Source organism: Apodemus sylvaticus, chromosome 16 (assembly GCF_947179515.1).
Source record: "Apodemus sylvaticus chromosome 16, mApoSyl1.1, whole genome shotgun sequence".
Lineage (NCBI taxonomy): Eukaryota > Metazoa > Chordata > Mammalia > Rodentia > Muridae > Apodemus > Apodemus sylvaticus.
In genome coordinates, this window is record NC_067487.1 from 60,468,993 (window position 1) to 60,590,888 (window position 121,896).

Sequence of the window (121,896 nt, forward strand, 5' to 3'; positions counted from 1 at the left end):
AATCAAAGAGATTGATTCACAGTAAGTAAGTAGAGGGTGAAACACACACACACACACACACACACACACACACACACACACACACACTAAATCAATGTAAATATCATAAGAGGCAGAGGGAGAGGGCATTTGAATACTGGCTATGATATTTAATGGTATTAGACATTAATGGTTATCTCTTTTAGGAGACATAACAATAGTGTGGCTTTTTTTAAAGTCATGATTTAAAGCTATATGCTAAATGAATAAGTGGAACCATGTGTTAGCTGGAATTTACTTTGACGTAACCCAATCATTACTGTTCCACTGGGATGCTGGGAAATGGTGAAACACCATTAGGCCAGCTTCTGAGAGGTGCCCACCATACTTTCTCTGTTTTCTGTGTAATTTCCATAATGGAAGTTTGAAAAGTAGTTAAAGGAACGAATGTTGATGTGGCAGAAACAGAAACCACAGGCATCAGACCCACACCACTAAACACATTATCAAAAATAAGTTAAATGCTCTTCATTTTCTAAGCAGCAGTAACAAACTCTGAATGTCCAAAATAAAACACACTTGTTTGTGGCACTGGTGTGAGGTGATCCAGGACCTGGTCCTCTTGCCATTTTTTTCAAATCATAAGATGGTCTTGAACTCCCAATTCTCCAGTGTCCACTTTCCTAAAGCTGGGATTACAGGCCTGTGCCGCTTTCTGCAGCAACCATTTTCATTCTGTGTGTATCCCTCAGGATGTGAACCACTTGAAATCTTTTAAAGGCTGTTTTTTTCCTTCCCCTTTCAGTTATACATCCTTTCCACTCCTGTGCAGATTACCTCACTCCTTAGTTAAGGTTAAGTCATGAAACTGCTACTTGACAAGACAAATTGTAGTATTGGGACAACAAACGAACATTTAATAACTGTTCGGTAGCCTGGATAGAATGTACTTAATGTACTTGCAGATGATTAATGTACATGAGTTCAGTGCCCATCACCTAGTTTGGGCAGCCACAGTAACTGTAGCTCTAAGGAGGAGGAGAATACCTCTGTCCTCCGAGTGTACTGGCAATAACATGCACATAACCCATCACTCCAATTGCTAAAAATAAAAAGGTGGGTCTGGGGAGATGGCCCAGTAGGTGACAGAACCCATCTAGAAAAGGCTACAGCAAGCAAGAGAGTTTTCTGGAAATGGCCCACCATTTTGCATGGCTGCAATCGGTGTGGTCTGAGAGGCAAGGTCCCCGGGGACTTCATCCTAGGATTGCTTCTTGCTGCTGATATGCCTTTCCTGACACTATTAAATTGCTTAATGATTTGCTGGTATTTACCTACTCTGTTGGACAGATCTGCAGTATCAATGTGAAGTTGTACTTTTGTGTAGTAATGCTGTTTAGACAAGTTGGTGATTTCAGAAAAACTGATGATTTCATAACTCTTGATGATGTTTTATAGAACTCTTACATTTATACAAGTAATCTCTAACCTCATATATAATAAAAGCTGCAAATAGGACTCTGTAAACTTTCATGTGTCACAGGCTAATTACACTAGGAAAACAGGCTTGGAGCAAGTTTACAATCAAGGAAAACATTCATTTTAGGTCAGGAATGAGGCCACTATCTGGTAACTAAAGGTAATAAACTGGGAATGGACAATTTATTGTAGGTTCAAGGACAGAAAATAAATGATTGACTAGTTTGTCTATCCAAGAATTCAGAATAATAAGACACAAGGCAGATGACTTTTCTCTTGACAAAACCATGTTATGACAAAAACTATTGCTTTAAACTAATAATTAACTTATGGAGCTAGAAAATAGATAAGGGATGTTCAGTCAGGCACTAATCCTAATGGAAAGACATGTAAACAATTCTGCTATAAATTTATTGACCTATGACATAAATTATTACTTTAAACTTACTATGAACTTAAGGAATATAAAAGTGCTTAGAAAACCATGTAATCAATTATCCTTCTGTAATTGTTCTACCTGATAATTACAATTAGGTAATTTTTTGGGAAAGTATAAAATTAACAATAAAGTGGTGGTGTAGCCCTTTTCTGCTTCATTTAGTGCTTTTGAGAGTGTGTGTGTGTGTGTGTGTGTGTGGGTGGGTGGGTGTGGGTGTTGGTGTGTATAAGTGCCTGACTTTCTTTTTCTTTTCTCTCTAGTTCATGTAGAGTTAACGAATACTGATTGTCTCATCTGGCCAGCAAGAGGCCCCTGCATCAAAAAATCAGGAATTAATTTCCAGAAGCTATCAGTTTTTGACCTCAGAATAGTAAGAGAGAGTTAAATAGCCAAAAGTCATCAGCTTCCCCGACCCCATCCCCAATCCACACCTCCCTGCCTTCCTCAGTTCCTGGATGCTGAGCAGGCCTCGGCAAGAACATAACATTCTTTACCCCAAGCCTAAGGACCCGAAGTTGAATTTGTGTTGCCCGTGTAAAAGCAGAGTCCAGCCCACTATGTCTGTAATCCTAGTCCTGGAGGAATAGAGACAGGTGCATCGCATGGGACCTGTCTCAATGTATAAGATGAATGATGGAGTATGTCGACAAGTGACCTCCACAGGAATGCACATACATACACTACACACCAACACACCACACATATAAACACACTTCACATGTACCAACATACTACAGACAAAATATAAAAGTGAAAAGATACGAAGCAAAGATTGACATAAAAGATAAAAAGTCATTTAAGATCATGTGATTCAAACTTGCACTATGTGACCAGATTCTCCTTGCTTGATCCCATATTGGATAAGAGAAAGATCAGAACTCATTTGGTACTGCAACAATGTTGCTGTTTTGTCTTGTGTTTCATTTTGCTGGAAAAAAAACCAAGCAAACAAAATAAAAATAAAAGCTGAATACTTTAAGAACAAATCATTTGAAGCTTACCTGGGGAACCACTTGGCATGCTCCTTCCAGGGGTCGTCTCCTTCTTCCCAGTTTCCCAAGCATCCACCACAGGAGAAACACTGCACAGTGTCCCTTTTACCTGCAGATGCACGAAAGGCTTTGACTGCCTGGTAATGGCACCAGCTGTGTCTTGGAGCTGATCACACTGTCAGAACAAGACAGACTCCGGCATGCCTGTCCTTTCCATGGCCTCTCTGGCTGAGTCCCTGTCCACAGTCCCACTGCCCTGGACCTCTATTCCCCAGTCATGGCCATCCTCCACATACACAGCCCTCAACATGCTATCTTCTCTCAGATAGCGTTAGCTCTTAGCTTTCAGGACCAAAGTGATGGAGAAGCAAAGACTAGGACCAGCTGGAGTTGCTGTGGCCATGTCGTTTCTATAAAAATGGAGGCACATTTCTCTAACTCTTCGAGCCTCAGTAACTCAACTGTGAAATGTGGGGGGACAGCAAACTTGGTTGAATTAGAATTAGTGCTTAGCCCATGCATAGCATACATTGGTACCCAGCACACTGCAGATGTTGCTGCAATTGTCATTCACATCTGCTCTACCACCTGCCTGTGGCTGAGGAATTTCAAAGTGTAGTGTTCTGGAAGGCAGCTTGCCTCATGGGGCTAAACAAGTAAAAAACAAGATCCTTTCAAAACTACAGAAATTAAATGAATCAAGGAAATATATGAGGAGCAACGTTCTTGAAACTAGAAGTCAGTAGAATCGAGCTATCTCGTGGTCCATGTTCAGGATCTTATTACCAGAGCTGGTGCTTGCAGGAATCTGTTTATTTGTGTTTTCTAGTACTGGGACTAAACCAATGGCCTTTCACGTGCTAAGTTAGTCCTCCAGTAATGAGCTACACTTTGCAGTTAATATCTTCTAAGTTACACATTTATAGAAAACCTTTTATCTTATACATATTTAGTAAACTAATAATGCTAAACTAAAAGTAAATTAAAGTTGGAAATAAAATGATTAAAGTTGATGTTTAATGAACAAGATATCATATCTAATATAACACAGTTAACAAATAAGGAATGATTAATAAGCAGTAGTAGTAACAGAAGAGGCAAAAGAAGTGGACGAGGAAGAGGAAGAAGGGGAAGAAGGAGGAAGAAGAAAAGGAAGAAGGAGAGGAGGATGGGGAAGAAAAAATAGAAAAAGAAGAGGAAGAGGATGAAGAAGAGGATGAGGAGGTGGAGGAAGAAGTAGTAGAGGAAGAAGAGGAAGAAGAGGATGATGATGAGGAAGTAATAGTAATAGTAGTAGTAGTAGTAGAAGAAGAAGACGACGATGACAATGAAGAAGAAGAAGCAGAAGAAGAAGCAGAAGAAGCAGAAGAAGAAGCAGAAGCAGAAGTGACAGAGGCAGAGGCAGAGGCAGAGGCAGAAGGAGAAGGAGAAGGAGAAGCAGAAGCAGAAGCAGAAGAAGAAGAAGAAGAAGAAGAAGAAGAAGAAGAAGAAGAAGAAGAAGAAGAAGAAGAAGAAGAAGAAGAAGAAGAAGAAGAAGAAGAAATAAAGAGGCTGGAGAGATGTCTCAGTTGTTAAAAAGACTCTTGCAGTGGACTAGAATTTGGTTCCCAGCACCCACCTCAGGCAGTTGACAACCCCTTGTCACCACTGTTCCAGGAGATCTGTTTTCTAGACTCCATGGACACCCGCACTCTTAGTGTAACCCCCTCCAGACACACGCAAATACATAATTTTTTTAAAGAAAAAAACTAAACTTTATATTTTACAGAAAAACCTCACAAAATGGAATCCATTTACCTGTAAAGACAAAGCCAGCTGCTGAGAGTACACGTGGTGATGTCCCATGGGCATAAAATGGCCAGTCCTCAAAGGACTCCAGTCTGGCCTCCTCCTCATGGTACCTTGCTTTGTCACCTCTCAGCATCTTCTCTGGACTCTTCACCCGGATGTCATACTTGCCAATGTTACCAACATCTTTGCCCAGAAGGAACTCACATTCTGGTCGTAATTTCCTGTGGCTCTCTATGGGGAGTTTCCTGAGTCTGGTGGAAAAGAGGATTAAGCTACAGCAGAAGCACTGGACCCCATGTTTCACACCTGTGTGGTAAAACCCAGCAGCTGCCATCTCCTGTGGCGTCCATGTTCTGAATGTGTCATAGGTCACAAAAGTCTTTAGTCGTTTGGCTTCACTGCGCATCTGTGAGTTAAAACCTTTCTTCATTTTCATCCGTGTTTTATGGTCTTCTTCTTGTTGTCTCTTTAAGATCTGAAGCGCATCTACTCTGAGAAGAGCAGAGAACTCAGAGACCAAGTCATCGTCAAACTCGCAAATTTTCTCCTCAAAGGCTTCACCCTGGGCTGCCATTTCCTAAATGAGAAAGGAAAGTGGATGGTTGGTGTCTGTAGTGTTTTTATTATTATACATAAAGAATTGTGTCTCAGGGCCAGAAGGATGACTCAGTGAGTACAGAGGCTCGCCCAAGCCTGATGACGTCAGTCTGCTGCCCGGTCTTACAGGGTAGGGAGGAGATGAGCAACTCTTGTATGTTGACCTCTGACATCCATTTGTGAAAGACAGAAAGAAGTTACTTTGTTATGAAACATCAATATTTACCTACTTAGTCAGCAAGTATATGCTAAGCACCTACCAGTGTGTCAAGCAGTGTGTGAGCTAGGCATCAAGGACTGGCAATGAATCAGACAGAGGGACCAGACTCCATGAAACCTTGCCAAGTGTCCTTTAGCTTGAGGGCATGCTTATTTTTCTTGGAGTCTTGCATGGAGCCCATTCTAGCCCATAATTTAAAGCTGAAGCTGATAAACAGAGTAGATTGTGTAGTCTGGAACCCTATTTGGTTTTGTAACAATGTGCTTGGTATCTGAAGTCCTTCTTCACCTTACATTCCCATCCTTTAGAACCCAGTGTGCATCGAGCTATATGTAGTCTCATCTCTGAACAATACTATAGGTCTCCTTGGGCCTAGCAACAATTAAATTTAGACAGTCCCCACTCAAGTGTATTCCCAATGTATTGGGATAGAAGGATTGGAAAGGCTCATCAGGCCTACACTGGTTTTGAAATGCCCTGTTTTCCATCTCCTTAGGCACATATATGATTAAAATCACACACACACACTCTGGGAAGTGACATGCAAGGACTTACAAAGTTCAAACTTGTCCATTGAAACAGAGGGCCCTTACTTGGTAACTAACCTTTCCTTCTCCTGAGCCCCAGAAAAGAAACCCCTAAATAATAATTAGGCCCATTAGGCCCTAACTCTTGGTTAGGTTGTTGAATATCAGTCTTGAAGGTGAGTCTGTGCCATTGTTTCCTCCCAGTTAAGGTTATCTTGTACAAATTTTATATGAGCCTCTATTTCCAACTCCAACTCTGATACAGGCGGCAGAGAACCTGGAGCAATATAAGCCAGCATCTCAGCCTCTCTGATGCTGGGGTGTTTATAGGCGTGGATGACCATGCCAACTCCAAGTGTGAGCTATGGAGACCATGTAGAATGTGGGAGATGTTTGCTATGTGTGTTAAAGAAAAACATACACACAATTATATATCCCAACAGTGACAATTTGATAATATCATTCTGTTAAAGTTATTCTGGAAGATTTTATTTTATTTTTATTCATTTATTCTTTTAATTGTATGTATATGAGTATCCTGTTGCTGTCTTAGACCTTCCAGGAGAGGGCATCAGGTCCCATTACAGTTATGAGTCACCATGTCATTGCTGGGAATTGAATTAAGGACTTCTGGGAAGAGTAGCTTGTAAATGCTGAGCCATCTTTCCAGCCCCTGAAGATTTTATTTTAAACTCTGTGTATGGAAGCATATAGTCCGGAAAAGGTGTTAGGTCCCCAGGAACTGCAGTTACTGGTGGTTGTGAATAGCCTGGCCTCAGGGCCATGAATCAAAATGGATTCCTTTGCAAGAGCAGACCCATTCAACTGCAAAACCCCCTAAAACCATTGTTTTCATTGTGTTCACTTTCCAGGCTTAGTGCTGCCTTTGACCTTCAGATGCCCCTGTTTCAGGCCCATACTTTGAGTCTGGGAAGTAGCTACTGAGGTCTACAGGTTCTTACTACTTCTTACAATGGGATGCTCAGAGCATGTGGATAGTTACAGGGTGGAGACATCTATTAAAGGGGAGATAGTGATGAGCTCAGGATCGCACCATGTCTGGACTATGACCTGGCTCTAAGAGAGGAAGGAAGTGGCTCTGCTTGCCATTTTCTGTGATATTTGCACAGTGTGTGCCTCCCAATGATCTTAAAAAGCTAGCTCTTCTTGTGCATGCTCCCTTGGTTGAGTGAGGCCCAGGTGGGAAGGACTTCCAGTCTTCCACCCACTGTGTTAATCTCTGGAACCTCTTTCTTCACCCAATTCCCTGTTCTGACTCATAATTGTTGAGACTGCTGCTGTAAAATAGATAAAATACTTTTTACTTGGCTACAAGCTACATTGTAAAACTGACAACTATCTGGGATGTACTGAGTTTTAGCTATGCGTGCCGGTAGGAATGAGCCCAAGGCCTAGTGTACACTAAGCAGGTGCCCACCACTGAGCAACACTCCCAGCGTTTTGGTTTTGTTTACTTTTATTTTGTTGTTGTTTTTGATTTTCTGAGACGGAATTTCACTGTGTAGCCTTGGCTGTCCTGGAACTCACTCTGTAGACTAGGTTGGTCTCAAAGTCACAAAGATTCAGCTGCCTCAGCCTCAGCCTCAGCCCCAGCCCCAGCCCCAGCCTCAGCCTCAGCCTCAGCCTCAGCCCAGCCTCAGCCTCAGCCTCAGCCTCTGCCTCTGCTTCAGTGTTGCTCAGATTAAAGTCATACTTTGCCACTATCACCCAGCTAGTTTTGTTTATGTTTTTTGAGACAATGGTTCACTGTATATCCCTGACTAACCTAGAATATAATATAGAGACCAGGTTAGCATCATATGTGTATCTTATTCTTTCTCCATCTGGAGTGCTAAGCTAACAGGCCTCCATCACCATGCCTGGTTTTCCATTGTATTTTAGGTAAGAACAGAGGTTACCAGCTGCTCGGGGGCACTTCGAAGGCAGGTGACAGCAAACCAGTAGTTTCAAGGAAATACTTAAGCCAGAAATAGCCAGACTTATCTGACACCAACTACTAAATGATTCCAGGGTCCTAACCCTTGCGGAGATGTCAATTCCTGGTAGCTAATAGAGACTAGTAAAGTCGTTTATCCTTGTCTTCTCCTTTAGGAGTTAAGTTGGCTAGGCCAATGATTCACCTGGCCAGGAGTCCACACCCAATTTACCTGAAGACAAGCTGAAAAGATGGGAGGAATACTTATCCCCTTAACATATACTTCTCAGAACCCCCCCACCCCACAACCTTGCCACCACCCACAGTGGCTTCCACCAGGAAGGTGCTAACCCTGCCTGCTGTTCTGAATTCTGAGTTAAAAGAGTAACTTGTGCTCAGCTTTCTGTCTCTTTCTCTCACACCGGTTCAAATCTAAGCATGCTTTTCCTGACACCCCAGTCTTCCTGTTTCTCTGCAGACTCCCTGCCCTCTCTCCATGCAGATGCTCACTGACCTTCACTGTTGAACCTGCCTGTTTCTTGGATCCACTCTCAAAGGCACGCCCTGTCTTCCCCACCCCTTTCTTCCTGGCAGCTGCCAAGATTTACAACAGGTCTGCCCTGTGGTTTCCCCCTCAAACTCTAATAAAACGGTCCCCAAGATTCCTTCTGAGTCCTTTTAATTTTGTTTTTGTTATAAACTAAAAAACCTTTAAAAAAGAATTCCACTTTCTCTGGCAACATGTCATGTACGGATGTGTGTGTGTGTGTGTGTGTGTGTATGTGTGTGTATATATGTGGGTATGTGTGGGTGTATATGTGTGTGTATGTGTGTGTGTATGTGGGTGTGTATGTGTGTGTGTGAATGTGTATGATTGTGAATGTGAGTGTGGGTGAGTGTATGTGAAGTGCGAGTGCATATGTGTGTGTGTGCTGTGAGTGCAGATGCACGCAGACCACAGAGCTCATTTGAGGCCTTTTGGAGGTTGCTTCATTTCTTTCCAACCTCCCTCTGCAGTGGGATACAGGGATTGACTCAATTCATCAGGCTCCTAAGACTTTTACACACTGATCCAAACATCTTACTCTCTGCTTCTTCCAGTTTTCAAGTTTGCTAAGTCCTTCAAAAAAGATTTTATTTATTTTTATGTCTATGAGTACTCTATCTGCGCATACACCTGCATGCCAGAAGAAAGCATCAGATCCCATTACAGATGGTTGTGAGCCACCATGTGATTGCTGGGAATTGAACTCTTGACCTGTGGAAGAGCAGCCAGTGAGTGCCCTTAACCACTTAGCCATCTCTCCAGCCCTTGTTAATACTTCTTGATCTCTTAATTACTCCCCTAATGTACAACATTTAAGCCATTGCCCCCTTTTTCTTCATAAATGAAAATAAATTTAGTGTTCAATATTCTTAAAGTAATATCAATACATTTTCCCCACACTTTTCTTGTTTCCTCAGAGTAAATTTCTGAAATAAGAATTGCCGAGTCAACCACATACATCTCTTAAGGATTTTGGTGTCTGTCAGGCACTGGCACTGGCTAATGGTCACCTGAGGTCCTTTTACCTTTAGTTCAGTCAGGCTCCTGCTTCTTCCTCAGATGGTTTCCTGCAATGAGATTTCACATATCAGAACTTTGTGTCTCTCTTACAGGAATAACCTGATTTCCCAAGGGAAGAAGGAGTGTCCATGGATTCCTAGCCCAGCATCCCAGTCACAGGGGTCATCTGGGGTCACAGGCATGAATTGTGAGGCTCAAGTAGCTGACACTTCCTTGAAACAGGTTATGTGGCTCCATCAGGACCCATTGGACAATGGCTACTTGAAGTTCTCAAAGAGCATGCTATCATTCAAAGCCACACTTAAATCTCCTTCTCACTAACATCCACCCCACCCAAGCCCAGTAACCTTGAAAACAAGAATTTACAGACTTCTCAAAATATGTCCTTTCTCAAGGAACTTAGCCAATACTTGTCACTTTCTTTATCTGGTATTTAGTAAATTAACTTTGTAAGTTGGGATTTTTTTTAAGAGCAACCCAAGTAAATGCTAGGAATTTTGTCATTTATGTTAGATCTTGTTTTCTTTCAGTTAACCAGCCCCTTCTAGTGGTTATATGGTTAACTGGCACTTTCTCTTGAGTTTCAAATATTTTGAATCATCTGTACAATGAAATGGTGCTTCTCAGCTAAGTTAAATCAAAGACTTTAAGGGGTCTAGTAGGAAAAACAATATGTACCTCCAGAGCTCCCAGGGGCTAAAACACTAACCAAAGAGTATACATGGAGGGACCCATGGCTCCAGATGCATATTCAGCAGAGGATGGCCTTGTTGGATATCAAAGGGAGGAGAGGGCCTTAGTCCTGAGAAGGCTGGATGCCCCAGTATAGGGAAATTCCAGGACAGGGAAGCAGGAATGGGTGAATTGTTGAGCAGGGAGAGGGGGGGGTGCGTTAGGGTTTTTTTTGGAGGGGGGAAACCAGGAAAGGGTACATTTGAAATGTAAATAAAGAATATATCTAATAAAAAATTGAAGACTTAACAATAGAAAATCAAATAGAAGTAGAATATCAGGACTATTCTAATAGTAGATATTAGAATAGTAGATAAAATAAAAGAACTGGACCATTCAAGGAAAAAATATGTAAACTCTTTAAAAGCACATGAAAGGAGTTTGCAGGAACTTTGGGATATCATGAAAAGACTAACATTTTCTAATTACAAGTACAGAAGAAAGGGAAGAATCCAAGGTCAGTAGTCATGCTAGCTAGTGCTATATCAATTTAACATAATCATCTGATAGGAGAGAACCTCAATTGAGAGACTGCTGCATAAAATCAGACTGTGGGGCATTTTTTAAATTTATGATTTATGGAACAGAGACCTGACTATTGTGGGTGGTGCCATCCCTGGGCTGGAGATCTAGGTTCTGTAAGAAAGCAGGCTGAGCAAGCCATGGAGAAGCAAGCCAATAAGCAGCATCCTCCATGGCCTCTGCATCAGCTCCTGCCTCCAGGTTCCTGCCTTGTTTGAGTTCTTGCCCTGACTTCATCCAATGATGGACTATGATATGGAAGTATAAGCTGAATAAAGCCTTTCCTTCCCAGCTTGGCTTTTGGTCACAGTGTATCATTGCAACCATAGAAACATCTGGTATAACAAAAACCCAGGATAACTAAAACTATTCTCAATAGTAAAAGAACTTCTGGGGGAATCAGTATCCCAGACCTCAAGCAATACTACAGAGCAATAGTGTTAAAAACTGATTGGTATTGGTACAGTGACAGGCAAGTGGATCAATGGAATAGGATTGAAGACCCAGAAATGAACCCACACACCTCTGGTCACTTGATCTTCGACAAAGGAGCGGAAAACATCCAGTGGAAAAAAGATAGCCTTTTCAACAAATGGTGCTGGCTCAACTGGAGGTCAGCATGCAGAAGAAGGCGAATTGATCCATCCTTATCTCCTTGTACTAAGCTCAACTCCAAGTGGATCAAGGAGCTCCACATAAAACCAGACACACTGAAACTAATAGAAAAGAAACTGGGAAGACCCTGGAGGACATGGGCACAGGGGAAATTTCCTGAACAGAACACCAATAGCTTATGCTCTAAGATCAAGAATTGACAAATGGGACCTCATAAAATTACAAAGTTTCTGTAAGGCAAAGGACACTGTCAAAAGGACTAAACAACAACCAAGAAATTGCGAAAAGATCTTCAACAGCCCTACATCTGACAGAGGGCTAATATCCAATATATACAAAGAACTAAAGAAGTTAGACCCCCAGGGAACCAAATAACCCTATTAAAAATGGGATACAGAGCTAAACAAAGAATTTTCACAAGAAGAACTTCTAATGGCTGAGAAGGACCTTGAAAAATGTTCAACATCATTAGTCATTAGGGAAATGCAAATCAAAACAACCCTGAGATTTCACCTCACACCCATCAGAATGGCTGAGATTAAAAACTCAGGAGACAGTAGGTGTTGGTGAGGATGTGGAGAAAGAGGAGCACTACTCTACTGCTGGTGGGATTGTAAGATGGTGCAGCCACTCTGAAAATCAATCTGGTGGTTCCTCCAAAAGCTGGGCATGACACTGCTAATACCACTCCTGGGCATATACCCAGAGGATTCCCTGGCATTCAATAAGGATACATACTCCACTATGTTCATAGCAGCCTTATTTATAATAGCCAGAAGCTGGAAAGAACCCAGATGTCCCTCAATGGAGGAATGGATACAGAAAATGTGGTATATTTACACAATGGAATACTACTACTCAGCAATTAAAAACAATGAATTCATGAAATTTTTAGGCAAATGGTTGGAACTGGAAAATATCATCCTAGGTGAGGTAATCTAATCACAAAAGAATACACATGGAATGCAATCACTGATAAGTGGATATTAATTAACCCAGGAGCTCTGAATACTCAAGACAGAATTAGCTTATCAAATGATTCCCATGAAGAAGGAAGGAGAGGGCTCTGGTCCTGGAAAGGCTTGATCCAGCATTGTAGGGGAGTACCAGGACAGAGAAATGGGAGGGGGTGATTGGGGAATGGGTGGAGGGAAGAGGGCTTATGGGACATATGGGGAGGGGGGAACCGGGAAGGGGGAAAGCATTTGGAATGTAAACAAAGAATATAGAAAATAAAAAGGAAAACAAACAATCAAGCAAAAGAAACCCCAACTAAGATGCCAATTTAAATCACTGTGCCTAGCATAACTATCTGTCATAGTTGAAGGACAAAGAATAACTTTTCAAGATTTAAACAGGGTTAAAGAATTCTTTTCCGTAAGTCAGCAATACAGAGGAGCAATACTTTGGACTGAAAATAAGCATAGCCAAGAGACTAAAGAACATAAACAAAGTTCTAATTACTGAAAGACAAAATAGGACTAAGACCACAAACATACAACAATGAAATGGCAGCACTCAACACACCCTTTCAATAATAACTTCACATTAATGGCCTGAAGTCCTTGACTGGTTAGTATTTTTGTCACCTTAACACAAACTAGAGTCACATGGGAAGAATGAGCCTCAACTGAGAAAATGCCTTCATCAGAGACCATTACAGAGAATGACAGCCAGTCAAAATGCAGAGAACACATGGTCTTGGGTGCCCAGGCACAACTGATACATCTACAACATGAGCCCTGCCCCTAAGACACAGAGAACATCTCAGGAGAGGGGCCAGGAGACTTTAAGAGACAAAGAAACAGGAAGTCTGCTGTGGGACTATGGCTCTTTAATGACAGGGGACCTTCATCCATGACCCTCAACAAAATGGCAGCCTAAACAAGGCACGAACAATGACAACACCCATAGACGTGCTGACATGGAAGAGATCTCCCAGAGCCCTGGCCTAGGCCAAAAACTAGGAATTCTGAGAGCAGAAAGCAGTTTTCCCAGACATCAGCCCCCTGATTGGTTATCTAATACCAAGTGTGGTTCCTCAGATTATATGCAAACAAGTAATGCCAAACAAGTACCACCAAATGGACTAGAAAGGCTGTTTTTATATTTAGGCACACACATGTGCACACACACACACACACACAATTATGCAACAACAATAATTTAGATATAGAGATTATGATTTCAAGAGGGAACCAAGAGGAGTAAATGGATAATTAGAACAAGAAAAGGGAGATGAAATTTTAATTAATTAATTAACACTTAAAATAAAAATTAAATTAAAAAATATGCTTTCATCAGATTGGCCTATAGACAATCTGTGGGGAATTTTCTTTCTTTTTTTTAAGTTGAGTTAAAATATAATTACATCATTCCCCCACTTCCTTTCTGCCCCACCTTTAATCCTTCTCAAATTGGTTGCTGCTTTTTCTTTACTACCATTTTACATGCACACAAATATATAAATGCAACTTGCTTTGTTCAGTTTTATACACACACATACACACACACACATGTTGCTTTTATATACACAATTTCAGGGCTGAGCACTTGGTATTTTATAACCATTACTGTTGTAGAAATGGGGATAGTTTCCCTGCCATTTCTTTCTTTTTTGGGGGGTGGGGTTTGTTTGTTTTTTTGAGACAGGGTTTCTCTGTGTAGCCCTGGCTGTCCTGGAACTCACTCTGTAGACCAGGCTGGCCTTGAACTCAGAAATCCACCTGCCTCTGCCTCCGAAGTGCTGGGGTTGAAGGTGTGAGCCACCACTGCCAGGCTTCCCTACCTTTTCTAGGAAGCACAATATCACAGCAGACTTCCTGGTCCTCTGTGGGGTGCATTTTTTTGATGAGGGACTTGGACAGCCCATTCTACTATGGGAAGTACCATCCTGGGCAGATGATCCTGGGATGTATTAGGAGGCAGGCTGAGTAAGCTATGGAGTAAGCCAGTAACCAGCACTCCTCAGTGGTCTCTGCTGCCTGCCTCTGCTGCCTCCAGTGTTCTGTCCTGTTTGAGTTTCTGATTGGCTTCCTTTCATGATGGCCTGCCATTAGACCCTGCAAGCCAAATTTACCCTTTCCTCCCCAAGTCATTTTTGGACATAGTTGTTGTCACAGGAACAGAAATCAAATTATGACAACTCCCCAAACAAAAGACTCAGATTAGATGGAAGCATTAAGAAGCAAAATTTATCTTTCTGTTGTCTACAAGAAACTCAGCTTACCTTCAAGGACAGACACTGCCTTAAAGGGAAATGGACAAAAGTATCTCAAGCAAAAGGGACCAGAAACCAAGCAGGTGTTGCTGTCCTAAAACCTGACAAAGTAGAAGAGATAAAGGAAGACACTTCATTTTAATGAGCAATTAACCAAAAGACATTACACATATGCACCAAATTCTACCACTTCCAATTTATTAAAAAGTATACTACTAGGTCTCGAAACAGACTAACTCAAACTCAGTGATAGTAGATTATTTTGATGCCTCACTTTCTCCAGGAGACAGGTCTTTTGAACAACAAGAACAACAACAAAAACCATCCTAAGTGACCATATGCAATAAAGCTTAAAATCAACAACAAATGAATCTCTGGGGATTACAGAAACTCACAGGGACTTAGTAACACATTGCTGAGTGATAAATAGGTCAAGAAAGATATCAAGAAAGAAAGAAAACACTGTAATTAAATGAAAATGAAAACACAACACAATAAAATCTCTGGGACATAGTAAGAGAAGTTTAAAAGAGAAATGTATAGCTCTAATGGCCTCCATTAAGAAATCATAAAGAGGACCAATAAATGGCTTAATGCCATTAATACAAATAAAAAATTGGAAAACCAAGAGCAAACCAGACCCAAACCATAGACAGCAAGAAATAATAAAAACCAGAGTACAAGTTACCAAAATGGAAACAAAGAATCACTAAATCTAAGATCTATTTTTTTTTGAGAAGATGAACAAGATTGACAGTTCTTTGGCTCAATTAACCAAAAGAACAGGAGAAGAGACACAAATTAATAAAATAAGAGATGAACAGAAATATCAAAACAGAAATCAAAAAAATTAGAACATCATAAGGGAATGCTTTGAAAACTTATAGCACATTAACTTGGAAAACCTAAAAGAAACGGAAAGATTTCTAGATTCAAACCATCAAAGTTAAGTCAGGAAGTGATCAATAACCTAAACAGACCCATAATAAATAAAGAGATCAAAGAGTAATAAAAATCCTTCTGTATAAACAGAGCCCAGTTCCAGATAGATTCACAGAAGAATTCTACCAAACGTTCAAAGAACTACAACCATGACTTTCAAATTATTCAAAGCATACAGACACATTCAATCCTCTTCTATTGGTATTTCTTCAACACCAAAATGAGGTGAAGACACAGCAACATAGCTCATGAGCACAGATGCAAGCATTCTCAATAAAATATTCACACACCAAATAAAAGCACATGTCAAACAAAGTTTTCCTCTGCTACAATCATGTTGGCTTTTACCCCAGAGATGCAGGGATGGCTCCGTCCATACTTGTAAGTCAACAAATGTAATAAATCACTGACAAACATGGCATGGCCATCCATCATGAGAGATGACCATTTCAACACGCATTCATGATGAAAGCCCTAGAGAGTAAGACTGGAGGGAACACACCTCAACATAATAAAGGCTGTGTATGACAAACTCACAGTCAATATCATCCATACACAACAGGGAAGCTGCACCCATGGCATCTCGACAATATGGTTGGCTAAACAAGACCTGAAGAAGGATACCCGTTTGACATGCCAGTGACATGTGGTATTTATTATGGGTCTGTTTAGGTTATTGATCACTTCCTGACTTAACTTTGATGGTTTGAATCTAGAAATCTTTCCGTTTCTTTTAGGTTTTCCAAGTTAATGTGCTATAAGTTTTCAAAGCATTCCCTTATGATGTTCTAATTTTTTTGATTTCTGTTTTGTCATGACAGGGAAAATGCTACAAAGCCTCACCTCTGTAAGAAGTTTAGGCTACTGAGAGGAGATTTACTCTTCATCAGAGACAAGCCCCTAATGTGTTATACAATCCCAAGTGCTCAGCCCTGAACACATATCCATATGAGCAACACAAGATGTACTCAGTGTGTGTGTGTGTGTGTGTGTGTGTAATAATTAAAGAAGGGGTCTGGAATTTGAGAGGCAGTTTGATGGGATTGGAGAGAGGTGGGTAGAAATAATATAAGCACAGTACTAAGATATAATATTACCAAAAAATTTTAAAATATGACAAAACAAAGAACACCGTTGTATAAGCATATGGCTAACCCACACATTCTAGCACTGTCAAAGGAATATCAAGTCTGCTTTTGGGTACAGTTAAATCTTTCACATGATGCTTTATTGACCTCATTCAACTTGGAATTTGCCTAGCTACCAATATATTTACAAAAGCTGCTGCAAACTGAAGGTTTTCATTTGATTGTGCATGTCAGCCTCAAAGTTGACATCATCCTGCCTCAGCTTTTTGAGTGGTTGGACTATGAGCATGTGCCACCATACCTGGTCAAGCTGAATCTTTTAAGATAAAGCCTACTCTTTCATCAGATAATGACCAGGAGGAGTTTCCTTATGGAAATAGATACCACATCTGACTATCCGTAACAAGATAAATAATAACTCCTTGTCACTAGCATTTAAAATGTCCAACAATGGTTACCTGGACTTCTATCAATCCTCAAGTCTTTGGGGATTGGAGTCTATCAATCTTCAAAACTTTTTACAGTTGTCTCCTGATCTCTCTCTATCTCTGTCTGTCTGTCTGTCTGCCTCTCTCTCTCTCTCTCTCTCTCTCTCTCTCTCTCACACACACACACACACACAGTTTCATTGTCTCATTAATAATTATTAGATGAACGTCATGTTCTTATCTATAGACACACTCACCCAACTCTACTTCCTGCTCCTTCCCAGTACAGAAGGAGCTGGCCCTTGCTTGGCAGCCTAAGGCTCTGCTTGGTTACTTTCATTTCCCCTAGCACAGCCTGTAGTTACTTTGTCTGTTGCTGGAATAAAATAACCCGGACAAATGCAGTTCACAGAAAAGAAGGTTTATTCTAGCTTACAGTTTGAAGATCTGTATTTCATCGTGGCAGAGAAGGCTTGGCAGGAGCAGGAAACCAGCTGTTCACAGAGCAGCAGCAGCAGCAGCAGCAGCAAAGAAAGCCGAGAAAGCAAGCAGGAAGTGGCACCAGGCTATAAAGTCTCCAGTGACCCACTTCCTCCACCATGCTCCACCTCTTTTTTTAATTATTAATCATTCCATTCATTTACATCTCAAATGATATCCCACTTCCAGGTTGTCTCTCCACAACCCCCCCACCCCACATCTGCCCTCTCCTCCCTCCCCTTTGCCTCTATGAGGGTGCTCCCCCACCCACCCTCCCTCTCCTGCCCCACCACTCCAGCATCCCCCTAAACTGGGGCATCAAACCTTCACAGGACCAAAAGCCTCCCCTCCCATTGATGTCAGGCAAGGCCATCCTCTGCTACATATGTATCTGGAGCCATAGATCCCTCCCTGTACACTCCTTGGTTGGTGGTGTAGTCCCCGGGAGCACTGGGTGGTCTGGCTAGCTGATGTTGTTCTTCCTGTGGGGTTGCAATCTCCCTCTGCTCCTCCAATACTTCTGCCAGCTCCCCAACAGTCCTCTGCATGCTCCATCTCTTAAAGGTTCCAAACTCTTACCTAGTAGTGCTACCAGCTGGACACTAAATTCTCAAACCACGAGCTGCCTGTGTGAACGTTTCACATTCAGACCACAGCATAAGTCCAGACACAGAGTTCTCCATTAACATTTGTATCTGAACATCTCCCTCTCCCTTCTCCTTCCTGCTATCTTTTTTTTTAATTTTCTAATATTATTTTACTTACCATGTATGTGTGAACATAGACTGTTTTTTATCTATCTTAGGTACTCACCAGGATCCAATGGGACCACCTCAATGATTTATTCTAATCAGCTTACATAGATCCCACCTCGAAAACAATAGTTTCCACTCCTAGAAACTTACAATGGGTATTCCATTTCAACACATGATCCTTTGATCCTTTACAGAACTCTCAAACCATTGTGGGATGGCTAATCTTGGTTGCCAACCTCACTACACCTCGAATCAAAGAAAATGGCTCTGGGCATTTCTGTGAGGAGTTTTGTTGTTCAGGTTACTTGGAGGAGGAAGACTCATCCTAACAGTGGAGAATACGCTCTGGTGACAGCCCAGATAATAAAACACAGAGGAACAACATTGCTTTTTGCGTGCGCCCTCACGCTCACTGTGCAAGTTCATCTATCCTTTTTCGCTGTGGCATTCCTTCATTGGTATTAGAACCAACTTCTGCATGAATAACACATAGACTGAAGACCAGCAGCTCTTCAGGAACTAGGACTCCGGTGCCAAATGGGGACTGGCGAGACATCTTGTCTTATAGACTAAACAGCTAGCAATTATTGGCCATTCTAGCAATGGCTGTCTCACACATCATTGGACAATATGTCTCATATAGCCACTGCTAGACTATCTAGACTATATCCTGTAAGCCAGTCTCATAAATCCCATGTATTTGGATATATACCCATACCTACCTCTCTCTCTCCTTCTCTCTCTCTCTACCTATCTATCTATCTTTATATCTAGACCTATATCTATATAGTCTATCAGTTCTATTCCTTTAGAGAACTTTGACTATAACATAAAAGAGAACTTACTGGGAAAAGGAAATAACAGCTACAGAGTCCCTTGAGTATGTATGTATATATATATATATATTTGTTGTAGAGCATAAAGAAATCACTCTCAAACTGACTAGGAAACTTCCTAGCTTTTTCAGTGCCAGAAGATGCTACACAGGATGTAGGAAGTTGGGAGGACATCAGTGATCTTACTCAGTACTGGTTTCTGTATGCTATATCACTATTGCACTAGGCCAAGGATTTTTACTTGTGCAATAGTGGCATGTCTGCTATGATGTAGTAAACCTCATTCTCAGTACATCTGAGGGCAGTTTACTGAAGGGAATTTCCTGCCTAGTCTTGTAATCCTCATCCAAAGTTCATGTCGGGGGAGGTAGGTCATTAACCCTAGAGTAGACACAAATAGAACACACACACACACACACACACACACACACCCCACACAACCAGTTAATCAGAAAATCTTGAAATGCCTTGGATAATGCAATAACTGTGCACCCCTAATTCTTCCTCTGCTACACTAGGCCCAGTCAGGGAAGTGGCTAGAGGCCACTTAAAAAATCACATTGCTGGTTGGCCTTAGCTCCTCCACTTCTGTGTCCCTTCTCCTCTTCCCTAGTCTTCCTGATTCTTTCTGCATCCTGCCTTCACAACTCTCACCGTCCCACCCTGTGCTGAAGCCATTGGCTACTGGCATCTTTATTGATAGGCCAAAATCCAATTAGGGGCAAAGACCTTCAGCCTCAGTAAACACAGATTCCTGATTAAAGAATCAGAGCCACCCTCTACACACAACTATTGCTCTTTTGCTGGATGCCTATGTTGTTCAAGGTCATCTAAATATTTCTGTTTATACTTGTGGACCTTGGCTGCTCCAACCTTAGTTAGAGAAACTTCTTTTTGCAGCCAATAGCAGTTGATGTTGAGATGTGTAACTCATCAAAGTGCTGAGTGTTTTAGTTGGGGGTCTCTAAAGTAACAGAACTAACAGAACACACACACACACACACACAAACATGCACACACAGTTCAGTGGCTTACAGGCTGTGACCAGTTCATCTAGTTCAACAATGACTGTTCCTTATCATAAAGACCAAGAATCTGGTTCAGTCTACAAGGGTGGATGTCTCAGCTGGTCATCACTCTACTCTGGAATCCCAAAGAAGTAAGTTCTAATACTAGTGAAGGAATGCCTAGGCAACAGGATAGTGAAAGAGGGGGGAAGCAGGAAAAAAGCAAAAGCATCCTTCTTTCCTATCTTTTATGTAGGTTGACACTTGAAGGTGTGGCCATGATTTAGGGTGGCTCTTCCCACTGTAAATAATCCAATCAAGAAAATCCATCACACACACACTTTGTGCCCAATTGCTTGGTTTTTATATGATTCCAGATGTAATAAAATTAACAAACAAGATTAGTGATTATAGTAAGAGATCGAGTGCTGAGCCCTAAATGGCATGTCTTTCTTGGTGTCTCCTCTTGTACAACCAAGGCTCGGGAATGTTGTGGAAGAAGAGGTAAAAAGGATGTAAGAGAAGGATGATGGGGAGGGGTGCTGTGAAATGAAAACCACTGGATTGACTTCCAGTTTCTGTTTGTGCTGGAGCTGATCCTGTGCCACAGTGCTCCATCCCAAATCCTGCCAGACGAGAGCTGTTCTCCCAGGAGTTCTGGCACACTTGTGAGCACAGGTAACACCACCACTTCTGCTCAAATTTCTGGCCCAAGAAAGACAAGCCCGGTGTCATCAGGACACAGTAACAAAGGAACAGGCAGGGACAGGAACCTTCAGGTTTCTGGTTGCACCCTGGAGCTGACCCTGCACCACAGCTCTCTATACCCAAATTCATGATGGAGAGAACTTGTCTCCCAGGAGTACTGACACAGAGGCTTGTAGGAGGGACAAGCCACAGTCATGGACAGCAAGACCAACCAACACCAGAGACATCCAGATGGTGAGAGGCAAGGGAAAGAACACAAGCAACAGATATCAAGGAAATATGACATCATCTGAACCCAATTCTCCCACCATAGCAAGTCCTAGATACACCATCACACTGGAAAAGCAAGGTTTGGTTCTGAAATCACTTCTCATGATGATGATAGAAGACTTTAAGAAGGACATTAATAACTCCCTTAAAGAAATACAGGAGAACACAGGTAAACAGGTAGAAGTCCTTAAAGAAGAAACACAAAAATCCCTTAAAGAAATTACAGAAAAACACAACCAAACAAGTGAAGGAATTAAACAAAAACAATCCAGGTTCTAAAAATAGAAATAGAATCAATAAAGAGATCACAAAGGGAGACAATCTTGGAGATAGAAAACCTAAGAAAGAGATCAGGAGTCATAGATGTAAGCATCACCAACGGAATACAAGAGATAGAAGAGATAATCTCAGGTGCAGAAGATACCATAGAAAACATTGACACAACAGTCAAAGAAAATGCAAAATGCAAAATGCAAAAAAAACAAACCAACCAAACAAACAAACAAAAAAAAAACCCAAAAACTCCTAACCCAAAACATCCAGGAAATCCAGGACACAATTAGAAGGCAAAAACTTAAGTATAGTAGTTATAGAAGAAAGTGAAAATTCCCAACTTAAAGGGTAAGTAAATATCTTCAACAAAATTAGAGAAGAAAACTTCTCTAACGTAAAAAAAGAGATGCCCATAAACATATAAGAAACGTACAGAACTCCAAATAGACTGGATCAGAAACGAAATTCTGTCACATAATAGTCAAAACACTAAATGCACAAAACAAAGAAAGAATATTAAAAACAGTAAGGGAAAAAGGTCAAGTAACATAAAGACACACCTATCAGAATTACACCAGAGTTCTCACCAGAGACTATAAAAGTTAGCAGATCCTGGGCAGATGTCATACAGACTCTAAGAGAACACAAATGCCAGCCCAGCAAAACTCTCAATTAACAAAGATGGAGAAACCAAGATATTCCATGACAAAATCAAATTTACACAATATCTTTCCACAAGTTCAGCCCTACAAAGGATAATAGATGGAAACTGCCAACACAAGGAGGGAAACTACACCCTAGAGAAAGCAAGAAAATAATTTTTCTACAAACCTAAAAGAAGATAGCCACACAAACATGATTCCACCTCTAACAACAAAAGTAACAGGAAGCAATAATCATTGTTCCTTAATATCTCTTAACATTAATGGACCCAATAAAAAGACATATACTAAAAGACTGGATGAAAAAACAGGACCCAACATTTTGCAGCATACAGGAAATGCACCACAGTGTCAAAGACAGACACTACCCAAGAGTACAGGGCTGGAAAAAAATTTTCCAAGCAAATGGTCCCAAGAAAAAAGCTGAGTAGTCATTTTAATACGGAGAAAAATTGACTTTCAACCAAAAGTTATCTCACACATATGAGACTATGGTGGCCATTACTATTCAAATGTGAAGTCCTTAATAGTTAGAATCATATATACCAAAGACTATGAATTCCTGAGGAAATCACAAGGCCATTACAGCACATGCAAAATTTTCAAAAGCTCTCATTAACAAAAGCAGTTTTCTCTAAGTCCAATATTTTCCTCCCATTGGCAATAGATGTACAATCACACCAAAACTAATGATTATGCAAAAGCTCTACAAAGACTGAAGAGCATCTCCTAGAGAGAGTCAGCTGCATCCTGTGGTAAAGTCGACTCGTGCTTCCTCATGAGTTGACTCAATAGACTCAATAGACTGATTCAATCTATGAACAGGCCATGTCTATCCTCCACCTAATGCTCCTATGACGTTTTGGCTTTATGTGGATCAATGTTCCTTTCAACAGCCCTTTCCTGTTGACCTTGGTATTGGAAGGTTCCTTGTATGAACTTGAAGGAAGCTCTAGTCTTTAGACAGGAGAAGTATACAAGGACTGAAAAGGCACTGTTCATGGTAGCTCCTAAGTTTAGTGATGGGCATGCAGATTTTCAAAATATTATCAGCCTTGGGATAGATGGATCAGGGTTTAAGAGCACCTGTAGCTTTTACTGAGGACAAAGGTTTGGTGACCAGCACCCAAATGGAGACTCTCAACTATCTATAACTCCAGGCCCAGGAGGGCCCAACACACTTTTCTGACCTCTGCAGTTCATTTAGTCCATAGAAATAAATGAAGGCAAAAACACTCATCCAGCCCTACAGTTAATAGATATTCTTTAATAGGATGGTTAGTTATGTCTTTAGTTGTGAGACAGAATCTTGCTATGAAACCCAGGCTGATCTGAACTTCTTGATTCTCACACCTCAGTGTCCTAAATGTTGAAAGTTAGGTGTGTATGTAGCACCATGCCCAGCTGAAGTAGAGTTTAAGGAAATCAGGTATTTAGGATTGTCAGTAGCCTTCAGGAGCATCCTTCACTCCAGGACAACAGGAGAGAACGGGACTATCCATTTCCACAAGATAGTCAAGCGTCTGCACTGAGGGTGTCTTTCCTTCACATCATTAATCACTTTCTTGTCCTCTTCATCCAGCAGCCAACTGAGCATCCCGAGCCTGGTGAGGCTGGGCAGACGGGACATGCACTGACCCAGAGCCTTGACAGTGGTGGCCTGGACTTGAATGCATTCTGGGATATGCCTGCAGATGTTCAACTCTTGCAGGTTAGGCTGGTTGTCCAGGGCTTGAAAGAAATTTCTGTATCCTTCCTCAGTAATCTTGTGATTCATTGAAAGATCTAAGTTCTCCAGTTTCTGGAAACCTCCTCTAGTTGCCACCCTGGCTGGAAAACAAAACACTTAAGAAAACAGAATCCAAAGGACATCAATAATGCTCACAAGTTATTGGAACTACTCCCAAACCCTGACAATGAAAGTGGGACATGCACAACATGATGTTTAGAGACTGTGCTTTGAAAGCATGAAACAGCTGCCTGATTGATAGGAAAACACCCGGTCAAACAGAAAGGGGAAGAAGACACCAGGAAGTCAAGTACAGAGAGTTTCAGCTGTCAGGGCAATGTGGACTTCTCTGTCTCACAGGAGGACATATGTCAAGGCAGAGCCTGGCTATGGATAGGGTACAGTACAGTGAATTGAGAAATTGTGTCAACAGTATCTCTCTTTATGCAGAAGGGAAGGTGACAGTCCTAAAAGCTTGTCCTCTCAGTGGCTACTACAGAGCCGTCTGCCTATATCTCAGAAGGCACTCCCTGCTTACTGAGAGCAGGGCTCTGAAGGAAATGGAGCCAGACTCATGGTGACATTGAAAGTGAAGATCTAGAAGAGCTTTTGTTTCATCACTGTCTAAACACCTTTCCCTACTATGGGGAAGGTTAGGGTGGATTTCAGCCAGAATCATGCTATAGCCTGAGTATAAAGACAGAGACCCTAAGAAAGTGTTGCTCCCGTGTCCTGGATAGTGATCTTCTATGATAGTCAGGGGGTATTCCTCATTCCCTGAATGGATATTCTTCTGGAAGGACCAGAGAACAGCTCATCCCTCCCCACCCAAGGCCTGCTGTCCCTGGTTTTCTTGATTCTCGAAATCTGATGCTATGGCGTGTGTAAGTGCAGTTGCCTGACTGTAAAACTGTAACGATGGCTAAGGATAAGCTGTCGGTTGTCCATGGAAAGATGGACACTGTTACCACACTGAGGTGTCTCAGCAGGTGAGGCCAATGCTCTGTGGTCGCATGTGCTAGTTTGCACATAAGGCACAATCACAGTGATCTATGATCACATGTGCTACTCAGCATATAAAGCACAAACACAGTCTTGGGAAAAAGTAGGCAAACCAGGCCTATCATACAGGATTCCCTCACATGAAATGTCTAGTGGCTAATGCAGCTATGTTGGAGAGAGAGAGAGAGAGAGAGAGAGAGAGAGAGAGAGAGAGAGAGAGAGAGAGAGAGAGAGAGAGAGAGAGAAGGGGAGAGAGAAAGGGAGAGAGAAAGGGAGAGAGAGGGAGAGAGAGAGAGGGAGAGAGAGAGGTTGGAAGGAGAGAGAGAAAAAGAGAGAGAGGGAGAGGGAGAAAGGGAAAGAGAGAGAGAGAGAGAGAGGGAGAGAGAGGGAGAGAGAGAGCACACAGTGGTTGTCTGTGAGGGCATAGAGGGCACTGCTGGAGAAGTGACACAACTTGGGTTTGGGCTCTGTGGAAGCTCTGTGCCTTAACCTGGCTGACTGCCATGGATAACTGAGGCTGCAGGAACATGAGCAGGAAGTGGAAGCAGCTCTACATTTCACCACAGTACACTGTGGTGTCAGTATACAGTTGAGTCAGAGTGTGTCTGACCAGGGGTCACAGATGTTACTGTGCTGTGGTGCAGGGTTAGACACTGCTCTAGTGTACAAGTGAGGTCCTGAGTTCAATCTCAGCCCTGGGAAAAGAAAACCACAGACTGCATACTTCTACACCTCTCCCTCTCTCTCTCTCTCTCTCTCTCTCTCTCTCTCTCTCTCTCTCTCTCTCTCTCTCACACACACACACACACACACACACACACACACACACACACACACACACACATGCACACGCACACGCACACGCGCACACACACACACACCCTAATTTGAGAGAAAAAAGACACTGTTGACCTTCCCAGTCAGACCAGGATGAATCTACATCTGCAGAAGGTCACTAGAGGAAGCAGGTGATGGGGGACATGAGGAAGCCTTTGGAGGCCTTTCCAGGCTCTAGACACTTGCAGCAGGCAGCTTCAGTGACGCCACTGCTTCCACACAAGGGAAGCTCTTTCTCTGAGGGAAACTCACCAATTTCAATCACACTGTCATCATCCAAGATGTGGTGAAAGGCGAGAACTCTGAGAGAGGAAAGCTGCAGGCACTGCTGGACAATCAGTTTGGCCACTTGGTGAGTCCCGTCCCCAGAGGGAAGGAGCAGTTCCTCCAGGTTCCTGAGAGAACCCAGAGCCTGGGCTGTGGGAGACACAAGACAACCATCCTCATGAGTTGTTCCATTGTGAGCAGCTTGTGACTGACACAGTCTGTAGTCTAGGGGGCCCCACCTAGCAGAGTCCCTCCTCATCACTGTCCTCTCCAAGGGCAGGAGAAAGGGTCAGCATTCAGCTGCTCCCTGCTGCTCCCTGCTGCTGCCTCCTCCATCCTCCCACAACATGTCTCTTTATCCAAATGCAGGCTGCCTCTCCCTCTCTACTCTGTCTTCTGAATTGGGGTCCTCACTGAAGGTCATTCTCTTAACTGCACAGTGCCTTCAGACCCCTCCCTTCCATCTCACCTCCTGCCAGACACTTCTAGGGCATCCACCCTCCTCAGTAAAGCATGGTTCACTACTCTGAGAGCTTTCCACCATCTACCCTAAATATGACATTCTGTAGATCATGTGATCACTAGTCTCTACCCTGTGCCTTTGTAGAAACTAATTAGCAGACTTTGCAATAGGAGCAAATGTTCTAGAACTATCTTTTACCTTCCTCTTTTCAGTTCTGAAATAACACACTTCTTCATAGACTCTTTTTTTTTTTTTTTTTTTTTTTTTTTTTTTTTTTTTAGAAAAGATAGTACTTATTTAGAACTCAAGTTCACAGATTTGTGCGTTGGCTCAGTGATACACACACATACACACATACAAACACACACACAAATACACACACACACACACACAAACATGCACACACAGTTGCTGTCTCTGTAGGAAACTCAGGCTTTCCTTATGAACAATACAGTCTGAAAAACATCATCAAGATACTGCTCTGTATGACACATCTGCAGTCTCCCTTTTCATTTTATTTAATCTGTTAAGAGTAATTCCCCAATTGAGGAGATAGAGAAATTACCCAAGGAGCTGAAGGGGTTTGCAGTGCCATAGGAGGACCATTATGAATCACTCAGTACTCCACAGAGCTCCCAGGGACAAAACCATCAACCAAAGTGTACACATGGTGTTACCCATGGCTCCAGACAAATAGACAACAGAGGTTGACCTTGTTGGACATCAAAGGGAGGGGAGGCCCTGGTCCTGGGAAGGCTTGATGCTGCAGTGTAGGGGGGTACCAGGACAGGGAAGTGGGAGTGGTAGGAACCAGGAAAGGGGACAACATTTGAAATGTAAATAAAGAATATATCTAATAATAAAGTAATTTCCATGCAAACTCATTACTTTCTCAATAATTTGTGTCTCCTGATAGGCTCTGCTAGTGCCTGACAAATACAGAGGTGGATGCTCTCAGCCAACCAATGGAATGAGCACAGAGTCCCCAATGGAGGAGCTAGAGTAAGAACCCAAGGAGCTGAAGGGATTTGCATCATCATAGAAGGAACAACGATATGAACCAACCAGTACCCCAGAGCTCCCAGGGACTAAGCCACCATGAAGGGACCTGTGGTTCCAGCCACATAGGTGGCAGAGGATGGCCTTGTCAGACATCAGTGAGAGGAGACGTCCTCAGTGTGGGATCATATGAGACATTCATGTCCTCTGTAAAGTAATGCTGAGAACACTCTGAGCATGTGGGATGAAGCAGAGTTAATGCCAGTCCATGAGAACAGCTAAAATGAACTTAAAGACTCACAGACAATAACCCAGCCTTTGTAGCCAGAGGCAGGATCTTAGGGGCTTGAATTATGTTCAAAGTCAGGAGAAGTCATTTTGCTCACTTGGGAAAAAACCTGCTGTGATCTGCTATTGGGTCGTCACCTTCCTCCCACTTCTCCATACATCTTCCACAGGAAAAACACTGGACAATGTTTTGCCTACAAAAGGAAAGGGGTCAGTTCAACAGCACATACCACTGCAAAATCACAAGAAAATAACTCCAGATTATACAGTAAAATCCTATTTTTATCTGCAGTTGGATTGTGTGGTCAAGTCATTCAAGAGAACAAGTCATTGTGTGTCATTGTGTGGCCAAGTCATTCAGGAGTTCACACAGGACTCTTGATCCTTCACTGGGCTGGTCATTTCTTTGATAAAACCTTTCCCATACCCATTGTCCTGAAATATTTGCCATCAGAATCTGGAACAGTAGCTAGATGAGAGCAGAGATTTCTGTCTGTTCTGGACACTAATGACATAGTGGACATTCACAGACATAGGCATCCAAAACGCAATTGCTTACTAAGTAAATCACACAGAATATATTTGACGATCATGTGCAAAACACAGGAGCAAACATAGGAGCTTTTATGCCAGTGAGATCATGAAGAACCACTTGTCTCTCCTCATATTATTGCCAGGTATACTCCATAGGAAATAAGAGCACATCGCTCATGAGACTGTATTCTGAGGAAGGAATTCTAATGTGCCAGGGCCAAGGGATCCAACTGGAAATAGAAGATCCACCATCTTGCACTCTTGAACAATGGAGGCGTTGTTCAAGCAGAGAACAGCTTCCTTGTCAGCCTGGTCAAAGCTCCTGGGGTCTAGAGTTTACAGCTTGTCTAGAGTGGGGAGTTGAAAAAGAAAAGGTTGAGTGAGTGTGAGGAGAGAGAACCTTGAGGGAGCCATCTCCCCAGCCCTGGGGAACCCCAACTCTTTAAAAGGGCACTTTTCTTCCTCGGAAAACAGCATATTTCTTAGAAACTTTTAAACGTAGATATGCCCATATAAGTTCTGATTGAAGAAATATTAGGGAGCAGGGGAGGTGATTTACTCTATACAGTAATCCCCCAGAATACAGTCTAGACCTCAGCTGAGCACCAAGGGAGTTATGGAAAAGTGGAGGTCTTAAAGGGCAGCAAAGGGATCTATTAGGAATGATGGGGATTAGAATATCTAATAGACAGGAAATACTGACCCACTTGTGTAGAAAAGGCCTGCTCTGACCAGAACTTCAACTGCTACAGGTGATTCTTGGGGCCAGTCCTTAAACGTGTCCATTCGTAGTTCTTCATTAGCAAAAAGACACTGTCATTTCAGTAAGCTTGGGAAAAAGGATGCAGGTGAGACCAGTAGGCTTTGATGCTAAAGTTCAAGTTCTCTCTCTTTCTCTCTCCCCCTCTCCCTCCCTTGCCCCCCCCCTCTCTCTCTCTCTCTGTGTGTGTGTGTAATAATCTGACGACCTGTGCTTTTGTTACCTTTGCGGATGGTTAGAAAAGCAGAAAGGAGACAGCTCTCCATACCCAGATAGCACTAGAAGAGAGCTGGTCTGCCAGGAGTGCCAACACACCTGTGAGCACAGGTAAGACCACCTGTTCAATTCCTTGCCCAAGAAGGACCTGCCCAGAGCCATCAGGACACAGAAACTAAGGAACAGCCGGGGACAGGATCCTTCCAGTGTCCATCTACACCCCGGAGCTGACCCTGTGCCCCAGTTCCCTTACCCAAATTCCTCCTGGAGAAAACTGGTCTCCCAGGAGTACTGATACACAGGCTTGCAGGAGGGACAAGCCACAGTCAGAAACAGCAAGACCACCTAACACCAGAGATAATCAGATGGTGAGAGGCAAGGGCGAAAACATTTGCAACAGAAACTAAGGCTACGTGGCATCATCAAACCCAGTTTTCCCAACACAGCAAGCCCTGGATACCACAACACACCAGCAAAGCAAGACTCTGATTTAAAATCGCATCTCATGATGATGATAGAGAACTTTAAGAAAGACATAAATAACTCCCTTAAAGAAACACAGGTAAGTTTTCCTCTTAGCACTGCTTTCATTGTGTCCCATAGATTTGGGTATTTTGTGCATACATTTTTATTGAATTCTAAAAAGTCTTTGATTTCTTTCTTTAATTGACAAATGGGACCTCAGAAATTACAAAGTTTCTGTAAGGCAAAGGACACCACCAAAAGGACAAATCAGCAACCAACAAATTGGGAAAAGATCTTCACCAACCCTACATCTGACAGAGGGCTAATATCCGATATATACAAAGAAATCAAGAAGTTAGACCCCAGAAAACCAAATAACCCTATTAAAAATGGGGTACAGAGCTAAACAAAGAATTTTCACCTGAAGAACTTTGGATGGCTGAGAAGCATCTTAAAAATGTTCAACATCATTAGTCATTAGGGAAATGCAAATCAAAGCAACCCCGAGATTTCACCTCATACCAGTCAGAATGGCTAAGATTAAAAACTCAGGAGACAGCAGGTGTTGGCGAGGATGTGGAGAAAGAGGAACACTCCTTCACTGCTGGTGGGTTGGAAATTGGTACAATCACTCTGGAAATCATTCTGGCGGTTCCTCAGAAAACTGGACACATCACTTCCGGAGGACCCTGCTATACCACTCCTGGGCATATATCCAGAGGATTCCCCAGCATGTAATAAGAATACATGCTCCACTATGTTCATAGCAGCCCTATTTATAATAGTCAGAAGCTGGAAAGTACCCAGATGTCCCTCAACAGAGGAATGGATACAAAAAAATGTGGTATATATACACAATGGAGTACTATTCAGCCATTAGAAACAATGAATTCATGAAATTCTTAGACAAATGGATGGAGCTGGAGAACATTATACTAAGTGCGGTAACCCAGACTCAGAAGATCAATCATGGTATGCACTCACTGATAAGTGGATATTAACCTAGAAACTTGGAATACCCAAGACATAATCCACAGATCAAATGATGTCCAAGAAAAACAGAGGAGTGGCCCCTGGTTCTGGAAAGGCTCAGTGCAGCAGTATAGGGCAATACCAGAACAGGGAAGTGGGTAGGGGTGTATGGGGGAACAGGGTAAGGGAAGAGGGCTTATGGGACTTTTGGGGAGTGAGGAGCCAGGAAAGGGGAAATCATTTGAAATGTAAATTAAAAATATATCAAATAAAAAATAAAACAAAAAACAACAAAAAAAGAAAACCCAAAATATTCTTAATGGAAAACACCTATGTTTGGAAAGTGTGTATTTTAAACAAAGGTTAAAAACAACAAAATTTGGAAAAAAAAGAAACACAGGTAAACAGGTAAAAGCCCTAAGGAAGAAACACAAAAATCCCTTAAGGAATTACAAGAAAACACAACCAAACAGGTGAAGGAATTGAACAAAATCATCTAGGATCTAAACATAGAACTAGAATAAAGTAATCATAAAGGGAGACATCCCTGGAGATGAAAACCTAGGAAAGTGATCAGGAGTCATAGCCAGAAGCATCACCAACAGAATACAAGAGATAGAAGAGAGAGTCTCAGGTGCAGAAGACACCATAGAAAACATTGACACAACAGTCAAGGAAAATGCAAAATTCAAAAAGCTCCTAACTGAAAACATCCAGGAAATCCAGGACATAATGAGAAGACCAAACCTAAGGATAATAGGTATAGGAGAGAGTTAAGATTCCCAACTTAAAGGGCCAGAAAATACCTTCAATAAAATTATAGAAAACTTCCCTAATCTAAAGAAAGAGATGTCTACAAACATACAAGAAGCCTACAGCACTCAAATAGACTGAACCAGAAAAGAAGGACGTCTCCCGGAACTGGTTGTGGAACTCACGGCTAGAGCAAACATATTGAGCTGTAGTTCTCATGGCAATTTATCTCTTTGTTTTCTTTTTATTCCTTTTCTTATTTTCACATTCCTGGTAGCCTAGGCCAAGATCTTAAGTGAGAATATTGGGTAAGAAACCATCCCTTGAGATGGGGTCGCTAACATGACCTTATCTCTGGGGAAAACCAATACTTTTCTTTATTAATCATTTACAACAATAAAATTTCATATGGCTACAGTTGTGTCTTGGAGGTGGGTTTTGGTATATGGTAAAGAATTAAAATAATTTAAATTTATGCTTTGAAAATTTATAAAACATCAGGCATTAGATGTTAAACAATTATTGACCACATTAGATGTATTAACCTGCTCTTGGAAATATGTCACTAGCCTTGGGCGACTGCTCCACTGAGTACATCCTTTCAGAGTTGTTATATTTGGATGATTTATATTGATAATGATGTTACCTGTTCTGTTTGTGATTCACTGAATACATCTTTTTAGAGTTGTGATGTTTGCTTGATTTTTGTGCTTTTCTGTGCCAAATGATAATGATGGTATTTGTGATTGCTTCACTGAATATAGTTTCTCAGAGTTGTAATATTTGTTTTCTTAATGCACAAAAACCCTTGATTGAGAGCTGCAAAATACACTCAGATTCAAACTGCCTCTGTGTTTGTTCCTGTTTGTCACCACCAAATCCTTACCCACCTGGACTTCGAGGACCCTCATCCTAGGGACCCCCATATCCAACTGGGTGGTCCGTGGCAGGGAGATTGTGGAGGGGAAACTTGGAATGGGGGTAACATTTGAAATGTAAATAATAAAAATAACCAATACAAAATAGGAAAAAAAAGACAAAAGGGAATATAATATACTTTAAAATAAAAGAAAAAAGAAAAAAAAAAGAAAAGCAGGAAGAAATAAATTCCCAAGAGCGACTATGTTATAACTGCTGGGACAGAGAGGCAAAGACTGGGGCACTCCACACTTTCTATCCACTTCTGTATATGATTCATGTTTTAGAATGCAATGCGGGATTCATTCTCTCTGGGGCCTGGGGAGATGGCTCAGGGCTTAAGAGCACTGAAGACTCTTACAGAGTATGGGGTTCAATTCTTAGCTTTTAAAACTTATATGGTACATGATATACAAAAATAAAAGTAAATATTCATTAAGAGTTATTCATTTCCATGTTACTTTTCAAAACTTTGTAAAACTTCAGGCCTAGTTGTTCTCATGAATCTGCAAAGTATTTTGTTTTAAATTAAAGCAGATAGAAATTTAATTTTAACATTGTTTTAATCAAGTAATGTAGCTGTTTGAAGCAGGAAACTTTTTAAGACACCTGAATAGAGCAATGAAGGATTACTCTTATCAGGTTAACCTCCATGAATAAAATCCAGAATGTGTGAAGTTTGAATCCTGTTGGTTTGGCACCAGAATGAACAGAAGCCCAAGACCCTCCTAAGTCTCTCATACCTGACTGTTTCCCATTTCCCTTTAAAGCAACAACTCTAAGACAAAATCTTGCCAACCTGAGGTTGAATGTGCTGATCTACTTGAGAATCTCAATAAGGATGGCAAATGGATGGGCTGGCCATGCACAGATCTTCAAAGAATAAAGATAACCTGAAACCTGGGGTTGTGTGTTGTGGGTTGCCCTGATGCTGGTTGTATTTTGATGTTAATTCTGCTTGCTCAAGAATGCTTCCCCACTCCCACAAGCAGTTGATCTCTTACTCAGGTGATCTCAGGTGAACCTTCTCCCTACTGGTCTATATATACATAAAACATATATATACACACACACATAAAACATATATATACATAAAACACACATATATACATAAAACATATATATACATAAAGCATATATACATAAAACATATATATACATAAAACATATATATATACAAAACATATATATACATAAAACATATATATACACAAAACATATATATATACATAAAACATATATACATAAAACATATATATACATAAAACATATACATAAACCATATATACATAAAACATATATATACACAAAACACATATATATACATAAAGCATATATATATACACAAAAATATATATACATAAAGCACATATACATAAAACGTATATACATAAAACATATATACATAAAACATATATACATAAAACATATCTACATACATAAAACATATATATACATAAAACACACACACACACATATATGTGTGTGTGTGTGTGTATGTGTACTGTACTTGTCTTCAGACACACCAGGAGAGGGCATCAGATCCCAGTACAGGTGGTTGTGAGCTACCATATGGTTGCTGGGAATTGAAAACAGGACCTCTGGGAGAGCAGTCATTACTCTTAACCACTGAGCATTCTCTCTAGCACTTGGAAAATTTTTTATTCAATGTAAAACAACAGTGAGTGTTATATACCTGTAGTCAAGTGGAAATCACAGACAGGGTCACTCATACAAAGCACCCAGCTCAAAAACAGAACTAGATTGCATACTGCAGATGCATTTAAATTAATGCAGAATTAAGACACAGAGGAGCAAACTTCAGAGGCACATACCAATTGAACAATATGCTATCTAAGGAAACTTCACCAAGCTTTTTTTTCCCCCCTGAGGAAGAGCCCTCTTCCCCGATTTTTCACAAGAAGTTCTCAGCAAAAGGCAGGCAGAACCAGCCCAAAGCCAGCCAGGAAAAACAACAGCAACAACAACAACAAAACAACTAGAAGTGATTCTAGCTTAGCAAGACAATGGCCTAACCCTCCCATACTCTGTGAGTAAGAGGCAGAAGGAGAAAGGAGAAAGGAGAAAGGAAGAAAGTCACAGAAACCATGAGAAAACAATGGGGGCTGGAGAGGTGGCTCAGATGCTAAGAGCACCAACTGCTCTCCCAGAGATGCTGAGTTCAATTTCCAGCAACCACAAGGTGGCTCACAACCATCTGCAATGGGATCTGATACCCTCTTCTGGTGTGCCTGAAGACAGCTACAATATTCTCTTTTACATAAAACAAACAAACCTTAAAAACAAACAAACAGCTCACCTCACCTCAGACATTAGGCAGTAAAAAGATTTTGGAAAAAGTTGGCTGTTGTAAATTACCGTTACATGAACACATTCCTTGTAGCTTTGAATATATTGGGCAATTTCCTCTGAGGATTTCTTACTTTGAAGAAATTCACATCTGTAATAAAAAACACAATTTCCCAGTAGTATGTTAGACATGCCTTCTATCACAATGTATATTTTAATGTGTTGATCATTTTTGAACATTTTTAGTTTTAAAACTTTTTATATGATATATTCTTGTTAACTTTTTATTGATTCTTTGTGAACATTGTATCATGCACCCCAATCCCACTTATGTCCCTATCCCTTTGTATCTTCCCTTGCAACTGCCCTTCCTAGAGAAAATCAAAAAATAAAATGAAAACTAAAACACCCAAATCTTGCTGTGGGAGCTGTAGTGTGTCACAGTGAGCCCCACAGTATTCCCTTTTGTCCCCACATCTTTACTTGTAAATGTTCATTGTAAGGAGTCATTGGTCTGTTTCAAGATTTCTCTCTACTGCAACACTGTTGAGTACTAGATCCTCACCGGGACTCTTCTAGGATAGTGTGGTATTGCCCTGTGTTGTCCATGCTGCCCAGATTAGGAGTGGGGCCAGCTCTCCAGCCTGCCCCAGGCAGCAAGGATGGGAGGGGCATCTTGCCTGAGACCTCCACACTACCACATGGCCGGAGAGGGGGTGAGGCCAGCTCTCCCTAGCTCATGCCCTTGGGACTGGCTCATCTGCAACCCATGAAACCATGGCCAGCTCTACTGTGCTTCCTGAGAGAGGTGCTTCCGGGCTGCTCTCCCCAGTGCTGCAGCCAGTTAGAGACAAGGATGGCTCTCTCAAGTGCAGCAGTCAGTGAGATATGGGGCCAGTTCTGCACGGCCCTCAGACACCAAATGGCTCCAGGCTGCAGCCAAGACCAGGTATGTCTACATGGCCTTTAATGGTAACAGACTCCCTGCTGTTCCAGGGCCAGGAACTCAGACATGGCCCTCAGCAGCAGTGTGGGCCCGGACCTCACCACTGTCTCAGGTGACATGACCTGATCTAGGAAGGGACATAGAACTAGATTATGTGTGCTTGGAAGTGGGGGGTATCAGGTAGGCAAGAATATTGTGTCACTGTGTCAATAAAATGAAATGATTTGAGGTTAAAAATCATGAGGGGAGAGTGATCAGGAAAATGCCCTCCTATGTAGGCCTGTGGCTTCCTAAGCCCACACATGTACACACACATATACTCTACATACAAACACACACTAGCTTCATCACACACACCAACACAAATCTATATAAGATATTATCTAAAGTGGGGGGAGCTGTTTAATTTCAAGTGATTCAGAATTTTCACAATATGACAAAGTCTTGCTTGAAAAGTTCTAGAGTTATCCTAATGTGGGTAAGGGAAAGTTATAAATGTCAAAGGGAAACTCCAATAATGTGACTCTTTGGTCTCTAGTTTTGTTTTGCGTTTTGAAAACCTGACCATGAGGGCTGGAGACATGACTCAGAAGTTAAGAACACTGGTTGTTCTTCCAGAGGACCTGGGTTCAATTCCCAGACACCACATGGCAGCTCACACCAATCTCTAAGTCCAATTCCAGGGCTTCTAACACCCCAACACAGGCATGTGGGTAAGACGCTAATGGACATAAAATTAAACAAACAAGCAAACAAACTAACAAACCAAAACCATGAAATTGGCTAAAACCATGAAATTGACTTTCATGGTTTAGGGCAATGGCTGTTTTTCCAGTGGAACTGAGTTGGAGTCTAAAAATCCATATAACAGCTCACAGTCATCTGTAACACCATATGCAGGAGCTCTGATGCCCTCTTTTGGGCTCTGTAGTGCACTCTCTCTCTCACACACACACACACACACACACACACACACACACACACATCATCCCCCCACAAGGCACTCGTGCATGCTTTTGTACACACACAGAGCATATATATGTACATATATAATAAAATGGAATAAATCATTTAAAACATTTATTTAAGCTGAATACTTCAAGAACAAATCATTTGAAGCTTACCTGGGGAACCACTTGGCATGTTCCTTCCAGGGGTCATCTCCTTCTTCCCAGGTTCCCAAGCATCCACCACGGGAGAAATACTGCAGTGTTCCTTTTACCTACAGATACATGAAAGGCTTTGACTGCCCAGCAATGGCACCAGCTGTGTCTAGGAGTTGATCGTACTATCAGAAGAAGACAGATTCCAGCATGCCTGTCCTTTGTAGGGGCTACAGAAGTGCTCTAGCACTCAGCTACACCCTTAGCCCACTGCTGATACATTTAAGGTCTATATTTTACTTTACACAGGCATGTGTGTGTGTGTGTGTGTGTGTGTGTGTGTATAATGCTATACTAAACATATATTAAAGCAGAAGCAAAATTGCTACACTTGAAATTTAATGTACTACATCTTATGTCTAATATAACACAGTTCATCAGTGAGGGTTCATTTAAAAAATAACGCCCACCAAATGGAACCTAAGCTCTAAATACCTCAGAAACACCTCACAAACTGGAATCCACTTACCTGTAAAGACAAAGACAGCTGCTGAGAGTACATGTGGTGATGTCCCATGGACACAAAACAGCCAGTCCTCAAAGGACTCCAGTCTGGCCTCCTCCTCAGGTTACCTTGCTTTGTCACCTCTCAGCGTCTTCTCTGGACTCTTCACCCGGATGTCATACTTGCCAATGTTACCAAGATCTTTGCCCAGAAGGAACTCACATTCTGGATGCAGTTTCCTGTGGCTCTCTATGGGGAGTTTCCTGAGACTCGTACCAAAGAGGATTACACTACAGCAAAAGCACTGGACCCCATGTTTCACCCCAGTGTGGTAAAACCCAGCAGCTGCCATCTCCTGTGGAGTCCATGATCTGAATCCACAAAAGTCTTTAGTCATTTGGCTTCACTGCGCGTCTGTCTGTGAGTTAAAAACCTTTCTTCATTTTCATCCGTTTTTTATGCCTTTCTTTGTCTTGGGTCTTTGCCAGCTGAACTGCATCCACCCTGAGATGAGCAGAGAGTTCAGGGAGAAATTCGTAATCAAACTCAGAAACTCGATCCTTGGGGGCTTCCCCATGCACCTCCATTTTCTAAGGGGGAAAGATGAGCGGTTGTTGGAGGTTAGAGGTAGTTTTCATGTTCTTATGATGAGAACCATTACCAAAGCTTCACAGGGGCGGGGGTAGGATTTACTTCTGCTCCCAGGCGTGGTTTATCTGCAAGGGAAGTCAAGGCTGGAAGAACTGGAGACAAGAGCTAGTGCAGAGATAGTGGAGGGATGCTGCTCACGGGCTTACTCTCTGTGGTTTCTTACCTTGCATTCTTTCTGTTTTTAACTATCTATTTATTTTGTTTTTTCAAGGCAAGGTTTCTTTGTGTAGCCCTGGAGGGAGGTGATTGGAGAATGGATGGAGAGAAGAAGGTTTATGGGACATATGGGGAGGGGGGATCTGGGAAAGGGGAAATCATTTGGAATGTAAACAAAGAATATAGAAAATAAAAATATTAAAATGAAAAAAAGAGAAAATTATCTTCTATTATTTACTTAATAATTCTTCATTGTTTCTCTCTGGCGTTTCCATCTTCTAAATGGGAATTTAGTTGGTCAGTTATCGTCTCACCTCTTTGTTTCTCACATATTTTTAATGTTTTACTAATCTCGAGTATGCTAGACAAGTGCTCCTCCACTGAGACACATCTCGCAGCCTTGCTATTTATATATTTCTACATAGTTGCTGAAGCTGGCTTAGAACTTGCTATGCACCCTAATAAGACCTTGAAATTGCAGTCCTACCTCATCTTTCTGAGTTTCTGACATTATAATATGTATCACAATACTCCCCTCCTGATAATATGTATATAATCTGATTAAACGTACACACACACATATACACACACATATATACATATACATATATAATGTGATTACACACACACACACACACACACACAATTGTTAAGGCCTAGGTAAAATATTATGGCCTAGAGAGAATGTCTAGTTAAAATGTTAAGGCCTAGGTAACTGTTACATGAATAGCCTGGCATTTTGTACTTTTACTAATATTATAAGGAAACTTTCTTATATGTTGTATCTACTGTCACTAGGAAACTTTCTCATGCCCAAGTTGATTAGATATTCTGTTGTGTTTTGTGCCCTTAGAAACTAATCATGATAGAAGTCAGAAAAATGTCTTTGTGTAGTTACCCACAATAAGCTTGGACACAATCCAACCACCAAGCAGCACTTTCTGCACCTATGTATAAGCTTTTATGTGTAAAGTGCTTCTGGGGTGGACCCCAACATAACAGAGACACCTGCACCAATATAAAAAACTATTCAGAATAAGAATTCTATTGTGTAGTGGTTGAGTAAAGTTTAAGTTCTCAAGACCTCCTTGGAAACTGGCATCCTACTAACATGGCAGAAAAAGATATGTACATGGGCAACTGACATCCCGGCTGGCAAATTAAGACATTAATGTTAGGCAAGGCAAACCACAGTTGCATGCCCCAACCAATGGGGGCGGGATTAAGTATACAACAAAGATATATTCCTAAAGAGAACCCCTTATCCCTAAATCCTGATTGGTGGAATGACTTGGCACAAGCAGATGTTTGTAGAGCACAGGCTTAAAAAGCCCTATAGGACCTTAACTCAGGGTCACAGTTAAGTTCCCTAGCCTGAATCATGTCCCTCATCTTGGGGCGTGGAAGTCAACCCTAGTTGCCCGAGATCAGTGTCTGAGTGGTTTGTGCAGCAATTCCCAGACCTCAACAACAATCACACACACACACACACACACACACACACACACACACACACACACACACAAAAGAGAGAGAGAGAGAGAGAGAGAGAGAGAGAGAGAGAGAGAGAGAGAGAGAGAGAGAGAGCGAGAGAGAGAGAGAGATTTAATAAAGTAACTTATAGGCTTTGGTCTGTGTAGCCCCCAAATGGCTATCTTCCAATGGAAATGCAGAAAATCTGCTATTTTTTTCAGTTCATAAGACTAGATGTTTCAGTAGATTCACTCTTGTGCTGAAGTCACAGGTCATTCCTAGAGATCTATCTGCTAGTCTTCAGTCTGTTGTATCGATCTGTGGAGAAGTAGGTTCTAATACCATGCTGAGGCATGCCTCAGCAACAGGACATATGAACTTTCCAATTAGAGTGAGGGCAAGCAGGTAAAAGGCAAAGGAGTCCTTCTTCCATGTCCTTTTATGTTAGCTGCCACTAGAAATTTTCAGATTTAGAGTGAGTCTTCTGACCTCAAATTATCTGGATTGAAGGTGGATCTTCTTGTTTCAAAGAATCCAATCAAGAAAATCTTCCTCTGACCAGCTGCTTGGGGTTTGGTTTATCCAGATGTACTCAAGTTGATAACCAAAATTTTATACCAGAGGACTTGAACTTGATATGGAGTTTCTTGAATTCCTAATCTTTCTCCCTTCCTAGGATTACCCACTTCCAGGCATCCACTACAACTGGCTTCTAATAATGTTTTTAGATTTTGGTAAGTTAATTTCCCATAATTCTTTCTTATTCCCTGACTCTTCCTTAGTTATATAACATATAATCTGTTTGTGCATATATGGAGGTACACGTGTTAACACATGCATGTAGAGGCAAGGGGTGGACCATGGGTGCCTTTCTTGACCACTTTTCATCGATTCTGTGAGACAGGGTATCTCACTGAACTGGAGTTAACCATCTCAGCTAAACCCACTGACCACATGCTCAAAGGATCAGCCTGTCTTTACCTCCCCAGTGGTATGACACTGGCATAATATCCTTCTCCATTTTCTTCATGGGTTCTGGGATCCAAACTCAGGACCTCATGCTTGCGTCGCAAGCATTTTACAGAATAAGGCACGTCCTCAACCCATTATCTAACTCTTTCTAGCTGGTACCATCTTCTTGATTCACAGCACATTCTAAGAAGTTATAAAACTATTAACCAAAGGTCCTAAAAAAGGGACTAACGATTTACTATAGCTATGAAGACAGAAGCTAAAATATTGACTGTGTTTATCTATACAAAACGTCACTGATTACTTAGTCACAAAAGTTTTGGTTTTTAACTCTTCATGAACCTGTAGAGCTGTGACAGATGATGAATATTTTGCCAGATAGTTACTCCTAAAGGGTATGCACATAAACATTCTCTGTTGTAAACTTCATTTTCAACTTATTATTTGAATTTATGTGTAAGCTTGTGATGAACTTTTTACCAGGTGATCATGTATTCTGAAAGTTGTGTAAGGGCTGAGGACAAAGAGAAGAGCACCCCTTAACCCCCTCTTCTTAGAACCCCTTAGCCTCTTTCTCTTATAAGCCCTTTCCCTCTACTTTGTAAAGACAACTTAGAAATAAAGTTCTCAAAGTGTCCCCTTTTCTTCCTGAGACTTCAACTAGCAAGCTGGAAGTTAGAGAGAGCTGCTTAGTTCCTGCAGAGATAGGACAAAGGCTGCTTTCCTTAATTCCCTGCTGTTTTAGGCTAATTTCAGAGACTGCAGTTTCTGGCCTCAGAGGAACTCAGACTGGCAGGTCAGCTACTGCAGCAAAGTGACTTAGACATAAGACAGGTAAACATTTTATTATCAAACAGCAACTCTAAATATCTCACTCCTGCAGATGCTTTCCCCTGTCAGCTTACCTTCAAGAGAAAACCATAAAGAACATTTGGGGTCTCCCCTCCCCCCGCAGGATGGCACTAGAAATGATCGTCCTGAGTGAGGTAACCCAGACTCAAAAGGACAAATACATCATGTTTTCTCGGATATGTGGGTATTAGCTTTTAAGCTTTACATAGTCAAGCTTCAATCTAAAACAATCACAGAACTTAGGTAGGTAGTAAGTGACCAGGGCAGAGGAGGGATCTTCCAAGGAAGGAGAAATAGAATACAGTGTGACAAAGAGATAAAGGGCAGGGCGAGGGTAGAATCAATGGATGAAATGTGGACGGATGAGAGGGGAAAGGGAACAGGATCAAGTATTGGGGGGCAGGAGAGAAGTCAAGAGGGCCAGGAGAATAAATGGAAATATGCAGCTTCTAGGGGTGGGTGGTGCGAGGACCCTCTAGAAACCACCAGTGACCTGGAGGTGAGAGACTCTCAGGACTCAATAGGGGTGACCTTTGCCAAAATGCTCAGCAGTGAGGAGCGAGAACTCAAAGAGTCCACCTCCAGTAGATACACAGGACTTCAAGTGGAGGGATATGGTTATCAACCTGCATTCAGAATTTCTGACCCAGAGTTGCTTTTGTCTAAAAGAACTTCAGGGACAAAAATGGAGAAGAGATTGAAGGAAAGGCAGTCCAGTGGCCATCCCAACTTCAGATTATTGCTTCTCATAAGTAGCTAGATTTGCTTATAACAACTGCAACCTAGCCCAATCCAGACAGCCCACTGCAGGCCACTCTTCACACTACTTTCCTTGAAAGGATTTTTCTTATTCAAGTTTGTCTTTGGGGACACTTTTTGTTGTTCCCTCTGTTTCAGAAGTGTGGTTTTATATTTGAAGACAGAATATCATTGCATATTTCATAAAGGCCTCCATCTTGTGATATTCATCTGCCTCAACTGAGGAGTCAGCTTGACTCCATTTTGTAATCAGGAGACATTTTGATACTTCAGTTAAGTTCTGATTCCTGGAACCTGACCTACTTTGAAGGAGTCCGATCTACTTGGGATTTAACAGTAATCCACCCCACCTCCTGCCCTTAGTCACTTGAAATGTTCTGTACCCATTGTTCAAAGAACAATGTTACTGATGCATTGTTGTGAATAGATGCCTTGACCACAGCAAGTCTATAAAGAAAATTATTTAATTGGGGCTGGCTTTCAGTGCAGAGGCATAGTCCGTTATTGATACGGCAGGATGCAAGCACACATGGTGGTGGAGAAGGAGCTGAGAACTCTTCTTATGGATAGACTGGCAGCAAAAGGAGAGTGACACTGTGCCTGGCTTGAGTTTCTGAAACATCAAAGTCCACGCCTAGTGACACACCTCGTCAAGAAAGGCCACACCTTCTAACAGTGCCTAATAGATGACACAGTGGTAAAACTCTTGCAGTCCAAGCATGAGGACCTTGAGTCCAGATCTCCAGCATTCACATAAGAAGTTGGATGTGGTTACATACACGTGCAACAAACAGAGCTTGGGGGTGGAGAGGGCAGAGACAGAATGATCTCTGGGAGTTGCTGGCCACCCATTTTTTCTTTTAAAGGCAAGCTTGTTTTTTAAAATGAGAGATTCTATCTCATGGAAATGAAGCAGGGTCCATAGAGAAGTCTACACCTGAACTTGACTTCTGGTAAGTATGTATCTGTGCACATATTTCTGTGTTTGTGTGTGTGTGTGTGCTAATATACAAACAATTCGAAATTTGGTTGATTTTGGGTGAGTTATAAAAACGAGAGATTTACTTTAGGTCATAGATCTGTCTTTAAAAGAAAGTCACGGTCAGTGTGCTCTGGTGAGTCCAGCAGGCCCCATTGGGAGCCTTCAGGTGTCTGCTTCGGGATCTGAACAGCCTGGGCCACAGCACGCTGTCTCCAGGAAGTGCAAGAGGCCCGGTGTGCACCCAGAGGGAGACTGGGAGCACACAGCTTGCTCCAGTGGGTCAGCACCACAGAGCTTAGGTTCCAGTCCTGAGGCCTCTGGTGGGAGCATTCAGATCTCTGCATCAGGATCCAGAACAGCCTGGGTCTCAACACCACATCTCCAGGTCCTGCAAGAGGCCAAGGGGCACCCGGGAGGCGGGCTAGGAGGAGTAAAAGTGCTCTGGTGAGTCCAGCAGGCCCCAGTGGGAGCCCAGTGTCTGCTTCAGATATGAACAGCCTGGGCCCCAGCACCCTGTCTCCAGGAAGTACAGGAGGTCAGCGGTGCACCAGAGGCCAGCTGGGAAGAGGCAGCTTGCACTGGTGAGTCCAGCATTGACAAGACCAACTAACACCAGTGAGAACTAGATGGCAAAAGGCAACCGCAGGAACGTCACTAACAGAAATCAAGGCAATATGGCAGCATCTGAACACAATGCTCCTTTAACAGCATGTCCTGGATACCCCATCACACCAGAAAAACAAGATTTGGATTTAAAATCACTGGTCATGATGCTGGTAGAGGAACACATGAAGGACATACTTAACGAAATTCAGGAGAAAATGGATCAAAAGCTAGAAGCCCTTACAAGGAAAACATAAAAATCATTGAAAGAAATTCAGGAGAATACAAAAGCCAATAAGGAGGAATCGCAAAAAACACTTAAAGAAATACAGGAGAACTTTGGTCAACAGGCTGAGGTCATGAAAGAGGAAACACAAAAATCTCTTAAAGAATTACAGGAAAACACAAACAAGAAAGTGAAGGAGCTAAGCAAAACCATCTAGGATCTAAAATCAGAAGTAGAAACAACTAAGAAAACTCAAAGGGAGACAACTTTGGAGATAAAAAACCTTGGGAAGAAATCAGGGGACATAGATGCAAATATCAACAGCAGAATTCAAGAGATAGAAGAAAGAATCTCAGATGCTGAAGATACCATAGAAACTATGACCTCAACAGTTAAAGAAAATGCAAAATAAAAAAAGCTTGTAACCCAAAACATCCAGGAAATCCAGGACACAATGAGAAGACCAAACCTATGGATTATAGGCATAGATGAGAGTGAAGATTTACAACTTAAAGGGCCAGCAAATATCTTCAATAAAATTATGGAAGAAAACTTCCCAAACCTAAAGAGAGAGAAGCCCATGAATATACAAGAAGCCTACAGAACTCCAAACAGACTGGGCCAGAACAGAAATACCTCCCATCACATAATAATCAAAACCCCAAATGTACTAAACAAAGAAAGAATATTAAAGGCAGTAAGAGAAAAAAGGCCAAGTAACATATAAAGGAAGACCTATCAGAATCACACCAGACTTCTCACCTGAGACTATGAAAGCTAGAAGATCCTGGGCAGATCTCATTCAGACTCTAAAAGAATACAAATGTCAGCCAAAACTACTATACCCAGCAAAACTCTCAATCACCATAGATGGAGAAACTAAGATTTTCCATGACAAAACCAAGTTTACCCAATGTCTATCCACAAACCCAGCCCTACAAAGGATAATAGGAGGAAAACACCAATACAAGGAGGGAAACTTCACCCTGGAAAACGCAAGATAGTAACCTTCTTTCATCAAACCTAAAAGAAGATAACCAATCAAATTTAAAAAATAACAAAGAACCCACACACCTATGGCCACTTGATCCTCGACAAAGAGGCTGAAAACATCCAATGGAAAAAAGATAGCCTTTTCAACAAATGGTGCTGGTTCAACTGGAGGTCAGCATGCAGAAGAATGCGAATTGATCCATCCTTGTCTCCTTGTACTAAGCTCAAATCCAAATGGATCAAGGACCTCCACATAAAGCCAGACACTCTGAAGCTAATAGAAAAGAAACTGGGGAAGACCCTTGAGGACATCGGTACAGGGAGAAAGTTTCTGAACAGAACACCAATAGCGTATGCTCTAAGAGCAAGAATTGACAAATGGGACCTCATAAAATTACAAAGTTTCTGTAAGGCAAAGGACACCATCAAGAGGACAGATCGGCAACCAACAAATTGGGAAAAGATCTTCACCAATCCTACATCAGATAGAGGGCTAATATCCAATATATATAAAGAACTCAAGAAGTTAGACTCCAGAAAACCGAACAACCCTATTAAAAAATGGGGTACAGAGTTAAACAAAGAATTCTCACCTGAAGAACTTCGGATGGCGGAGAAACATCTTAAAAAATGCTCAACTTCATTAGTCATTAGGGAAATGAAAATCAAAACAACCCTAAGATTTCATCTTACACCAGTCAGAATGGCTAAGATTAAAAATTCAGGAGACAGCAGGTGTTGGAGAGGATGTGGAGAAAGAGGAACACTCCTCCACTGCTGGTGGGGTTGCAAATTGGTACAACCACTCTGGAAATCAGTCTGGCGGTTCCTCCGAAAACTGGGCACCTCACTTCCAGAAGATCCTGCTATACCACTCCTGGGCATATATCCAGAGGATTCCCCACCATGTAATAAGGATACATGCTCTACTATGTTCATAGCAGCCCTATTTATAATTGCCAGATGCTGGAAAGAACCCAGGTATCCCTCAACAGAAGAGTGGATGCAAAAAATGTGGTATATCTACACAATGGAGTACTATTCAGCCATTAGAAACAATGAATTCATGAAATTCTTAGGCAAATGGATGGAGCTAGAGAACATCATACTAAGTGAGGTAACCCAGACTCAAAAGGTGAATCATGGTATGCACTCACTAATAAGTGGTTATTAACCTAGAAAACTGGAATACCCAAAACATAATCCACACATCAAATGAGATACAAGAAGAAAGGAGGAGTGGCCCCTGGTTCTGGAAAGACTCAGTGAAACAGTATTCGGCAAAACCAGAACGGGGAAGTGGGAAGGGGTGGGAGGGAGGACAGGGGAAGAGAAGGGGGCTTATGGGACTTTCGGGGAGTGGGGGGGCTAGAAAAGGGGAAATCATTTGAAATGTAAATAAATTATATCTAATAAAAAAAAGACAGGAAGTAATAATGACTATTCCTTAATATCTCTTAACATCAATGGGCTCAATGCCCCAATAAAAAGACATAGACCAACCGACTGGATACGTAAACAGGACCCTACCTTTTGCTGCATACAGGAACCACACCTCAGTGTCAAAGACAAACACTACCTTAGAGTAAAAGGCTAGAAGGCAATTGTGTAAGCAAATGGTCTCAGGAAACAAGCTGGAGTAGCCATTCTAATATCAGATAAAATTGACTTTCAACCCAAAGTCATCAAAAGAGATTCTGAGGGACACTTCTTGCTGGTCAAAGGAAAAATCCACCAAGAAGAACTCTCAATCCTGAACATCTATGCTCCAAATGCAAGGGCACCCTCATTCCTAAAAAAACTTTACTAAAGCTCAAAGCATACATTGCACCTAACACAATAATCGTGGGTGACTTCAACACTGTACTTTCCTCAATGGACCAATCAGGAAAACAGAAACAGAACAGGGACACAGTGAAACTAATTGAAGCTTTGGACCAATTAGATTTAACAGATCTATATAGAACATTTTATCCTAAAGCAAAAGAATATACCTTTTTCTCAGCACTTCATGGTACCTTCTCCAAAATCGACCATATAATTGGTCACAAGACAGACCTCAACAAATATAAGAAGATCGAACTAATCCCATGCCTCTTATCAGATCACTATGGAGTAAAGGTGGTCTTCAATAGCAACAAAAACAACAGAAAACCCACATACACATGGAAACTGAACAACATTCTACTCAATGATACCTTGGTAAAGGAAGAAACAAAGAACGAAATTAAAGACTTTTTAGAACTTAATGAAAATGAAGACACAACATACCCAAATCTATGGGACACAATGAAAGAAGTGCTAAGAGGAAAACTCATAGCCCTGAGTTTCCTCTTCTCTCCAAAAAGAAAATGGAGAGAGCATACACTAACAGCTTAATGACACACCTGAAAGCCCTGGAACAAAAAGAAGCTATTTCACCCAGGAGGAGTAGAAGGCAGGAAATCATCAAACTCAGGGCTGAAATCAATCAAGTAGAAACAAAGAGAACCATACAAAGAATCAACAAAACCAGGAGCTGGTTCTTTGAGAAAATCAACAAGATAGATAAACCCTTAGCCAGACTAACCAAAGGACACAGAGACAGTATCCAGATTAAGAAACTTACAAATGAAAAGGGAGATATAACAACAGAAACTGAGCAAATTCAAAAAATCATTAGATCCTACTACAAAAGCCTATAATCAACACAACTGGAGAATCTGGAGGAAATGGACAGTTTCCTAGACAGATATCCGACACTAAAACTAAATCAGGATCAAATAAATCATCTAAACAGTCCCATAACACCTGAAGAAATAAAAAGGGTCATAGAAAATCTCCCAACCAAAAAAAGCATAGGACCAGATGGCTTCAGTGCAGAGTTCTATCAGACCTTCACAGAAGACCTAACACCAATACTCTTAACTATTCCACAAAATAGAAACAGAAGGAACTCTACCCAACTCGTTCTATGAAGCCACAATTATGCAGATACCAAAACCGCACAAAGATCCAACAAAGAAAGAGAACTCCAGGCCAATTTCCATTATGAATATTGATGCAAAAATACTTAATAAAATTCTTGCCAACCGAATCCAAAAGCACATCAAAACGATCATCCACCACGATCAAGTAGGCTTCATCCCAGGGATGCAGGGATGGTTCAATATAAAGAAATCCATCAATGCCATCCACTACATAAACAAACTCAAAGAAAAAAAACCATATGATCATCTCATTAGATACAGAAAAAGCATTTGACAAAATTCAGCATCCTTTCATGCTAAAAGTCTTGGAAAAAACAGAAATTCAAGGCCCATACCTAAACAAAGTTAAAGCAATATACAGCAAACCGGTAGCCTACATCAAACTAAATGGAGAGAAACTTGAAGCAATCCCACTAAAATCAGGGACTAGACAAGGTTGTCCTCTCCATATCTTTTCAATATAGTACTTGAAGTTCTAGCTAGAGCAATTAGACCTTCCTGTAAAACCAGACACACTGAAACTAATAGAAAAGAAACTGGGGAAGACCCTTGAGGACATGGGCACAGGGGAAATGTTCCTGAACAGATCACCAATAGCTTATGCTGTAAGATCAAGAATTGACAAATGGGACCTCATAAAATTACAAAGTTTCTGTAAGACAAAGGACACTGTTAAAAGGACAAAATGGCAACCATCAAATTGGGAAAGGATATTCACCACTCCTACATCTGATAGAGGGCTAATATCCAATATATACAAAGAACTCAAGAAGTTAGACCACAGGGAACCAAATAACCCTATTAAAAATGGGGTACAGAGCTAAACAAAGAATTTTCACCTGAAGAAATTCGGATGGCCGAGAGGCACCTTAAGAAGCGCTCAACATCATTAGTCATTAGGGAAATGCAAATCAAAATAACCCTGAAATTTCACCTTACACCAGTCAGAATGGCTAAGGTCAAAAACTCAGGAGACAGCAGGTGTTGGTGAGGATGTGGAGAAAGAGGAACACTCCTCCACTGCTGGTGGGGCTGTAAGATGGTACAACCACTTTGGAAATCAGTCTGGTGGTTCCTCAGAAAACTGGACATGACACTTCCGGAGGACCCTGCTATACCTCTCCTGGGCATATCCCCAAGGATTCCCCGGCATGCAATAAAGACACATACTCCATTATGTTCATAGCAGCCTTATTTATAATAGCTAGAAGCTGGAAAGAACCCAGATGTCCCTCAAAGGAGGAATGGATACAGAAAATGTGGTATATTTACACAATGTAATGCTACCCAGCAATTAGAAACAATGAATTCACAAAATTTTTAGGCAAATGGTTTGATATAGAAAATATCATCCTAAGTGAGGTAACCCAATCACAAAAGAATACACATGGAATGCAATCTCTGATAAGTGGATATTAATTAGTCCAGAAGTTCTGAATACCCAAGGCACAAATCGCATAACAAATGACTCCCATGAAGAAGTATGGAGAAGGTCCTGATCCTGGAAAGGATTGATCAAGCATTGGAGGGGAATATAAGGACAGAGAAAAAGGAGGGAGGTGATTGGAGAATGGATGGAGAGAAGAAGGTTTATGGTACAAATGGGGAGGGGGAATTTGGGAAAGGGGAAATCATTTGGAATATAAACAAAGAATATTGAAAATAAAAATATTAAAAAAAGTCGCACAACAGTTGGATTACAGAAGAACCTGACACATAATCACATCAATAAGTTGTGACTCTGAAATGGGAAGCATAGCATTAATTAGAAGCAATACAATATAAGGAGCTCTAAACGTGACATAATGGAGCCTTAAAAGGAAACTGAGGGTTTCCATTAAAGCCTTCAGAGGGGCTTCATTAGAAGGGAGAATGAGAGAATGAGAGTGTGTGTGTAAGGACACAACCTTCATGAGAGGGATGTGGTGGTTTGAATGAGAATGCCCACATAGGCTCATATTTTTGAATACTTGGTCCCCAGTTGATGGAACTGTTTGGGAAGGATTAGAAGGTATTATCTTGCTGGAGGAGAGCATCGCTTGGGGGAATCCCATGAGGTTTCAAAAGCCCGCACTATTCACAGTTAGTTCTCTCTGCCTTGTTCTTATAGCTGCATGTATCTGTGGATATGAGCTCTCTGCTAGTGCTTCAGCAGCAGGACTGCCAGCCTGCCGGCAGCCAGGATCCCTGTCATAATGGTCATGGACTCTAGCACTCTGGAGCTCTAAACTCCAAGTTGCCTTGCTTGTGGTGTTTGAATCAGCAATGAAATAGTAACTAAGACTGGAAGGAGGAAAAACCTCTGCAGAGAGCAGCCTTAATCTGCAGAACAGATCCCTGAGCAGTCTTCCTGAGGAGTCTCAGATCAAACGCCAGAACAAAGGAAAGATCTGACGACTGTCACAACATTTCAGGAGTGTCAGCAAGTTTCACATGTGTTATTAGTTCAGCATAAGGTATGTGACAAGGGGCATGGAAGAGCTAGGTTTCATAAATTGAGAGCTGCCAAATCACAGCATGGATTGCTTCTTATCTCTGTCCGATAGAAAGTTATCTTGAGGTGTGGCCTGATTCAAGCTACTGGATGAGACATTCTGGAACTCAAGTTGAAGGACTGCATCCATGTTGGTAAAAATACTGAGGGTGGTCCAGGCATAACTTTACAGAAGACAAGGAGTATGGTACGTGTGATCTGTGTGTTGGCAGGCTGTGTTTGCTGTGTTTTAGCAAGCCACTAATTTCAATGAGGGCTTTACCTTACAATGTACTTTTCCTAATCACCTTCCAAAAGGCCCACCTCTAAACTCAATAGATTCAGCTTCCACTCCTAGAATCTCAGAAGGGCATTACATGGAACACATGGAGCTTTGGGAAACACAAACTATCTAAACATAGCAAGAGAGAACTTCCCTGGAAAAGGAGAGGACAGCTACAAAGATCTTCAGGCAAGAAGGTACGTGAACTATTCAGGGAACAGAGAGGAAGCCTGTGTAGTCAGAGTAAGAGGAGAAATTAAGGCAAGAACTTAAAGGGGAAGCCAAATTCCAGGCCTGGTGAGTTAACAGCATTCACTTTCAGCATACAGTCCAGTGAAGGATGTAAGGCAGAGGAAGAATATGATTTTGAAGAGGAGCCTCTAACCACATGATGAAAACATGTCATTTCAAAAAAGGAAGTAGGCTAACAAGTCTGTGGGGTGTTGGTTTGTTTCTTGTTGAGACAGGATCTCACTATGCAGCCTCAGAGTGGAGCTCACTACTTAAACCAGGCTGGCCTGTAACTCACCTGAAGCTCCCTCCCCAGAGCTGGAATAAAGGTGTGAGCCACCACACCTGGCCAGATGAGATGGATTTTGCAAGTGGAACTGCTCAATTTGTCAGTAGGTCAGACATGAACTATGAAAGAGAAGAGCTAAGGGTAACTCCAAGGGTTTCACTGAGTACCTGCGAGGGGTGAAGCCGGAGTTTTGGAAGATGAAAGTCTACCTCAGTGACGGGCAAGGTGACGGGTTAATCTTTGGAGATGTGGAGTGTCAGTGTCCACTGGAGTTCTATAAACAGAGTGCAGGGCTAGAGCTGGAGATGGAGGAGGCAGTGTGGACAACGAGCTTAAAACTGTTCAGCTGGATGGGGTGGTCCAGGAAGTGCGCTTACACAGAGATGAAGCCAGGAGAACTCGGATCCCTCAGGGCTTAGAGAAACAGCAGAGGGCGAGCTGGAGTTTTCCGAGGAAAGCAGGAGTCACTGATCCTCTAAGTAAGGGCAGGTGGAGCAGGTGCGCCCTGGAGGCCAGGGATGAGCCGCATCTGACCAGTAGTGAAGTAGAATAAGGTAGAAAAGACCAATTATCAATTAGGGACTTACGGATTCTTGAGTGAAAGTGGCCCTTGTACAGCTGGTTGTGAAGCATCACCTCACCTTGCTCCCTGGCACAGAATGAGTGTGTCGGGTCTGTCTTCTCACCTGAGTCGATACATATTTCGATATTTCTGACTACAAAAGTATTTCATGTGAAATCTGACATTAAACACGATAAACTATCCGCTCCAACAAAGACAGGCTGTCTCTGAGTTTGAGGCCAGCCTTGTCTAGAGAGTGAGTTCCGAAACATCCAGGGACACGCAGAGAGACCCCATCTCAAAAAGCAAAGTGGGGAGAGACACTGTCTTGGAAGCTGGGAACCAAACACAGGTGCTCTGTAAAAGCAACAAGTGTTCTTAACTACTGATCCGCTTGCCAAGGTCATGGATCTTATTTTAGTGAGAATTGTAAAACAAGGAATACTACAGAGGGGGTAGAATGGGAAGTCAGCATACTTTTTCGTTCTTTATTTCTTTATTTCTTTTTTAAAATATATTCTTCATTTACATTTCAAATCTTATACCCTTTCCCGGTGTTCTCCCTCCCCAAAACCCCCAACCCACCCTCCCAACCCGTCTCCAAGAATATGCTCCTCCACCCAACCCACCCCTTGATTTCCCCAGGCAGAGGCATCTATTCAGCCTTCATAGGACCAAGGACTCTCCTCCCACTGATGCCCGACAAGGCATTCCTCTGCCACACTTTCAGCTGGAACCATGTGTACCCTTTGGTTGATGGCTTAGTCCCTGGGAGCCCTGGGACATCTGGTTGGCAGACATTATCATTTTCCCCATGGGACTGCAAACCCTTTCAGCTCCTCCAGTCTGCCCTCCAACTCCTTCACGGGGGACCCCACACTCAGTCCAATGGCTGTCAGCATACTCTCTAGCTTGCTTCCCACATATAATCAATGCTTTAAAAAATTCTTTTATTAGTTGGTTATTTTGTTTATTTACACTTCAATTGTTGTCCCCCTGCCAGGACTCCCCACAACAAACCCTAAATTTTTAAAATTAAATTTAGTTTAATTAAATTAAATAAATAAAATTTATTTTATTTAAAAAATAAATTTAAATATAAAACCCTAACCCCAACCCCAATCCTAACCCTAACAAACCCTAATTTATAAAAATCAATTTAGTTTAATTAAATAAAATAAATGAATTAAATTAAATAAATAAATTTAATTTAAATTTATTTTAAAAAATATTTATGTTAAACCAACACAGGTATAGAGGTAAGACTTTCATATACATATGGAATAATAAATGACTTATAGTCAGGTTAATATATCCATTGATTCATATGTATCTATAAATATTATTTTGAAACTCCCAGCACTCAGGAGGCAGAGGCAGGCAAATCTATGTGAGTTCCAGGCATGCCTGGTCTACATATTCAGTTCCAGGCCATTGAAAGCTACATAGTGAATCCCAGTCTCAAAAACAACAAAAAGGCTGACAGGAGCCTGCTATAGCTGTCACCTAGGAGGCTGTGCCAGTGCGTGACAAATGCAGAGGGGGACATTCTCATCCAACCATTGAACTGAACACAGGGTCCCTAATGGAGGAGCTAGAGAAAGGACACAAGGAGCTGAAGGGGTTTGCAGCACCATAGGAAGAACAACAATATGAACCATCCAGTACTCCAGAGCTCCTAGGGACTAAACCACCAACAAGAGTACACACGGAGGAACTCATGGCTCGAGATGCGTATGCAGCAGAGGATGGCCTTGTTGGACACCAAAGAGAAGAGATGCTCTCGGTCCTGAGAAGGCTAGATGCCCCAGTGTAGGGGAATGCCAGGACACGGAAGCAGGAATGGGTAGATTGGTGAGCAAGGGGAAGGGGATGGGTTAGGGAGTTTTCAGGCGGGGGGGGGGGGACCAGGAAAGGGGGACAACATTTGTAATGTAAATAAAGAATATATCTAATAAAAAAAAAACAACAAAAAGGAAGGAAGAAAGAAAACCTTAAGGACATTACAGCACATGCAAAATTCTCAAAAGTCTCAGAAACAGAAGCAGTGTTCTTTCTCTAAGACCATTTCCCCCTCATTTCCACACTATTTCCATACTCAGTGGATGGGAGACAGAAGGTATAAGCATACAAGACCACAGCAAGGCTGGTGAACATTCAAAAGCCCTGCAAAGACTGGAGTATCTCCTGGAGGGAGTCAGCTGCATCCTGTGGTGAAGTCGACTCGTGCTTCCTCATGCGTGGGATGCCGCAATACTGAAACTGTCTGTTACCTGCTCTGTCAAAGAACAGCTTCAACATCACAGGACAAGATGAGGAGTAGATAAGGCAGCCATCAGTAATTCAGCAGACTTTTCTCTGAGGAAACAAAACTTGATTCATGGAGACCAGCAAAACACTCCTTGAGGCCAGTGAAAAACTCTTTGTGGCCAGTGAGAGATTCCCTGGGGGCCAGCAAAAGGTTACTTGGGGGCCCAAGAAAGAAGAGAAAAAAATTATATATGTAAACACACACACTGGATGATACACACTTCAACAAGTTCTCTCTCTCTCTCTCTCTCTCTCTCTCTCTCTCTCTCTCTCTCTCTCTCTCCCTCTCCCTCTCCCTCTCCCTCTCCCTCTCCCTCTTCCCCCTCCCTCTCCCCCTCCCCCTTCTCTTCCCCCCCACTGTTGTGCCAGGAAATGTTCATGAACCCCAAAAGACAATCAAGGAGTCGATTCTGATGGAAATGCATTAGGGTCTCTTTATTACAAGTTCTAGCTTTAGATCCCCACCAACCCTGACACTGCAGGATGGGAAAGTGGAGCCCTCAGTACAGTTTCAGGCAAGCATTTATAGAGGCAAGAAGGGGCTATCTAGCCTGGTACACATCTGATTTGCTGGCCTTTATGGCCTTTAACATAATCGGCTGGTGCTGGGGGCCAAACCATTAACTTAACTTCTGCTTTCCTCCTGATTGGTGGTTGTTAGAAGGTGAAGTGTCAGGGGTAGGCTTGTAAATTGTGAGTGCAGACTTGTTGGGGGATAACCTGGAAACTGGTTCTAGACACAGGTCTTGTTGGGGAGTTGCCTGGAAACTAGTGCCAGACACAGGTCTTGTTAGGGGTTGCTTGGTGCTAGGTAGCAGTCTATTAGTTAACTTGAATTTAAGTTTAGGTCAGGTTCTCTAAGATGGGACTGAACTCAAAAGATCAGGTCTCTCATGAGCAAGCAACAACTTTATTTTTTCTCCCACAGCTTATGTATCCCAGAAACATCTTTCAAGAAGTATCGAAATTACAACATGACCATATTCTATTTTTCTTCTAGTGAACAATTACAGTGTGTATATGTAAGAGAAATCATGTTCCCCAAGACCATCACATGAACAAATATTTTACATGTTACAAGTGAAAAAACAATTATTCCCAAGAGCCACATGCATTCCCAACTAAGCAACTTGTTATACATTAACAAAACAGCTTAACCTAACTTTTCTAACAACCTACATTTCTATGATCTTTCCAGGGGTGGTGATTGAATCATTGATCTGCTCCAGCAGCAATGCTTGAAGATGATCAAGCACTGTTGTCAGTGCCAATGACACTGCCCAGTGAGGGCTTGTAAGCTCCCTTAGAGTTCTCCTATAACTCACAGATCATGAGGATGCAGTGTGAGGGCAGCAAGCAGAGGAAACCTCTATGACAGCATGAAGTCCGCAGGACCCAGAGTCCTCTCTGAGGCACATCCTTGAGATGGTGCTAACCAGGGGCTGAGTTCCATGAGTTCTAAAGCTGTTTGTTGTTCTTCTCCCACTACCTCAGCATCCATCAAACATTGCTTCCATGTTGTGGATTCTACTTAGACCAAAGTTCTATTCCCAGCTACTGCTTGTTGACCTTGGTGATTGACGGTTCTCTATACAAACTTGACTGAAGCTGTAGTGTTTAGACGGGAGGACCATGTAAGGACTACCAAGGCATACATAGCTCCTAAATTCAATAGTGAGCATGCAGGCTTTTAAAAAAAAGTAGTAATAAATAGTCTACAGTTAGTAAATATTCTTTAATAGGATGATTAGTTATATCTTTAGCTTTGAGACAGGATCTGAACTTCTTGATTCTCACACCTCAGTATCCTAAATGTTGAAAGTACAAGAGTGCAACACCATGTCCAGCTAAAGTGCAAAAAGCCGAGGTATTTCTAACTGTCAGTAGCCTTCAGGAACATGCTTTAGTCCAGGACAACAGGAGAGAATGGGACTATCCATTTCCACAAGATAGTCAAGCGTCTGCACTGAGGGTGTCTTTCCTTCACATCATTAATCACTTTCTTGTCCTCTTCATCCAGGAGCCAACTGAGCATGTGCAGCCTGGTGAGGCTGGGCAGACGGGACATGCACTGACCCAGAGCCTTGACAGTGGTGGCTTGAACTTGAATGCATTCTGGGATATGCCTGCAGATGTTCAACTCTTGCAGGTTAGGCAGGTTGTCCAGGGCTTGAAAGAAATTTCTGTATCCTTCCTCAGTAATTTTGTGATTCACTGAAAGATTTAAGATCTCAAGTTTCTGGAAACCTCCTCTGGTTGCCACCCTGGCTGGAAAACAAAATATTTATGAAAACAGAAACCTGAGGATATCACTAATGTCTTTCCTGGCTCTAGACACTTGGAGCAGGCAGCTTCAATGACACCACTGCTTCCACACAAGGGAAGCCCTTTCTCTAAGGTAAACTCACCAATTTCAATCACACTGTCATCATCCAAGATGTGGTGAAAGGCGAGAACTCTGAGGCAGGGAAGCTGCAGACACTGCTGGACAATCAGTTTGGCCACTTGGTGAGTCCCGTCCCCAGAGGGAAGGAGCAGTTCCTCCAGGTTCCTGAGAGAACCCAGAGCCTGGGCTGTGGGAGACACAAGACAGCCATCCTCAGGAGTTGTTCCATTGTGAGCAGCTTATGACTGACACAGTCTGTAGTCTAGGAGGCCCCACCAAGCAAAGTCACTGTCTTCTTCAAAGTCAGGAGAAAGGGTCAGCATTCAGCGGCTCCCTGCTGCTCTCTGCTGCTGCCTCCTCCATCCTCCCCCAACATGTCACTTTATTCCAAGCTGTGTCTCCATCTCCAGTTTGCCTTGTACACAGAGGCCTCCATGACACTTCATTCTCCTAACTGCCCAATGCTTTCAGCCCCTCCCTTGCGATCAAATCCTCATCTGTCACCCACAATCCACTCTGAGGTGAGCCACCTTCCTTGGAAAGCATGGCCCACTACTGACAGCTTCGCGCCATCCATCCTTAGCATGACATTCTGTAGATCACGTGATCTCTAGTCTCTACTGTGGCCTTGCAGAAAGTGTTTACAAGACTTTTAAAATGAAAACCATGTTCTAGACTTAATTTTGATTTCCTTTATCCTAGAGTTCCTTTAAAAAAGACAGTATTTAGAACTGAAATTCCTAGATTTGGGAGTTGGCTCAGTGATACAATGCTTGCATGATGTGCTGGATACCACACCAAGACACACACACACACACACACACACACACACACACACGCATGCACGCACATACACACACACAGGAAAAGAGAGGGAGACACCATACACACACACACACACACATACACACAGGAAAAGAGAGCTAGACACCACACACACACACACACACATACACACGGGAAAAGAGAGGTAGACACACCCCCACACAGACAGAGAGTGAGAGAGAGAGAGAGAGAGAGAGAGAGAGAGAGAGAGAGAGAGCCTTGTTCTTGCCTTCTTGTTCATGTGAAAGCAAAGAAAACTCCATTGCTAGCAACTCTGCTGTGCCAATCATGAGAACTCAGTTCTTGGTATTGTTCTTTTTTTTTTTTTTAATTTTTCTTTTTCTTTTTTTATTGAATATAATCTTCATTTACATTTCAAATGCTAAAACCTTTCCCAGTTTCCCCCCTCCCCCAAAACCCCCAATCCCTCCTCCCACCTCCTGCCTCCAAGTACATGCCCCTCCCCCTGACCCAGTCTCATATCCTCCTGCTCCTTGATTTCCCTTTGTTGGGGCATCTATTAAGCCTTCACCTGACCAAGGACCTCTCCTCCCACTGATGCCCGACAGGCATACCTCTGCAACATTTTTGGCTGGAACCATGTGTACCCCTTGGTTGATGTTTAGTCCCTGGGAGTCCTGGGGCATCTGGGTGGCTGTAATCCTTGTTCTTCCCATGGGGCTGTAAACCCCTTCAGCTCCTCCAGTCCACTCTCTAACTCCTCCAATGGGGACCCCATGCCCAGTCCAATGGTTGGCTGCTAGCATCTGCCTCTGTATGTGTAAGGCACCTCTGTGGCAGGGTGCCTTCGGAGACAACCAACATGCTCTTTTGGTATGCTCTTCTTGTCGTCCATAATAGTGTCGGGATTTGGTGACTGTTTATAGGATGAATCCCCAGGTAGGGCAGTCTCTGGATGACTTTTACTTCAGTCTCTGCTCCACACTTTGTCTCCTTTATTTGCTTCACAGAGTATTTTGTTCCCTTTCTCAGAGGAAACAAAGCACCTCCACTTAAGTCCTTCTTCTTGAGCTTCCTGTTGTCTGTGAATTGTAACTTGTTTATTTTGAGCTTTTTGGGCTAACATCCACTTATCAGTGAGTGCATACCATGTGTGTTCTTTTGTGATTGGGTTACCTTGCTCAGGATGACACTTTCTAGTTTCATCCATTTGCCTAAGAATTTCATGAATTCATTGTTTTAAATAGCTGAATAGTAAGCCATTGTGTATATATATCACAATTTCTGTATCCATTCTTCTGTTGAGGGACATCTGGGTTCTTTCCAGCTTCTGGCTATTATAAGTAAGGCTGCTATGAACATAGTGGAACATGTGTCCTTATTATATGTAGGGGCATCTTCTGAGTATATGCCCAAGAGTGGTATAGCTGGGTCTTCAGGTAGTACTATGTCTAATTTCCTGAGGAACTGCCAAACTGATTTCCAGAGTGGTTTTACCAGTTTGCAATCCCACCAACAAAGGAGAAGTGTTCCTCTTTCCCCACATCCTCTCCATCATCTTCTGTCTCCTGAGTTTTTGATCTTAGCCATTCTGACTGGTGTAAGGTGGAATTTCAGTGTAGTTTTGATTTGCATTTCCCTGATAACCAAGGATGTTGAACATTTATTTAGGTGCTTCACAGCCATTGGAGTTTCCTCAGTTGAGAATTCCCTGTTTAGCTATGTACCCTATTTTTAATAGGGTTATTTGACTCTCTGGAGTCTAACTTCTTCAGTTCTTTGTACACACTGGATATTAGCCCTCTATCAGATGTAGGATTGGTAAAGATCTTTTCCTAACCTGTTGGTTGCTGTTTTGTCCTATTGACAGTGTCCTTTGCCTTATAGAAGCTTCGCAGTTTTATGAGGTCCCATTTGTTGATTATTGTTTTTAGAGCATAAGTGATTGGTGTTCTATTCAAGAATTTTTCCCCTGTGCCCATGTGTTTAAGATTCTTCCCTACTTTCTCCTCTATAAGCTTCAGTGTGTCTGGTTTTACATGTAGGTCCTTGATCCACTTGGACTTGAGCTTTGTACAAGGAGATTAAGAATAGGTAGATTTGCATTTTTCTCCATGCTGACCTCCAGTTAATCCAGCACCATTTGTTAAAAATGCTGTCTCTTAAGAGGAACACTCCTCCACTGCTGGTGGGGCTGTAAGATAGTACAATCACTTTGGAAATCAGTCTGGCAGTTCCTTAGAAAACAGGACATGACACTTCCGGAGGACCCTGCTATACCTGTCCTGGGCATATACCCAAAGGATTCCCCGGCATGCAATAAAGGCACATGCTCCATTATGTTCATAGCAGCCTTATTTATAATAGCCAGAAGCTGGAAAGAACCCGATGTCCCTCAAAGGAGGAATGGATACAGAAAATGTGGTATATTTACACAATGGAATACTACTCAGCAATTAGAAACAATGAATTCACAAAATTTTTAGGCAAATGGTTTGATCTGGAAAATATCATCCTAAGTCAGGTAACCCAATCACAAAAGAATACACATGGAATGCAATCTCTGATAAGTGGATATTAATTAGCCCAGAAGCTCTGAATCTGGAAGGCACAAATCACATAACAAATGATTCCCATGAAGAAGTATGGAGAGGGTCCTGATCCTGGAAAGGATTGATCTAGCATTGGAGGGGAATATAAGGGCAGAGAAAAAGGAGGGATGTGATTGGAGAATGGATGGAGAGAAGAAGGTTTTGGGACATAATGGGGAGGGGGGATCTGGGAAAGGGGAAATCATTTGGAATGTAAACAAAGAATATACAAAATAAAAACATAAAAAAAATGCTGTCTCTTTTCCACTGGATGTTTTTAGCTCTATTGTCAAATATCAAGTGACTATAGGTGTGTGGGTTCTTTTTTGGATCTTCAATTCTATTCCATTGATCTTCCTGACTGTCTCTGTACCAATACCAAACAGTTTTTATCACTATTGCTCTGTAGTAGAGCTTGAGGTCAGAGATGGTGATTCCCCCAGGAGATCTTTTGTTGTGGAGAATAGTTGTTGCTATACTGGGCTTTTTGTTATTCTAGATGAATTTGAGATTTGCTCTTTCTAGATCTATGAAGAATTGATTTGGGATTTTGATGGGGATTGCATTCAATCTGTAGAAAGCTTTCAGCAAGATGGCCATTTTTCCTACATTAATCCTGCCAATCAATAAGCATGGGAGATCTTTCCATCTTCTGAGATCTTCAATTTCTTTCTTCAGAGGCTTGAAGTTCTTGTCATACAGATCTTTAACTTGCTTGCTTAGAGTCACACCAAGGTATGTAATATTATTTGTGACTATTGTGAAGTGTGTCATTTCCCTAATTTCTTTTTCAGCTTGTTTATCCTTAGAGTAGATGAAGGCTACTGATTTGTTTGAGTTAATTTTATATGCAGCCACTTTGCTGAAGTTGTTCATCAGCTTTAGGAGTTCCTCTGGTGGACATTTTGGGGTCACTTAAGTATATGATCACATCATCTGCAAATTGTGATATTTAGACTTCTTTCCAAGTTGTATACCTTTGACCTCCTTTTGTTGTCTGATTGCTCTGGCTAGGACTTCAAGTACTATATTGAATAGATAGGGAGAGAGTAGGCAGCCTTGTCTGGTCCCCAATTTTAGTGGGATTGCTTCAAGTTTCCCTCCGTTTAATTTGATGTTGGTTACTCGTTTGCAGTATATTGCTTTCACTATGTTTAGGTATGGGCCTTGAATTTCTGATCTCTCCAAGACATCTATCATGTTGAATTTTGTCAAAAGATTTTTCAGCATCTAACGAAAATGACCACGTGGTTTTTTTCCTTGTGTTTGTTTATGTAGTGGATTACACTGATGAATTTCCATATATTGAACCATACCTGCATCCCTGGGATGAAGCCTACCTGATTATGGTGAATTATAGTTTTGATGCATTCTTGGATTCAGTTGGCCAGAATTTTTTGAGTATTTTTGCATCGATGTTCATGAGGGAGATTGGTCTGAAGATCTCCTTTCTTGTTAGGTCTTTCTTTGGTTTAGGTATAAGCCTTATTGTGGCTTCATAGAATGAGTTGGGTAGTGTTCCTTGAGTTTCTATTTCATGGAATATTTTGAAGAGTATTGGTATTACCTCTTCTTTGAAGATCTCATAGAATTCCCCACTAAACCCATCTGGTCTTGGGCTTTTTTATTGATGGGAGACTATTAACAACTGCTTCTGTTTCCTCAGGACTTATGGGACTATTTAGATGGTTTTAATGTTGGCATCTGATATGTATCTAGAAAGTTGTCCATTTTGTCCAGATTTTCAAACTTTGTTGAGTGTAAGCTCTTGAGTAGGATCTGATGATTTTTTGAATTTCCACAGTTTTTGTTGTTCTGTCTCCCTTCTCATTTCTGATTTTATTAATTTGGGTAGTGCCTCTGTGCCTATTGGTTAGTCTGGATAAGGGTTTATTTATCTTGTTGATTTTCTCAAAGAACCAGCTCCTGGTTTTGTTGATTCTTTGTATAGTCCTTTTGGTTGATTTTGGCCCTGAGTTTGATTATTTCCTGCCGTCTACTCCACTTTGGTGTGTTTGTATCTTTTTGTTCTAAAGCTTTCAAGTGCATTGTCAAGCTGTTAGTGTAAGCTCTCTCCTTTTTTTTTTTTTTTGGAGGCACTCAGAGATATGAGTTTTCCTCTTAGCACTGCTTTCATTATGTCCTATAAGTTTTGGTATTATATGTCTTCATTTTCATTAAATTATAAAAAAGTATTTAATTTCTTTCTTTATTTCTTCCTTGACCAAGCTATCATTGAGTAGCTCATTGTTCAATGTCCATGTGTATGTGTGTTTTCTGTTGTTTTTGTTTGAATTTAAGACCAACCTTAGGCTGTGGTGATCTGATAAGGTGCATGGAATAATTTCAATATTTCTATATCTGTTGAGGCCTGTGTTGTGACCAATTATATGGTTAGTTTTGGAGAAGGCACTATGAGGTGCTGAGAAGAAGGTATATTCTTTTGCTTTAGGGTAGAATGTCTTATAAATATCTATTAGACCCATTTGGTCTGTAACTTCAGTTAGTTTCACTGTGTCTTTTTTTAGTTTCTGTTTCCATGATTTGTCCATTGTTAAGAGTGGGGTGTTGAAGTCTCCCACTATTATTGTGTGTGGTGGAATGTGTGCTTTGAGCTTTATTAAAGTTTCTTTTATGAATGTGGGTGCCCTTGTGTTTGGAGCATAGATGTTTAGAATTGAGAATTCATCTTGGTAGCCTTTTCCTTTGACCAGTATGAAGTGTCTCTCCTTATCTTTTTTGACAACTTTTGGTTGAAAGTTGATTTTATCTGATATAAGAATGGCCACTCAAGCTTGTTTCTTGGGACCATTTGCTTGAAAAATTGTTTTCCTTTGACTCTGAAGTCAAAAGTTTTCCTTTGACTCTGAAGTTTCTTGGATGCAGCAAAATGTTGGTATCCAGCCTGTTAGTCTATGTCTTTTTATTGGGCAATTGAGACCATTGATGTTAAGAAATATTAAGGAAAAGTGATTGTTGCTTACTGTTATCTTCTTTGTTAAAGGTAAAATTCTGTTTGCGTAGCTATCTTCTATTGGGTTTGTTGAAAGATTACGTTATTGCTTTTTCTACAGTGTGGTTTCCTGCCTTGTGTTGGTATTTTCCACCCATTTTCCTTTGTAGAGCTGGATTTGTGGAAAGATATTGTGTAAATTTGCTTTTGACATGGAATGTCTTGTTTTCTCCATCTATGGTAATTGAAAGTTTTGCTAGGTATAGTAGTCTGGGCTGACATTTATGTTCTCTTAGGGTCTGTATGACATCTGCTCAGTATCTTCTAGCTTTCATAGTTTCTGGTGAGAAGTCTGGAGTAATTCTGATAGGTCTGCCTTTATAAGTTACTTGCCCTTTTCCCCCTACTGCTTTTAATATTCATTCTTTGTTTACTGCATTTGGTGTTTTATTATGTACTAGGAGGACTTTCTGGTCTAGTCCAGTCTGATTGGAGTTCTGTAGGCTTCTTGTATGTTCATGGGCATCTCTTTCTTTAGGTTAGGGAAGTTTTCTTCTATAATTTTGTTGAAGATATTTACTGGCCCTTTGAGTTGGAAATCTTTGCTCATTTCTATACATATAATCCTTAGGTTTGGTCTTCTCATTGTGTCCTTGATTTCCTGGATATTTTAGGTTAGAAGCTTTTTGCATTTTTCATTTTCTTTGACTGTTGAGTCAATTTTTCTATGGAATCTTCCAGCATCTGAGATTCTTTCTTCTATCTCTTATATTCTGTTTTTGATGCTTGCATCTATGGCCCTTAAAATCTTTCCAAGGTTTTCTATCCCCAGATATGTCTCACTTTGGGATTTCTTTATTGTTTCTACTTCCATTTTTAGATCCTGGATAGTTTTGTTATGTTCCTTCATTTGTTTGTTTGTGTTTTCCTGAAATTCTTTAAGGGATTTTTGTGTTTCCTCTTTAAGGGCTTCTACCTGTTGACCCATGTTCTCCTTGTTTCTTTTAGGGATTTTTCTGATTCCTCTTTAAGGGCTTTTACCTGTTGACCCATGTTCTCCCATAATTACCTATGGGAGTTTTGTGTTTCCTCTTTAAGGGCTTCTACCCGTTGACCCATGTTTTCCTGTATTTCTTTAAGGGAGTTATTTATGTCCTTCTTGAAGTCCTCTATCAGCATCAGGAAATGTGATTTTAAATCCAGTTCTTGCTTTTCTGATGTGCTGGAGTATCCAGGATTTGCTGTTGTGGGAGAACTGGGTTCTGATGGTGCCATGTTGCCTTGGTTTCTGTTGAAAATGATCTTGCATTTGGCTTTGGCCATCTAGTTATCTCTGGTGTTAGCTGGTCTTGCTGTCTCTGACTTGGCTTCTCTGTCCTGCAGGCCTGTGTATCCGTACTTCTTGGATTCTCTTTCTCTCAAATGTTCTGCATAAAGCTGGTTCTCCAGGAAGTATCAGGAGATGAGGTCTTTCCTGTGGCACACTTGGATTGAATGCCCTGCAGGCTTCTGGTTCTTGAATGCCCTGAGTGCTGCAGGTTCTCGAGTGCCCTGAGTGCTGCTGAATGCACAGGGCAGGTGGTGGTAGAGGAGGAGGGATGGGTAGAAAGGATGGAAGGGGAGTGATAATCTGGAGGGAGGGCAGGTTTTGGTAGTTGCTGTGTAGTGAGTCCCAGTCAGAGGCTCTGGGCCTCCAGAGGTGGGAGGTGGTTCTTACCAAATGCCCTGGGTGCTGCTGGTTCTCTAGAGAGTACCAGGAAATAGGGTCTTTCCTTTGGCAGAACTGGTGCTGGTCTACCACATTGGAACGAGGGGGCAGGTGGTGGTGGAAGAGGAAGAGGGAGGGGGTTCTTGGTATTTTTCTTGCCACATCTGTTCAAACTAGCAATTCAGATGTAAAATCAATTTCAGTATGTGCAACTGCCAGTGGTTACATTAGTATGCACAGGGGCACCATTAAATTGAGTTAACTGGTTGGTCTGTTTATATTGGTGGTTTCGAGACAGTCTCAGTCCATAGTCAGAATGGCTAGAAGTCCATCCTCTTGCCTCATCCTCCCAGGATTACAGGCATGTGTACCACTCTCAGCTTCTAGGTAAACTTTCATGAAGGAGTTACTTCCTGTTCAAAGAAATCACACTGGTTCTATATACAGAAAACTGTCTCCAACCTTAATAAGCATGAACGTCTGAGTACGTGTGTTCATTACTACAAGCATGCTTTTCAGGCTCTCAGGTGACTTGCCAAGGAATGTGAGTCTGTGTGAGTGGAGATTTGCGTGACTGTAAATGTATTCAGAACTTCTGTGTTTATGTGTCAGAGCAGGTAAGATAGCTCAGAGATCCACAGCCATGCCTGATGACCTGAGTTAGATTCCAGGAGAACTGATTCCCACCTGTTGTCCTCTGACTGGCACACTCATGCCACAGCACCACTACACAGAGACACACATAATAGACACAAAAAGTACACAGCAATCTATGAGGACATATCACTAAGTTCATGCTGTTTGAGCACACCAACTTACCTGTCTACTTTCCCCACAAACAACACACATACATACATACACACACACACACACACAGTCATAATCTAACGGGAGACAAAGAAACAAGGAGAAAGTCCGGATCTCCTTATGAACCATGCACTTTGAGAAGAATTGTGGAGATACTGTTCTGCACCCTATACTGTCCTTGGCTCTGTCCCTGTTTTTAACTTGATACTGCTTCCCATGAACACTCGTTATTTTCATAATCATTCCTACCCTTCTTTCTTTTTCTTCTTTTATGCCATGTGTTTTGGTCTTTGGTGATGGGGATTTCTGGTTAGCCCTGGCTTTCCTTGAACTTGATCTGAACACTAGGCTGGCCTATATATATATATATATATATATATATATATATATATATATATATATCACACACACATGAAAAAAAGTATGTGTATGTGTACATATATGTTTAAGTATTCCAGAAGCCTTTGAAACAAAATATATGTGTCATTTTGGAGTGAATGCGGAATGTGGAAGTTACACAGTGTCATCATGACCGAATTCTACTCTAAGATGTTAGTGAGTCTGAGAATATTTCATTTAATGAGATCAAACATGAGGATGTGTAGGAACAGCATCAGGGAGTGGGTTTGTGGGAAGTTGAGACTGAGTAACACTATGGAGACCTCCAAAGGACCATCACAGCTGGTGCATGGCCCTCTGTATGGGCACATTCCACCAATCACAGGCTCCATTTTTAAACATTGTGTCAGTACCAAACATGTACTGACAGGTCCCCCTCTTTGTTAGGCAGAGAACAAAACAGTGTAACACTTGTTTACATAGCATTTACATTACATTAGTCATTGTAGGCAATGGAGAGAGGGTTTAAAGTGTATGGAGGATATGTGGGGTCGGGGGCAAACTTTACTGTACAATGTTATATCGTAAAGGATCTTCTAATCATTACAACAGCAGCAGACCCTGGACCCAACTTTCATGGATATCAAGGGAGAACTGTACACAGCTTCTTTTGTTGTATATTCACAGGTGGAGAAGGAAGAGAAAGAGGAGATGGAGAAAGAAGAAGAAGAGGAAGAATAAAAAAGATGAAATTAAGAAACACTGTTTTAGCTGGGCAGTGGTGTAATCTCAGTACTTGGGGGGGGGGGGGCAGAGGCAGGCAGATTTCTGAGTTCTAGGCCAGCCAGTGCTATACAGAGAAACCCTGACTCGGAAAAAAAAAACCAAACAAAAAACAAAGAATTAACAAAAAAGAAACACTGTTTTATGAACTTACCAAACTTTTCTGATGTAATCTTATCTGGAATATGTTGGTCTTGACTAGGAAAGTGAAAATAAATTTGAGTTAGATCAGATACATTGCTATGACACAGAGAAGAATTTCAAAATGGCAAAACATGATATAACATTCTGACTGAATAACTATGACAAAGGAGAGGACACAACTCTTCAAATGAAAAGTTTAAACTGTAGTTTATGTTTAAACTGACATTTATTAACTGTAGCACATTCGTTGTTGTGAGAGCCTCACTGGGGATCAGGTGTTCTCATAGTCACCATGACATCAGTGGCATTTAAGTCAAAGCTGTACAGTTCTTACCAAAGGGTATGGCTTCAAAGCATCGTCCAGATAACTCAATCTCTATGAGTTTCTTGCAGGACGCAAGCACAGCCATGAGAGACTCACAATTTGAAAGGAAACAACATTTCAGATTGAAAACATGGAGATTTGGAGAGTTCTGAATCAATTTAACTGGAAAATATAAAAGATGTTCAGAAATTAGAGAAGGCCACAAATTCCTGTCAAAGTTGAACCATCCATCCATGAGCTGCAGCTACACTGATTAAGCAGGCAGTGACAGTGTATCTAGGTGTCAGAATACACTGGGCTTGTGCCAGGCTTCTGCAACTGACTAGTGAGCACATGACCTGGGACAAGTTCCTGCCCCTCTCTGGATCAGGTTTCTTTTACTGTATTTCACCTTCAGTGTCACCATTGTAACATCTCTGTGTTTGCACACTGTATAAGTGTTATAAAAATCACTGCATGAAGATCCCAGACTCAGATAGAATGCAAAAACAAAGAGCATTTATTCTTCAGAAAAAACTAGAATGCTAGCGTCATCTGTTCAGAAGATATTTGAGCCTCTTTTATAACAGAACTGCTTACTTGCTTCTGAGATAACAACAGACTTCTAAAACCTACAGCATATTCCAAGGGGTTATAAAAACCAGTAACTGTAGGTCATAAGAAGATATGCACCACAGGTACAAAGGTAAGAGGTAAAATATTGACTTGGTTTATCTATTCAAAACTTCAAGGACAGTTACGGTTTGTAACTTTCTATGAACATGCAAGCTAGTAACAAATGATGAAGTTTTAGCCAGGTAATTATTCCTAGTAGATATGCATGAAGATGTTCTCTGTTATAAAACTCTTATTCAGTTTATGACCTAAATTTATGTGCAAACTCCAACTGAACTTTTATACCACGTGATCACACATTCTGAGAGTCATACCTGTGCTGACAGAAGAGACAGGCCTCCCTCCCCCTTTCTTCCTGAGACTTAGAGCTGCTCAATTCTCTGCTGAGATAGAACAAAGGCTGCTTTACCCAGCCTCCCCTTGTTTTACTATGAGGTGCTCAAAGGGAGACTTCAGCTTCTTGTCCCAGAGCAACCCGGAAAAACACTTCACATTTAGAAGCAAAGCACCTTACACTTAGGATAGATAGCAAATGGTTTATGTCCTACTTTCTAAGTGGAGAAAAAATGGAATAAAATTGACTTTTCAATTATACTGGCACATTGGGAATTCTGGGCAGAGTAACGTAAAAGGAAGGACAATTCTACTGCACAATTTAGAAATACGTAAACTTATTTTGATGATGTATGTGATGTGGTGGTGGGGAGGTGGGTCATCCATGTGCTGCAGCACATATGGGGAGGTCAGGGGGAAATTTCCTTCCACCATATGGATCTGTGGCACTGAAGTTGTCAGGCTTAGCAAATATCTTTACCTGCTGATATATCTTAACCTACCTACTAATGTTTTTGTTTCCTTGCTTTTGATTCTTTTCAGACAGGGTCTCATACTGTATCTCAGACCAGCCTGGAAATAACTACATTTGCAGAGCTAGGCTGGCTTTGATGTTGTGACTATCCTCCTGCCTAAGTCTCAGTAATTAAGGGATTACAGGCATGAGCCATCATGCCAGACTCTAACAACTTTTTGGCATGCAAATCTGCCATACCAGTTCCAGGTTTACATTTCTTTGGTGTTCAGTGTTTTTAAAAATTGAGGATCTGATAGTGCTTTAGTCATTTCACTGAATGACATATCTTTAGAAAAAGGCCTGCATGGCTGTCTCTCAACCTGAGCCTGGGATGGAGAGAAATGCATGAAAAGGTCCAGACTCACTGCTTAGCTATTCACACCAACTCAAAAGCCATGGACTCCCTTTGTAAACTTTGTAAACCTTCAAGGCAGAAAAAGGGCCAGGCCCCACCCTAAAAGAAAACAATGCACCAATCCCCGAGCTTCTCCCACTGACCAGCCCACACTATCCCTCCAATCCCAAACCTCCCCGGAAAGCTCTGTCTTCCCCACCCCCAGGAAATGCTTTATAAAAGCTGTGTTCTGCATAGTTGTTCTCTGCTTCTCATCTGAGTGGAGGCAGCCACTCTCTGGGTTTCCCTCTCAATATTATCTCTTGTGTGAGGTTTGTTGTGCAGTGTGAGTTTGTGGCATTTCTTGAACCCAGATCACCAGGATGGCTTTCAGAGCAGAGCTATAACACTTTTGGCTGAGCAGAGCGTTCTCTGGGGAGACCTCCTCCAAAGAAGCAGAGGTGCTGGAGCAGAATTTTTATAGGGGAAGCCTTTCCCTTTAGAGTTTCAATACTTCCACTGCTCCCAGTCAGATTCCTTCTCTCTCAGCTGGCAGATCTGCATGAGGGATTAAAATAGCCTAAAAGATGAGAACTCTTCACACTGCTGTGGAGAGGAAGGGTTAGGAGCTCAGGCTGAAAAGTCAAATCTTCTGTTTGAAGATACATTTTCATATCTGGATAGACCTGACCAGTCAATGATCTCAGTTCCTCCAGTTGACAACAATAATCATTATGCCTTTCTCACACGGTGGGTAGGAGAAGTGAGTTAGACTCTGTGAAGTGCTAGGAAGAGTTTCTGACAACTTAAAGACTCAGGTTACACAATAAATCTCTGCTGTCTTAAAGATTAAGAGCACCGATCCCACCCCTTCCCTTGTACATGGTTCATGCTGCCAGTCCCCAGGGAAGTTTTAACTAATGATTTGTTGGTTCTAACAATTACCAGCCTAGTAGCTTTTCCACCTGAGACATGAAATGGAGATCAGCACCACCCTTACCTAGTTTGGAGAGATCAGACTCTGTGGAAGTTTCGATGGATAATTTCTCCATGTGATGGAGGTTTGGGAACTCTCCAGGAAGGACTGAGAGCACATCTGATTTGCCATTTAGTCTCACAGACAGTTCTTTCAGGCCCAGGAACTTGTCCAAGTTACGGAATAGCTGATCTGGAAAGCAGCACATAGTTCCCATCACTCAAGAGCCCCAAGTGCAAGTTCTCAAGGTGCTGTGATCTTCAGCCATAGTCATACTTCCAAGAGGAAACTTCTCAGACATCCTAACATCTGTTTAGGAAGCACATGCATGAAGATACTGCCAGATGCAGCATCTGCTGCTCAGAGGCAGTGGAGGAAGTCTTGTGCTGGTCTCCAGACTCACAAAAGTAAATGAGATATTTCCCCAACCAACAGAGTGGCAACTGAAAACCACTGTATTTGCACATGCAAAAGGTTATACTTCAACTTCTACCTCAGACTTATATAGAAATATAACTGAGAAGATCTCCTGCAAGCCTGCACATCATTTTGCAAAGTCTATTCAGGTAAGTCTGCCATCCTCCCATCTACTATCCAATCCCCAGGCCCCTAGATCTAGCCTCAGTCGCACATGTAATGCCTGGGCCTGGTCTAGCCTCCTTTGCCTGTGTCACTACCAGCCTCTAGGCTTCTGCCATGAAGCACCCTGCCTCCCTACCCGCCCCCAACCTTCAGAACACTCTCACTGCACACGGAAACCTTTTTATCCATCCAGGTCCTACACATCCTTCTCTAAGGCTCTTCCTGGGTCTACCTGGTATTCCCCACCTCACACCCACTGTAATAAGCTCCATATATACACAACTCCAAGCTTACACCAGAATGCACACCTTGCACACCAGCTCAGTCTCACTGTGTCCATCTGAGCCATAACCACCCTCTAGGCCCAATCCAACACTCACAAGTGTAAGTCTGATGGCATGAAGAAGAAAATCCAGATTTTGAAAATAGAATTCAATACAGAAACAGTGAGGAGGACACAAGTCAAATGTATATGAGAATGAAATCCCAATAGCCCTACTAGAAAATTGGAAGGTAAGACACACAAGTAGATCCAATCACGCAGAAGGCAGAACAGGAGGACTGAAAATAAAGAAGAGGATCTCAATGAAATAAGCAAAGAAGTGGGGTAGAGAGAGGGCACATAGGAAAAAGATATACAGGAATTATGGGGCACTGAAAAAAGACTAAACCTTTGGATTTTAAGAATAGATAAGGGAAAAGAATCCCTGGTCAATGGCACAGATCATGTCTCCAACAAGATCATAGAAGAACACTTACCCAAACTGAGATGGATCCACCAAGAAGATACAGGAAGGTCCAAAAACACCAAATAGACCCAAAAAGGAAATTCTTCATGCATGTTATAATTAAAACATTAAGTATACAGAGAAAAAAGAAGATATTGAAAGCATCATAAGAAAAAAACCACAAGTCCTATATAAAGGAAAATCCATCAGAATAACTGTTGATTTCTCAATGGAAACTTGGAATGCCATAAGAACCTGGAGCAAGTCATATAAAACCACAGTAACCACATAGACCTATATGCTGAGCAAAACTATCTGTCATAGATGAGTTGGGATAAAAATCCTATGAAATATACAGTGTTAAAATTTTTATCCACTTCAAGTCTCTGTGAGGCTAGGCACTGCCTCTCCCACTCTGGCCACACAAGGCAGCCCAGCTAGAAGAACATATCCCATGTACAGACACCAGTTTTGGGGATTGCACCTGTAACAGTTATTTGGGACTCATATTAAGACAGAGCTGCAAATCTCCTAAATATGTACCAGGAGGCTTAGAAGGAGAAGGGAAGGGGAAATGGGGGAAGGATTGTGGGAGGGGTGACCAGAGTAGGCCATAAAGTGAATTAGTAAAATATAAAATTATATTAAAAATTTATTCAACAAACCAAACCTAAGGAAAATAAGAAGGCAATATTTCAGGCTAAAGAGAGATTACATAACTAAGACAATGTAGAAAGAAGCTTGAAGGTATAATTACTAAAATATAAAGTATTACTAAGATACTTAGTTATCAGAAGAAATCAGAAATCAGGAACACAAATGACTGAAACTGACCCACATACTTCAATAATAACTACAAATATTAATGGTCCAAATTCTCAAATCAAATGATGTAGGCTAGTGGAATGAATCAAGAAATAAAATCCTACCAGGGAGTAGTGGTGTACACTTTTAATCCCAGAATATTAGCACTGGGAAGGCAGAAGGGGGTAGATCTCTATAAGTTTGAGGCCAGCCTGGTCTTGAAATAATGATAATAATAATAATAATAACAACAATAATAATAATAAACAGCAATACATCTATCTGTTTTTTATAAGCCACACAACTTTAAAGATGTGTTTAAAGCACCTGTACAGAATAAAAATATAGGCAATAATACCCCAATTAAATAAGACAAGGAAGCAAGTTAGAATTGTTATCCTAATTTTTCACAAAATACATTTCAAACTAAAACTTAACAAAAGAAATAAGGAAGGATACTCCATTGTAATTGAGGAAACAGCTAACTAAAAGACATTACAATCTTAAACTAGTATAAACCAAACTCAGATGCATCCAGTCTCATAAAAAGTATATTACTGGAAGTAAAGACTAGAATAACATCAACTCATTGATATAGGATGATTTAAATACCTCAGTTTCTCCAATAAAGAGGTCATCTGAACAAAAAATAAGCAGAGAAATATCAAAATTAAGTGACATCATGTATCAAATGGGCTTAACAGATACCTACAAATATTCCACAAAAAAACACTAAAGAATATATGTTCTACTAAGCAACCCACAAAAAGTTTCCCTAAAACAAATCATATCCTAGGACATACACACACACACACACACACACACACACACAACCAGACCAATTCAGAAAGATTTAAATAACTTGTGTAACTTGTATGACCATAATACAAAAAACTTAAAATCAGCACCAAACAAATCTCTAGGAAATACATAAACTCATAGAGATTAAACAGAATACTTAATGATGAATAAAGAGGGAAGTTAAAAAGATTTCCTATAACTAAATAAACACAGCATAAGACAAAAATGCCTGGGAGCACATTGCAAAAAGCCTACAAGGGAAAGTTATAGCTCTAAGTGCTTACATTAAAACACATAAAAAGTACAAATTAATAACCTAACGATGCAACTCAAACATTTGATAAAACAAGAAAAAACAAATCTAGAACAAGTCAATGGCAAGAAATAATAAATCTTAAATCAGAAATTAATGAAATAGAAACAAAACAACACTATTAATCAACAAACAGGAACTAGTTCTTTGAGATGATAAAGAAGATTGATAGAACCTTGGCCCAAATAACCAAGTGAGGCAACCCAAACCCAGAAAGACAAATGTTCATGTTCTCTCTCACCTGAGGTTCTTAGCTCAAAACCTCAGATATGAGTATATAATCTGGGGTAACATGTAGGGGGTGGTACTGATTTCCTAATTGGTTCTTCACTGTGTCAATAAAGGAGGTAAAGCCAATTGCCGAGTGAAGGGAATAGGTGGCACTTTTAGGTCCTAGGAAGAATAGAAGGGGACTAGAGAGGGGGATTTGGAGCAGGCTTTGGAACTGGAGGATACAACAGCCATGTAGGTTTCAGGGCAACTTTTGTTTGTAGTCTCCACTGTAAGCAGAGGGCAAGGAGAATGAAAGGAGCTGGTTGATAAAATTAGAACAGGAAATTCTTCACCCAGCCATTGAGTTATCTATCTAATTTTAAAATATAAGTCTGTCTAGTATTTTCCATTTGCAGCATTATGGTGAACAGGAGGAAAAGGAGATGGCCAGGGTGGTTGTTAGTGGTGTGGCTGAGCTAGCGGCAACATTGAGGGAATAATCATAGCTAGCAATTGGCAGAGCTGAGTGAGTCTAGCTGCTCCTGATCTGAGCCTATCTGAGAGCTGGGCAGAGCTCTTGAGAAAGAGCAAGCATGTTTTTAAAATTATACCCTACACTAACAGCAGGAAAATAACAAGACCACCCTGAGGAGGGCAGTAAAAAGAAGAATAGCAATAGAGGGAGAATAGCAGGGTGCACATGATGTAAAAAGGTGAATGGGAAAACAGGGACCATAGATATGGAGGGGAGAAAAGAAGCAAACAGAGAAGCAGGATGGGGGGAGGACTATTAACTACCTACTTGAAAATACTACAGTGCATTTAAGTAATATATAAATCTATGTATACATAATACATGCATGCATACATACACACATACACACAAACACATACATATATACAAAGTTTAAATGATAGTTTCACATCTGTGCTGACAATGCTCCTTCCAAGAGCCATAGGTTATTGAAACCAAGGTTCAGGGATCACTGTGTGGAAGATGTAGGAAAGAATCTAAAATCCAGAGAAATAGGAAGTTTTCTGTGAGATTGTGTCTTCAGGAATGTAGGATAAGCTACACCAATGATGTCTTCGTAAGACAGTTGCCTGAACGTGTCCTGGACACTATTTACACCAATGGACATGCTGGTGTGGACAGATGAAAGCCTGTGTAGCCTCAACCTGACAAAACACTACAAGACAGCTAACTAAGAACTGCTGAGAATGAGAGAAATAGTCCTGTCTAGAAAGAGTACTTGTGTGCGTGTGTATGTGCATATAAAACAAGTAATGAAAAGGGTCACGATGCTGAATGAGAGCAAGAAAAGCTCATGGAAGGGGGTGAAGGAAGAGGAACAGAGGAAAACATAATTATTGTTCACACACACACACACACACACACACACACTCCCAAATACATAAATGTGCCTAATCTGTAGAAAAATTTCCATTTCATGCAGATTTTCCTGTTGTGTTGAGTATAGACTTTTGTAGTAGGATCGGATGATTTTTTGAATTTCCTCAGCTTCTGTTGTTATATCTCCCTTTTCATTCCTAATTTTCTTAATTTGGATACTGTCTCTGTGCCCTCTGGTTAGTCTGGCTAAGGGTTTATGTATCTTGTTCATTTTCTCCAAGAACCTGCATCTAGTTTTGTTGATTCTTTGTACAGTTCTTTTTGTTTTTACATGGTTGATTTCAGCCCTGAGTTTGATGTTTTCCTGCTGTCTACTCCTCTTGGGTGTATTAGCTTCTTTCTGTTCTAGAGCTCTCAGGTGTGCTATCAAGCTACTGTTGTACGCTCTCTCTCCATTTTCTTTTTGGAGGCACTCAGAGCTATGAGTTTTCCCCTTCATTTTGCTTTCTTTGTGTCCCATAAGTTTGGGTATGCTCTGCCTTGTTTTCATTAAATTCTAAAAAGTCTTTGATTTATTTCCTTATTTCTTCCTTGACCAAGGAATCATTGAGTACAGCATTGTTCAGCTTCCATGTGTATGTGCTTTCTGTTGTTTTTGTCGCTATTGAAGACCAGCCTTAATCTGTAGCGATCTGATAGGAGGCATGGGATTATTCCAGTCTTCTCATATTTGTTGAGGTCTGTTTTTTGACCAATTATATGGTCAGTTTTTGAGAAGGTTCCACAAGGTGCTGATAAAAAATATACTCTTTTGATTTAGTATGAAACGTACTATAGATATCTGTTAAATCCATTTGGTCCATAACTTCTGTTAGTTTCAGTGTGTCTCTGTTTAGCTTGTGTTTCCCTGATCTGTCCATTGATGAGAGTGGGAGCTGAAGTCACCCACAATTATTGTGCAAGGTGCAATATGTGCTTTGAGTTTTAGTAAAGTTTTTTTTCCTAATGTGGGTGTCCTTGGAGAGTTCTTCTTGGTAGGTTTTTCCTTTGATGAGTATGAAATGATTTTCTGTGTCTTTTTTTGATGACTTTTGGTTTAAAGTCGCTTTTATCCGATATTAGAATGGCTACACCAGCTTGTTTCCTGGGACCATTTACTTGGAAAATTGCTTTCCAGCCTTTTTTTCTGAGGTGTTTGTCTTTGACACTGAGGTGCATTTCCCATATTCAGCAAAATGCTGGGTCATGTTTACATATCCAGTCTGTTAGTCTATGTCTTTTTATTGGGGAATTGAGTCCATTAATGTTAAGAGATATTAAGGAATAGTGATTGTTGCTTCCTGTTATTTTTGATGTTATTTTTATGTTTGTATGGTTATTTTATTTTGGGTTTGTTGAAAGATTACTTTCTTGCTTTTTCTAGGGTGTAGTTTCCCAACTTGTGTTGGCGTTTCCCATCTATTATCCTTTGAAGGGCTGTATTTGTGGATACTGTGTAAATTTGGTTTTATCATGGAATATCTTGGTTTTTCCATCTATGGTGATTGAGAGTTTTGCTGACATTTGTGTTCTCTTAGGGTCTGTATGAGATATGCTCAGGATCTTCTAGCTTTCATGGTCTCTGCTGAGAAGTCTGATATAATTCTGATAGGTCTGGCTTTATAAATTTCTTGACCTTTTTCCATTACTGCTTTTAATATTCTTTCTTTGTTTAGTGCATTTGGTGTTTTGATTTTTTTATGTGGCAGGAGGGCTTTCTGTTCTGGTCCAGTCTGGAGTTCTGTAGGCCTCTTATATGTTCATGGCATCTCTTTCTTTAGGTTAGGGACATGTTCTTCTATAATTTTGTTGAAGATATTTACTGGCCCTTTAAGTTGTAAATATTTGCTCTTTTCTATATCTATAATCCTTAAGTTTGGTCTTATTGTGTTCTGGATTTTCTGGATGTTTTGTGTTACAAGCTTTATGCATTTTGCATTTTCTTTGGATGCTGAGTCAATGTTTTCTATGGTATCTTCAGCACCTGAGATTCTTTCTTCTTTCTTGTATTCTGTTGTTGATTTTTCTATCTATGACTCCTGAATTCTTTCCAAGGTTTTCAATCTCCAGAGTTGTCTCCCTTTGTGATTTCTTCATTGTTTCTACTTCCATAGTTAGATCCTGGATAGTTTTGTTCAGTTCCTTCACTTGTTTGTGTTTTTCTGTAATTCTTTGAGGGATTTTTGTGTTTCCCCTTTAAGGACTTCTACCTGTTGACCCATGAGCTCCTATATTTTTAAGGGAGTTATTTATGTCCTTCTTGAAGTCCTCTATCAGCATCATAAGATGTGATTTTAAATCAGTCTTGCTTTTCTGGTGTGTTGGGGAGAACTGTGGTTCCAGGACTTGCTGTGGTGGGAGAACTGGGTTCTGATGTTGCCAAGTATCCTTGGTTTCTGGCGTTGGGGTTCTTGTGCTTGCCTTTCACCATCTGGTTATGTCTGGCATTAGTTGGTCTTGCTGTCTCTGGTTGTAGCTTGTCCCTCCTGTGGGCCTGTAAGCCTGTGTCAGTACTCCTGTGAGACCAACTCTCTTCTGGCAGAGTCTGTGCACAGAAGGCTGTGGAGCTGCCTGGCTCCCTGGTACAAATGGCTCCTTTCCTGGCTGCTCTTCTGATCTTATGCTCTGTGCACTCCTAGCTGTTCCCTTCCAGAGAGGTATTGGAGAGAAAGTGGAAATTTCACCTTCTCCCTCAGAAGTGGAGGCAGTGATGGGAGATCACTCTCTTCTGGAAAGCTCAACAATTAAATTTTAAAAGATGCCAGAAATTTGAAAGAGAGCAAGGAGAGGTGGAAAGGATTGCAGGGAAGAAAGGGAGAAAATAATATAATTATGTTCTCAACATACAAATTATTTTTAAGAAAAAAGGATGAGACAGAACAAAGCATACTTGAACATACAGCAGGCTGAAAAATCAAAGCTCTGCAACTAGCAACTGAAATATTTTAAAATTAAATATTTGCAATGATATAAGAACTTAAAAATAAACTGAATGAAAAATAGTAAAGTCTAGGAACTTAAAAGACAATGCCACAACTAAGGCCCCCTGTAGAGTCCCCAGTACCCACACAAGGCTTTTAACAACAACCTATAGCCAGAGCTCCAAAACTGTGACATTATTTTCATACCTCTGGGGACAACTACACACACACACACACACACACACACACCCCACACACACACAAAATGAAATAAATACTTTTTAAAGGAAATTTTTGAAAAGATGAAGTCTCTCATAGAAACTACCAAAAGATTGCTTAGAAGAAGACATAAATATTATTAGCGCACATTAAATATCTTCTTTGGAGAAGCCAAATGGATAATTCTCCAGCATCATCTTACCAAAGTCCACCATTTACCAATGAGAAGCAATGGAAACACCCTTTTAAGGACCTTGAAAGATGAACTATTGGTGGAATAATGTCCTAGAGTTATTACAACCTGATTCTATGGCCCAGGACCTTCCACTGCCCTAAACAGTGAAAATGTTTAGATCTTTCCTATCAAGATGATTCATTCATGTAAGCCATGAATGAGATACAGTGTCAAGCAGAATGGTTAGGTGAATACACTCGGGGATACCTGGTAACTGGTTTGTCCCTGAGACCTCAAGGGTCTGCAGGGCAGGCAGGGTGAGAAGCAGCTCCTGTTCTGCTGTGCTGAGCTCCAGCCTGGATATGGAGCACCTGGTGACAGAGGTCTTACTCAGCTCCAGAGCTGGGCAGACGCTTTCAAGAAAGTCACTGCTGTTGAATAATTGGAGCTCGATAAGCTGTGAAGCTGAGAAGATTTCCATTAGGACCTGGAGCAGTGCTTGGTCAGCTGGACCCATGTAGTTTACTGAAACAACCAGTCTAGGGATCTTGCATGGCTTGGGGGACAGTTTCCAATAGCCAGAGCTTATTTTGGGTGGATTCAAAAGTTGGTTTTTCATAAAACTCGTTATGTTCTCTTCATTTTCAGATAAATTTTTCATCCATTCCTTCATTTTTTCAAAGGCAGATGCATAGTCCTGATCTATAGTTGGTAGCTGTAATGTTTCATAACATTTTTCCATGACTGAGTAGTCTTTAACAGCTGGAATTTTATGTCCATTTATGGAGACTTCTAAACTCTTCACCAGTAACACACTTTCTGGGTGGTCCCTAAAGTACTGTAAATTCAGTACTTTCAAAGCCAGTGTTCTCCCTTGAAGGAACTTTAAGATAAATGGCGAGCATGCAGCAACCGTGTTGCTTTCATAAGCAAAGATTAGAGCAATGCTCAATAAATTTTCTGAAATTAATGAAGATAAAGATTCAGGAGACAGCTGCCACTGTTCCTTAATTGCCTGACTTATCCGGGAAGTTTCTGGAGGGCGATTTACATATTCCTCAATTTCAGACATGTTCTCCAGCAAGTCTTTCTCATCCACCAACTGAAGCAAATGAGATACAACTGCTGGCCCTGCCTTTGAGGAAGGATGGCTGCAGACATACTTCAAAAAATTTTTGTGGGTGGTCATAGCCTTCAAGGGTGAGTTAACTTTTCTCAGATAATAAAGTCCCAGATCTTGGTCTTCCTGCCTATCTGAACCCAGCAGTTCAGTCAGCTTCATGGCAGCAAGAAACTCCTGAAACAGAGGACTTAAAAACCGGTAGACTGGTCTCAGTCTCTGGGCAGTGAATTTGCTCATCAAGCAGGTGGTGAATTCTTCCTCTTCATCAACTCCTGCCTCTTCCAGGTCATCACTACTGAATTCAAAGCATGTTGAGAAAAACCCTGTCAAGGCCAGCTGCCCACATGAGGACATGGTGGCCTGGAGAGGCTCAGCAGTAGCTTTGTGCTTTAACGACAGGTACTGCATGTAGGACTTGAAAAGAGTCACATCCTGAAAGGGTTGGTCTGATGGATTTTGAATCCAGTCAGTACAGACTGCTGCCACAAAGAGGGGGGTTTTGTGAATTCCCTGTAAATCTTCATTCATTCCAAAATAAACCATAAACTCCTGTAGATGTGTTATATTATGGGAGAAAATCCTCCGTAACACAGAGATAGTATTATAGAAGGGAAACTCTTTGATCTCTAGACTTGTATCTAGGTATGGGCGGATGTCCCTGACCCTGTTTGTATGCACAGCGATCAATAAGCAGGTCCGTGACAAGTAGTTTCTTGTGATCAGTGTGTCTAGGGCTTGGGGGAGTGAGGCCAGCCCATTGTAGTCATCCAACAGGAACATCACCTGGTGTTGTAACTGCCGGATGCTGCTGCTTAGGCACACTTCACTAATGCATCCTCCTGCCTCTAGGAGTTGGGCACAGATGAGGTTAGCCAGTCCCTGGTCAGGGGTGATGGAACTAAGGGAGAGGTAGAAGACCAGCTGGAACCTGTTCAACAGGGGACAGCATCCTGATGCCCAGAGAAAAGCTATTCTCTTCAGGAAGGTTGTCTTTCCACTGCCAGTTTCCCCCTCCACACACATGACAGAGCTGAGATGGGAGAAGACCTCGGGGATTGTCAGGGCCCCTTGCACTGGCCGGCTGATGTGCTTTGAAATGATGGACACATCGCAGCCAAGCAAGTGGTCGGTGCCAAGGCTGGAGCACACTTCTGGCAAGTTCATGTGGCGGAAAGTGGCTTTGGTGTAGGTGTCTCTCAGCTGCTCACTCAGACTCCTGGCCTCTTGAAACCACTGGGCTTCACTCTGAGTCAAGACTGTGGAGGGAAGATAGGACCCCCTGGATGCACATCCCCATCCTTGGGTTTCTTTCTGATACTGGTCTCTATAGCGAACAGACACAAAGCTGGATGCAGGTTCAAGCTCCTGGGCTTCACTTGGAGCAACATCTGTGGGGAGAGGAAGGGAGACCCAGTGGGAAATGCATTCAAACCTCTCAACCCTAGGCTGTGCTACATTGTCCTGCCTCTCAACTGTGGATGGCTTTTCCTCCAGTGTCCATGACATCCACTATGATTTCCTCCTAGAACATTTCATAGCATCAGAATGATGTCCAAGCCTCCCACTTGACCTGGGGAATTCGGCAGTATTCAGGAGAATACTGTGTCACCCTAGTTTCCCTTCTAAGCTCTCAGGAGACTAGCTTGCTGAGCAGTTCTTTTAATGCTAGGTGGTCTGGATCTGACACAAGGACTCTGTTATCAGTCCTGCACTCACTCTCAGGAAGTCACAGGGATGCTCACTCTCTCAGCCACAGTTCCCTTCATCTCAGTGCTCTCTTCTCTGGAAGCTCTCTGGACAACTATAAATACACTTTCCTTTCAAACCCTATGTACAAATACCAAGAATCCCATGCTGCTACCCAGTGCTTACCCATCACTGTAGGATGGACTGCAGCTGGATTCTCGTGGTTGCTTTCACTTGTGGTTTCCTTTAAAAGATAAATTCTTTGTTACACCAAAGCTGGGTCTTAAAACAAGCCTGGGCACTATATCATTATTGAGGACCACCATCTCCTCAAAGCAGCCTATACTCAGTCCTGATTGGAGGAAGAATGCTCCACACATTAAAGCCTAAATCTCCCACATCTGCAAGCATGTGTTCCTAGACAGTACTTAGTATTTGCATCTTCGCTATGAGGAACACTGAGTATTCAAAATTGTAACATCTAGAACAAGAATAGTCCTGAAAGACCATTAAGCATTGCCTCTGTCCGTAGTTGTTAGTTAAATCTCCTTACAGGTTTAACTCAGACAGTGGAATAGACCCAGAAAGATTATCTCACTCACACACACACACACACACACACACACACACACACACACACACTTTTGAGTAAGAGAGTATCATGTAGGCTGGACTGCAATTCCCTATGTAGTCAGTGGAAACACTTGTCCTCCTTTCCCCATTTCCCAACTGAAATGAGCCTCCACATTCCCCTGGATTTAATATTATTCTTTTCTCTTTTCCGGGACTCCAAACATCTACCATACCTTGTCTTATTCAGGGCTGAAGATTTCCTTCTCTATTATGGGAATGTCTAGTATCTCAGTTTCAATCCCTGCACTTACAATGTCAACTCACATCTGAGAAAAGGCTGTTATCTACAGTCTATAAACAACTCAGGAAATAAGACATCAACAAACCAAATCAGTCAATTTAAAAATGGGGTACAGAGAAAGCTCCACAAAGGCTATCTCTAAAGGCCTAGAAGCACTTAAGGAAATGCTCAGCATCCCTAGATATCAGGGAAATGCCAATCCAAACAACTCTGAGATTCAACCTCCTGAGATCAACTACTCAAGCAACAGCTTCTGCTAGTGAGGATGTGGGAAAGGGGGAACACTTCTTCATTACTGGTATGAATACAAACTTGTACAGTCACTTGGAAAATCATTTTGGCAGTTTCTCAGAAAATTAGGAACAGAGTTACCTCAAGACCTAGCTATACCACTCCTAGGCATATACCCAAAAGATTTTCCATCCTATCATAAGGACATTGAGACTCCTGGCTGCCATCTTCCCTGCCTGCTGGGACAGAAAAGCAGCCCCAGGTACTAAGATACCCTGAGTTTAAGATCTCTGGGGGTGCAAACTGCCAGGGGTCTGCCTATGCCCAGGACCTGAGCACATAGGCAGTTCATCTGCCAGCTAGCCTGTTGTGGGGATTGTGTCCTACCTGGAGATCAGCAGAGGGAGTGACTCCCCACCTGCTGGGGCAGAAGAGCAGCACCAGAGCAGTCCAGGAGCACCTGGTTCACTGATACAACCCAAGTATAACATTGCTTGGGGCAAGACTCAGCAGGGTTCCAACAGCACAAAAGAGGAAGGCAGCACATGAACAACCTGGGCCAGAGGAAGCCCAGGCATCCAGTGTCACGGAAATAGCCTTAAAGGTCCACAGGAGGTTGAAGCACCAGTCAGTGACAATAACACCATCTAACAACAGTGAGAACTAGATGGCTAAAGGCAAATGTAGGAACTTTACTAACAGAAACCAAGGCATTATGTCAGCATCTGAACTGAATTCTCCAACAACAGCAAGTCCTGGATACCCCAACATACCAGAAAAACAAAAGTTGGATTTAAAATCACTGGTCATAGTCCTGGATACCCCAACATACCAGAAAAACAAAAGTTGGATTTAAAATCACTGGTCGTGATTCTATTAGAGGAACACATGAAGGACATAAATAAATCTCTTAAAGAAATTCAGGAGAAAAATGATCAAAAGCTAGAAGCCCTTACAAGGGAAACACAAAAATCACTTTAGGAAATTCAGGAGAACATGGGTCAAAAGATAGTAGACAATGAGGAGAAAATACAAAAATCACTTTAAAAAATACAGGAGAACTTTGATCAACAGGCAGAAGTCATGAAAGAGGAAACACAAAAATCTCTCAAAGAATTAGAAGAAAACACAAACAAGCAAGTAAAGGAATACAAGATATAGAAGAAAGAATCTCAGATGCCAAAGATACCATAGAAACCATGGACTCAACAGTCAAAGAAAATGCAAAATGCAAAAAGCTTATAACCCAAAACATTCAGGAAATCCAGGACACAATGAGAAAGCCAATCCTAAGGATTATAGGAATTGATGAGCGTGAAGATTTACAACTTAAAGGGCCAGCAAATATCTTCAACAAAACTATGGAAGAAAACTTCCCTAACCTAAAGAGAGAGATGCCCATGAATATACAAGAAGCCTACAGAACTCCAAACAGACTGGACCAGAATAGAAATACCTCCCATAATAATAAAAACCCCAAATGTACTGAACAAAGAAAGAATACTAAAGGCAGTAAGAGAAAAAGGCCAAGTGACATATAAAGGAAGACCTATCAGAATTACACCAGACTTCTCACCAGAGACCATGAAAGCTAGAAGATCCTGGGCAGATCTCATGCAGACTCTAAGAGAACACAAATTCCAGCCAAGACTACTATACCCAGCCAAACTCTCAATCACTATAGATGGAGAAACCAAGATATTCCATGACAAAACCAAATTTACACAATATCTTTCCACAAACCCAGCCCTACAAAGGATAATAGGGGGAAAACACCAATACAAGGAGGGAAACTATACCCTGGAAAAAGCAGGATAATAACCTTTCATCAAACCTGAAAGAAGATAACCACACAAGTATAAAATTAACATCAAAAATGATAGGAAGCAATAATCATTACTCCTTAATATCTCTTAACATCAATGGACTCAATTCCCCAATAAAAAGACATAGACTAACAGACTGGACCCTTCATTTTGCTGCATTCAGGAAACACACCTCAGTGTCAAAGACAAAAGCTACCTTAGAGTAAAAGGCAGGAAGACAATTCTACAAGCAAATGGTCTTAGAAAACAAGCCAGGGTTGCCATTCTAATATCAGATAAAATTGACTTTCAACCTAATGTCATCAAAAGAGACATGGAAGGACACTTCTTGCTGATCAAAGGAAAAATCCACCAAGAAGAACTCTCAATCCTGAACCAGTGGAGCATCTATGCTCCAAATGCCAGGGCACCCTCATTCATAAAAAAAACTTTACTAAAGCTCAAAGCACACATTGCACCTAACACAATAATTGTGGGTGACTTCAACATCCCACTCTCCTCAATGGACCGATCAGGAAAACAGAAACTAAACAGGGAGACAGTGAAACTAATTGAAGCTTTGGGCCAATTGGATTTAACAGATATATATAGAACTTTTCATCTCAAAGCAAAAGAATATACCTTTTTCTCAGCACCTCATGGTACCTTCTCCAAAATCAATCATGTAGTTGGTCACAAGACAGACCTCAACAAACATAAGATCAAAATAATCTCATGCCTCCTATCAGATCACTATGGAGTAAAAGTGGTCTTTAATAACAACAAAAACAACAGAAAGCCCACTTACACATGGAAACTGAACAATACTCTACTCAATGATACCTTGGTCAAGGAAGAAATAAAGAAAGAAATCAAAGACTTTTTAGAATTTAATGAAAATGAAGGCACAACATACCCAAAATTATGGGACACAATGAAAGCAGTGCTAAGAGGAAAACTCAGTTTTGAGTGCCTCCAAAAAAGAAACTAGAGAGAGTATACACTAGAAGCTTAATGGCACAACTGAAAGCCCTGGAACAAAAAGAAGCTAATTCACCCAGGAGGAGAAGAAGACAGGAAATCATCAAACTCAGGGCTGAAATTAATCAAGTAGAAACTAAGAGAACCATACAAAGAATCAACAAAACCAGGAGCTGGTTCTTTGAAAAAAATCAACAAGATAGATAAACCCTTAGCCAGACTAACCAAAGGGCACAGAGACAGTATCCAAATTAACAAAATTAGAAATGAAAAGGGAAATATAACAACAGAAACTGAGGTAATTCAAAAAATTATCAGATCCTACTACAAAAGCCTGTAGTCAACACAACTGGAGAATCTGGAGGAAATGGACAATTTCCTAGACAGATACCAAATACCAAAATTAAATCAGGACCAAATAGATCATCTAAACAGTCCCATAACCCCTAAAGAAATAGAAGGGGTCATAGATAGCCTTCCAATGAAAAAAAGCACAGGACCAGATGGTTTTAGTGCAGAATTCTATCAGACCTTCAAAGAAGACTTAACACCAATACTCTTCAAACTATTCCACCAGATAGAAACAGAAGGAACACTACCCAACTCGTTCTAAGAAGCTGCAATTACACTGATACCAAAACCACACAAAGATCCAACAAAGAAAGAGAATTTCAGGCTAATATCCCTTATGAATATCGATGCAAAAATACTCAATAAAATTCTTGCCCACCGAATCCAAGAACACATCAAAATGGTCATCCACCATGATCAAGTAGGCTTCATACCAGGGATGCAGGGATGATTCAATATAAAGAAATCCATCAATGCTATCCACTACATAAACAAACTCAAAGAAAAAAACCACATGATCATTTCATTAGATGCTGAAAAAGCATTTGACAAAATTCAGTATCCTTTCATGCTAAAAGTCTTGGAAAGAACAGGAATTCAAGGCCCATACCTAAACATAGTAAAAGCAATATACAGCAAATCGATAGCCAACATCAAACTAAATGGAGAGTAACTTGAAGCAATCCTACTAAAATCAGGGACTAGACAAGGCTGCCCCCTCTCTCCATATCTTTTCAATATAGTTCTTGAAGTCCTAGCTAGAGCAATTAGACAACATAAGGAGGTCAAAGAGATACAAATTGGAAAGGAAGAAGTCAAATTATCACTATTTGCAGATGATATATATGATAGTATATTTAAGTGACCCAAAAAACTCTACCAGGGAACTCCTACAGCTGATAAACAACTTCAACAAAGTGGCTGGTTACAAAATCAACTCAAGCAAGTCAGTAGCGTTTCTATACTCAAAGGATAAGCAGACTGAGAAAGAAATTAGGGAAATGACACCCTTCACAATAGCCACAAACAGAATAAAGTATCTTCAGGTGACTCTAACCAAGCAAGTGAAAGACCTATATGACAAAATCTTCAGATGTCTGTGAAGGAAATTGAAGAAGACCTCAGAAAATGGAAAAATCTTCCACGCTCATGAATTGTCAGGATTAATATAGTTAAAATGGCTATCTTGCCAAAAGCAATCTATAGATTCAATGCAATCACCATCAAAATCCCAACTCAGTACTTCATAGAGTTAGAAAGAGCAATTCTCAAATTCATCTGGAATAACAAAAAACCCAGGATAGCTAAAACTATTCTCAACAGTAAAGGAACTTCTGGGGGAATCAGTATCCTAGACCTCAAACATTACTACAGAGCAATAGTGATAAAACTGCATTGTATTGGTACAATGTCAGGCAAGCAGATCAATGGAATAGGATTGAAGACCCAGAAATGAACCCACACACCTATGGTCACTTGATCTTCGGAAGGAGCTGAAAGGAGCTGAAAGCATCCAGTGGAAAAAAGATAGCCTTTTCAACAAATGGTGCTGGTTCAATTGGAGGTCAGCATGCAGAAGAATGCAAATTGATCCATTCTTATCTCCTTGTACTAAGCTCAACTCCAAGTGGATCAAGGACCTCCACATAAAACCGGACACACTGAAACTAATAGAAAAGAAACTGGGGAAGACCCTTAAGGACATGGGCATGGGGAAAAAGTTCCTGAATAGAACACCAATAGCTTACGCTCTAAGACCAAACATTGACAAATGGGACCTCATAAAATTACAAAGTTTCTGTAAGGCAAAGGACACTGTCAAAAGGACAAAACGGCAACCAACAGATTGGGAAAGGATCTTCACCAACCCTAAATCCGGCAGAGGGCTAATATCTAATATATACAAAGAACTCAAGAAGGTAGAACCCAGAGAACCAAATAACCCTATTAAAAAGTGGGATACAGTGCTAAACAAAGAATTTTCACCTGAAGAACTTCAGATGGCTGAGAAGCACCTTAAGAAATGTTCAACATCATTAGTCATTAGGGAAATGCAAATCAAAACAACCCTGAGATTTCACCTCACACCAGTCAGAATGGCTAAGGTTAAAAACTCAGGTGACACTCTGGAAAGCAGTCTGGCGGTTCCTCCGAAAACTGGGCACCTCACTTCCAGAAGATCCTGCTATACCACTCCTGGGCATATACCCAGAGGATTCCCCACCATGTAATAAGGATACATGCTCTACTATGTTCATAGCAGCCCTATTTATAATTGCCAGATGCTGGAAAGAACCCAGGTATCCCTCAACAGAAGAGTGGATACAAAAAATGTGGTATATCTACACAATGGAGTACTATTCAGCCATTAGAAACAATGAATTCATGAAATTCTTAGGCAAATGGATGGAGCTAGAGAACATAATACTAAGTGAGGTAACCCAGACTCAAAAGGTGAATCATGGTATGCACTCACTAATAAGTGGTTATTAACCTAGAAAACTGGAATACCCAAAACATAATCCACACATCAAATGAGATACAAGAAGAAAGCAGGAGTGGTCCCTGGTTCTGGAAAGACTCAGTGAAACAGTATTTGGCAAAACCAGAACGGGGAACTGGGAATGGGTGGGAGGGAGGACAGGGGAAGAGAAGGGGGCTTACGGGACTTTCGGGGAGTGGGGGGGGACTAGAAAAGGGGAAATCATTTGAAATGTAAATAAATTATATATAATAAAAAAAAGGAAAAAAAAAGGACAACATACACTTTTTATCTAGCTCAGCAATAAAAAGCATATTTTCAAGAGCAAAAAAAAAAAAAAAAACAAAAAAAACAAAACTCAGGTGACAGCTGGTGTTGGCAAGGATGTGGAGAAAGAGGAAGACTCCTCCACTGCTGGTGGGAGTGGAGAAATCAGTCTGGCAGTTCCTCATAAATCTGGGCATGACACTTCCGGAGGACCCTGCTATACCATTCCAGAGGATTCCCAGGTACACAATAAGCACACATGCTCCACTATGTTCATAGCAGCCCTGTTTGTAATAGCCAGAAGCTGGAAAGAACCCAGGTGTCCCTCAACGGAGGAATGGATACAAAAAAAAATGTGGTATATATCCGCAATGGAGTACTATTCAGCCATCAGAAACAATGAATTCATGAAATTCATGGACAAATGGATGGATCGGGAGAACATCATACTAAATGAGGCAACCCAGTCTCAGAAGATCAATCATGATATGCACTCACTGATAAGTGGATATTAGCCTAGATATGTGGAATACTCAAGACATAATCCACATATTAAATGATGTCCAAGAGAACGGAGGAGTGGCCCCTGGTTCTGGAAAGACTCAGTGCAGCAGTATAGGGGAATACAAGATCAGGGAAGGGTTGGATGGGGGGAATAGGGGGAGGGAAGAGGGCTTATTGCAATTTTGGGAAGTGGGGAGCCAAAAAGGGAAAATCATTTGAAATGTAAATAAAAAATATATCAAATAAAAAAGAAAATAATTTAAAAAAAGAAAAAAAGAACAACAAAAAAAGATAAAGACACTTGATCAACCATGTTCAAAGCAGCTTTATTCATAATAGCCAGAAACTGGAAATAACCTATAGGTCCCCCAATGGAAGAATGGATAAAGAAAATGTGATACGTTTGCACAATGGAATACTACTCAGCTATTAAAAACAAGGACACCAAGAAACTTGATGGGTAGCAAACTAATGGAACTAGAAAAGAACATCCTGAGTGAGGTAACCCAGTCCTAGAAGACAAACATGGTATGTGCTGTTATAAGCAGATATTATCCATAGAGAAAAGGGTAAGCATTGTACAGTCCACAGACCCACAGAAGCTAAATATCAAGGAGAACTCAAGTGGGGTCATGTGAATCATACAGAGTAGGGAAAATAGAATAAACATTATAGGTCAATGGGGAGGGGGATGAATGAGGGAAGGGTGGGGACTTAACAGGAGATATTAGGTGGGGGAAGGACTGAGGAAGACAGTACTCTAGAGACAACAAAATTAAAGAGGGGGGACATCTCTAGGACAAGGTAGAAACCTAGGGCAACAGAAACTCCCAAGATTCTATGAGGGTACCCTAGCTAAGACTACTAGCAGTGGGAAATATGGAGTCTGAACTGGCCTTCTCTAGTAAGAAATCAAGACTTCCAAGACTGGGGCACCTAACCAGTCACAAAACCTTGGACCTGAAATTTGTGATGCCTATACAATGTGTAGGGATAAAGATGGAGCATAAATTGAGGGAGTGGCCAAATAATAACCGGCCAGCTTGAGACCCATGCCCAGGTTTGTTCCCTGTTCTGTGGCATGAGTTCCAGCATACCTATCATTATGACAATAGGAGGTGACTTGTGTCAACAATGAAGTCATAGTTAGATTCTACTTAAGAGAAATATTTGGTGGGGTTTAGACTGTAGTCTGCGTTCATGATTTTGCTGCCGATTCGATTTCCTTAAAGATATATGCCTGCAGGCCAGTCATAGATTCCGTTCCTAGAATGTACAAGGCATTGGGTTTGATCTCCTTGATTGCAGTAAAGAACAAAAATCAAATAGGAATGGTGGCACACACTCATAATCCCAGCATTTGGAAGGTTGAAGCAGGGGTATTATAGATTCCCAGTCAGTCTGCAATTTGAGCATAGCAAGTTCAAAGTCAGCCTGCGCTACACAGGGTGAACCTGTCCCAAACAAAATTTCAACCAAACCAAATGAAACTTGCCTTGCACATCTCAAAAGAAGAAGTCAAGCCTACTGCCCTCTAGAGATTGCAGATGGCATCCATGTAGCCTGGGTGTTTATCAGGAATAGGCTGAAAGAATTTCACCAATGGACATCTTACAGGAGAAGGGACAGACTGTATGTTTTATGGAGCTAGACATTGGGTCACCCTCATTCACTGGGAAGTTCCTCTCTACACTTGGTAGGACTTTTAAAATACTTGTTGAATTTCTGTAGGGATGATACATTTACAATTGGCAAGTGCTATTCACAATAATGTTCAACAACACAAATATGTGCTGATGAGTCAGAAGAGAGCAGGGTTCATTACCATGATTTCTGGAAGTACAAACTGGCTCTGAAGGTCTGGAATCACTTCTGCAGAGGACTTCAGGGTTTGAAGAAATACACAGCTATTCAGAGAAGAAAAAAGTCGTCAATGGTTCTGTGCAGCTAAGTGTTTTCATTGGCTTTGTAGAAAACATGAAGATTCAGGGACAAGAAAGAAGTAGAAAGCTAACAATTTCAGTAATTCTGTCAGTGCTGCACTGTGTAAACATTCAGTCTGTGCCTTTACATAACATGACATAACATAACATAACATAACATAACATAACATAACATAACATAACATAACATAACATAACATAACATAACATACATAACATAACATAACATAACATGACATATAGTCTTACCATAACAGAGTGAATGGTAAGGATCGTTGGGGAGTGTGTTTGGATGAGTACAGAGTTATTATCTGTCCATAAATCCATCTAAGATGAGCTTAAAGAATAACAATCATAACCAACACTGTGGGAGCAGAGACAAGGAGATCACCAGGGTGAAGTGGGAACTTCTGATTTGTTTGGAAAGTCAGTTAAGGTCAAATGGTGGTTTGCTGGGGCACACAGGTGAAAGGATGTCTTGGTAAAGCAGACACTTGACAGAATGTTTTCCTGTAGCAGACACAGGTGAAAGGATGTTTTGATTAGCAAACATGCAAAAGGACCTATGATGAAGGAGTATAACTATGACTCCACTGACAGTGGGAAGGGAGCACTGAGCATTGGTTTGGTGTGCTCCGTCTTCAGTGAAGACTGTCATGTATGTTTGCCTTGTAGAGTTCCACTAGAGGTGATGTCAGAGAGAAACTCGCCAAAGAACTGCTTGTGAGGTTCCTGTGGTTGCTTTCCATAGCCTGGTTTCATAGACCCTTTATTGTTATTTTCCTTTAAACCAGACAGGTAAATACATTAGGTACTCATAACAGCATGCTGGTTTGTAATTAAAACAAAACTCCATTGATAGATACTAGACAATGTTTTAAATACAGCTATATTGCCTTACAATTTACTATGGTAGGGCTTAAGAAGAAGGTCCCCGAATTCTCAGGAATTTCCTACATACTACTTACAAATGAGAAAGGGCGGGGGAGGAGGCTGAAATAATGGCTCCGCAGAACAACACTTAGTGCTCCTGCAAAAGATTCAGACTTGGTTCCCAACACCCTTATCAGCCGGCTCCAGACCTCCTGCAACTCTAGTTCCTGGGGATCTAATGCCCTCTTTCTGACCTCTGTGGACACAAGGCATGCAAGTAGTGCACAGATGCACATGCAGAAAAACACTCATGCACATAAAATAAAAATCTTTAAAAAGTAAGTAAAAGGAAAACAATCAAAGTGTTCAGTGCTGTTAATCATTTTTTACCCTCATGATTAGATGGAATAAAACTTATTTAGTTATGTATGTATGTATGTACATATGTATGTAAATATGTTGACAATAAGTCTTTCTATGGATTCTTGGGCTCATCTGAACCAGGTGACTTAGAAGAAAAGTGGCCAAGGGGATCTAGAGGCAGATAAGATAGGACAATGGGAGGATGTTGGTGAGCATGACTGTAACCGTCTATAATATATGTACGTATATTAAGGGTTTCTATATGCTTCACTATTAGGAGGTGTGGCCTTTTGGAGTAGATGTGTCACTGTTGGTGTGCGCTCTAAGACCCTCAACCTCTCTGCCTGGAATCTACTTTTTACATAGCAGCCTTCAGATGAAGATGTAGAACTCTTAGCTCCTCCAGCCCCATGCCGTGCTCCCACCTTTATGATACTGGACTGAATCTCTAAACCTGCTCCAATTAAATGTCCTTATAATAGTAGCCTTGGCCAAGATGTCTGTTCACAGCAGTAAAACCCTAAGTAAGTAATATGTAAAGGTCATAATGTACATATGTGAAAATGTCATTACCGTATAAAATTAATGTATACTAATAAGATACTTTTAAAATAATATTTTTCATCTTTTGGGATATTATTACCATTCTATCAAAAGACCAGATAATAATTTAAAACTTTAATTTTAAAGTTCAGTGATTAGACTTCCATCAGTTTACATCAGTTTTAGGTAAGCATTGGATGCACACACAACACAGCTGTAGAGCTGAACAGAGACTGCAGGGACACCAACACAGTTGCAGATTTTCATGCCTTCCAGGGGATACCAGACAAAAGACTCGTACTTCTGAATTACAAGTACTGGATTTTAGGATGACTCATATTAAATCATTTAATATAAAAGAAAACTAGTTTTCTTCCTTCATGTTTCAGAGAGCTAGGATTCCACTGTGCCCAGAAATACACACTTTTCTTTTCCTTTCTTTTTTTTGATCTTTTGAGCCTTTTAATTCACACTTTTCAATCTGCATACACTAATATTTATCTTTGAAGATTCTAATTACTAAGCAAAACAACAAATTTCATTCTGCAGCTAAACATTTCTAGATTTGTCTTGTGTGTGGAATAGAAATGAAAATAACCTTCCCTGATACTGGAAAGGCTCAGTGCAGCAGTGTAGGGGAACACCAGGACAGGGAAGTGTGAAGGAGTGGATTGGGGAACAGGGGGAGGGAAGAGGTTTTATGGGACTTTTGGGGAGGGGAGGGCCAGGAAAGGAAAAATCACTTGAAATGTAAATAAAGAATATATCGAATTAAAAAAAAAGAAAAAAAGAGAAGGGTTTAGAAATAAAAAAAGAAAAAAATAGCAATTAAAGACAAAGAGGTCATGAATTTGAGTGAGAACAAAGCAGGGGTTGTGGAGTATAGGGATAGAATAAGAAGATAATATGATTGGAAGAAAGAAATGGAAGAAGGAAAGTAATATAATTATAATTTCAAAAATAAATTACAAAAAATCTGATATAACATTGTCTTATAATGCAAAAATTCCATATTATTTGAAATAATTTCATTTCATAGAGAAATCCTGTGTTTAAATTTTGTTTCCTAAAATCTGAATGAGCCTTGAAATTTTGCATATTTTGCTGAACTCAAAACTTAGGTTTTTGTTTCACTATTATGGGCACTATCATTTCTGTTCATTTTCTACATTATAGCTTCCAATTAAAATTAAAATAACTTTATTGAAACATAAAAAAGAAAATAACTTGAAGAAGGCAGAAAAGGGGGCAAGAGTAACTCACTAGTAAGGGATTGCCTAGCATGCCCAGGTCAGTGCTTCTGTCCCCAGCACTGGAAAACGAAAACCACTTGGCATGTCTCAGATAGCAGACACAGAAAACGCTAAAGGATTCCAGGAGGAGAAGAGGAAGAATAGTTTGTAATCAAAAGAATCAGAAAAGGATGTAATTTCCAGATATGATAGCACCCCTCTGTAATGCCAGAACTTGTGTGACTGAGGCAGGAGGATCATGGGTTCAAGTCCTACCTGGGATAGACAGAATTTCTATGATTGTCAGGGCTACATAGAGAAATCCTGTGTTTGAAAGTCTGTATATTGGCCCAACCAAAATCAAGATGTAACTATGAAGAGAAAAAACCAGAAAGGGAGGGTGTCTTGGGAGACAAGGGAGCAGACATGAGAATGTGCCCTTCACAGAGGGAACAGAAGGGTGGACAGAGACCATCCACAGGTGAGACACAGACAGGGAGGGAATAACAGTTGAAGCATGTTCACAGTCAACAGAACTCATTTTACTCACTTGGGAAAAAACTTGGTATGATCTTCTATTGGGTCATCACCTTCCTCCCACTTCTCCATACATCCTCCACAGGAAAAACACCGGACAGCGTCTCTTTTGCCTACAAAATGAATGGGGTCAGTTTAAATCACACACACTTGCCAACTCAAAAAAAGACAACTTCAGCTGTCTAGATTTACTTGGCATTCACATTCATAGGCACCCAACAAGCAATTGCTTAGTGAGTAAATCAGAAAGAATATACTCGTAGTTCAGGTGGAACAGAAGAACAAATTTAAGTCTCCATGCAAGCTAGATTATGAAGAATCAGTTGTCTCTCCTTACATTACTGCAAGCTATATTTAACTTAAAATAGGAACATGAGACAGACTTGAGGAAGGCTGGAAAGAGGAGATAAAGCACTAAGGCCATGTGGTAAGAAGATCATCTGCGCCAGTGGAAAATGTCTGTTGGAAGAGGTGTCTGCAGAATTCCCAGGTTCAGAGGATGAACACTGGGGGAGCTATGGGAAACTGAAGGTCTTATGAGCCCCAAGAGATCTAAGACAAATGATGAAGACTGAAGAAAGATGCAAGAGGATTTGAATATGTGGTCCACAGAAAATACTGACTCTAAGGAGATGCTCAGCCTGAGAGCACTGACTGTTCTTGGGAAGAAATCAGGTTTTGATCCAATGACCACATGATGGCTCACAGACAATTGTAACTCCAGCCCCAAATGCAACACCCTGTCTGGCCCCCGAGGGCAGCATGCCTCAAAGGCACACATATTTACATGTAGGCAAGCACACACACACACAAACATAAAGAAAAAAACTTTACTCACCTGTGTAGAAAAGGCCTGCTCTGACCAGAGCTTCAACAGCCACAGGTGATTTGTGGGGCCAGTCCTTAAATGTGTCCATCCTTAGTTCTTCATTAGCAAAGACACTGTCATTGCAGTAAGCTTGGGAAAAAGGATGCATCTGAGACCAGTAGGCTTTGATCTTAAAGTTTAAGTTATTTATACATTTGCATGTGCATGTGTGTGTGCATGTGTGTGTACATGCATGTGCACATGTGCTCGTGTAAGCAGAATGATCTGGTGACATGTGCTTGCATCAAAATAACTGCAGGTGGTTAGAAGGGCAGGAAGGGGTAAAAATTCAAGAGTGACTCTGTCAGAAATACAGGAGAAGAGTAACAAAGAATGGGTTACTCCATGAATTCATTCTATATATTTTGTGTGTGATCACGTTGCTAAAATGTAACTTCAGACTGTCCCTTAACCATATACCATCAGGATACAACAAAATCGAGAGGAGATTCAGGTTTTGAGACTAAGGTCATTTCCCCTGTGGCTGCTTCAAAACAATCATTTTGATGGCTTGCTCTTTGAGAAGACCATATTGAGGAACTGTGGTGGGGGCCAGGGTAGGGGCTTCATTAGACTTTCTACCTCCTCCTGGCCTCTGGACACTGGCTCCTGCATTTCCCATGCTGTGAGGACTTGGGAATTACATTGTCCCTACCTTGGTCTCACAAGTTTCTCAAGTTTAAAGCTTGCTTGTACTCACACTTAACCCTAGATCAGGATTGGTTTCCTCTTCTTTAGTATTTCTTTGGCATAGAGAAAACTACATTGTAATTAACAACAAAAACATTTTTATTGTCTAGTGACATTTCTTTTACATTAGGTTTGCCTTCTCCTAAGCCATGAGGTCATAGGGAACAGGCTCTACAGCTTTCCTTAGTGCTCAGAGGGTGCTCTCTGGTTGGAGCAGGCTGGCACTCCAGTCTTTCTTTGGCTTCCTTCTTGACCTGATCTCTTCACCTATCTCAGGAAGCTGTCTCAGAACATACATTTCTCTGTGTGTTCATGTGTATGAAGGAACAAATACATGTATGGACTCATGCCTGTGGAAGTCAGGGGACACCCTTCACTGATTCTCCCTGGTTGTTAGGGAGGGTTTGTCACTTTATAGACTAGGTTGTAGAATTCCAGGGTCCATTTCTCTGCCTCCCCAGCCTTGTATAACAAATGTACAACAATGACTGCTGGTTTTGTCACATGCGCCCTGGTGACAGAATGCAAAGCCTTGTGTTTGCAGTGAAAGCACTCTGCACTCCTCTCAGCTCTCAACAGGAGGACCAAAGTTCAAGATTCATTTGGTTTTAGGCTAGCTTGGGGTAGGAGTAACCTAAGAGTTGCTTCCAAAACATTTTATCCAAAATTTTAGTTGTTTAAGGGAAGCATCCATTATAGCATCAACACTACATAGTTAGTTCTGCTTACCTACACTAAAGACTGAGCCACTTAATGAACACCTCAATGGTATAGAAGCTTGCCACCAAACCTAATGACCTCTAAATTAATTCCCTCATGGGAGAAGGAGAGAGCCAAATCCTTTAAGTTGTCCTGAATTCTGAACCTTTGCACATGGGACCCACGGACATACACATACAATAATAAGTGAGTATATATTTTCAATTTACTTTTAAACTTTGCTTTTTTTGTCTATATGTTTGACTGCACCATACATGTGCAGTGGCCACAGAGGTCAGAGGAAGACACTGGATCTACTGGAACTCGACTTGCGGAGTTATGACTTGCCAGAGGATGCTGGGAACTGTGTCTGAGTCAGTTGCAAGAGCAGCAAGTGCATTAAAGAGTGAAACATTTCTCCTGTTCATAAACGACACCAGAAACAAACCAAAGGCATTCCATAATAGGGAAATCACTTATGAAGATATAATTTAAAGAAATTTAAAGAAAGTTGATGAGGACTGCAGAGGTGGCTCAACGGTTAAGAGCACAGACTGCTCTTCAAAAGGTCCTGAGTTCAGTTCCCAGCATCCACGTCAAACGGTTCACAAATGCCTGTCACTCTACCTCCAAGGGACCTGATGACCTTGTATGGCTTCCAAACAAGGACACACACACACACACACACACACACACACACACACACACACGCACCACAGAGGGAGAGAGAGAGAGAGAGAGAGAGAGAGAGAGAGAGAAAACACAAAAAAGAAAAAAACAAAGAGTTTGGAATGTGTTTGGATTTTTACCTGACACCACAGGTAGTTCTCTTCTGACCCAGGAATTCACAAAATGTTCTCCCTGAGGAAAGAAATTTGGATTTGGTTACCGACTGATTACCTTATGAAATATAATCAATCTGTGATCCGAAGCTGAAGAAGTTCCCCCACTGAAGCCAAGTTTCCTTAGAACAGCAGAATTTGGGAAAAGCAGTCCTTTAATTTTGGTTTGATTTTTATTGATTTGGGGATTTTTTTTATGCAGTTCCAAATATCAGTGAAATAGAAACTTTCTCAGAGCTGCTCTTACCAGACACCCAGCCCAACAGCAGAACACAGGTGTATTTGACACATGAGGAACTGAGATCCAGGAAAGGAGCTCTCCTCCAGTTGAGCAGCTCTCCCTCTGAGAGAGAGCTCAGCCATGCTGCCTGCAGAGGCTGCTCTTAAGTCAGTCAATACAGCCTCCTTTGGCTTCAGTTTGGGCTGTGTTTCCCACTGCCCACCTCTAGGTTGTCCTCACTAGTTTGAGTCTAAAGGCCTAGCTGCAGGAGGCATCCTGCCTGCCCTTCCTCTGCCAGGTGCCACAGAGGACTGAGTATGGCTTCCAGGTGGAGGCAGCAGATGGATGCTAGGGGCGTGGCCTGGGTCAGAGGGAAGATGAAGGAGGCAGAAGCCACCCACAGCCAGCCTGGAAAACCAAGTCTAAGTGGTTCGAGCTTAGCAAGACAACAGGATTTCTGTTTTCCTCTCTGCAGACAAGATGATGGAGAAGAGAAAACAAAACAAGCAAAAACCCTCACTATGACAATTCATATATTATTAGGCAAAGAACATACACTATTGGAAAAACTTGGTTGGTGTAAATTACCGTTACATGAACAAATCCCTCGTAGCTTTGGATATACTGGGCAATTTCCTCTGAGGTTTTCTTACTTTGAAGAAATTCACATCTATAATTAAAACCATAATTAAAATATACTCCTATAAATAGAGATGTTCTACATTGCAATGAGCATTTGAAAAACCTATTGAATTATTGGACTTTAAATATCAGTAAAACAGTCAAAAAAAAAAAAAACTTGCCCCAATAGTAGTACGCTCAAGGCCTGAGCAGGTCTGAAAGTGAGGCTAAAATTGAGCGGGAAAGTGGACACAAAGCCCCACCCCTAACCAGGAACTATTTGCATCTGATACCTATTGATAAAGGGAAGATCGATTTCTCCAGTGCATTGTCACTGGGCATATCAATGCACTCGAGGGCAGGACCCAGGCCCAGGAAGAGTTGGCTAACACAAAACAAACGCCACATAAATTTCTGTAGGCATTTTTAAGTGTTTTTGATTGTTTTGATTATAGGATATCTTTGTTGGGAAGAGGTTGAAACAGAGAGAGAAAGAACATGACTCTGCCTGAGTAAAAAGTGGGGAGGATCTGGGAGAAGTTGGAGGAGGGGAAAAACATGATCAAAATTATTGTATTAAAATTTTAAAAACTCACCTTACTCATGAGAATTGCAAGTGTTCTGAGATTATTTATTTATATTAATGACAACACATGTAACTATTTAAAATTGAATCTTCAGATTACTTATGTTTTTATTTTAAAATGAGGTGTCCCTGTGTCTCCCAGCTAATGGTAATCTCCTGGGCTAAAGCCATCTTCCTCCATCAGCCTCAGGAGTAGTGTAAGCTTGTTCTACGGCTCTCTGCTGTCACTTTCCTTAAACCCAAAGTACAAAACAAGCAATCGAACAGACTGGTATAGGCTAGTCAGATGGGATATATTGCCTTGTTGATTCAGCTGAGCGGGAGAAGCCTTGTACCCATGGTCAGATCAAAGACAGAAAATGAAAAATGTGAAAATTAGTTGTAGCATTATTCACGTATGAAACAAAAATGCCATGATAATTTTAAAGTGACATTAAATCACCTGGTTTTGATTTTTTTATAAAAGTATGTTGAAGATCATCTTGAAATGTATTCCTTGCCCATAAAAACAATGCTACTTTTTAAAAAAAGATTTATTTATTATATATATGAGTTACTAGCTATCTTCAGACACACCTGAAGAGGATGTTGGATTCATTACAGATGGTTGAAATCCACCATGTGGTTGCTAGGAATTAAACCCAGGACCTCTGTAAGAGCAGTTAGTACTCTGCTCCATATCTCCATCCTGTAAAGCTATTTTTAAGATTAAATAATACTCTTCTAACTGACATTAATGTTTCCTTCTGATGCTGTGGTAAGGGACTGAGAACTATTTTTTCAGTGGGGATGAGACCAGCCTTCTCCTCTTATATTCTAGAGAAGATGAACTCCATCACATGACTCAAATATTCTCAAGGGTTTCCACTCAGTGTCTGTGGCATCCAGGGTCCTGGCTACATTTTTCACCTCTCTCCATGCCCTGGGCTATGCCTGAATGTAGCCTATGTGGGACAGAGCACATGGGGTGGACTACAGTGAATTGAGTTATCAGTCCTTTTTAAAATATTATAATAAATCAACTTGTTTTGAAAACATTTTAATGTTTTTCTTTTCCTTTTGAGATAGGATTCTATGTCACAGGCTCACCTTAGGCTCTTCAGCAAAAATAAAACCCTTCAATTTCTTATCCTCTTGCATCAAACTTGACAGACTTGGGATTACAGGCTTGTGCCATCAATCCCACCTCAACATGACTTCCTTAAATCATATTGTAGATTTAGTTGAATGCTTGTATTATGTTATTAGGTTCCCAAATTGCATGAGAATCCCACATATAAGACGCTGAGGGCCACTGTCTCCAGCCAGTTCTGATTGGGGAATAAATTTGCCAGTGGCCAATGACTGGGCAGGGAGACAAAGGTAGGACTTTAGGATTTGAGGGCAAAAGGACTTGGGAAGAAGCAGTATCGCCATGCCCACATGCTGGCATATAAACAACACTCCAACCCTTCCACACACTCTAAAAAGTACTTTTTAAAAAACATTGGAAGATGGAGGGAGATGAGCATTTGAATGCTAATTCAGAAACTTGGCATTAGGCATTATTAATGTCCTCTTCTCCTAGGAGACATAATGGTACTGTGGTTCAACTTGTTGTTAATGTCTTATATGCTCTAATAGTAGCAAATTCTTTATGTGGCTCCTGGAATTCACTTTGAAGCAACCTGCTTATTATTACTCCATGGAAAACATTAGCAAGAGACAGATGGAAAATGTCCTGACTAGGTGCTGGCAAGTGCTTATTTACTGCTCCTTTTATTTTTATCAATCATAAGGAAAAATTGAAAACCAGTGAAAGGGTTTCATTGAAAGTGAAATCTTAGTGGGGCTTCTGGGCGGCCAGCAGGGAGAAGTCTGTGTGCTCTGGTGAATCCAGTGGGCCCCAGCAGGAGCCTTCAGGCGCCTGCTTTGGGATCTGAACAGCCTGGGCCACAGCACTAGGTCTCCAGGAAGTGTGGGAGACCTGGTGTGCACCCAGAGGCAGTCTGGGAGTTCACAGCACGGCTCGTTCCTGTGGCACAGAGCTTAGGCTTCAGTCCTGAGGCCTCTGGCGGTAGCCCTCAGACCTCTCTTCTTCTGGATCTAGATCAGCCTGAGCTGCAACACCACATCTCCAGGTCCTGAAAGAGGCAAGTGGGGCTTCCAGATGGCCAGTGGGAAGAAGTCGGTGTGCTCCGGTGAATCCAGCGGGCCCCAGCAGGAGCCTTCAGGTGTCTGCTTCGAATCTGAACAGCCTGGACAACAGCACCCTGTCTCCAGGCAGTGCAGGAGGTAAGCTGTGCACCAGAGGCCACCTGGGAAGGGGCAGTTTGCACTGGTGAGTCCAGCATTGACAAGACCAACTAACACCAGTGAGAACTAGATGGCAAAAGGCAAACGCAGGAAAGTCACTAACAGAAATCAAGACAATATGGCAACATCTGAACCCAATTCTCCTTTACCAGCACGTCCTGGATACCCCATCACACCAGTAAAACAAGATTTGGATTTAAAATCACTGGTCATGATGCTGGTACAGGAACACATGAAGGACATACTTAAAGAAATTCAGGAGAAAATGGATCAAAAGTTAGAAGCCCTTGCAAGGGAAACACAAAAATCATTGAAAGAAGTCCAGGAGAATACAAAAGCCAATAATGACGAAACAAAAAAAAAAAAAAAAAAAAAAAAAACACTTAAAGAAATACAGGAGAACTTTGGTCAACAGGCTGAGGTCATGAAAGAGGAAACACAAAAATCTCTTAAAGAATTACAGGAAAGCGCAAACAAGCAAGTGAAGGAGCTAAGCAAAACCATCCAGGATCTAAAATCAGAAGTAGAAACAACTAAGAAAACTCAAAGGGAGACAACTTTGGAGATAGAAAGCCTTGGGAAGAAATCAGTGGACATAGATGCAAATATCAACAACAGAATACAAGAGACAGAAGAAAGAATCTCAGATGCTGAAGATACCATAGAAATCATGGACTCAAGAGTTAAAGAAAATGCAAAAAGCAAAAAGCTTGTAACCCAAAATATCCAGGAAATCCAGGACACAATGAGAAGACCAAACCTAAGGATTATAGGCATAGATGAGAGTGAAGATTTACAACTTAAAGGGCCAGCAAATATCTTCAATAAAATTATGGAAGAAAACTTCCCTAACCTAAACAGAGAGATGCCCATGAATATACAAGAAGCCTACAGAACTCCAAACAGACTAGACCAGAACAGAAATACTTCCCATCACATAATAATCAAAACACCAAAGGTACTAAACAAAGAAAGAATATTAAAGGCAGTAAGAGAAAAAGGCCAAGTAACATATAAAGGAAGACCAATCAGAATCACAGCAGACTTTTCACCTGAGACTATGAAGGCTAGAAGATCCTGGGCTGATCTCATGTAGACTCTAAGAGAACACAAATGCCAGCCAAAACTACTATATCCAGCAAAACTCTCAATCACCATAGATGGAGAAACTAAGATATTCCATGACAAAACCAAGTTTACCCAATATCTATCCACAAACCCAGCCCTACAAAGGATAATAGGAGGAAAACACCAATACAAGGAGGGAAACTTCACCCTGGAAAAAGCAAGATACTAACCTTTCACCAAACCCAAAAGAAGTTAACCAATCAAATTTAAAAAATAACGTCAAAAATGACAGGAAGTAACAATCATTATTCTTTAATATCTCTTAACATCAATGGACTCAATGCCCCAATAAAAAGACACAGACTAACTGACTGGATACGTAAACAGGACCCTACATTTTGCTGCTTACAGGAAACACACCTAAGGGTCAAAGACAAACACTACCTTAGAGTAAAAGACTGGAAGACAATTTTACAAGCAAATGGTCTCAGGAAACAAGCTGGAGGAGCCATTTTAATATCAGACAAAATTGACTTTCAAGCCAAAGTCATCAAAAGAGACTCTGAGGGACAGTTCTTGCTGGTCAAAGGAAAAATCCACCAAGAAGAACTTTCAATCCTGAACATCTATGCTCCAAATGCAAGGGCACCCTCATTCCTAAGAGAAACTTTGATAAAGCTAAAAGCATACATTGCACCTAACACAATAATTGTGGGTGACTTCAACACTGCACTTTACTCAATAGACCGATCAGGAAAACAGAAACAGAACAGGGACACAGTGAAACTAATTGAAGCTTTGGACCAATTAGATTTAACAGATCTATATATAACATTTTATCCTAAAGTAAAGAATATACCTTTTTCTCAGCACCTCATGGTACCTTCTCCAAAATCGACCATATAATTGGTCACAAGACAGACATCAACAAATATAAGAAGATCGAACTAATCCCATGCCTCCTATCTGATCACTATGGAGTAAAAGTGGTCTTCAATAGCAACAAAAACAACAGAAAACCCACATACATGTGGAAATTGAACAATATTCTACTCAATGATACCTTGGTCAAGGAAGAAATAAAGAAAGAAATTAAAGACTTTTTAGAACACAATGAAAATGAAGACACAACATACCCAAATCTATGGGACACAATGAAAGCAGTGCTAAGAGGAAAACTCATAGCCCTGAGTGCCTCCAAAAAGAAAATGGAGAGAGCATACATTACCAGCTTAATGACACACCTGAAAGCCCTGGAACAAAAAGAAGCTATTTCACCCAGGAGGAGTTGAAGGCAGGAAACCATCAAACTCAGGGCTGAAATCAATCAAGTAGAAACAAAGAGAACCATACAAAGAATCAACAAAACCAGGAGCTGGTTCTTTGAGAAAATCAACAAGATAGATAAACCCTTAGCCACACTGACCAAAGGGCACAGAGAAAGTATCCAAGTTAACAAACTTAGAAATGAAAAGAGGGATATAACAACGGAAACTACTGAGGAAATCCAAAAAATCATCAGATCCTACTACAAGAGCCTGTACTCAACACAACTGGAGAATCTGGAGGAAATGGACAATTTCCTTGACAGATACCAAATACCAAAATTAAATCAGGACCAAATAGATCATCTAAACATTCCCATAATGCCTAAAGAAATAGGAGTCACAGAAAGTCTTTCAACCAAAAAAAGCACAGGACCAGATGGTTTCAGTGCAGAATTCTATCAGACCTTCAAAGAAGAGTTAACACCAATACTCTTCAAATTATTCCACAAAATAGAAACAGAAGGAACACTACCCAATTCCTTCTATGAAGCCACAATTACGCTGATACCAAAACCACACAAAGATCCAACAAAGAAAGAGAACTTTAGACCAATTTCCCTTATGAACATCGATGCAAAAATACTCAATAAAATTCTTGCCAACCGAATCCAAGAACACATCAAAAACGATCATCCACCATGATCAAGTAGGCTTTATCCCGGGAATGCAGGGTTGGTTCAATATACGGAAATCCATCAATGCAATCCACTACATAAACAAACTCAAAGAAAAAAACCACATGGTCATTTCATTGGATGCTGAAAAAGCATTTGACAAAATTCAGCATTCTTTCATGCTTAAAGTCTTGGAAAGAACAGGAATTCAAGGCCCATACCTAAGCATAGTAAAAGCAATATACAGCAAACCGGTAGCCAGCATCAAACTAAATGGAGAGAAACTTGAAGCAATCCCACTAAAATCAGGGACTAGACAGGGCAGCCCCCTTTCTTTTTATCTTTTCAATATTGTACTTGAGGTACTAGCTCGGGCAATTAGACAACATAAGGAGGTCAAAGGGATACAAATTGGAAAGGAAGAAGTCAAACTATCATTATTTGCAGATGACATGATAGTCTACCTAAGTGACCCAAAAAAACTCCACTAGAGAACTCCTACAGCTGATAAACAACTTCAGCAAAGTGGCAGGTTATAAAATCAACTCAAGCAAATCAGTGGCCTTCCTATACTCAAAGGATAAGCAGGCTGAGAAAGAAATTAGGGAAATGACCCCCTTCACAATAGCCACAAACAGTATAAAGTATCTTGGGGTGACTCTTACCAAACATGTGAAAGATCTGTATGACAAGAACTTCAAGACTCTGAAGAAGGAAATAGAAGAAGACCTCAAAAAATGGGAAAACCTCCCATGGTCATGGATCGGTAGAATCAATATAGTTAAAATGGCCATTTTGCCAAAAGTAATCTACAGATTCAATGCAATACCCATCAAAATCCCAACTCAATTCTTCACAGAGTTAGAAAGAGCAATTATCAAATTCATCTGAAATAACAAAAAACCCAGGATAGCTAAAACTATTCTCAGCAACAAAAGAAAGTCTGGGGGAATCAGTATCCCTGACCTCAAGCAATACTACAGAGCAATAGTGTTAAAAACTGCATGGTATTGGTACAGTGACAGGCAGGAGGATCAATGGAACAGGATTGAAGATCCAGAAATGAACCCACACACCTATGGCCACTTGATCCTCGACAAAGAGGCTGAAAACATCCAATGGAAAAAAGATAGCTTTTTCAACAAATGGTGCTGGTTCAACTGGAGGTCAGCATGCAGAAGAAAGCGAATTGATCCATCCTTGTCTCCTTGTACTAAGCTCAAATCTAAATGGATCAAGGACCTCCACATGAAGCCAGACACTCTGAAGCTAATAGAAAAGAAACTGGGGAAGACCCTTGAGGACATCGGTACAGGGAGAAAGTTTCTGAACAGAACACCAATAGCGTATGCTCTAAGAGCAAGAATTGACAAATTGGACCTCATAAAATTACAGAGTTTCTGTAAGGCAAAGGACACCATCAAGAGGACAAATCGGCAACCAACAAATTGGGAAAAGATCTTCATCAATCCTACATCAGATAGAGGGCTAATATCCAATATATATAAAGAACTCAAGAAGTTAGACTCCAGAAAACCGAACAACCCTATTAAAAAATGGGGTACAGAGTTAAACAAAGAATTCTCACCTGAAGAACTTCGGATGGCGGAGAAACATCTTAAAAAATGCTCAACTTCATTAGTCATTAGGGAAATGCAAATCAAAACAACCCTGAGATTTCACCTTACACCAGTCAGAATGGCCAAGATTAAAAGTTCAGGAGACAGCAGGTGTTGGAGAGGGTGTGGAGAAAGAGGAACACTCCTCCACTGCTGGTGGGGTTTCAAATTGGTACAACCACTCTGGAAATCAGTCTGGCGGTTCCTCTGAACACTGGGCACCTCACTTCCAGAAGATCCTGCTATACCACTCCTGGGCATATACCCAGAGGATTCCCCACCCTGTAATAAGGATACATGCTCTACTATGTTCATAGCAGCCCTATTTATAATTGCCAGACGCTGGAAAGAACCCAGGTATCCCTCAACAGAAGAGTGGATGCAAAAAATGTGGTATATCTACACAATGGAGTACTATTCAGCCATTAGAAATAATGAATTCATGAAATTCATAGGCAAATGGATGGAGCTAGAGAACATCATACTAAGTGAGGTAACCCAGACTCAAAAGATGAATCATGGTATGCAATCACTAATAAGTGGATATTAACCTAGAAACCTGGAATACCCAAAACATAATCTACACATCAAATGAGGTACAAGAAGAAAGGAAGAGTGGCCCCTTGTTCTGGAAAGACTCAGTGAATCAGTATTCAGCAAAACCAGAACGGGGAAGTGGGAAGGGGTGGGTGGGAGGACAGGGGGAGAGAAGGGGGCTTAAGGGACTTTCTGGGAGTGGGGAGGCTAGGAAAGGGGAAATCATTTGAAATGTAAATAAAAAATATATCGAATAAAAAAAAAAGTTAAATCGTTCAGCAGTTTGTCTATGATGAGGCAGAGCCGACCTCGGTCAGTCTGTAGCTGTTATATCTTATTATTGGCGGTTTTTCAGTCTGAGGAGGTTCAGTACAACAGAGCTTGCTTTCCAATTTGGGTACAGTGAGGCAGAGCCTGCCTCAGCAACTGGGCTCCCCCTTTTTATAGCCACCTAGGTGGGGGGTGGAGCTCTGCCCACACTGGCTGCTCCAGGGCTTGCAAAGTCCAAGCAGGCAGCTAGGAGGCAGATAGTAAACATTTCAAAATCAGTTTAAATCAACTGATCTGAAAACCATTTACTTCCGTTTTCTTCCCACTCAGTCATTTCTTTACCCTTGAAGTTTCAACATTTCTTTCATACTTCTTTCATTACATTTCATTGAATTCGACTGTTTGGCATTAGGTTACATTGCATTTGTTACAATTAAATTAAATCTATTGTATGGAATTCTTAGATTTAATTAAATTGTAATAACTTATGTTCCATCACTTTCATATTTTGTTTTATCACTTCATGTCCTATCGGTCCATTTTCCTATGTCTCACTTCCTATTATCTACTCCTTTTTTTTCTTACGCTTCACTTAGTTACATGCATTATATGTTTTTTGATTACAGAATATTGTAGTTCATTTCAACTGGTTTCATGATTTCATTCCCTGACTTTATTGCTCCTCAGTTCACACCCTTCTTCATCTCATTGTAGAGTTTCTCAGTAACAGGCTTTTATTCCTACAAAGGTAAATTGTTCAGCAGTTTGGGTACAATGAGGTACAGCCATCCAAGTCCAGTGTGCTGCTGTAATATCTTATTGCAGAATTTCTTGGTAACCAGTTTTTATTCTTTAAAAGGTAAATTGTGGAGAGCTGACCGCGCCTTAAAGATGGCGCTGCCGGAGCCTGGCCGTCCAGAGTAAACAAGTCCTTATAAGGCTTGAGGCTTGGATCACTCAGTGGCGTGATCTCATGCCATGTTGCTTGGCCAATGGTAGAGCAAAGCATCATCTCAGACCATGGGCCGTCCTAGCAAGGGTATATCAGTCACGCTCTAGGGAGATTCAGGGGCACACCCAGCAAGCTGTAACTAAACATTCATTCTGAGTAAACTCTCTCTGGAAGGAACTGGTGTGCTAGTCTTTCTTCCCTGCTGGTAAGGGAATCGGCGCAGCACAGTAAATCATTCAGCAATTTGGGTATGATGAGGCAGAGCCGACCTTGGCCAGTCTGCAGCTATCATATCTTATTATTGATGTTCTCAGAATCGGTTTTTCAACCTCAGGAAGTTCAGTACAACAGAGCTTGCTTTCCAATTTGGATAGAGTGAGGCAGAGCCTGCTTCAGCAACTGGGCTCTCCCAGACTCAGCCACCGAGGTGGGGGACTGAGCTGTGTCCCACTGGCTGCACCAGGGCTTACAAAGACCAAGCTGGCAGCTTGGAGACAGAGAGTAAACTTAATTTCAAAATCTCCTTAAATAAACCGTTCTGAAAACGATTTACTTCCCTTTTCTTATATCACTCAATCATTTCTTTAGCCTTCCTCAACATTTCCTTTACACTTCTTTCATTACATTCCATTGTATTAAATTGTATGGCATTAAGTTACATTATATTCATTAAAATTAAATTAAATCTATTGTTTTAAATTATTACATTAAATTAAAATGCAATAAGTTATGTTTTATCACTTTCATATTTTGGTTTATCATTTCACGTCCTTTCAGTCCTATTTTCCTATCTCTCACTTCATATAATTTCCTCCTTTTTTTTCATTCATTTCACTTTGTTACATGCATTACATAGTTTTTGATCAGAAGAGGTTGTATTTCATTTCGTCTGGTTTCATGATTTTAATTCCATGTCTTTATTGCTCCTCATTTCACCCTCTTCTTTAGCTCACTGTAGGGTGTATCAGTAACAGATTTTTATTCTCACAGAGGTAAATTGCTCAGCAGTCTGGGTATAATGAGGTAGGAGCTGAGGCCTTTGCTTCAGCTCCTGCCTCCAGGCTCCTGCCCTGTTGTTAGTGTCCCTGCCCTGCCTCCCTTCAGGGAGGACAGTTTGGGGAACTGAGCATCAACTCAGCCCCTTCCTCCCAGAGTGGCCTCTGCCCATGGCTTTTCATCAGGAAAGGAGCCCTAAATAGCCCACTTGCCTTGGCCAAGCTGTCTCTTCACAGCATGGAAAGGTGACTAAAATGCATTTGCATTTCAATTCAATGTGTAGATATATGCACCTAGAGAGCTGACTGGGAGGCCCCACCCTCCTGACCCTGGCTGGGTTGGAGTGGCTGGCCTGGATTTGCAGCCACCCCCCTCCTCTGTCAGCAGGTAGAATGCTGGGGGGATAGGTCAGCACCCTCATAGCCCACCAGGCTCTCTTTGGTAAATATTGTTTTTAGGCATAAAATAAAAGACACCTTGGCCAGGAAAGGGGAAAAAAAGTGAAATCTTTCAGTGAAAGATTTTTATTTGGCAGAAACAAAGAAACGAAAACAAAGAAATCTCAAAACCAGTACTTAACAGATCACTAAAAATATTCACAATATAATTTTTCTAAGCAGAGACCTACAATAAATAACAAAAACCTTGAATCTCTGAACAAAATTTCTGTTCTCATGTGGCACTAGGATATGGGCAACCTAGGGCCTACCTGGTCCTCTCTCATTTTATCAGAGAGTGGTTTTGACCTCCCAGTTATCCAGTGTCCATCTTCCTATTGCTGGGATTACAGTTATACGTCACTACACCCAGCAAGCATTTTCATTTGATGCATGTTCTGCAGGATGCTATATTACTTGTAATGCCTTAGAAGTTCTTGCTTTCTTTGATCTATACACTGTTCCAGCCCTGGGAAGACTAATTCATTTATTAGCTAGGGGGACTCACACAACTGCTGCTTGACAACACATCTTAGTATTTGGGATGATAGGTAGATGACTTAATAGATAAAGTGCCTTAGCACAAGCATGAGGATCTGGAGTTTGAATCTGAGTATCTTATCTACTTAAACATGGAGCATGGTCACACACTGCTTTAACCCTAGTCCTGGGGTAGCAGAGACAGGCAGGTCCTAGGGCTCAGTGACCAACTAGTCTAGACAATCTATGAGTTCTGGTTCAGTGATACCTGAGAGTGATAAGGAAGATATGCTAGGTTAACCTGCAGTCCACATATGTGTACACACACACACACACACACACACACCAAACCAAAAATATATTAAAAAATATAAGCAAAATAGCTTTTAAATAGAAGAAAAAAACAAAGTGCCTGTGATTCACATTTGTTACTTACCTTACTGGAAAACTTTAGGGGTGACCCATATTGGGTAAGAGAAGTATCAGAAGTCAAGAGAACACTCCAACAATGTGGCTCTTTTGCTTTGTAAAAATAAAATGCTTATCCACTTACTTGGGGAACCACTTGGCATGCTCCTTCCAGGGGTCGTCTCCTTCTTCCCAGTTTCCCAAGCATCCACCACAGGAGAAACACTGCACAGTGTCCCTTTTACCTACAGATGCATGATAGGCTTTGACTGCCCAGCAATGGCACCAGCTGTGTCTTGGAGCTGATCATACTGTCAGAACAAGACAGACTCCAGCATGCCTGTCCTTTGTAGGGGCTACAGAAGTGCTCTAGCACTCCGCCAAACCCTCATCCCACTGTTGGTACATTTAAAAACTATATATGAAAAAAATAACATTTTATTTTAATACACAGGCAAATATGCGTCTGCATGTGTGTGTTTATATTTATAGATATATGGCAAACCAATAATGCTCTACTAAATATATGTTAAAGCAGAAGCAAAACTGCTACACTTGAAAGTTAATGCATTACATTTTATGTCTAACATAAAACAGTGAGGGTTCATTAACAAATATTACCCACAAAATGGAACCTAAACTCTAAATACCTCAGAAACACCTCACAAACTGGAATCCACTTACCCGTAAAGACAAAGCCAGCTGCTGAGAGTACACGTGGTGATGTCCCATGGGCATAAAATGGCCAGTCCTCAAAGGACTCCAGTCTGGCCTCCTCCTCATGGTACCTTGCTTTGTCACCTCTCAGCATCTTCTCTGGACTCTTCACCCGGATGTCATACTTGCCAATGTTGCCAACATCTTTGCCCAGAAGGAACTCACATTCTGGTCGTAATTTCCTGTGGCTCTCTATGGGAAGTTTCCTGAGGCTCGTACCAAAGAGGATTAAGCTACAGCAAAAGCACTGGACCCCACATTTCACCCCAGTGTAGTAAAACCCAGCAGATGCCATCTCCTGTGGTGTCCACGATCTGAACGTGTCATAGGTCACAAAAGTCTTTAGTCGTTTGGCTTCACTGCGCATCTGCGAGTTAAAACCTTTCTTCATTTTCATTCTTTCCTTACACTCTTCTTCTTCTTGGCTCTTTGCCAGCTGAACTGCATCCACTCCAAGAAAAACAGAAAGTTCAGGGAGAAATTCATAATCAAATTCAGAAACTTGATCCTCAGAGGCCTCCCCATGCTCCGCCATTTTCTAAAGGACAAAGGAAAACAGATTATGGGAGGTAATGCTTTTAGCATAAAGAGCAGATATAACTAGGCAGGCACAGGAAGGAATTCAGATGCATAATGGGAAGTGGCATGCTCAGGGACTAAAGGTTTGGCTAACTTCAGCCTGCCAGACAAAATAAAGGACCAGCCTCCTTACTCATAACCAACTCCCTCCATTTCTTGACCACATGATTGAAGGTCCCAAACATTACTCAGGGTGCTTCAGGACTCTCACTAACACAGTCATTTGTCAATCTTGGCAGTGTCTCCTTTTATACATCTGTAACTCACTTAGCGCCAATAAAGTTATTTTGCTTCTTTGAAAATCTCTTTGAGCCTTTATTTTCAGTTGTTTAAATAAGAGAACAACAGCCTGCAAACACACAATCCATTCCACCTCAGGCTACAGAATGCTACTCAGGTTTGCATCACCAAGGCCTGTTCCAATTGTTTTGTTAATAATGGAACCATTGTTGTGATAAGAGTGTATATTTATCATGCATGTCAATCAATATATATCAAATCCCATCACCTGGATGAGATAATTCGATGAAATTACTCTTACTCGCTTCTGTAAAACTCTTGTTCTTGTATTCACTTCTCAGGTCTAGTGCTCTGCATGTAAACTCTGTCAGGTCAGGAGGGAGCCCCCAAAACAGTACTGCTAGTAACAAAGTCCTAACTCAAGCAGGACTCTGGCCAGAAAAATGGAGGTTATTGAGGAAACAGAAGCTTAAACTCTGCCTTCCTCAGGAATCTCCAAAGACAGAGTTCTGTTTACCTGGAAACACCCTACCACTACCTATGACATGTCATCTGTTTCCTAATATCGCAAACTGCTCGCAGTAACTCCCAGCCTGTTCTGACCCACACCTCTCCTCCCTGTTCCCCTAAGATTGGCAGAGCTTTTCCCATTACTCTATTCTCTACCCTCCATGAGAACATCTAAAAGTTTAACTTCCCAAACAAACTTCTTTCCTACTCACAGAGTGGTTCAGTTCTGTGGTTTCATGGCACTCTTGCTTACAATGGATTGTATGGGGCACATGGATAGATCCAGGCAAGTAGATAGTTTAATAAAGGAAAGATTCTGATTAGTTGAGAATGGTGCCAGTCCTGTTTGTAGAAAAATAAAAATAGACCCATATTTGTCACCTTGTACAAAGATCAAGTCCAAGTGGATCAAGGACCTCGATATAAAAACAGATGTTCTCATGCTCTATTATCAAGAATTGATAAATTCAATCTCATGAAATTGGAAAGCTTCTGTAAGGCAAAGGACATATTCAATAAGACAAATAAGAACTCAAGAAACTAATTACTAAAACACCAAACAACCCAATCAAAAAATGGGTATAGAACTAAACTGAGATTTCACAACTGAGGAATCACAAAATGCCTGAGAAGTACCTAACAAAATGTTCAAAGTCCTTAGTGATCAGAGAAATGCAAATCAAAACAACTCTGAGATTCCACCTTATACCAATCCGATTGGCTAAGATCAAAACCACAGGTGACAACAAATGTTGGAGAGATTGTGGAGAAATAGGAACACTCCTCCATTGCTGGTGGGATTGAAAACTGCAACAACAACTCTGGAAATCAATCTGGAGGGTCCACAGAAAATTGCAAATAGATCTACCTGAAGATCCAGCTCTACTACTCTTGGGAATATACCCAAAAGAAGCCCCACCACACCACAGAGGCACACGTTCCACTGTGTTCCTAGTGGCCTTATTTGTGATAGTCAGAAACTGGAAACTACCCAGTTGTCTCATGACAGAAGAATGGATACAGAAAATGTGGTTCATTTACACAATGGAATACTACTCAGCTATTAAGAACGAAGAAATCCTGAATTTTTCAGGCAAATGGGTGGAACTTGAAAATATCATCCTGAGTGAGGTAACTCAGACCCAAAAGGACATTCATGGTATGTGCTCAGCAATAAGTGAATATTAGCCACAAAAAGAGAACAGATTATGCAAGATACAGACTACAGAACTGAAAACAGTCAACAAGTTAAAGGGTCCAAGTGAGGACACCTCAGTCCCCTTGGGAGAGAGAACAAAGCAATCACAAATGGGAGGGAGGAAGAGACCTGGTGGGGAGAGGTGGGAAGAGGGGAACCTAATCTGGTATTGGGTGAAAGAAAAGGACTGAAGCCCTGAGGGCCAGCAGAAAGAATGGAAACAGGCAACCTCAGGAGACAGGAGACTGGGGAGACCCTCCAGAATGCACCAGAGACCTGGGAGGTGAGAGACTCTCAGAACTCGGACCTTAGATGAAATGCCTGACAGTAGGGAGAGGGAACTTATAGAGCCCACTTCCAGCAGGAAGATGGCATCAAATGAGAGAGAGGGGGGCCATCCCACAGTCACAGTTCTGACCCATAACTGTGCCTCTCTGAAAGAATTACAGGGATGGAAGAGGAGAGGAGTCTGACAAAGAGAAGGTCCAGCTACAGACCCAAAGTGGGATCCAGCTCTAGGGGGAGGTCCTAAGGCCTGACATGATTACTGAGGCTATGGAGTGCTCACAAAAAGGGACCAAGCATGACCTCACTCCAGAAGACCCAACAAGCAGCTGAAAAAGTCAGATGCAGATATTTGTACCCAACCAATGGATAGAAGCAGCTGGCCCCTGTTGCTGAATTAGGGAAGACTGCAAGAAGCTGAGGAGAAGGACAAATGTGTAGAAGGACCAGCAATCTCATTTAATCGGGACCCCTGACATCTTTCCAAAGAAATAGCATACACCAGCTGATATGAGGCCCCTAAGACTCATACATTAGAGGACTGGGTGTGTGTGTGTACTCATTCAGAGATGATGTACCTAACCCTCAAGAGACTGGAGGCCCCAGGGCATTTAGAGGTCAAGTGGGGTGGGAGTGGAGACATCCAGGTGGAGGCAGGGGGTTGGGAGGAGGTATTGGATGTGGAAGTCTAAGGGTGGACATGGGTGGGGGGAATAAAATATGGAGTATAAAAATAATTTAATTAATTAATAAAAAGGAAAAAGAGCTGGAAAAATAAAGCATGGTGCCAGTCGTGGATCATGACCCAAACCTAAGAGAGGAAGGGGACAGTTCTGCATGACGTTCTACACAATATGTGCACAGTCTCAGCCTCTCCCAGGGCAACTGAAAAGCAAGCACTTATTTACCTTGCTCCTTTGGTTGAATGCAGCCCAGGTCAGTAAGAGTTTCCAGGCTTCAACAGCTGCTACTTTTCAAGGTAATCTCTGAAATCTACTCCTCCACTCTATTGCCTATTCTTCTGACTCAGGAACATAATTAATTTTTTATTTATTTCTTTTATTTATATGAGTACCCTGCAGCTGTCTTCAGACACACACTAGAAGAGTGCATCAGATCCCATTAAAGATGGGAACCACCATGTGGTTGCTGGGAATTGAACTCAGGACCTCTGGAAGAGTAGTCAGGGCTCTTAACCGCTGAGTCATCTCTCCAGCCCAGGAACATGATTATTGTTATAGGTGCTAGAGAATTTATTTTATAAACTTAGTTAAATGTTTCATTATCCCATTATCAAATACATAAATGTACTCATATGAATGTTAGGGATTGGGCCCAGGTTCTCTACTTGGGCTAAATGGTTTGCAATAACCAAGCCCTTAATTCCACCAGTGGTCCACATGTGTGTAAAGGATTGAGCCCAGGGCCTTTTCCTTAGTAGGAAACTTCCCTACCACTGAGCAACCTCAGCAAGCACAGCCATGGGCATCACGGGCACCTACAAAGTTAAATAACAGTAGACAGAGACAGAAGCCTCTGGGTTCCTTTCACAAATGGTTTTGGCTTTGCTACTACTTATAAATTGTTTAGCTACCTACTAGAGAAAGCACTGGAATCAGGGCTTGAGAAAACAGTATTTTTTAACCCCTCATCTGAGTTCTCCCTTTGCACTTCCCTGCCCTTACAGACATTCTGATCTGCTCAATGATTAGAACAGTACATATTACTGTGTCCCCATTTAAGAGCTAATCCAACAGACTGGCTGTCAATCACCCAGCCAGGAGACTGCTCCACTGGAAATCTGATCCCCCAGAAGGTCTGCTAAGAAGATGGGCAGGATAATTATCTCCATAAAAGATCACGTTGTTACTTACAGAGCTCCACGATGCAGCACTGCTAATCTTATCCAACTTTCTTAGTTCTAACTCAGTAACTGTAGCTTTGGGGGCTTGATGGTTACAAACACTGGATGTTCTTCCTGAGGACCTGGGCTCCATTTCCAGCACCCATATGGCAGTTCACAGTGGTCTTTAACTCCAGTTTCAGGGAGATCTATCGCCCTCTTCTGGCCTCCATGGTCACCAGACATGTGCCTGGTTGAACAGACATGCATGCAAAAAATCACCACTTTGTGTGTGTGTGTGTGTGTGCTTGTGTAATTTTTTTAAACATGTAATTTTTCTTTTTTTCTATTATTCTATTTATTCTAGAGAATGAGGACAAAATCTGTAAAATGTGGTTTTCTAGATATGACATGGACATTGAACTCATGAACTCAATGGCAGCTGTTGTTAGTTTCACAAGGCCTCATAACCTTAATGCCGTCAGAATTCCAGCATAGACAGGGAGGGGCTCATAAAGTCCAGTCCCAACAGAATAGCTTATTGGGAGTTTATGGATACTATGAAAGAGTCAGGTGTTTTCCTCCAGGGGTGTGGTCAGTTGTAGGTCCACTGTGACGGAGAGGATGGCTACATATACATACAGACAGCACTAGTTGGACTCAGTTGATTATGAAAAAAGAAAGGGAGAGAATGAAGATGGAAAAAACCTGTATGGGGTGTGTGAGCAGGATTAAAGGGGTGGGGAGGATGTGGCCAATGTACATTACATGGATATATTAAATCTCGAATAATAAATTTTAAAAGCATTGTAAATAAAATAGCAAAGAATTTTAACACAAAAACTCACAGAATATATGCAGTCAATACATTTTGGGAAATGTTTTAAAAGATATAACATATATATTATAAAATGATATATGTGTTTTTAATAAAAAAGATACTTGAGACTTTCAAATAATAAGTAAAATAATATTTTAAAAGATAATTATCTAGAGAAAAATATTTGAGGGACTGAAGAGATGAATCAGCAGTTAGTACTTACTGCTCTTCCAGAGGTCCTGAGTTCAACTCCCAGCACCTACATGGTGGCTCATAACTATCTGTATAATCCTGAATTGGTTCCAATGCCCTCTTCTAGTGTGTCTGAAGATAGTTACAGTGTACTCACATAAAATCAATCAATCTTTTATTTTAATGAAAAAGAAAAGTAAAAGATTCTTTCCAAGTTATTTCAGAAAAGCCTGAACTGGCCAGACTGGACTGAATTTTAACTCCTTCCCATGACAGAATATAAACTTTCTGGACTGGAGACTACAGTCATAGAGCATAGTCACCCTGGCATGGAAATCATGGTGCCAGGATTTTGAGGCAGCCAGTCAAATCCTGTCTTCAGTCAGGAAGTAGAGAGCCCATCAGTGGGTACCTAATTTAATCTGCCTTGTTACATTTACATAATCTTGTCATTTCACAAAACTAGACAGTAATATGAGTCTTCCTATTTGGTGACATTCACTTAACATAATATTTTCATGAGACACACACACAAGAGAGCATGTGTCAGTACTTACACTCCCTTATTAAAGTGATATTTCGGTACATATATGTCATAGTTTATCCAATCATATTTATCAGGCATTTGATTAAACTGTTGTAGAATTTATAAATAATGGAAGTTTACATATTCCCACAAGTGTGAGAATTTTTCCTTCTAAAATCTCTAAGTGCATTTTCACACACACAAATTGTCTCTTGCTTCTAATTAGCAGGGTTAGTTATGGCAATACACTATGTACCATGGACTAGTCCGGCTATTAAGGTTTCCTCACTAACTTCAGACTAATTTATCCAGACCCTACAAATGCATCCACAATGCACACCCTATGTCTTCATTACATCATATTCTTTGCTGGTTTATTTCATTAAGAAAGAAAAGTAGTTTCTTAGTACACTTCAAAGACAGCACCAGGCATGGCGCTAGCAGAAGAACTGCCTACTTGGGATTTTGATTGTTTCTTGAATATGTACTTTGAGGCAGGAACTGACCATGTTTCCTTAATAGTTCTATCTCCACTTCCTGATTGTTGGGATAATGAGTGTTTTCCTCCAGGCACAACCATAAGAATAGCTCTAAAACAGAAGTCTTCCTGCTGACATTTGCACCTGGGAGCAGGGCAGCTCCACAGCTTTCTGTGCATAGCCCACCAGGAGAGAGTGATCTCCCAGCAGTGCTTTCACTTCTGAGTGTGGAGGTGAGATCTCCACCTTCCCTCTGGAAGGGAACACCTAGGAGCATACAGGGCATATGATCAGTGGAGATGCTGGGACAGAGGTCTTCAGGCTGCCATTTGCACCGGGGATCCAGGCTGCTCCACAACCTTCTGTGCACAGACCCTGCAGAAGAGAGTTGGTCTCCCAGGAGTACTGACAGGCTTATAGGCCCAAAGGAGGGACAAGTTCTAGCCAGAGACAGCAAGACCAACCAGCACCAGATGGCGAAAGGCAAGCACAAGAATGCTACCAACAGAAACCAAAGCTTTGTGGCAACATCAGCACCCAGTTCTTCCATCACAGCAAGTTCTGGATACCCCAACACACGAGAAAAGCAAGACTCTGATTTAAAATTGCATCACATGATGCTGATAGAGGACTTCAAGAAGGACATAAATAATTCCCTAAAAAAACAGGTGAACATGCTATACCACTCCTGGGCATATACCCAAAAGATTCCCCAGCATGTAATAAGGATATATGTTCTACTATGTTCATAGCAGCCCTATTTATAATTGCCAGAAGTTGGAAAGAACCCAGGTATCCCTCAACAGAAGAGTGGATGCAAAAAATGTGGTATATATTCACAATGGAGTACTATTCAGCCATTAGAAACAATGAATTCATGAAATTCGTAGGCAAATGGATGGAGCTGGAGAACATCATACTAAGTGAGGTAACCCAGACTCAAAAGGTGAATCATGGTATGCACTCACTAATAAGTGGATATTAACCTAGAAAACTGGAATACCCAAAACATAATCCACACATCAAATGAGGTACAAGAAGAACGGAGGAGTGGCCCCTTGTTCTGGAAAGACTCAGTGAAGCAGTATAGAACAAAATCAGAACAGGGAAGTGGGAAGGGGACTGATGGGACTTTCGGGGAGTGGGGGTCCAGAAAAGGGGAAATCATTTGAAATGTAAATAAATATATCAATAAATTAAAAAAAAAAACAGGTGAACATGGGTCAACAGGTAGAAGCCCTTAGAGGAAAAACAAAGATCCTTAAAGAATTACAGGAAAACACAAACAAGTGAAGGAACTGAACAAAACCATCCCAAATCTAACAATGGAAGTAGAAACAATAAAGAAATCACAAAGTGAGACATCTCTGAAGATAGAAAACCTTGGAGACAAATCAGGAGTCACAGATGCAAGTATCAACAAGAGAATACAAGAAGAAAGAATTTCAGGTGTTGAAGGTACCATAGAAAACATTGACTCAATAGTCAAAGAAAATGCAAAATGCATAAAGCTTGAACCCAAAACATCCAGGAAATCCAGGACACAAAGAGAACACCAAAACCTAAGGATTATAAGTATAGAAGAGTGTGAAGATTTACAACTTAAAGGGCAAGTAAATATCTTTAACAAAATTATAGAAGAAAACTTCCCTAACTTAAAGAAAGACATGCCCATAAACATACAAGAAGCCTACAGAACTCCAAATAGATTGGACCAGGACAGAAATTCCTCCCATCACATAATAATCAAAACACCAATTTCACGAAACAAAGAAAGAATATTAAAAGCAGTAAGGGAAAAAGGGCAAGTAACTTATAAAGGCAGACCTATCAGAATTACACCAGACTTCTCACCAGAGAACATGAAAGCTAGAAGATCCTTGGCAGATCTCATACAGACCCTAAGAGAACACAAATGCCAGCCCAGACTACGATACCCAGCAAAACTCTCAATCACCATAGATGGAGAAACCAAAATATTCCATGACAAAACCAAATTTACACAATATATGTCCACAAATCCAGTCCTACAAAGGATAATAGTTGGAAAACGCCAACATAAGGAGGGAAACTACACCCTAGAAATAGCAAGAAAGTAATCTTCCAACAAACCAAAAGAAGACACCCACACAAGCATAAAAAAAACATCAAAAATAACAGGAAGCAACAATCACTATTCCTTAATATCTCTTAACATTAATGGACTCAATTCTCCAATAAATAGACATAGATAAACACAAATATTTTTCATGTAAATCTTCAATTTCATCAGAAAATGTTTGTAATTGCTCTTTCAATTAATTTAGTAATTTTTTTATGTCTACCATTTTATCTGCATTATTTTTCATGATAATCTTTAATTTTAATATGTTTTTCTATGTATTTGTTCTATTTTATCAGAAATGTTTTCCATGTAATTCTCTGATTTTATCACAAAATATTTTTTTAATTTCATCTTCAAATAACTTAGACAGAATTTTTATGTGTACTATTTTATCTGTATATTTTTCCATGAAATAGTCAATTTTAATGTTTTTCTATATATTTCTTGAATTTTATCAGAAATATTTTCCATGTAAATCTTTAACTTTATCAGAAAATGTTTATAATACCACTTTCAATCAACTTAGGAATACTTTTATGGCTAACATTATTATGTCTACATAAAAATTTCCAGGATAATCTTTGATTTTGACATATTTTTCTACAATTATATCAGAAATATTTTCCACCTAAATCTTCAATTCTATCATGAAATGTTTCTATTTCTTTTTTCAATTAATTTAGCAATATTTTTCACATCTAATACTTTACTCTTCATTTTTCCATGAAAATTGACAATTTTAATGTGTTTTTCTAAGTATCTCTTCTATTTAATCAGAAATATTTATAAGTAAATCCTCAATTTTATCATAAAATGTTGAAATGTTTTACTTCCTTTTTCAATAAAAGAACATGCTTTTCAAAAAAAAGAAACAACAATCACAAAATTTATTGCTCTAAAGAGACTGTAAGTTCTGTGTTTGTGTCACCAGAAGTCAAGGCTAAAATAAATTAGAAATTTGCTCTAGTGGTTTCACAGTTTGAGGAGTTGGTGCAACAGACCTATAACCAGTAATTGGCATTAGTTATCATATCATTTGAAATTTCAGAAGTAATGCCAATGGCTTCCTCCCTTTGGATGTCATTTCTAATCATTCCCCTGAGCATTACCATCTGGTTTACTAGACCTGAGATCTTTTCATTCCCGTTGTTCCTTCCTAATGGATGATGTTGTTCTTCTGGTCATCATCCAACACAATTTGCAGCAAAAGACCAATTTAGTCTACATCAACCTCTCTCTATTACCCCAGCAGCTGGCTCACGCCACAGGTCATCCACTGAGAGAACTTCTGAAAAGTAAATCACTACTTAGACCAAAGGGAACCTCTGAACACCTCACTGTCTGCTATGACCAGTCCTCAGGTCCTTGTCTGCATGCTCAGCGTTGCCGTTACCCCACAGGAGTACTCAGTGCATACCTGTAGATAGGGTGGAACAGGTCCTCGCTGTAGCATCTCTCATACACTATACACTGATCACTCACACCCAGGGTGCAATTTGTCCTCTACCCATCTATATGCAAAAGCTGCAGTACACGGAAGGCTTTCATTTTTTTCCATTTGTTTTTATTTTGCCTTAGGGACATGATCCTGCTATAAGCCCAAGTTGACCTCAAAGTTGATACCATCCTGCCTCAATCTCCTAAGTGTTGGTATTCTGTGTAATTTGAAGACTTTAAAGGCAAAGTACACCTTTTGATTTAAAGATAATCTGGAAATCATGTAGAAATTTAACAATAGCTAATAATATTTTTCAAACAACTCTTTGTCACTAAAGTATAATATCCCCAAGGAATCACACCTCTGAAGACCAGCAGAAATAGGGCTGCTCAACTCTTTGACAAGTTATTTTTCGTTGTCTTAATATATCTTTCCCTTAAAGTCTCCTTAAAGATGAAGAGACAAAGGTCATGTTCTTAATCAAAACACACAATTACCCAACCCTCACTTCCTGTTCCACTGCTTTACACAAGGAACTGGCCATGACTTGGCAGCATTGCTTAGTTACTTCATGTTTCTCAACAAAAGCTGCAATATTCCTATTCCTGGGATAAGATACCATGACAAAAGCAACTCAATAGAAAAAAAGGTTCGTTCTGACTTACAGTTGGAAGGGATAAATTCCATCGAGGCAGGCAAGGTATTATAGAAGGAGCAGAGCCTCTGGTCACACTGCAGTGAAGAAGCAGAGAGAGAGAGAGTAAGAAGCTGGACCAGGCTATTAGCCCATAGGGCTGTGTCCAAGTACTCACTTCCTCTGATGAGGCTCTGCCTCTTAAAGGTTCCACAAACCGCTCAGACAGCACTAGTACCTGGACAGCAAATATCCACAGACATGAGCTGCCTATAAGAGCTACTTTACAATCATTTGACAATAATCAAGAACCAGTATTCTCCAGGAACTTGCTATGTATCTGTACAGCTTCCTTTCCCACTTCATCCTTATGCACATCTTTTTTTTTATTAAATAAAATGTTTTATTATGTGAACCCTTGTGGTGAGAATTATACATGTCATATGGAGGAGACATGTGGTGAAGGGCAGAACTTTCCTTCAACTAGGTAAATCCTGGGATGACTATCTCCCCAACTGATTGTTTTGTTTAGCGTAGGATCTCACAGAAGACCTTTAAGGAGAAACCAAGAAAGCATTTGAGGAACTTAAACTCAAATTTCACAGCTAAGGAAGGAAGCTACTAATTAGGGCTCTACGTTGTATTAATATGGTACACCAGGACCCAGAAGATTATGACTCCCAGAAGATTTATTTCATTTCCAACAGCTTAGGATTGTCCTAATTTTTTTCTGAACTATTCTTGGAGAGACATGAACAAACATCTACTCACCCAGCCCTAATAATGAACTGACCAAAGAATACCATCAAATTCCCACTTGGGGCCAGGAGTGGTAGTTTAAACCTTTAATCCCAGGAAGATGGAGCTATACAGTAAAATAATGTAATTTTTAAAAAAAAGATCTGGGACCTGAGAGAGGGTTCAGTGGTTACTGGTCTTAGAGAGCTATTCTTGCAGAGGATGGAAATTCAATTACTAGCTGCCACACCAGGAAGCTCACAATTGACTGTAACTCCAGCTCCAGACTATTCAACATCTCTGGCCTGAGTGGGCACTTCATTCATTTGTACAATCAACTGAATAAAGCTTAAAAAAAACTAACTTGATTTGATCCAGTGAGTTTTATTGTGGATGATTTACAGGAAGATGGGTAAGGAGTTATTTATGGGAGCAGAAATAACTCAAAAGTTGTATTACTAAAAGCACAGCTGTCATCCCAGCTCAGGAGACAGCTTACCAGAGCTAGAAACCCAGACAATACCATACTACCCACAGGCAGCTCAGCATGCTGGAAAGTATAACTCACAGGTAGTTCAATTGATCTGAGCCACTTCCAATCAATTT

The 121,896-nt window shown here is 41.0% G+C and overlaps 3 protein-coding genes and 1 pseudogene across 10 annotated transcripts in view; all 4 read right to left on the reverse strand.

Annotated features, from left to right (window-relative positions):
* Positions 1 to 37,350, reverse strand: part of LOC127666605 (baculoviral IAP repeat-containing protein 1b) — a 75,361-nt gene extending 38,011 nt beyond the window's left edge. For 2 of the 6 annotated variants that reach the window (XM_052159534.1, XM_052159531.1), the window contains exons 1-4: positions 17,511 to 17,624; positions 9,533 to 9,574; positions 4,687 to 5,257; positions 2,899 to 2,998 (exon numbers count right to left, since the gene is read on the reverse strand). In XM_052159534.1, the coding sequence (XP_052015494.1) occupies positions 2,899 to 2,998; positions 4,687 to 5,254 (668 nt within the window). In that variant the 5' untranslated portion in view covers positions 5,255 to 5,257; positions 9,533 to 9,574; positions 17,511 to 17,624. Of the gene's footprint in view, positions 1 to 2,898; positions 2,999 to 4,686; positions 5,258 to 9,532; positions 9,575 to 14,625; positions 14,718 to 17,510; positions 17,625 to 37,260 lie in introns of those variants that run through there. The other 4 variants (XM_052159532.1, XM_052159533.1, XM_052159535.1 and 1 more) reach the window with 4 other exon arrangements.
* On the reverse strand, positions 23,313 to 37,719 carry LOC127666676 (baculoviral IAP repeat-containing protein 1a-like; annotated as a pseudogene).
* Positions 37,720 to 56,039: 18,320 nt separating this feature from the next.
* On the reverse strand, positions 56,040 to 66,707 carry LOC127666677 (baculoviral IAP repeat-containing protein 1e-like). Its single transcript, XM_052159641.1, has 4 exons — positions 66,679 to 66,707; positions 66,424 to 66,467; positions 56,325 to 56,489; positions 56,040 to 56,180 (listed from the first exon to the last, which is right to left on the reverse strand). Exons 1-4 carry the CDS (start codon positions 66,705 to 66,707, stop codon positions 56,140 to 56,142), a joined length of 279 nt encoding a protein of 92 aa, XP_052015601.1. The 3' UTR covers positions 56,040 to 56,139.
* On the reverse strand, positions 66,558 to 120,703 carry LOC127666607 (baculoviral IAP repeat-containing protein 1a-like). 3 transcript variants are annotated; one of them, XM_052159537.1, is made up of 13 exons: positions 120,584 to 120,703; positions 109,672 to 110,242; positions 109,133 to 109,232; positions 97,365 to 97,446; positions 96,524 to 96,575; positions 94,296 to 94,415; positions 93,471 to 93,570; positions 89,792 to 89,873; positions 80,658 to 80,715; positions 77,930 to 80,173; positions 70,855 to 70,926; positions 69,538 to 69,705; positions 66,558 to 66,900 (listed from the first exon to the last, which is right to left on the reverse strand). In XM_052159537.1, the coding sequence occupies exons 2-13, from the start codon at positions 110,237 to 110,239 to the stop codon at positions 66,722 to 66,724; spliced, it is 3,825 nt and encodes a 1,274-aa protein (XP_052015497.1). In that variant the 5' UTR covers positions 110,240 to 110,242; positions 120,584 to 120,703; the 3' UTR covers positions 66,558 to 66,721. The 3 variants fall into 3 exon arrangements, with proteins under 3 accessions (XP_052015497.1, XP_052015498.1, XP_052015499.1); XM_052159539.1 differs by lacking the exon at positions 66,558 to 66,900 and adding an exon at positions 72,240 to 72,265 and having other exon boundaries at positions 69,571 to 69,705; XM_052159538.1 differs by lacking the exon at positions 70,855 to 70,926 and having other exon boundaries at positions 66,559 to 66,900.
* Between the last annotated feature and the right edge of the window lie 1,193 nt (positions 120,704 to 121,896).

Excerpts from the sequence above, each read along its gene's own strand:
- LOC127666607 (XM_052159537.1), bottom strand. The coding sequence starts at position 110,239 with ATGGCGGAGCATGGGGAGGCCTCTGAGGATCAAGTTTCTGAATTTGAT. Across the intron at positions 89,874-93,470 it reads CATACCAAGTTTTTTCCCAA|CTGTGTATTTCTTCAAACCC; the intron begins GTGAGTAAAATG and ends TTCTCTGAATAG. Across the intron at positions 70,927-77,929 it reads AGGGACAAACCAGTTACCAG|AATTTCCTTTTTGGGTCTAT; the intron begins GTATCCCCGAGT and ends ACATGCATGAAG.
- LOC127666677 (XM_052159641.1), bottom strand. The coding sequence starts at position 66,707 with ATGGTGACTATGAGAACACCTGATCCCCA. Across the intron at positions 66,468-66,678 it reads ATGAGAACACCTGATCCCCA|TCAAGACCAACATATTCCAG; the intron begins GTGAGGCTCTCA and ends TCACTTTCCTAG. Across the intron at positions 56,490-66,423 it reads GATTACATCAGAAAAGTTTG|CCCAGGCTCTGGGTTCTCTC; the intron begins GTAAGTTCATAA and ends TGTCTCCCACAG.